Consider the following 144179-nt stretch of genomic DNA (forward strand, 5'->3'; position numbering starts at 1 on the left):
GCAAGACTGTATGCAGTGCAACCTGCCTTTGAAAAGGAAGATAATGGCATGGTATCTAGGTGTTTCGTTTTGGTTTTATTTTTCTGAGGCCCACTGAGAGTCAGTTTCTCCTGAAAAGTGAAATTTAGTTTTAACTGACTTTTCAGAAGGATAAAAAGGCAGCTGTTATGTTGATGTTAGGGGTTAGTAATGATGGTAAGTTGCCACAGTCTGGTTTATGTACAAATCAGAGTGACAGAGCCGTTTGGTTTTTAAAAAACTTCCCATTTCTTTGTCATCTTCTTGATTTTTCCTTGGAAGTGTGGACATGTCCTGGTCTGGTGATAGTGCAGACATCATGGAGGTGCAGTGAGATCACAGGTCACACAGTCATGACCCAAGAAGATGTCTCTGAGTTGGAGATAGAACATCACTGATGCATTCCTTCTCAGTTGCACCACAAACATCCAAGCTGTGATAAGCCAGTAGTCTGTAGAGCATGGCCCCATACAAGTATGCTACAGAGCAGCTGAGGAGATGTGGGTTTTATCATGGGGGTAGAAGCCATACTGCTCATCTGGGGAAATGTACTACCAAATTAAGGTAGCCTAGCAAGGCAAATGGTATCCCAGGTACCACCAAGGACCTTTGCCAGGGCATATCTATGCACAGCTACAGGCTTCCACATTCTCCTAACACCTACAGAAGCAGAAGTCTGAGCACAGATAGGTTTTTTTTGGCCACTTATTCAGCAGTTTTTAACCTCTCAAGGGAAGAAGTATTATTTGAAAAACTACTGGATGCTCAAAAAAGGTTAATTTCAATGTTCTTTTATTCTTTGCACCTTAAATAGTACAGAGAGTTGCAGTGATATTATGGACCTGTAATTACAGGTCTTGGGGGACAACCTGTCTTTTCTGGTGTTTTGAATTCACTTCTGCTGCAATAACAGACAAGAAAAGAACTTTCTGACCAACCCTATCATTTTAACAAAATTCACACTTCAGGGTGTGCTCTGAAGAAGTAAGACTCATGATTGCTTATGAGCATCATATGGCCCCCACTCTTGCACACACACATGCGCACACGTATGCACGCACAGATGCACACACACTTTAGAGGTTACTAAGCTTATAGGCATATTGAAAGTATATGTCTACTGAGGTGAGCAGATGATCAAGAGATGACTGAAATAGTTAATAAAGAACATTCAAAGTTTCAGACTGAACGCATTTACAAGTGATGGTTAAAACTATGCTTGGGTGTGCGCATATTTATGCACACACATGTGTATTAAGGGGGGGCAGGAGAGAGAGAAGTTGCTTTTTTCAGAAAGTGAATAATGTCATCGTTGATTTAATTAGCAAATTCTAGATGTGCTGACAAAGGAAATTTTCTTGGGAGATGCACTGTGTTGTGTCAGTGGTCTAAATGAATAGGCTGAGCTGAGTTCCTGGTAATAACAGATGAACAACACAACTCACCAAACCTCAAACAGTGCATAAATCAATTTGCTGGGAATTAACCACTCGCTTTAAAATTAGGGGTTACTTGACAGGGTTTCAGTGATTAGGTTGTCAGGGACCTGTATTTCTAGCTGGGATTTATCTTTCATTGATATAAGTACATCCCCTTACAGGCAACTGAGTGAGTAGGGGTAGCAATCCAAAGCACCAGGCTAGTTAGGCAGCATGGTTTTATTCTTTGTAAGTACTAGGCGGCATTTGGAGGTGGACAAAGGAGGGCAGAACAGGGACACTTATCAAAAAGAAAATGTGCTGGCTTTGTGAACTACTAATAATGCCCAGGATATTAGTAGGAGAACTGTGAATGAGGGGAAGCATTTCAGAATCCCTGCACATCACATGGCCCTTCTGTGTAATAAGGAGCTTAACAGTTTGTTAAATGAGATGCCGAAAAATGTTCAATTATACAGAGAAATTAATGAAAAGCAGTAAGCCACTTGGAGGTCACTTCATCTTGTGAAAGTTGAACATTCATGTAGTATACACGGCCAGGGCCACCATTTTTATGATTAAACTTATATTCCCATATACTTCAAACAATGGCAGATGGTAGACAGAGCAGTGAGATTAGGTACATATGGTAAATGTGGGGGTAGAGGGGGAAGTATGGGACAGACAAAGCAAAGGATCATAGTCTCTGACGGTCAAATCAGAATGTAAAAGATCAATAAAATGTTCATAGAAATTGGCCCAGGAAATACCAGGGGTTATCTGTCAGGTCTATTTATTGCAGCATTCCTGCTTTATTTTACTTAGCCAGTGGGGAATGTCCACCCCCCTCACTTTCCTTTTGCTGGTGATCTCTTTCACTGCTCAGGTACGCTTATTCTCAGACGGATTTTCTGATGGTTTCCCAGACAGTTTTGCAGGATGATTATCCAGGCAGTTCCAGTGGTGTATTCCAGTTACCATGGTCTCCTTTTGGGCTGCTTCACAGCTTGAATCCTCCTTATGGCAATGGCTCCCAAGTCACCATTTCCTCTCCTTCGGATCTCATCTCGGGAGTCCTGCCAAAGAAAATCACATACATACATCCTGCATTCAGTTTCTGATGGAACCAGGAGTCTAAGCTCAGGAATAAAATCTTAGGTGCTGCCAAAGAAAAGCTGGCGAGCCCAAAGGCAGTTAATGCAAGGTCTTTCAAAGCAGTAGGTCTCCTCTTGCTTACCATTACTGAAAATGTGGCTGGCAGACACATGTGCCCTTTTTGGGGCTTCCCTGTCCACTCCATCACAGAGAAAAGTCTTCCTCTTTAGTTTTCTCTTTCTTCTCTTGTCCTTCCTTTCAGTTCTTTGTCTTGCACAATCCAAACCTGAGTATTTCTGAGCATCTGGCTGTGACTTAGTGTTCTCTCAACTCTTCTGCTGAAGCTTCTTCTCTACTTTTGTTCATCACTCCTCTGCAACCACTTTCTCATTTTCTCTGTCCATAGCTTCGATCTCACTGTGATGCCTATTCCATTCCCACCCCCTCCCCACGTGCTGTGCAAGTCTCTGCTTTATTTAGCATTTCCTGCTGCTTCTCTTTGATCACCTTCAAGAACGCAATAATTGCTTCTAGGTTTTCTGGGCACTGGATGTTGTACATGCCTTGATCTCTAACTTCTGCCCTTTCATTTGCAGTAACTCATTCTTAGCTGAGTTGCAGGCACTCGTTTGCAGTCACTAGTTTACCTTCATTTGAACTCGGAGTCCCAGAGCAACCAGATCAAGCTGGCTACACAGGCTTGGAGTCCCAGCTGGAGTTTGAAATGTGTGTTCCTGTGGATACAAGAGCATATCCTGAAATTTTCCAGTGTCGTTCATCTGCAATTCTTCTGATAGCTTCTGTATAAACATATTTTCCCTAGCTGACTAGGGAGAAATCTACCAGCAGTGTGAATGAAGTAGTGGCTACTACAATGAAAGCGGCAAAATCTCCTCCTGGTGAAGTCAGTTGGCACAATCAGGGTCATAAAATCACAACCTTTAAAATCATCCTGAGAATGGATACATTCTGTACTGCTTTCTGTCCTCGTTATGATCTCTGTCACAAGAACAAGTTATCCCTGAATCTCAGTGTCTGAGATGCTGTCTTCTCATTTTCATCAAATAATCCCTGTTCTTGTGACAAAAGATTGTAAGTAACAGGAACAAAAATGGCCCCAAATGAAGCCATTCTCATGACAAAGACTGTAATGAGAACAGAAAATGGCACAAAATCAATTCATTCTCATGACAACCTTAAGATTGTAATGAGGACAAGAAAAACAGTCTGAAATTTATCAATTCTTGTGACAACCCTGAGACAGTAATGAAAGCAGCAAATGGTATGAAATTGGTCCACTCTCGTGATAGACACTGAAACAAAACCAGAAAATAGCAACACGTTTATCCATCCTTTTGACAACCCTGCAAGTGGAACAAGAACAGAAAAGGTTAGGAAAATTAACCCATTCCTGTCACAAACAATCTGATAAGTGTAATAACCAATTGTCCTTTCCAAATGGCATAATTCAGCCATTTGAGCACTGGCTTCATACTAAACTGGAGGAGTAATTAAGTTTCAGAATATCTTTGCACATAGCTCACATTTGGTTTAGGTATAAAGTACTAGGAACTTACGGTAAATGAAGAAGGCATGTAAAGTGGATTCACACCCACTGGTTAGAGAAGCTCTGCCTCTCCAGGGTGCCTGGAAATGCTGCTTTTACCAGCATTATTTTATTAACTTAATTTCTTTGTGTCTATTCTTGGCATCCACAGACTTCAGTCAATGGTGAGTTCCTTTTCGAGTCCCTGCTTCCATGAGCCTGTGAAGCAATAGCCAACCATTGCCATCCCTCTGCAATCACAGATGAGCTGATGACATGTGGATGACGTCACACTTACATATTGTATAAAACATCAGCAAGGGCAAGCTCTCAGGGAGCCAACTGTCTCCTCAGTTTCTTTGAAGGCAGGCCTGGTTGCACGGGAGAGGGCAGAGGAGAATAAAGTTAGGGATGAGGGTAGAGACTTAAGGAATATGGGTACTAGAGGGTAAAAGATGATCTGGCTAAAGTAACTGGGTACCAGAAAATTATCAGCAGTCAGAAAAAAAAAAAAAAAAAAAAAAAAAAAAAAAAAGAAAGAAGACAGATTTAACAAACAATTAAAAAGCAGAAAGGTAGGGGCAGATGGATATAGACAAAATCTACCATTGGGATGAACTCAAATATAAAAGCAGGTATGTGTGTGAAATGAAGGAGAAAGCAGTGAGTAAGGAAAGAGAAGTGAGTAGCATGTGGATTGCCAGCTCATGCAAACAGAAGGAAAAAGACTGAGCAGGAGACTGATGCACTCAGCTGCAAATGGCCACCACAGGGAAAGAACTGATGAGCAGCTCTGAATTTTCTGGACTGCAAGCTAAAAAGCAATTCCTCACTGAGTACAAGAAATCTGATTTTGAGGAGGGGGAAGAGGGAAAAAAAGACCTCTCTCTCTCTCTCTCTTCTCAGATACTCCAGCTTTCTTTTCTACCTGCAGTTAACCATGAGTGCAAATGATATCATTAAGTTATCTAGCTATCTGACTGCACCCACAAGTCAGTGCCTGCAAGGCTAAATCCGATCATTTGCACCCAGGGTTAATGCACTGGAGTGAATTGTGGGTGCCGAGTAGATTCCTGCAGAATTGGAGGCTGAGCTGAGGCCAATATAAAAATATATCCCAAGCATTCAGCTGGCACTCTCCCGCCACTTGGATGACATCTGACCTTTGCTTCTGTGCGCGTGTGTTTTTGAGCTGCCCAAGCAGAGAGGAAATCATTTTGAAATCTCCTGCTATGAAAGTCAGTATCTCCCTGAGTGGACTGACTCCTCTGAAAAAGTGTAAATGCTTAACCTCAGTCAAGTAGGCTCAAAAGGCAACGCACTGCATTGCTGGAGGAGGAACAGAGAGGGAGAAAGTGTCAGCACGTACATATGGGAACTATTCCCTGGCTACCTCCTGGGCTTTTGCTACCTTTTGTATTCATTCTTCAGATTTACAGTCTATTGGCACCTGCCCACGCTACATGAAGGGCTCCCCACAACATGTGAGGACATGGATTTCATTATGCTTTGCTTTAAAATAAAAAACAGGTCTCCATATAAAAAGAGGTCTATCTCTTTAAAAAAAAATCCTAAAAAGAAATCAGTTGTGAGAGTCACTGTTGCCCCAGTGCCAGCTTTATGCCTTCGACTAATGCGCTTCTCCAGGAACAGTCTTTAAATGAGAAGTTACGGCTGCTTTTCTGATTGAAACAAACTAGTGTTGATTGCTGATCAGCCATCTGTAAAGGAGGGCATCTCAGGAAGGATATGAGCTAATGAAAAAATGGACCTGATTTGAAAGTGTGATGTGCTTCATGCCACAGGCCAGTCTGAGTGGCATGAGATTATATCAGTGCAAGTGAGAGGTAGATTGAGAATAAGTAACTTCTGTCTTAAAGATTAAATGGCAAATTTGCTATTAAATGTGAAAGACATAAAATGGAATTAACGCTTTGAGGGTGTTAGCTGTGGTTATATACACTCTGCAAATGGCACTTCCATCCTGTCACTTGCATTGTCAAACTGCACACTCTTCTCATTGCAGCTCAATTAATACTCATTCAGAAGTATCAATTAAAGAAATGAGAAATGAAGTGTTGACCCTTAACAGCCATCCACACATCACCCACTTCACAAGCACATTTTGTGTGGCATTACTTCTCCAAATGACCTTTGTAACTGGTAAAATATTATTGATGAAATCATTAGGTTTCTTGGTAACCAATTGATAATTTTCATCTGGGTTGCTTGGTGCTGATAACATTACCCTTGCTGTAACTAAGAGACAAACGCTGTCATGGAAGTGCATGGGGCTTGCTGGGCATTCCTGTATTTTATGCCCCTAATTTTCAAAAATCTTCACTGCACAGTAAAATTAGCAGGCCTAAGAAATTAAAAAAAAAAAAAAATAAAAAAAAAGTGCATTTCAATTGTAAAGGTAGCTATTGCAGTGTTATTGTGTGAGGTGCATTACACTGTGCTTCATTATGTTTTGTCTTGTTGTTACATTGCATACAGCTGTATGCTCTTGTTTTGTGACATGATATGAAGTGACATAAGTAAAGACTGTGTTGAAATGCTGGATTTGAATCCAAATTGGGATGTTAAACTGAACAGCCAAAGTTTGGAAAGGATAGGATTTAGATTTTTTTTTGCTTGGGACTGAGGCCAAATACAAACTTGGATGCGATATCTCATTAATTTTGAAGCACCCCAAAATCTAAAGATATCCAAATTCAGTTTTGGGGTCAGATGCACCTCTAAATGTGAGTATTGAAATACAGATGAACTAGAAAAGTTGAGTGGGGTATTTGGTTGTGTTTCTGACTTCTCTTTCTAATTTATTTTCTTTCTTTTTGCCAACTGATTCAACCTTTTCCTGAAATTCCAGCTCATTCAAATCCCTGAGCTAGCAGTGGATGGAGATTATTTTTGCCATACAACTCCCTTGCATAGCCAGATATTTAGTCATTTGATTTATTTTTTTTTAATTTCTTTGAATGCTTTTGATTGTGTGGGTGTTGCTGTACACGCCAGTATGCTTTGTGTCAGTTCTTTTCACTGCTTTGCCACTTATACTTCATACCAATTCCTTTCGTTGTAGTGCAACATTAAATATTTTCCTGTAGATCTTAAACTCATCAAGCACATAGTTGTGAGGTTTTTTTGTTGGTTTGTGTTTAAGGTTTTTTTTTTTTTAATTCAGTACACATCAAATGAAAAGACTGTAATCCTGGCTTGGTCCTACTTCAGTAGTAGGAAGGTCTTCTGCAACCTTTGCACTGTTGTGCTCACAGACAGTCAGTTTTGCTGGAAGATAGGCTTGCTAAGTCTCCAGTCAAGCCTGAGTTAAAAAGCCAAAGTATATATGCTGCATTTTATCATTATTATGCATATCACCACCAAGTCAGACTCATAGTTTTCAAACAATAACGCTTGCAAGTCAAGATTGTCAAAGCTTCTTAAGTGATTCAGACACCCCATTGCCATAAAGTTAAGTGGGGATGTTTTGAGATTCTCAGTGATAGTGTTTACCCTAGGGAGAGCATGAGAAAAACCTTATGCGTGTAATACATGCTTTCCAATGCAGATGTCTTGGTGGAGAGGCCCTGCATAGAGGCAGGCAGATGAAAATGGAGACATTTAACAGTACCCTGTCAAAAGAAATCATACATGGTGATGAGCTGGATTTTCAAACTCTGCTTATTTTGGTAATGCTCTGTTTCTCAGTCCAACTCATCTGAAATAAAGAACTATAGATTGCAATGATACCAATGGCTGAAGCTAAGGTTCCACATGGTCTGTGGGAAGACTCTCTTGTCAGTTGTTTGGACCTCATCAAGCCTAAACAGCTTACGTGGTGATTTCCATGCTGAGAACTGGCTTTGTTCAATCACAGGTGCAAGGGAGGGACAGAAAATTAAAAGAAACTTACAAAGGTAAATCAAAGAAGTCGGAATTGGGCAAAGCATACAAATAAGCCCAAGAACAATAATATATGCATTACACTGTGGCTGAGAACTCATAAGAAGAATGTGACAAAATGCCAGGCACTGTCCCCCCAAATTTAATCAGCACCCTAGTTCCGAATCTGCATAACACTGTCTCTATGATACCATTACTTTTCATTTTAGGACCCATGTCTGCTTCATTGCATAGGACATCCTGTGCTATGGTGACATATCTGAACAATGTGGTGACTGTAAGCAGGCATCCTCCTTGCTTATGTGTTGTGGGAATGAAAAGATGTCTCATACCTGGGACAAGGAAAGTGAGGGAAGAAGAGGGTTGTCTGTAAATCTCTGTCAAAGGCAGGAGTCATGCAGAGTAACTGGATTCTACCCTGGCTTCATGTCCAGAGTTTTCATCTCATGACAAGCAAGTTGTTCCAGAAAAGGTCTTCCACAGGGAGTCTGATTTTCTGGGATCAGAGCTCTGGTTGTTAGAGCTGCATACTTCCCACAACAATGTGTGAGGTCAAGATGACCTCTGCTCAGAACAGAGAAAGTAGCATGAACATACAAAATACTCTGAAAATCAGACTATAAGGTTTTGAGTTGGGAATCTGAAATTTAATGACACATTTGAGAATGATTCTATTAATCTCAGTTTTTAAGCATGTAAACCTCAGACAATGACTTCATATTTCTTCATGGTAGTATCAAGAAGGTAAATTCTTAATGGTAGCAGAAAATCCAAACAACTGTTATGAGATCCCCGCAAGTAGAAGAGGAAAAGAAAACATTTATTTTGTATCCAGAGCAGAGCTGGACAGTGCATGAAGACACACACTGGATGATGAAGGTAAAACATAATACTGAAAAGTAGTCCAGTTTCATGAGCATTGTTCTTCCCCTTCATTGATGAGGAAGATCTTGAAGAAAAATAAGACATGATAATGTAATTAAGGACTATGACATGGCACATAGACAGAAAAAGATCAAATAAAGGTTTGTTACTTACACTAGTACCGATTTTTTATCTTTTGCTCATTTTCTGGTGAACCTTAACGTTTTTTGTTGTGTTCTTTTATTAAAAAATATGTGATTACAGATACTTGCAGATATACCTAGATATTCACACCTAATATATAATTAGATTTGTATTTGAATATTCATGGTTCTGTAGGTGCTGAAGGGAAACTTTTCCATCTGGTGGGAAGAATGGCCTGTTGGGTTTAGCATGTTATATCCTTATACTGTGTGTATAATGACTCAAGGGCAAAATTTGGAGGTACTCATCAGTAGAAAATGGCATCTGTAGAGTAAGGAAGATGAAAAAATATTCTTTAGTCATTTAAAAAAAATCTTTCTAACCCACATTTTTTTTGTTCCTGGAGGTACTATTGTAGGGGTCTGCATAACCACTGGGAGGAAGCAGGGAAAGGTAGACTGATAGATGGATGTAGCTGCATTACAGGCATTTTCCGTAGTCACTCCTCTGAGGATGAAAGCATAAAAGAATGTGAAGGTGAAAGTTAAAATATGTATGGATGTTCCTTTTATCCAGGGAAGGACAACTAACAAAGCAGTTGGAGCACAGTATTTTCTTTGCGGGCGCTCCATCAGGCTTATAATGACACATCTTGGAATAGGAGAGTCACAGTGGACTCCCTTGCTTAACTGTCGTCATCACTTACCATTTGCAAAATGGAAGGCTTTCTGATCCTGTGTCGGTGTGCGTGACTCACCCTCGGTGACTCACAGAGAACAGGAGCTCTTTAAAGCAGTTTCGGCTCAAACTCGAGCCCCTGTGCACCGTGTGGTGTATGAAGTCGAAATGAAGCCCCAAGCTGTGTGCTCCCCTCCACCGTGGGCCTCACCCCTCACTCTTGGCTTTATGGCCAGAGCCGCACTGCAAGTGACTGTTCTGACAGAACAGGAATTTAGGAATTATTCAATAATGTTAATTGATGGGCAGATTGCTCCAAGACCATCTCTCTTTGATTTTGTGTCACTTCCAAACATGAACCGCAAAAGGAACATTTCCAGCATGAATATTGGGATTATTTGCCTCATGGCAGAGGATAGCACTCCTGTGAGACCACGGAAGTTTGAGGACTGTATGGCTTTCTGAGATGCTGAAAAAATTGATTATTCAGACTAACCAATTTACAAATCAAAGTGGGTTTTGCTTTAGCAAGGCTTACGCAGTCTGTGGAGGAGAAACCTGCCTCTGATATCTTCCGTCCTTCATAAAAGTACTAGATTGTAACTCTTTCCAGAACAAAGGGTCATGAGCGAATGAATTAGTTTAGGGAATACACAAGTCAAATTGTCTTCTTGGTAGAGCTGAAATTTGAGATTTGGACTGATTGCCACAGGCGGCATGAAAAGCAAGGTCTGCAGGTAGGTGCAAGGAGAAAACACACAAATTTAACAAAGATCGGTTTAGCTGATCTATGCTATGGATGAATTCTTTAGATTTACCATATTAAGAAAGGGTTGCCCTCATGTCTTACTTGCATTACATTACGAGGTTTGGTGGATAATAGGATGGGTATTTTGGTGGATAATAGGATGGACACCCAACTCTCTGGGATTACTCCTTAATTATCAAGTCGAATGCTTCATGAGACATAACACTGTTAAGTGCCTGAAGCTACAGGACTAATAGAGGAACCTATTCATAACTCTTTTGGAACAACTGGCCCTGGACTGAAATATCAGTAATTTGTACGTCACAGACTATTGAAGAAATATCTTCCCTTCTGATTTATACTAATGCACAAGATGTTTGCACCTAGATAAACCCCCTGGCACTCATCCAGTTCTAAAGGTCTGTTAGCAAAAGAAGGTGTAGTGTAAGAATGGGCTGAGAACTAAAAAAAAAAATAAAATAAAAAAAAAATCCTCAAAATAATTGCTAGGATAAAACTTTGAATTCTCTTTGCTGTGTTTGCACTCTTGTTCACTCCCCATGAATATTGTAATGAATGAATTGACTCATAAGAGTGCTTGTGGAAACATCATTTTAAAATCCTCTCTGTATCTGCAGAAAGCACATATAAAATTGTAAATGGGAGTACCCTACCCAGCAAAACACTTCTCAGCCAACCTGGAAGCAGAAATGAGGCCATGTGATTTGTTTGTTCAGACAAAACTAGCCCAGGCAGCTACAAACTGGTGGTGAAGAAGTTGCAGAACAAGAAATATTAGTATAAATTATTCATTGTGGATCATTTCGAATAATGAGCAAATCTGAGATAATAATGACCTGTTCACACACAATCCTCATGGAGAAAAAAGCAGCTAAAATGGATAAAATTCTTTGTTACAAATTATTTGCTCTGCACTGAGTGTTGGCATAACAGACTCTGAAGCCTGACAGTGCTGGAATAATTAAAATATTAAAATGGCTCCATTTTAATCTTTGATCACATAGCTAGATCGCATTGCAGAAATGTCATGTTTACTCATGACTCATAATGAAGAAATGTAGAAATGTCATTATTAGAAACCCTGTTTTTACTGCATCACATATCAAAATTCACAGGCAAACCATTACATTTCCTTTTTCATTTTGCAAGCATTTGTTTCCCGGAGGAGCTGAGGCCCACATTTTCAAAACCAGAGGACCTCCTTATACAGGAAATCTGAGCCACCAGATGGCTTTCACTTTCCTGCCACCCACCACCCAATATTTGGGATGGCTCCAAACTCACTGCCAGATTCCTACTTCTCCCCTCTTGCTCTAGAAGCCTGACTCCCAATTTTATTGCACCCAGAGACTATTTATGATCAATTTTGTAGCATATATTGAGAAAGAAATGATGAAAAACTTACTGCATCACACTAGTCTTCTGCTGGTAAAGAGAAAAATTGCCTTCTTCAGCCCAGTTTGACTGACCTGAGGAATGAGATCAAGTGCAGTCAGTTCAACACAAGTGGAACGGAGGACCTGTTGCAATTAACAGCAATCCCTGCACGGATAGCGGTGGCGGCACTTTCCGTTTGGAGCAGTATGGCTGAGATCAGCATAGTGATGAAATCAGGATGAAGTGGGCCACAACCATTTGCCTCAAGCCCCAAAAGAGTAGGCCCTAAGGAAGAGAAATTATCTGCTCTGCTGAAAGTCTTACGAGTCCACAGTGGGTTTTTTTGATATTCCACTGGCCTAGTGGAGTTGAAAGAGTGAAGGCACTGTCCATGATGGGAAAGACCTAAATGAAACCATGATAACAGGAACAAAGAGGATTAAAAACATAAGTAAGTAACTAAAATTAGGCATGTTCAGGAGAAAGGAAGCAGCAGGTGTTTCCATACCAGCACATCTGTTCATAAAATGCTCCTTTAAATCCAGATTAAATATACAATTTTGTAACCTGAACTTTCAGAGTAATTAAAGATTTCTACTGCACATCTTTCAGAGCAAATGAAGAAAATCTTTAGTTTCAGATGAAGGGTAATATGATTTTTTTCCCTGTGTTTTCCCTTTCACAACTGGATTTTTGCACAAAGTACCTTACTGTTTGTGACTGTTCACAGTGGCAAACTAAAACCTGGAATGTGGAAGAGCAAAACCCTGCTCCTGTAAGGATATAGCTGAGGAGATCTGACAGAAATATATGGAAGTAGAGGACTTTACCTATCGCAGAAAGAAGAGGGAAGCACAAGCCCAGTCACTCTGCTGTCACAGTTTTTTCAGTTTTGGATTTTTTTTTAATGAAGTTTCCCAAGGGGCCACCCAACAAAGAAGCACCTTGTGATGAACTGTCACATTTTTGCTTTATTTTCTATCCTGGTGGGAACTAGCCTTATGTATCTATCAGCCCCAGTGTTTCGTCAACTTCTTCTCTTTCTGACTTCCCAAAAGCAAGCAAAGGCATCCTTCTGCTCTGTAGTTATAAGCTGAAGTGACCACAACTACAACAAAACAGATAGTAATTTTTAATCTGCAACAAGTTTTTCCAACAAATTTTGGCTTCCTGTGTTTGCAAGGATTTTGTGTGATAATGATTCTTGATAATGTGAAATCAGTGACTGGTATTAATGATTAATGTTCTTTAATTATCAAGGAAGGTGAAAGTCTATTAACTAGAAAGTGACTGTTGAGCATCTAGTATTGTCATTATATTTCCACTGGGTTCCTGAGGTAGACCTAGATTTGTTATTATTTACAGAAACCCTGGCTAGCACACCATATGACAGTGAAAAGTTCCCATTTCTATTATAGTTGGCAAAAGGCAGTTCTTTCTTGTGATAATAATTCACATAAGTGCCCTGGCTGAAAAGTGAAATTTTTTGGCCTTTTATAAAGCTGGCAAAACATCAAGCTTTGCTACTTTTGCTTTCTGCAAGAAATTGTCCTCACAGCTCCACTCAATGATAATTTGTGGCTTCTTACCAGAAAGCTAGATCTGTGTCACTTGTACAAAGGTCAGTGAATTCCAGCTCTAAAACATATCCAGGAATACAAGTCTGACAGGGGAGAAGGTATTATGCCAGATCGCATTCTATTACAGTTCATTACTACAGTTTATTCAAGGACTGATGCGATGCAAACAGTAAAACTAGTTTAGCTTTTCATAGGCTCACTTTTCTTTATTGCTCTTTTCCTTGGTTTAAAGCAATCAGTGACCCATCAATTGTAGGATGTGCACAACATGCCAACACACCTGATACTTTGTTGGTGTACTTGATGCAGTATATAATGCTGTGTAGAGAAAAGTTTCATAATAATCTTCACCTATTTGCTGCATAAGAGGAAAGCTGTCCATGTGTCCACTCTTCTAGAGATGCAGAAAGAGGAGAGGGAATACTGAAAATGTTTTTCGGGTGAAATGCTGTAAAATGCTTTTAACAGCCCCCGATTCTGATTAAGTGACATATTTACTATTAGGCTCTCATTACTATTAGAGGACCTTTTTGAAGTGACTGTAGCTGGTTTCATGAACACATTGATTCTCTGCTACTACTGACCCTATCTGGTAACACTTTAGTTTAAATGTCCATTACTATTTACATTAACTAATAGTTAATTACAATGGGATTCCAGGGGAAGTGCATAAGACAAGTCATATGAACACCAAATGAGTGCAGTAATGATTGGTGTTATCACAGTGAATACCAAATGATTTCATAATGACTGGGGAGATAATATATAATGGAAAGAATTGCTCCCTATTTGATATACTCACCACAGAACTAGGACTCATTCTTGGACATCATTCAGAAACTGCAACATAGCCTGGAGGCCTTTCTTCCAGTCCTGCAAGAAGCCTGCACTGAAACTCAGTCCACACCCTTGCAGAGCAAGACATGTGTTGGAATTTATTTTTTATTGCTCATTGTTATGAATTGCTGCTATGGCCCAAAGCGTTATAGCTCATACTCAGTGCTGTAGAGAATCTACACTTCACAACTTCATTTGGGCCACTGTATCTGAGACAATACTCAACATAGAGTAAAAGACGAAGTACTTTTACTAGAACGGGCTGAAAAAATGTGTTTCTGGTTCCAGATCTCTATTAGTGCTAGCTACCACAGCCTTTCTACTGCAGTCTGGGGTGGTTTTTGTAGGACATTCATCACCATAGCATCTGAGGACCAAAGTGGTAAGCTCATGCATGACATCTGTCATGTGTTTCTTCTTTTCCTGGGGGGAATTTGCCCTCACCAACCCACCACAGAATGAGCTCCAGTGCTGGGAAGTAGGACAGATCTTCAGGGAGTTACGTACCAGTTTTAATAAGCAATGGGAGTATATAAGATTTGTTGACAGTTGATGCCCACATAGAACATATCTACACAGAACTAAAGCTGATATTTTTGTTTAAATTATGTGGAAGGTTTGTTTAGTCCCAGGAAAAAAGGAGTTTTCTGTTTGATCTGATAAAAATAGAAGTTTAGAATACTTCTCTCTAACTATCTTAAGTAAAACACCAGCTCCTATTCCAGTATATTTGGAAGAATAAATAGAGCAGGTGAGAGACCCAATCCACAGCCTTCTGCGGTCATTTAGTCTGTTCTTTGGATGAAGCTCTATGTGAAGGACGAAGTGCTGCACAGCATACCCAGGAATTCATTGTTTTAGGAGAAAGGCCAAGCACTAGTAGGCACTGATAAGTGAAGTGGCCTGTAGCACAGTGGTGAGTGTCCCTGGCTCTGAATGTCTTGGCGGCGAAGACTATACATTTGCCAATTTTGCATTCAAAGAGTTGATTGACAAAATAATCTGATGGGTCTCTTCCCCCTCTTTAATTTCTGTGATTTAAGAGGAGGAGTCTGTGTTTAGTAACCAGTGGGCTCCAGCTCTGCAGGAATAAAGACATTAAGTGCAATGTTTTTGATAACTACAAATTACCCCGTGACTACTGTAGCGCCTGGGACTTTCTGGCGACCCACCGTGAGAGCTAATGAAGATGCCCTTTTATAAAGCGCAGGATTCCTGGCAGTTATTTTTAATGGGTCATGCTGTGTTAGAAAATCATGCCTGCAAGATTCCCTGGAGTGGCAGTTGGGATGATATTACTTTCAATGAATCACAGCAGCCACCATAAGGGCAGGGCAGTATCTATGGCAGCAGCACCGAGCAATGGCGCAGCATCAAATGAACGGCTCAGCTGGTGACATCTGGCCCCTCTGATCATAACAAATCTGTAGTGCGCAGTACTCCAAAGAGTCCATCCTTCAAGATGATATGTTAAAATGAGGTGTCTTTTTCTGTTCATCTTGGGTGACTATTCAGGCAGGCATGAGAGATCCTATTAAAAAATGTGGGAAGTAATGGATGAAAGTTGGGCTCATAAGTTCCGCTTTCCTCAGTAAACAATTACTTTGCACCTTATCATCGCTGAATTTGGTTATTTGCGAGACAGAATAGGAAAAAAGATGCTGCTGTGGACATGAAGGCCCTGAGAAGCGTAGGTAGACACCAAACAGGGTTTTCAGTGACTTTCAGCTTTCTTTCTGGAGGCTGGGATTTTGCAAAGAAAAATGAGTTAATGTTGGGCATTGCTTTCAAAACATGAAATATCATTACTAATTTCCTGCCTCACTGGTCACTTCATTGTATCAGGGAACATAACTTTTTTTCATATGTTTTCACATTGCCTTCCGTGAGAGGGAATTTTCTTGGTGATACTCGGGCATTGCAAAGGCAAGGGGTGGAACAGTCTGTGACAAATAATGAGAGTGAAATGCCAGCCTTTGAAAGGGCTTTGCTTTCCCTACACTGAGAGCTTTAAAAAGCCATCTGCTTACTTGAAATGGCTGCAACACATGGTGCTCTTCCCCAATCCAATATGTGCTGCAAATTGTAGGCACATGGATCCAGTCAAGGACACAGTGTCTGCCTTAACTTTGGATCTCCTTGCTGTTGTCAGTAGGAGTCTCATCCTTAAACTTAGCTCTTGTGTGTGTTAATTATTTCCTTTTCATGTCCAGCTGGCAGAGTGCTTCAGCACCTTAAGTTGCTCAATTTGATCTTTGTGCTCAGGAACAAGGTAATTAAGCAAGCTACAATTTAAGGAAACGTATTTGCCTTGACTTGTTGCAAGTCTTCAGACAGCGCTCCATCCTAAATCATTTGATAATGTAAGATGCTCTGTGCAGTTCCCCACTTGACTGAGGGTTAGTTCAACAGGTCACAGAATCAGTAATTGATTCTCAGTGTGTCTCTGTTGGTTTTATTACAATAATGAGGACCATCTTTTTTCATCTCTGCTAATACGTTACCAAAACCATCAGCTTCTCAGTTTGGTGTCAGGATGACTTTGACAGGTTGTTAGCAACTATATGATGTACAGAACATCACAGAGATGTCTCAAACTGTGTTGCTGTGTACCTTAGAGAACCTTAGGTGGTAATGAAATAAGTGAAATCACTTCTAGGAAAAAGTTATACCAACAATTGAAAATATTCCTACAGTATTGATGTCCTAATGAAGAAGTTCTTTATGGCAGTTTGGATTCTTGATCACTGAAGAATGCTGTTTCACAGAAATGGGTGACATTGCAAGGCAGATACACTGGATTTACCACTGATTAAAAACACCAGGAAAACAAGTTTCCTCATCTCCTAAGGTTCTATTTTTCTTTTTTTGTTTTGTTTTGTTTTGTTTTTTGATTGGACACACTTTATAGTCAGGATGTATGTATCTTGAAAGACTTGTGAGCTTTTCCAATTGAAAACAGCAAACAAATAATGAGATGAAAGTTAGGAAGGAAGCTCTAGAGTATTGCCTCTACTCCCTAACTTCCCAATTTGAGTGAAACACCCCTAAATTTGGAGATTAAAAAAAAAAAAAAGGCAAAAAAAGCCACCTGCTTCTCAAGGTAAAGCTACTTACATCAATGTTCACTCTGGGTTTATGTGACCTACAGCTTTTAGCTTTGGCTTCTCAGGTTATGTTGATGCTTTTGACTTGTTTCAGGCCAAAGCTAGGATAATGTGGATAACACAGTGAAGAGAAGACTAAACAACTGCTGAAGTAATGCTGCTGAGAGGTCTGGTTCGCAAAACCAAGAAAAAGTAAGCCACTGTTATTTGAAAACAATGAAGCACAATACTTATGTCTTTATACACTAAACCAGTTTTTATGTACCTGCTACTAATGAAATGCATTCAACAATGTAGTACTTTTATGGTCCATTTTATGACTAGGTAATTATATATTTTAGCTAGTCCAAATTAATTGCCATTTTACTGTTCTTTGGTTTAAAGGAAAAAAGGTATTTACTAGTATGCTGAGAAAGATTCTCAATACAAACACAAACCTTTAATCACCAAGGGGAATGATGTGGAATAAAACTTCACTCTTCTTTCCTGCAGGAAAGTTTTAGCTACTTTCTAGGGATATTTCTCTCTCAAAGCCACTCTAGGCTTTCCTGCCACACACTATCCTTTGGAAAACAAGTGACTATCTTGGCTGTGCTCCCCACATGCCACTCAGAGGCAAAGAATGTTCGTGAGGCTGTTGGGGGTCTCAAGGAGACAGCAATAGACAGAGCCAGTTATTAACAGACAGACAGCAAGCCTCAGGTGTAGATGTGGGTCCCAAATTCACCAACACACACACATTGACTGTTACAGTCAATGAGAATTACATGCCACATAATTAAGCATGTATGTATGTGTTGAACTGACAAGCTGGATCAAGTCCCAAAGCCATGAAAGGTGAAAATATTTTACTGAAAAGTATTACTGAATGTTTAGCCTTTACATGAAACTCTGCTATGTGTGACCTGAGGGGAGTGAAGCACCAGTATTTTATCTATCTATCAATGGCAGGAGCCTGACAGTTAGTCTTTTTTTTTCCCAGGAGGCTGGTTAGGTAAAAGCATACTCAAACAATTTTAGACCCAGTCTAATATTATAACAGATAAACTGGATGAGAGGAAAATGAAAGAAGCAGCAGATTATCTCCTGTCAGTGGAGATTCAAATGGAAGGAAAAGAGAATCACATTGGGTATTTCAGGATTACAGATACCCAAACAGGAAAAAAATTATGACTTCTGGGCTGATTGCCTGCCACAGAGGGATTGTTCCCTCCAAATGACTCTTACATTGTTTTGCTACCTACATGTACCATGTAGATGGCTTTTACTGCTTTTCTTGAGTGAATAAGTTGCAACATAGCTCTCCTTTTTTCACCTAAGTGTAAACATCATTAGTTTTCTAAACATTATGGAATTATTGAAAGCTAGTGCGAAGCTATGAAGATTACAAAGAAAGAAAGCCCACCTGTGGCATCAGGAAGGAGCCACATGCACTCCACACCCACGGTCTCCAGAGCAACTTGGCTGCTGGTGATGCAGCACCACATTGTCATTGCTTTTGTAACTACAACCCCATTTCATGATGTTTTGCTCTCTGAAATACTGTCTTAAATAAAAAGATTCAGTAAGAGCAACACATCTTTCAAAATACTTCCCATTTTACTTCAAATAATTTATCTGATATCGTTTATCAGTTTTTCTCCTTGTCTTTTAATTCTGAAGATTGGTTTTGGTAGGGAACTTACAATTTCCTTATCATTCTTATCCATGTCCCTGTTACTTTGTTGATCACGGTAGCATTCAATTTCTATACACTTTTTCCTTATTAAAGAGAAAAAACAATGCTATGACTACCTTCGATGCTGTGCATGCAGGACTGGAAGTACGGTATTTAAATGAACCATGATACTTTTGATTTGCAGCTGCATGCAGAGGGAAAAAAAAGAGACTATTTTAAGCTACTGAAGCAGTCACTCTTGGTGTTTCAACACACCATTATTCTCTCTCCCTCAGCAAAGTCTAGTTAGCCACCATCCCAAGAAAGGCAGTGCCAGCTTCAGGAAGAGCTATTCTCTGTTAAGTCTTCAGATCTTAAAGGGTGGTTGAAAACTTCACATTCTCCCAGCAGGAGAGCAGGGACTCAGTGTAGGTGTAAATCTCTGGCAGCTGATTGTTGGAACCCACAAGCTGTACCTTGTAAATAATTCACTTAGCCACAGAAAAATCTGCATATGAGGATGAAATGTCATTTATAACTCATAGGATATTGGCTTGGCTGAGAACAAGTTTCCAGACCCTTCAACTCATTAAGTACCACTAAAGAAGAGGGAATATAGATGATGTAAAATAAACTCTGGTTTTGGCTTGTAACTAACAGAGAATAGTTAACAATAGCCAAGATGAAAAATAAATTCTGTAGGAGAAAGGAGGGGACATGGTGTCTCTCAAATCAGCCAGCTCAGTATAAATTTTACAGCTTCTTTATTATTAACTCTGTCAGAACCTCATCCTTCACATTATTAGTAGGGTTGGTCTTATAAGGAGACGTTTAGCTGGAGGTGAAGTGCTGGAAGGTGCTGGAAGATGCTGGAAGTGTTTCCCTTCATGCATTTTTGTGATTTAGGGTGGTTTGCTGAGAGAAAAGATAATGTACTCAAACAGAGCACCCCTCACTTAAATTCTATGCTATCAGAGACAAATTATTTTCATAACTGATCTAATCTCTTGCTTTATTACATTATTAGCATCCTAAACCCCTGTCTGTAATACTGTGTTTTTCAGATGCTTATAATTTTGCCAGACTTAAGTCATTTACTTGTAAAGTTTCATGCCACCCCATGTGGAATGTTGTTGGAGAACTGTTCACCAAAACCCTCAAGTGAATCTGTTGGTTTAGGGAATAAAAGTAGAGAAAAGGTATGTGTTGTCTGTGTTAAAATGTCTGGGGAAACTGAAGGGGAAGATGAAGAGATGGTTGGGAGGGATGCATGAAAGGAAACTGGGACTGAGAATTGAAGTAGGGTGTAGAGCTCATATTACTTGTGACCTGATATATAAATTAAGAATGCTTGTTATCAGAGTGTTTGTTCCAAGTGAAATAGTGCCTTCAAAATCCACGGTATTCATCTCTCCCACTCGTGCATGCTACACTATTTGAGTTCTGCTTGTACAATGAACGTGGTGGGTTTTAATCCCAGTTTTTCTACTAATTACCTTTTGTTCTCATGCCATCTTCATTGAAAATGGAGGCAAAGGTATTATTTTAGTTTTGGGCCATTCGTAGGTTATCTTTAATCTCTGTTACATTCTCCCTCTATAGCACCTCAATTTCTTCATTCAGTGTTCTCTTTTTTTTTTTTTAGACAGCTGAGGAAAAGGCTGCTATTTGTTTTAATCTCCTTTGAAAGGTTTAACTCATCTTAATTTTCCAGAAAACTTTCTTTCTGGGGGGGATTCTCACTTTGTCCTTGTATTTCCTATCTGAGGAAATAGCTTTCTTTACTGTTCAGACCCTTTTATTTTTCTTAGAATCACAGTGTGAGGTGGTTGCTCATTCAGTGAAGTCTGGAGCCTTTCCTTGTAATTTCTTTCTTTTGCTTTGCAGTCTGTGCTTTCTGCTATTCAGGTGACTTCCTTAAGTATCTTCATTAATCTCTGAGAACTCACATTTTCCTACTGAAGATATCTGACAGATAACTCACTTCAAGTGTCTTTCCTAATGAAAACATCCTTGATCTGACAATGCTCTTGGTGCTGAAGATAGGCAGGAGACTCTTCACTTTCCTTTCCAGCCTGCAACCAAACCCTATACTCCCTGGCATGCAGTTTACTTTTCCAGTTTCTAGATCACCTCTGGAGAGAGGATTCCTGATTATCCTTCACAGACAGACCTGCTTCTTCATGTGAATCTCAGCTCTCCCCCTTCTTCCTGAGTGCAAGTCTTCTTTCTTAACTTCTCACTGTTTATTGCACGCCATTCTTTCTCCTTTTTCTCCTCTGGTTCCTGGCTATCTTCTCTTATTTTATGGTACAAAACTCTTTGCTTTCTTCCTCAGTGCCTTGTGGTTTTTGCCTGTATGGAACTTGTCTTTTATGAATTCTCTCAGGCAAAACTTCTTGAATCAATAACTTCTTGTGGTGCACAAATAGTCAGTGCATATGTACAACATGCTGTTTGTGAACCTGGCTGTTTTCACTCTCCCCCTGCATTTCCCAAGTCATTGTTAGAGTTGAGCTTCTCCTTTTAGAGAAAGAAGACATTACTCAATGTGCTCCAAGCACCATCTCCCATGAAAAATCCCTTCTTTTCTGATCTCTAGTTCCCCAGATCCCCAACTAAATAGCTGCCTGATTTAAAAGCTTGTGTCTTGGGGAACCCAGAGTGATTGTTGCTCATATATCATGGGGAGAGAGGTGTTTTTTGATAGGCAAAATATTAACTCCAAAAGCTTGCTCCAGTTATGAGTTATTACAGTAGCTGTCCATAGACACAGGGAAGGTGAGATGTCCAGCTCTTATTGACACCAATGAAAGAGAAATGAAAACGGAAGAAGGCAAGATCAGGATCATATCCACACTTTTTCCAGTCTTTTTACAATTCAAGGTCCCAAACAGGGAGTGGACACTTACTGCATTGTACTGAAAGATTAGACAGGTTGGTCCCCAATTTAGAGGGCTGGAAATATATGACAGGTGAGTAAACAAACAAATGGGCCAAGGTAGGGAGGAAGGAATCTGTATTTTCATCAGATGGCAACTCCAGTGGCACCAGCAGTCACAGGTAGATGTTGTGTAATAGCAGAGACAGACAGCAGCATTTTGTAGGTGTGGTAATAAATGAAGGGAGAATGAAAAACAAACAAACAAACAAACAAACAAACCAAAACCCAAAACTAAAACAAACCCACAGATCTTTACTGGCAACAGAGAAAGACTTAAGTAAGCAAGTAAATAAATAGATAACGACCACCTTGCCCCAGTCTCATATCAAAAAACAGTACAGGGAAGAAAACCCCTTTGATTAAGGCTTATTAGGACAGCAGGAAGAGGAAGGTGTCAACAATAGCCAAAGGGGTTCAAGAGAAGGAAAACAAATTAAATATATTAAGAGAACAAAAAATACAGGAGAGAAAGTAGACTCATTAATAAATGAGGAGGAAGATTAAATCAATGATGATTCTAAAATGGATAAACTACTGAAATGCTTTATAAAAATCTGTTAAACAAGAAAAATAAGGGAAGGAGAAATGGATAATTAAGGAGCAATAACGACTTTGTCAAAGCTATTGATGAAAAGCAGGTAAGAGAATACTTAAAACATCTGAATATATATACAGATCGGCAGGTGTGCACGCATTTCAGAGTGTTAAGGGAATTAGCTAATGAACTTACAGAAACACTGGTAATTACTTACAGAAAGTTACAGTGTGTGATGGGAAAGTACCAGAGGTCTGGAGGAAAAAAGCAAATGAAATACTGAACTTCTAAAAGGTAGAAAGTAAAAAAAATTAAAAAGTAAAACAATCCAGACATTAAGCATTCAGTGGTCCAATTTCTATCTCTGATAAAGTAATGGCATGTAGATAGAAATTGAACCATAAGCACAATTAACAGTAAGCGTTTCTAAAGAATAAATCATGACAGACAAACCTTATTGCCTTTTCAGATCAAGTTACAAAAGTAGACAAAAGAAGTAAAGGGAAGGTAGTACATCTGGACCCACCTGAAGCACGTAGTTTCAGGGACTCCTGAAATCTTACTTGAAGTATGAATTAATGTTGAAGTGAATGACAACATTGTCATGTAAATGAAGAGTGAACTGAAGGACCATAAAATAAGAAAAATGATAAATTGAGGTGTTGAGTTATTTGGGGCCACCTCCTATAGTGCTACACAGGGATGTGATCTAAGTCTAGTCTTATTTAACATTTTTGATAATGATGTGGGAAAGGGTGGGGGAGGACAAGGTGGAGAGTAGGAGATTGGGTTTCTACATGGTCTGCACTAAAGCAAAGTTCGATAAGTGATAACAGTAAATAATAAAGTAATGATAAGCCTTGTAAATTACAGGCTGGATGATGGTGAGTAGGTAAGTGAAAATAAATATCAAAACTCAGTACAACTTTTCAGATCAGGGGCTACTGCATTACAGCCTGGATGCAGACCATGTGTCCAAATAATATAAAGTATTGTTCAAAAATTAAAATGGGAAGTTATTTCAAAAATAAAAATGGAAGTTTTTCGCTCTGAAGATATCACATCATGGTGCTTTCTTATGGAAAAAAGAGATGAAGCCAATGTCATTTGGTTTCCTCAAGAGTCCCTCTGACAAGCTCCAGCAATGATTTCCTTGCATGGTGCACTGTTGAGGCTGCATCCAAAGTGTACAGTTTGGGACATGTCAATCTCAGAACACTGTCAAGAAATTGGAGCGAGTCCAGAGGAGAATAATCCAAATGATTAAGAGTCTCAGGGGAATCATTTATAAAGAAGATAAGTGAATTATATTTTGATTAGGAGTACACTTTAATGGTGTATAAGTAACAGAGAGACATAAACACCAAGTACCGAACAGGATGATTTAGGATGGCCCCAGAGGTTTTGATGAGATGAAGATCAAAAGAGATTTTAGACAAGATATCAAGAAACATTCATTAGCTGTAAGGGATTTTGATTGTACATTTCCCCCTTTTTGATTACAGAATGGTCTTCAGAAGAAAGAGAGACCATTCTGGCTTCTGGAGTGGTCACATAGAACAGAATAAAGGACTTCTCCATCTGGGGGAGAAGGATCCTGTGGTGTGATCTAGTGAGTCTCTGCACCTTTAATCCCTCCTGTCTCAGCACAGAGGTACGAAGCCACCATTGCCAGAGAGTTGGCCCCATGTGGTTTCCATTCCCCAAAGCACTCATCTTGGCAGTGTTACCTTAACCCTGACTGCTGTGTAGATCAGCCAGTAAAGGAACTCCCAGGGGTGACTGGATGGGTGAGGAGCTACATTAGCTGATGACTACTATTGTTATTTCTCTATAAAGATAAAAGTCAGTCTGCTGCTATTGCATACATCTGCTGTCAGTGCTTCACCATGACGGCAAAGACAAAATCAAAAGACAGCAAGATACAAAATGACAAATGCAAGAAGCTGGAGCCATACTTAATGAAAACATTGTAATAAGCCACCATTCTCAAACTAGTATCTGAGAAAATGCCTGACTTTTTCTTCCCACGATGCACCAGAAAGTTAAACAATTCAGAACTGAAAGTATACATGGTCTGAAGAAATCTAATTTTTAGGGAAAATATTTAGTTCTTATTGGGAGAAATAAGAACAATCCCATTGATTTGGGGAAATCAATAACTTCTGCCACCACATGTCCTACTGTACCTGGTTCTGAGATGCTAAAGTATTTCTGTAATATACATACTCTAACAACCCACTTAGATTAAAAGGCCAATAGTTGTCCTGTTTATTTAAACTGAGACTAATCTCAGAAAATTGGACTGTGAACAAAAGCGTAACCTTAGATTTCTAGTGAGAACTGTGTGCTTGGAGTTAACATCTATTTTTATCACCTATACTGGTAGCTGTGCAGCCAGATGTCCTTTTTAGAATTAAAGATACACATTACAGTCAAATACGGGAATACTTGCTAGTAGAGCATGTCTCAAACATGTCCTTTGGTTTAATATTAACCTAATTCCTACATATTTATCAGTTACGTATTGAAATGGTGCCTTAATATTAGTGTGCCTTAATGACGGCTCCATCGAGGAGGGCAGAATTTCAGAGTGGTTCTTCCTTTGTGTATCTGCAGAAATGCACATCCCAGTTCATCCCAGATGCTCCCTACACTCTGGGTAAGCTTAATCCTGACACCTGCTAGGTCCCATGTCATGGAGGGCAGCCTAACTGGGGCATGGGGAGCTATATGGCTTTGCATACATAGCAGTGATTGGCATCATTGCTGACTGAGAGTGCAGGTGACTGCTTTCTAAATCAGGTGTTAGAAATAGCGTAATAGTCTTTTCTGTTGTTGCTGTCCCCTCTGTGTCTCATAGTTCCTAGAAAAGTCTCCGCTGTCTTACCCCTTCTTTGTTAATATATGTAGACCATAGTTTCACTCAGAGAGAGACTTGACATTTTGCACTAAACTCTGAGGCCTGCTGTGTTAATATTAATTATTATTCATTTGCAAGTGCTGCATATTGCGGACTTTGTAACATATACATTGTGGTCATTGTAATACATCCAATTTGCAGATGTCAGGTGCTGGGAAGAAGATGATGGAAGAAAACCATATATGTGCAGACAGTTTCAGTCCTTATGCCCGGAGATGGGAAAGGATTGACCAAATGTTTAGGCTGTTTGGACTCTGGGCAGTGTTTAGTACATGGGTATTATGGCAGGTCTTGTTTTTGCTACAGTATGTCAGCCTCCTTCTTGCATGTGCTTCCTGCTGCTGCTGTTCAAAAAGGCATCCAGTCCCAAAGAAACTCTCCTCAGAAAATATGCTCGAGTATAGTATTATAAAAAGGATGTATATTCCAATCTAAAATATGCACAGATCATTCACCAAGGTAGCAACTATTCTTTTTCCCTTCCCCCAAGATAAGAGTGTAAATCACATCTTCTCAACAAGGCAGGTAGTGAGGATGACAAAATTCTTACATTCCTAAAGTGTTATCGGAGAAAAAATGTCACCTCCATGCATAATTGCATAACTTTACTACCTGTCATTTTCTATCAATCAAAAAAATGTTATACCTGAATTTGAGGACAAACACGTCTAATAAGATTTTAGATTGACAGCTGAACAGCTGTACTCAACCTTATTTTAACTTTATTTTTTGTTGTTGTTCACTAGATCAACATAGGGAGTATTATACCAAAGTTAAGGGAAACAAATACTCAGATATATTAATCCCTCATGCACACTTTACCTCAAAAAAATAGAATTTCTTTCCCTGTAGGTTTTGTTAGTCAGCTCCCTTCAGTCTTGCTAGTGCTGCAGCGGGAGTCTAATGTTTCTTCCTTTGCATTTCCAGTTCAGTGTTGCCAGATCTTGTTTCAATTATCAGAGAAATGTGTCTGATGACATGTAATCAGCTCCAGTGTCCTTGGCTCCTCCAGAGGCACTCCACTTGGCCCCAAACCCCCTTCTCCTGGTGCAGGGCTCTGGCTTCACTGTCCTTTCAGTGGAACATGTGGTTCCCCACACAACAGTCCACGTCCCTCACCCTAGCATTCATCCCCTCCTTCCAGGGCCTTGTTGTTCAGGGTATTCAGCAATCTTCAATTCTGCACATCAGGGATTTATTCTCCTTCATCAGTACTGAGTGGAGGATCTCACTTGTTTACTTTTCAGGTTATCCTGTGTTAAACAGCAGCCTTTTTCCTGTCTCCACATACTGCTCTCTGTCTCTGTCCACCTCTACGTTCTTCTTGATCATTTCCCAGATATCCCAGGGAACATCTTCCCACCACTGGTTTTCCTACTTGAAGCTGCTTGTGCTCTGCATTGGTGTCCTCTTCATATTTCTTTTTGACTTTTCCCAGACGCCTCATTCCTGAATAGGTTAACAAGAACCTGTTTCTCAGTTTCAGGCCTTTTTCTTCTTTGTGTTCATTTTCAGTCAGCTAAAGTACTCCTCAGATCTGGGATTCGTGTTTTGTTGGACCCAACTCAACTTCTAGTGCATTAGTTGTGGTCCGGCTCTGCTGAACTCTTTCTCAGCCATCACAAGTGCTCCAGGACAGGCTTTAAAATGACAAAGATGGTACCAAGACCTCATTAGTACAGATGCACAGGGGGACAGAGGTAGACATCTAATCTTGGCTGTCTTCTGCAGCTTCCTTCAGTTCTGTGTATGAAACCACCATTTCATCCTTCTGAATAAGGTACACCTGGCTAAAGAATAAAGTTAAAGAAAGGGTGAGGAAGACTGACTGCTTTTGGAGGTAAAATGTCTTGCTATAACTTCACACAAAGAACATGGTTATTTCCCATCGGTAGATCTTTAAGAATTCACAGGTTAAACCTTACATCTCTCCAGCTCTGCAGGAAGGCCATGGTGACCTCCCCATACTCATACCACAAAAGCAGCTATTTCAGGGATGTCACTGTTTTTCATGAGCATCTGTATAAGCAATAATCAGGGTCAGGCGCGAAGCTGGACTCTACCCTCTTCCCAGTTGCCGAGAGTGCTGTGGTGGAGCAGATGCCCCAGGGACAGGTACTGCAGGCTCTATATGGTTGATCCATTTTGTTTATCCCTTGCAGAAAGAAGCAAAGACCAGATGGGGATTTTGTGCCTACGATTGCAACGAGTGTTGTGAAAGCAGTAGGGATAGAGATTCCTGAAGTTAATCTTCATTCAGCTAATGGACACTGAAGAACCACTGATGCCGAGGCAGCCTGGGCTCGGGTGTGAGCAACACAAGCCTTTTTAGAAGGTGAGGCACAAGCTCTTATTCCATGCCCTGCTATGTGCTAGTTCCACATAAGCTGGGTATGCCTCTACATGTGGGAATCACATACTTGATAGTAGTGGACATCCCAGCAATTCCAGATATGCTTCTGAAGCAACACTGTATGCTATACATCGCTCACTGCTTGTGGAAAAGCCACAAATGAGTCTCTGGAGATTTCTTTTGGTGAAGTGTCAATACTGAAGTGACGTGTATCTTCCAAACTCTTTAATGCATCCTTTATGAGTTCCTGAAATTGTATGGCCTAACTTAATGACAAATGAGCAAGTAAGAGCCTTCATATCTGCAAGAATAACCAAGGACCCAGATGTCAAAATGCTATCAGCTAAAGTCACAATTAAGTGCAATCCACAGTTTCTATAACAGGCACAATTAATTGCAGGCACAAAACTATAACTTCAAATGGGTGATCATTAAAAAAAAAAAAAGAAGATTGAGGTGAGACATTCTGAGCATTCATGCTATTATTTAAATTAACAATAAATAGTAATCTTTTTTGCTTTGCAGAATCTTTCACATTTGATCTTTAAAATGCCTTACAAACTGCAGTGGCCCTGTGTCATAATATTCAGTGAAAGGGAAAATGCTAAGGCTCATGGGAATGTTTAAAACCAAATTAAACTTGTTTAGCCCTGATCTCACACATACAGCTCAGGCCAGACTTTTTCTCAGTGAGGAGAGCAGTCTTCTGACAAAATTGGAAGAGGGTACTTATTTTATTATTTCTTCTTTACTAAGGATATTCATATTTCCAAATGTTTATGATTTGGATTCAAGGCACTGCCATAAAAATGATTCATGGTAGGTAAGTTTTCTAGGGTCCCTTTGCTTGTGCAGCAGGTTTACAATGGTGCTGAGGAGGACCTACAGGATGACATATCCCTGAAGGAGCAGTGTCTTGGTTGGGCCCTCCAATATGCCTTTCCAAAAGAAATATCCTGTGTCCCCTGCAAAGAGTGACCAGAAATTGTCTTTCTCAAAGGCAAAAGGTTGTCGAGGTCTGTGCATGTAAGAAACAGACCGTCTTTGTGCAGCCAGAGGCAGAGGGATAGAAGGCGATTTGCTTTCTTTTGGTGACTTATGAAAATGTTTCACCAGCTGTAGCTCCACCTCTCCATGGAAAATATTAGACGATGGGATCATGCCGGCCAGATTTCTCTGCCTGTCAGGCTTCAGGATCAAAAGCACAGTGGCAGAAGCCCAAGAAACGCTCACAGCGGAGCGTACCTGCCTTCTTCTGGTCTCTCGCTGGGCTGTCCTCTCACCTCATGAATATTCTGCTGGGACCTGGGGAAAGGGTAGATGGAGAGGGTGTCAGAGAAACCTTGGGGGTGGAGAAGAAGATGCTGGGGATCAAACAAATTACAGAATGGAGTGGGGAGCCCCTGCCCGCTGCTTGACAGGCAGATGCAGGCAGGTGAGCCTCTCTTTCCACTGACAGCAGCCCAGCTACATCCTCCACCTGCAACCAGCACCCTTCCCCTGTGGAACGATGGGGAGTTATGGCTGCGTGTTCTATCCCTGTGTGTGTTTTCGGCAGGCTGAGGCACACCAGCTCTCTGCCAGCGGAAGATGGAGTCAGTGCACACAGGGCTGGGGTGTGACCTGTGGGGAGTGGTACCCGGGCAGATGGCTGCTCCATGCAGGTGAACCCCTCAGGTGCTCCCACAGCATCACCCATGCTGCTGCTCAGCCTTGTGCCTGCGTTTCTGTGATCATTTTTTTCCCCTCTTCAATCAGTTTCATTGCGATCCTTGGATAGGAAAGGCTTCTCAGGGTCCTGCTTCTCTGCAGTTAAAGTGGGACATCTGCCTGAAACCTGATGGTTTTCAAAAAATCTAATTAAAAAAAAAAAAAAAAAAATCAAACCCATGCAATGCTTCTTATTTTGTCCATTACATCATCAGCCCCATCTGTTTTCAGTGTTTCATGGGGTTGCACTTGAACTGATATTGTGGGGCAGAAACTGGTGATACCCCCACTTTGCTAATGAATCAGCAGAAGGAAGGAGTGAGCTGAAAGAGCCTTTTCTTTGCTCAGGACTGCTGTAAATTTTAGACATGAGTGTTTGTGCTGAGCTTCTTCAGCTCCTGCTGACATTGGTGTGGTAAAGGATACATACGACTCAAATCTTATGACTCTTAATATCAAAAAGCTTTAGATAATGCTCTTTGGACTACACCTGAAACAAGGTCTTGCTATGGCCTGCATGCCATTACACTGCATTTCTTTCATACTGAGATGCCAAAATTACATTGCTAAGTTATAAGTAGTTTACATAATCCCAGAATGCAACATGGGAAAGCTTTCAAAATAAAAATGAATAATAAGATCAGCATTTATTGGTTTTTTCCTCCTACGTTGCCACTGAAAATTCTCATTGGTGTGGCTTTATATGAATAGTTCTCCAGAAGTAAATTATGAGCAAAATTCAAAGCCACCATAAATTAAATGTGCTTTTTTCATGCTTTGGTGTACAAGACTTTCCATTAAGCTAGCCCCATATAATATACCTTGGATGTGTTCAAGAAAGCCTTGTAAATTATAGTAAGTATTTAAAATGGTAAGTAGACATTGAAAAAGGCCACATTAGGATTAATGAATGAAAGGGTTGATACTGAAAATGCACTTGTAAATAAATAACATGAAAAGTAAAGATGACACACTGTTAGGTTAGAGTTACAAGTGGGAGTATGATGATAAATCACACGGCTGTTTGTCAGAGCTTCACATGTGGGTGCACGTACTCCTTAGCCCCTTTCTTCCCTTCCCCCCTCGTGAAACCTCTCCCTCCCCTTGCCCCTCTCGCTGCTCCTCCAGAAGACTGATGTTACTTGCCTTTGCTTTCAGCACTGACTTTTGGTGCTGGAGGTGTGCTGGGATACGGAGTTCATTACCTGTTAGGAGCAAAGCATGCCTCTCATGGCTTCGGCTGGGCAAGGGCAGTGCTTCGGGCCTGTTCTACCTATTCTGGTAATAAAATGCACGTTGCTAACAGCAGGTGTCTGCCAGGGGTGCAGCTGGGCCTGGGTGCCCTGCTGCTGTTCACAGGGGTGTTGGGTACCTGGGTGTTTTACCCCCCTAGCAGCTCTTGTCGGCAGTGAGCTGTCTTGGGATGCGAGCTGGGTAGCAAGAGGCAAGCGGGGGAAAGCTGGGGTCAATGTGCAGTGCAGTGTGGGTGATGCAGAGCTGACCGCCTGGTGCAGCAGGTGGAGGGGAAAGCTTCTTGCCCCATCCCACCCCTTTGCGAGTCCTGGGCTTAACGCGTGCCTGGTTGTGACACAGCACAGCCGGGGTTGTAGCAGTGGTGCCATGAGCATGGTTTGAGGTCTGGTCATAGCGGAAACTTTAATTGAAGCTCTCTGCCTTGGGTTAAGCAAGCTCTGAGAAAATGCACCAAACCCCCAAAAAACAGAGAGGAAAAAACTTTCCTCTCAGGCAAGATTTTTCCATGTTTTCATTGTGCCAGCCATAAAGGCCATATATACCAATTGCAGATACTGGCATCGTCACATCTTGTATCTCATATCATGTCATCATCTGTGGGAGCAGTTCTGTGCAGCCTGTTCTGGCTCACCGCTGAAATAGCTCACAGACTGTGATCCAAAAGCGTGGAGCAAAAATGAAATGGGGGGAGCTGTGAGACCAGAAAACATATGTGCGTCAGTACTTGCAGATCACCTGGGATAGGGAAAGCATCTGCCTAATTACATTAGGGCTTGCATGTCTGAGAGAGCACAGATAAGGTAAGTAGGACTTATGTAGCTGGGATTGGAAAGTCCACATGAAGGTTACCTCTGCTTAGAAATGATATGATGTGGCTACATGCAATCAAGTTCTGGCTCCTAGTGACAAGGGGCAAGTCCAAAATGTGATGTCTTTAATGGAGCTGCTCTGGATGCAGAGCGGACAAGATGGGATAAGGCTGTGGCATATACACTACATGAAGTGATGGGTGGGTACATTTTTATAACCTGATTTTACTTCCCTCCATAGTATTTAATTTTATCCACATAGGTCCATTGAGAAAACAAGGTTCTGCTCTCGGTGAAGTGTTTATGGGCCCATACAGCCAAAGGAATACCTTTTATGTGCCTGTGGCACTTTGAATATCTTTGAATGGGAAGGAACCTTTGTGGGCAAGAATAAATCCACATACTTTTTGGTCTGCCATGCGAGGAAGGGCAGAGCAGCAGTCAGTGCCACCTAAATCTTTGCCAGACCCCAGGGAAGGATTTAAGTTCAGGTTCCCTATTTGAGTAAGCACTAGGAACAAATGGTAACATAAAGGTTAGTAGAAGATTATAAATAGGATAATAAATGGAGAAGGAAGGATTATACTACCACATTAGAAATCATTTGAAGGGAAGGTAGAAACTCTCATGCTTTGCAATAATTTTTGAGTGCCCAGATTGATGGTAATCTATCTGTGTTATTTATTATAGAGATATATGTTTTGAAATAATTTTTAAAAGAGCTTTTTTAAAATATTAGAGCTACAAATAGAGTAGAGCACCAAAACTCTAATAGGCTGAAGTAGAATGTTAATGGTGTAGATATAAATATTTGCTGTGGAGATGTGTCTGAGTATACCCAATCAGCTGAAAGAGGAAAAGAACATGTTTCTCCTGTGGCCAGTATTAGATAAGTAATTTGGCTTATATTTTTTGAATACTTCTGATTAACTGTTTTATGAAAAACACTCTGTCAGATAAACTCAGATAATTGGTAAAGGGGAAGAAACCACAGTCCATCCATAGATAGACTGTGAGCAGAAAGAGGTAAATTAGTCCATCTGCTTTGAATTCTTCATTCAGTTCAGTGCAGTTCATAAAACTGAAAAGTCAAATTGTGTGTACTAAAAGAAGGGCATAGGAGTTGAGGTGGTGGAAAGGGAGCAGTGATCTCTGCTCTTTATTGGTTTCTGTAACCAGAGTCTGAAAGTGCCTCCCAGCCTTTAGTATTGCACTCTGGCATAGATACTATGTCATCCAACAAGCAGATGCAAGAGCAAAATTACCAACATCTGCCCAAGTAACATCACTTAGGGCTGACCTGATTGGAGCCACTGGTCATGTGAAAAAAATTTTCCATTTTTCAAGTGGAGTAGTATTTTTTGCAATCATGCCACGTTAACTCAACAGTTCAGCGCTAGCTTAGCTGTCTGTGCATGGCACTGCAGTTGAGTTATGCAGAGGTGTCCTGCTGCATGCCCAGACCCACTGCATTTTATAAACAAGAACCTGAGGTGCTGCATGACTTCTGTAGTCAAACCTGTGATGGAGAAAGGAACATCTCCCCTGGTCCTGGATTGTTATCCTTCCCCTTTGGATACATTTATTCAGAAACTTCAGGGTGCAAGTTTTCTGTGAGTTAGTACACGCATGTTATTGCCTTCTAGCTAAGACACATATATCTAACATCAAGTAAAGCATAGCAGCAAAGGGTCCAATGTGTTTTTCACAGACAAACTAGTGGGAGCTTTGAATTGTAGCTTCACTGCCAATGTCGCTTGTGTTCAGCCATCCACCACTAACGAGGGTGACCATAGCTGTGCCGTGATTTCATCCCTTCCTTCTGTTGTGCAGGTAAATCTGGTGAAATTTCAAATGAGGTGTCAGTGAGTGTTGTGGCATTGACAAAAGTGGTGTTGGGTGAGGAATCGACAGCAGCAGTGTCTGACAAAACAAAGGAGAGCAAACAGAATTGGGTGAATGATCAAAATGGTCATGGGATAGTCCAGGAAGGAGGGCAATAGCCATGATCACAAACAGAACAGGAAAAGGGAGAAGAGGTGCTGATGTCACTGAATGTAGAGGAAGATGTGGACAGCAGAAGCCCACGTTTTCACTAATAAACATGTCATAATGTCACTGCCTGGGAAGGGATTGGAGCAGGATCCAAAAAGAAGGTAAGCGGGGACAGCAAAGGGGAAGAATTAAGACTGAGGTAGGGAGGACACTGAAGATTTCCAAAGGACAGTTTCCATTAGGTGGATTTACACACTCCTTTTTGCCTTAGTTTGGTTGAGAAATCCTGCAAGGAAAATCTCATTACAATCTGTCACATGTTTGGGCTGGGCAGCCAGACTAGTCACTGCTTTCAAAACACACCTGAAATGCTGGGAAGCCCCAGGGAGCTCCCAAGTTGCGCTGATGAGAAAGGTGTTTGAAGAGCAGCCTTGGCTCTCTGGTCTTGGGGCATGGGTGCCTCACGGTGGTGAGGACTGCCTGCTTCTGGTGCCTTGTTCGCTGCAGTGTTTGTGGCAGGCGATACTTCCAACTTTGGTTATGCTGGTAACACCCCAGTGGTTTTGTAAGTCAGTCACTCAGCAATCTCCATGAAGTTGAGCTCAGTTTCATATCTGTGCTTTAAAAAGGTTTCATTATATTTTAAGGTCATGTTTGTTTCTTTTTGTGAGCCTGAGACCTTTTTACCTGTTTCTCCCACTCTCAGGCTTTCAGACTATGAGATTAGTTTAGCAATCAGGAAATTACTAGCATCATCCTAATTTTAGCATTGTTCGTGCATTGCAAAGCAACTTACTACACAAGAAAAAAAAAAAAAAAAAAACAAAAAACCAAACCACGTTTGAGCATTATTGGTGCAATATGTCAGACAGGTAACAATATTCTCTGTGATTATCACCCCATACAATTTTCAAAGCAGTGATGAATTGTGACAGATCCTCCTCTGAAATAACCCAGCATAGTTTATGAAATCAGTGGAAGTATAACAGCTTACGTCAGCTGAGGATCTAGACTACATTTCTAGCTTTCTGCTAATACTTCTTTATGATGGAAGTAGGTCCCTGAGATAAATTGAGAGTTAACCTCTCTAGGTGCACTTTATATTCTTTTTGTGAGAAATACTAGATAAGTTTCAAACTCACTTAAACAAAGCAATGCAGCCACTGAGTATTGAAAATTAATAACATCTCTGGTAAAGTCTGGCATAAATATGGTAGAAACTTCCCCTATTTGTAGCGAGGAGTAGGGAGTCCAGGGGCAGTTACTGAATTTCTGAACTGGCAAGTGAAGAAACTTTTAGAAATTATGGCAGCAGAAAGAAGACTGTACTTTCTACTTTTTTTTTTTTTTTTTTTTAATACAAGCTATTTGCTTTTACCTAGGTGTTCATCTTCAGTAAGCTCACAAATGTTTTGTAATAAATATTTATAATCACAGTGAAACTGTAGTAACATTGGATCTGTTACAATGCCATCAGTGTAGTTTAAGCTTTACCATGGAAAGACCACCATTTTCTGTGTGAATAGCAGAGCATGGGGATTAGCAAAGTGTGAATTAGAGCAGTTCTGCTGACTGGCTGAAAAGATACGTATCTCTTTTTCTTGTCATTTAGAGGTGAAGAGGAGTTAATTCAGAAAAGACAAAGTTACCGACACTTTGAATAATAAAGTAACACTTCAGAATGGTGGTGCAAGATGAACGATTTGTAATGACCAGTATAACAACGTGAGAGAGACATGTCATGAGCTTGTCCCTCTGTTAACATGTTTGAGAATGTTCAGCAGCTACCATCCTTTTGGAGATTTTCTAATAATTTCTTTTTATTTATACATGTGTCTTTTTCCAAATCTGCCAAAAATGCTATTTAAAAAGACCACACAGAGAACTGATCTACTTTACACAGATGTCTGGTGGGAAATAGTCATGTAAATTTTGATTTACTGAATGCACAAAAGGAGGCCACCGCCTAAAAAATGGATGACAGCATCTGAAAGTGGTTCCAGCATTTTAAAAGCAATTATGGGGGGTAGATTTATGCACAAAACCTGCTCTGTACATTAACTAAATTTGTGGGTTTAATCACTGGAAGGAGAAAACCAGCTATGAAATACTCAAAGTAACAGGTCATTGTAGATATTCCCCCGAGGACATAATTTGTGTCGGTGTGTGTGGACAGGACTGCGCGTATGTGTTGCAGAAGTGACAAAGGGAAAAGCCAGTGAACATCCTCAAAAAGCAAATACAGAAGAATGCTGGAATATATGGCTTCCTGAATAAAGAAAATAAAGCTGTGACTATGTGAAGATTTCTCAGTATGGGAATGGCAAAGGAGTAACACATTCTTCACTCCAATGGAAATTAATGGAGCATGCATTCCTCATTCTCAGTCTATTTGAGGCTGCAACAGGGGATATCACATCTGGCAAAACTACTTTGAGTCATGTTATACCACTTATAACATCATCTGGACCTTAGGAAACAGCTTTCTGAAAATAAGGAATGCTGTACAGTACCTGACATTAGCCCTGTTGAAAGGTACTGATAAGTTGCAGAGGCCTAAGAAATTAAGGGCCACATATACATGGAATTTCCCTGCACTTTATTACAGTCAATTCCCTGGTTTTGCAATTTTAACTGCCCTTTTCCCTTAAGTGCTTTCCCCAGGGTGAGTAGGGGGTGCTTGTTTGTGAAGGGGAACCAAATCAGTCAAAAAGGATAGCATCTGGGACAACAACAGAAGAACACTGCGTACCCAGAAACATTACAAAATCTGGTATAAATTGAGAGCATTCATTATTAATAGAAATACTATTTTCAAACTATGTCGCACTTTCATCTCCGGGAAGTTCACATGCTATAGTCCTGATGCTGCGTTTGTAGTCTTAACACCTACAGTTAGCTTGATCAGATTTGATGGAATTAGTGGCGTGAGGAGGATGCGCATTTTATAAAGCTTTGCAGAACTTGGCCATAGACACAAACAACTTCATAAAAACTTAACTGCTGGTGGGATGGAGGGCACTGTCCTCTAGATTTTTCCATATATTCTGAAATTACTTTGCAGAAGGGGGCTGTTTTGACAGTAGATGGTGATTTTTTTCAAAAGTGCCTTAAAATTCATACAGCACTCACAAAGCAGAGGAGTCCTGGTCTGTTATCACCCGTAGGTGAGAGAGGCTCACACACAGCACTGCATTGCACGTGCAGAGTTTACATCTACCCCCTTGTTCCTGCTCTAGAACAAGTGTTAAATGGCAACATGATGATGTTCAGCAATATCTGAACTAAAATTAACAGAGCCCCATGGTCCAGGAGGTGGTCGGAGATGGCTGGTCTTCATAAACCAAGCTGATGGGAGATTTGGAAATGCAAAAGAGAGATGAAAAGTCTAAATGGCTTAAAATCTCCTACTGGAGCACATTGGAGTAAGGACTATGGATAGGCTGTGTTTGCTTTCAAACCAGAGTGTGATTCTGTCAAAATATCAGATCTGTGCATCCCTATGGATGAGGGCCTTTTAAATCAACACATCCATCCAAATCATTGTCTGTCTCCTGGCATCAGGTAGCTTAACAGTCCCAAGGAAGTGATCATAAAGTAATTCAGAAACTCTTGTATTTGTGTGTGTGTGTGTGGGGGGGGGGGATGGTGGCGGGGGGTGGGTAGAAGGGTTACCAAGTGCTTTCTTTGGGGATCAATAGATTAGTCACTGAGATAGACAGTTATATACAGTGACATGAGGTTTACTACCCAAAGTAAACTTAAGCCCTTATTAAAAATGTACAGGGATGCTAATTTCTGGTGTAGGATTATAACGTGCAGATTTTAATTTTTTTTTGATGTTTAGTTGTTTCCAGCATTGGTTATAAAAAGTCCCTGATGTCCTGTCCAGCACCCATGATTATAAAAATATTTAAAGTCACAGAATGGATATATGGCTAGGCAGACACATATTTTGATTTATGTTATACTATGGTTTAGGCACACATTTGAAGGCAAGGTTTCTGGCTGACAACAGCATCACAATAGCAGTCTTCTAGCCATATATTATAGTGATGACCCCTGAAAATTATCAGGGTTTAATACAAGGCTATAATATAGGGTTTCTGAAAACTCTACATAAGCAATAGACAACATAAAAAGTCATATTACTATTTATGTGCCATCAAATCACATTAGGAGGGATTTGACCACATAAATAGTAAAATGACTTTTTGGGAATATGGAAATTAAAGAAAAATATTTCAAATAGAAACCATAATTTACAGAAAAATCACAAATATGCAACCATGTTATGAAAGTAGGAAAGTAAGAGAGGCAAAAAGGGAAAGGAAGACTTCTTGGAATCTTTCCCATATACTTTTATGTAAGATTTTTTTTTTTTTTTAACACATCCAATCAAAGATGCATCCTGTCATGTCATATCATTATTACCTATATTTATTGCATTATATTGTGAGATACGTGGGAGTTGACTGATATCTGTGTTGTCAGCTGTTTGCCAGCTGTTTGCTCCTGGGATGAGCAGGGTGAATTTTAGCTTCTCAGAATCATCAAAATAAACAGCATCATTTCTCTTTGTTCTTTCTCTGCTGCACAAAAATGTTCTGTGGATAGAAAAACTTCCCAGTCCCAGAATTTCACCCTCAAGATTTTCTTGAAACAGTTATGAATACATATCAGTATTTATTTGGTTCTCATTGTTTGGTGATGCCAATAAAAACTGTAGAGTAAGCAAGAATAATAATTGTGGCAATTATGGAATATCTGGCATGTAACGAGTGCTGTAAAGACAAGTGTGTAAGTAAGGGGTCACTCCAAGGAAAAGTTTACTACCTAAAGAACATAGTTAAATTGATGGGATTTTTGCCATTGGTCTCAGTGTGAACTGGCTTGATGTTTGGCCATGCAGAAATACGGGTAGGTGAGCCGCCTCTCTGCCGCAGATCCCCTCTGCAGGACAGCATGGTGCTGTGCTGCTGCAGGCGCAGCCTGGGGTGCGCGCCGGGTGCGAGCCCTTCATTCACCCTTTGTGGGAAGAGCACAGAGTGGATTAAAATTTGCCCCCCCAGTGACTGCAATGCACAAACCCAACACATTCGGAAGCAGAATAAAATCATTACAAATGCTGGAAATTATTACCCTAGTTTATTGGGAGGTGAGGGTGAAGAAGGAGTTGTTATACTCCCTGTGTTCTGACTAGTATCTTTGACGAAGGAATTTCTCTCCTATGGTCCTGATTCTGGAAGTGCTGAACATATGCCTAGTGCTAAGCTTGTAGGCAGTGCTACTTAGCAAAATAGTCCTAGATTATTTTTAAGAAAAAAAAGCTTTTATTTTGATGTAGTAAGAAATACCTAATTCTTGGAAGAATAAAGGATTGAGATTACATGTCACTGTTGTGCATGCACAGCTCCCTTTGAAGGCAATGGAACTTTTGTGTGCAACAGGGCAGAGATATAGGGCAGCAAAGTTCATAATTTTGTGGTTTAGGAGCCAAAAGTTCAGGGGGTATCCAGAATGAGTAGATGAACTTTTAAAAGCTGGAGCGCTTTGAAGTGTCTTCTTTCCTCCCTCCCTCCCTCCCTCCCTCCCTCCCTCCCTCCCTCCCTCCCTCCCTCCCTCCCTCCCTCCCTCCCTCCCTCCCTTCCTTCCTTCTTTCCTTCCTTCCTCCCTCTCTCTTTCTTGCACTCTTTCTCTCGTTCAGAAAATAACCTGGAACATTCCTTTTTACCTACAATATAACAGTTAAAATCCACTTGCAGGAAAAATTATTCTTCTGGGAGCTTCCCCAAGAGTGAAACAGAACAGCAGAGATTGTTTAGAAAAGTTGAGAAAAACCTTACGCATATACAAGGGGGACAAGAGGCAATCTAGAGGCAGGACATGATGGTTGCTGGAAACGGGAAGGTGAGCTCTTGAGCATAAAAGTTATAACCAGGAAACAGAAGGGAAGGTGGACAAGCCGTCCAGGAGAATGGCATGTCAGAGTCTACCTCTGGGAAATCTGTTGAATCAGGAAGTCTGTGATTATTTTGCACCTTGGATTATTTGTGTGTGCTCAAGCAAGAAAACTATATAGCTATTCACTTGCTTGCTGAAAGAAAACAATTAGCTAGCGTTCTTAGTGATGCTCTTAAATGAGAGCATTATTTTTGTTTTGCAAAACATTGCTCTTATTTATTGACTTTATTTTGGAAACCTGCAAATGTTGGATTTCTCCTTAGATTAGGGGAAGCTTTAGAGCTCTTTATGATTCTTTCTCTCCACATGAGCTACATCTAGGAAAGTGCTGAGCAAAGAATAAGGGATGCTTAGTGATCTCCCGCACTGCCTAACATTGCTATAAAATTGCACGTTTTGAGCTGGGATAAAGACTTTGGAGCTGAACTATTCAATTTCTGGTAATAATAGCATAATATTAATCATTTATTAGCAGTCTTGGTCATTTGGCTTATTTCCTCATTTTCTACCAACCTTTTAAAAATCCTGTTTTGTCCTTGATGGTCTCTCCTTTGTGAATGGCATCAGCAGCTGTATCTTGGTTTGAAAGGATGTGTGTGTAGAAAAGGAAAGGAATAGGGATGACAAGCTCTAGCCAACATACTTTTGCAAAATGACTGCTAGCTCACCACATTGCACTCTTCTTTTTTCTGCTAATTACAGGAAAAGTGATTTATTAATATTTGTGCAATGGTAACTTCTCAGCTCACCCACAGCCTTTTCTAATCCAGCCAATTATTTTCAGTATTACTTTTAAGCTCTGACTTTAATTAATAGGGTGCAGAAGTTTAAAGCATATGGGGTTGCTTTTCTTAAGCCTGGGAACAAGCAGAGTTTAAAAGCCCTGCAGATACACTTCTCAATACTGCACTTAAACTCTGTTTCTGAAAATACTACATATAAGTTGTCACATTTTCTTCAGCTTGACATAAAATTCTGTGACGTGTCACATCAAATAGCAACAATCATGAAATTTTTAGGGATGTGTCAGTTCTGAGATACATACTTTCTTGCTTTGATCCGTCATGGTTCAACTGAAAGATAAAATAATCACTTCCATTCCTCACGACTTTTTTATAAAAACATAAAATACAATATATATATTTAAAAATGTTCAAAGTGTTTGTTCTGAAGACCCCTTAAACAGAAAACTGTTGTTCCTGTTAAAATCTGCTGCAAAACCAGCACTAGAGTTGTGGTGTTGTTTTTTGCTTGCTTCACATTTCATGTTTGAAAGATGTCATTTGTGGGATACGCACGGTCATATCTGGACAGTCTGATATTTCCACATCCAGAGCATGATCCCAGCCCCATGAAGTCAGGGAAGGTGGCAGATACTCAGCATTTCATGGACTGGGTCCTTCTGAACAAAACTTCAAGTGCCTTTTTAAGTGACCGAAGAGATAACCTCCTCGAAAACTCTTGCTCACTCACCTGCTCGCTGCACTCCCTTTAGGAACAGGTGGAGCGGGGAACATGCAAACTTTTCTGGGATCTCACAAGAAAGCCACGTAGTTACAGCAACGCCTCTCCCTCCTGGGGTGAACTCAGGTGAATGAAGCGGTGGGCAACCCCCGATGCCCTGGGGTCCCCCCCCTGTGCCGTCCCCCCGATCCCTCTCAGGGGGTCATTTGTCTTGGGTACCCGTGGCGGCCGCGGTGGGTGGCAGTGCACATCTGCCGGGGGGCTGGAGCGCAGCTGCGCGAGAGGAGGGCGCGCAGGCCGGCAGCCCCATCCGCGGGGTGATTCATCAGTGGGACGGCTACTGCTGGGAGGAATTCCTCCCCGGCGGGATGAACCTCCAGTGACTCTTCTCGGGGGCCGAGGACGTCCCCCTCCCGCGCAGGCAGGGCCATCACTCAGTCCGGGGCTGAACTCTCCCTCACCCCCTGACCCCCTCTTCAACTCCCACACACGCACCAAGGAGTGAACTGGGCCTCTTGCGGGGCTCAGAGGCCTTGTGACCTGCCTCCATTTCCAGCCCCGCGTCGGATGCCGGGGCTGGGGGGGATGGCTGCCTTCGGCTCCACAGCATTGTCTCTGCCTCCCCTCACCTGCAACCCCAGATGAGGAGGCTCGCCCGCCAAACGCCAACAGGAGCGTTGCCGCACACTGGAGGGTGGCAGCCACCTTTTAACAATTTAGTTAGAGGCCTGGCCCCTCCGGACCCCCCCGGGGGCTCTTCACCACAGGCCCCTTTGCCAGTCTCTGCTCACCCCTGGCAGCGCAAACCAGAGGAAAACTGCAGAGTCACTCTGGGGCCTTGTCTGGTGTCAGACAGCGGCATCCCCTCCATTTTGGAGGAGCAAGCACTGGCTTTCACTTGATGGCTCTGGAAGCCATCACCAGGTTGGGGGATTGGGCCAATGTCCTGGGGATGTGTGACAAAGGGCCCAGGGGGTGCCAGTTCCCGTTTCCAAATCATCTGGTCCGACTGTGTCATGCTGGGGGAAGTGTTAAAGAAATAGGATCCCAAGGACAGCAGCTGAAACTTTGCACTTTTTTTTTTTTTTTTTTTTCCCAAGGAAGCTTTCAATGTGCTCGCCTGCTGGGTCCTCAGGGAATAACGTGCTCAGGCAATTTATTACACTGTCTCTAGGCAGAGCCTACCACTGCTATATCAGGGAATTACTTAAGGAGTTACTCAGGTCCAGGTGGCTGTTTGAGAACTTATATCAAGAACTTACATCACCTGCTTTCTCTTGCAGTTAAATTTAGGTCCCTTCCTTTGGCTCATTTCTCCTTTTAACAAAGCATAATTTAACCGTTGGTCACTGACAAAGAGTCGCCTAAATAAGCTTCAGAGTACACCTGAGAAACTCTGCTGGGAAGAGCTAAGAAGCAACATTTTCTTCTGAACACCAGTGTCCTTTCGTAGTGACTGTTGTAGCTTCTGCTCTCCAGGGTTGGATGAAGGACCTACTAGACAGGAGAAAAGAAGCAAAATATAACATGACAAGAGATGTCAGGAAGATCAAGGGAAAGGAGAAGAAAAGATATTTGTTCATAGTAGAGAAGAAGGGGCAAAACTTATGTTTCTTTACATTTTAACTCCTTGGGTATGTTCACTGCTGCGTTCACAAGCTGGGACAGGAGGTATATCGAGAGTGGCATGAGCATGCAGACTCAGCATCCTGTGTCCTGGACCAGCAAGATGAGTGCTCAGGTGCTCCAACACTGCCATTGCAGGACAAGGGAGCCTTTTAGGGTCAGGAAAGGAAGGTGTGCAGGGACATAGTTCTTGCTAATACCAGAGGGTGCCCAATTCCAGGGGTTGATGGCAGAAACTCTACGGAAAAGCAGCTTGTGCATGCTTTAAGTTTATATTGCAATGAAATGCATGTTTCAATACTTTGGCTGTTTCTGTGAAAGCACAGTGAGGAATAAAGAGTACATTTAAGTCCATTTGGACTCTGACTGCTGGGGACTGCCTGTATGGACAAGTGGTGGAGGTACCTCTTTCTATCCTGTGTCATCCTCCATAGAAATCAGCTAGAATTTACAGTAAAGCATTTTAAAGTAAACCAAATTCAGTGATGGTTGCAGTGAAAGAAAAGTCTGCCCTGTAAACTGAAGTGGTTTGGGAGCTGATTGACAAGCAGCTTAGACGTCTGGACACCGGGAGCAGGGTAGACAGCTGATACTGCCAACCTCTTCAGCTTCTCCCAAGGTAAAACTGTCCCAGCTCATTGGTCAGTACCCTTGCATTTCTTAGGCCTGTAGATTTTAAAGAGGCTATGCTGACCCATAAAATCTAGTAATATGAATGGGTGTGGTTTATGACTTTTTTGGCTGAATAATAACTAGGAGGTTTTAAATGTTTGAAGAATTTTCTTTGCTCTCACCTTCCAATGTGTAGGTAGCATGGGATGTTCCATAGCAGTTTTGATTTTTCCTTTCATTCTGGTGGAATTAAAAACAATGAGTGAAGCAAGTTCCTGTAAGTCATGCAATTATGCCACTGTTTTTTTCAAGGAAGATGTAAGCATTGTACAAATTTGGCACCTAAGGCTGTGTGTTGCTGTAGGCCAGTAGCCTTTCAACTCGAAGTTCAGTTTTGGAGACAAGAAATTTACAGCAGTGTACTAGATTTGCTTCTCTCCTGGAGAATCTTTGTGTACATTACAAAATACATTGCACAATTTAGCACAAAATGTAGTCTCTTCCTGGCAGAAGTCGGGGAGACACTAGCAAGTGTTTCTGGGACAGACTGAGATGCAGAAATATTTTCCAAGAATTCAGTGGACCAAAGAGCTTTGGGGACCTGCATAATCTATCTCTGAAATTTATCCAAGCCAGCAGCATGGGCAACGTGAGACACTCAAAAACTTAAAGTAGGACCCTGATGTGACAGTCCCTGCACAGTGCACAGGAGAAGCCACCAGGACTCCTTGTACACCCCTCTGTGTCTGGGTAAGGTTGCTCCAGTGTGAAGCAGAATTCTCCCTTCTGAGCATAAATAAACCCTAAATGCTCATCTGCTTCACTAAGGACTATAAAAGAGGATTACGAGCAGGTCATATAGATTTAACTTCAGGCTTGACTTTAGAACAGAGGGATAAACTACATGTTTCTTTCTCAGCCTCAAAATTAAATGGGTGGCTACATACCACCTCCATCATCCTAGTCCTAATATCTCTCAGTTCTAACCTCTAATCTCAGTTCTTTCTGCTTAGTTGTCTATACACAATAGTTTTTCCATCTGTGACTCATGAGCCAGCCTGAGGTGAGTGTAACCTAGAACATCTCTAGTCCTTCTTACAGGTGTGAACATACATATAATGATTTGACTCTGGGTGTACCATAGCCAATTCTCAACAACCTGTTTTGAAAGCTGTCTTCCATTTAGTAATTAGAATCACTAAATGGTTCTTAGTGGCCCTGACCCATTTCAGCAGGATCAGTCAGATTTTTACGTTGGGCATTTGCACAGACACCTTCATGTATCACTTCATCAATGTGATACTGTGATGTGAGATGCCTGCAGTAAAGTGGGCACTGATTCTAAGAATGTCTTGAGTGATGTGGCCATCATCCTTGAACAACTGATCATCATCCTGGTGTGAATAAGTACTGTCTCAGAAACATATGCATAATATTCCATAAAGTGTCATCTATTTGTTAATCCAGTGTCCTGGAAGAGATTGTTCCTAACACCATCTTAAAATAATCCTTCTAAGACAGATCTAGAAAGAAAATATTTTAAATTGTATTGACTGACATAGCTTGAGTCCATTTCTATTTGTGAGCCCTTGTGGGGAAGTTATATTAAAACAGGGGAAATTTTGCATAAAAATTATTTTCATGGAGTAATGAATGAAAGGATAATGCACAAACTACAGTGGATAGATCACACCAGTGAAATAACATTTGATGGATTTCATAAAGCTGACCTTCCCCCTTCCTCTTTTTCCTGGAAATATCTATCTTTTTCCATGTGTAAACTCTGCAGCTTCATTATGATCTCCTATCACCAGTGCCTCCTTATTATCAGGTAAAAAGCAAGCCGAGTGATACTGCCTTTTTCCTTCTTCAGCTACTATCAAAACAGTGCAACAACCCCAGTCACAAACTCAAGAGTCTTTTGACAGCAGCAATTAAGCAACTTAATTAATGAGTGAATAAAAATGATAATATTTACTGAATGGGAGCATCCTGTTTTGCATTTTTATTCAAACTGTGCACCTGAAGAATACCACTGAGTATACTACCTCCTCCCCTTCTGCTTGCAAGCTCTCCTCTTCTTTTTCCCCCACACTATTTTGACTTTGCAAGCACCCAAAAGCTATTGCATGCGTAGACACAGGCACAATGCTGAGGCATCAAAAGTCCCTTCCAGCCCACTGAGGCAAATACGCTGCTATCTTTGCTATAGTTCTGGCTGACCCTTAAAACTTGGCTCATATTTAAGGGACAGTTTCCATGGTGCATTTGGTAGTTTGAACCTTACAATGAAGTAGATGATTAATTACTGATAAAGGGCTAATAAAGCATTAATGCGTTTTGTAATTAACAAACCTTGGAATGACAGTTCTCTCCACCTACTTTCTTGACATGGTTCACATGCATGTATACAGACTTCTGTTCCCCCATATTCTTTATTTGCCTGTTAATCTGTGCAACCTCCATTTATCATATGCGTACATATAAAAATATATTTTAGTCTACATGGATTTTCTCAATGAAATATATAACCCATCTCAAGTGCAAGTAAAGCCCCATACATAATTATTTTGGAATGACAGACAGTGAATTCCTTAGCTATTATTTTTGACGACCCTGTCATGGATGCCAGGCATATATTGTGGTAAGAGCCTGAGAAACTTGGGAAAACCCACCTGGGGAGCAAACTCCTTTTTTCTTTATGGAAAGGTTCCCCAAGTGACAGGCCTGCAATCCTGGGTGAGCTTAATTAAAGTCAATAGAGAAAACTAAAGCATTCAAAATTGCTGCCTTTGGGGCACCCCCGCTCTTCTTTTTCTTCATTTGCTGACACTTTTAAGGGGAAGGTGCATTTTAAATTCCTTATTTGGGGCTTGGGGCTCAGTTCATCACATTCCCCTTCTGTTCTGTATCCCACATTAAATCTTACTGACACTTCAAAGTGTTGTTTCCCATGATTTATGGCTAACTAATGCAGGTGCACTGGGCCTCCTGTGACGTGCTGAATGCCCTCTTTGACATCAGTATTAACGAATGAAGTTTTGGCATACAAAACCAGGTAAGGGTTGTTACCTAAGATTACAGATAAGTAAACTGAGGCACCTAATAAGACAGAAACGGAGCCAAAAGAGGAACTTAACCTTACCTGGCTCCCAGAGCTCTGTAGTATTTACTAAGTCTCTTGTAGGATGAGGTCTGCTGAGAATATTTGTTTTAGTCGTTGGGTTTTTCAGAAATCTGCCTAACCAGACCTTGTGTCCCCATTTCTACCTCATTCTTTCTCCTATTCTGCCACAGTTCCCTATCACAGGCCAGAAACACGCAGGAGCAATGGAGCTGGTGACATTAATGGGTGAATCAAAAACGCTTTTGTGTAACAGGATCTTTGCTGCACCTGCCATTTCAATCCCTTGTCTGTTTTGAACCATATACTTCCAAATGTCACAATCACCACCAGGCCTGAAGCTTGGATTAGTTCTTGAGCTTCTAATTCTTGCTTTTGAAATGAATGGCAAAATGCTTACTGACTTCAGCATGAGAAGGGCTCATCAACTCATAGCTACAATCACCTTCATTTGGTCCCCACCTTTCCTGGCAGAACTCATTGGAAGTAGTGTCATTAACTGCAGTGGGACTGGGACTGGGACATTTGTGCCAAACTACCTTTGGGGATTGCTTTTGGAATAAAATCCTTGTTTACCAGCCTCTGATAATGAGGTGGTCACAAGACTAAACACTGAAGGCATTTTTACTAGAGTCTAATGCTAGATATACTTAATGAAGTTTGTGGCTTAAGAAAACACTTTAAATACCCAAGTGATCAAAACCTTGATGATAAGATGGGTGTCAGAAACTCTCTAGTTCTGATTGTTGGTCCTATAGCACTGACATTATTCATTACATGTTCTTCTAGGCTGTTTGTACATTTATTGTAGAGGAAGCAGTACGGTAGCGCATTAATAACATATTTTCTCCCCCACAGTACTCAGAAATGTTAGATGCATGCTGTGACAAGAGCAGTGGGGAGTCAAAGTCCAGTGGGTATAGCTCACCAGTGTTAAGACCAGAGCTGCTGGACTTGCATGTGAAGATAGAAAGGGTGAAGGTGAAGAGATCCACTCAGCTTCATAGTGATAAAGGCTCTGTGAAAAATGTTAGCTGGGATCTCAATTCTGCAACAAACCCTTCCCATTCTATTTCAGACTTGTAGGATATCTAAATCCAGCAGGTCTGGTTCCAGTCCATTTCTATTTCAACCTGTGGCAGACCAAGCAACTCCTCCTTTCCCTACTCCTCCTTACCACGCTCCCTTGGCAAATGGCTCACTGCTTTACTTCCCTCCTGGAGGAAGGATATCAATGCTGAAGAGGTTAAGTGTGCTGCCTTATGAGTTAGGAAGTTGTGAAATTTGCACTCATTAGCTTCTCTGGGCGGCCATCAGGAATTTAATTAATATCCTTGACATGGGTTGTTGTAAGTGATATTGTGGCTTCCAGATGCCCATTGCTGAGAGGCAGAGATTGCACTTGTGAAGAGTGACAGCTTTCAGGAGTATGCAGAGGCATTGTACTCTGTCTTGCAAGAAGAAAGACAGCTCTGGTTGCCACCTTCTTCCTGTGGGAAAAAAGGAAGAAAAAAAACGGCAGCCTTTTTGCAGGTAGCCTCACTCGTGACAGTAACATCACGTCTGTTTCTGCCCTTGTCAACACATCTCACTGTCCACAATCACTCATCATCTCCAGACAGACAGCACTGGAGGAGATCATCAATTGCCAATGCAATTCAGCAGATACACTTCATAAATTTTAATTACATTCTCACTGAAAATGAATGGTCAGAAAATATAAAACATCTGCCATCCAGATCATTTACATTTTTCGTACAATAAATCATCAGCAACATCCAAAACAATGGATTAAATCATGTGGAGTGTGATAGGTCAAGAAAGAAGGAACGGCACCCATTGTGTGATTACTGTTTGGACCAAAGCCAATACACGGTGTACAGTATCAAGGAAAATAAAAACATTAAAAAATAGTAACCGTTTGGACTTGTCCTCATAAATAAAAGATCCCTGGTTTCAGATAGACCCTGCTAATGGATCTATTACTGTGTATATGGAAAAATGAGGGCTTGTTTAAGTAAAAGAATATTTAGTTAATTAAGATGGAGGAAAATGAGCATTTATCAATTGAGTGGCTGGGCTATTTAGCTTGTAAATAGAATAAAGAAGTGATGTCAGTGGAAAATAATCTGTTAATCAGGTTTGACTAACATCATGACTGTTAAAATACTTCAATCTACTTTTTCTTAGCAGAGTGGCATGAAATCCTAGTGTGAGATCACCAAGCAATGTGTCCAAATCACATATTTTACTTGGCGAAGCATCAGACTATAGGCTTGGCAAGCCAGGCATGGGATCCAGCGGGGATCTATTAGATCCCCTCCACCCATGTTTGGCAAGGGAACCAGCCCTGATGGTGATGGGTGCAACGATGTTCAGTGAGCCCTGCCCCAGCAAGTAGGAGAGATGCATTCAGGTCCCCTTCTCCTTCCAGCTACTGAACTGCTGGAGAGGCAGAACATGGCAGCAGGACCGTGGTTCCTTCCACAGAGGATCTGAGGTAATGCAGGTAGAGCTAAGACTATATAAAATTATTTTCCTGTCTAGGTACAAACGATTTCTTCAAATCTGGAGAGATTTAGGTGCCTCAGACTCTTGAAAGTTTTGGACCATTTTAGCCCTGAATTGTAGCTGCTTTGTGTCTCAATATTATGTATAAATTTTTTTCTTGAACACTGATACCATCTTTATGTTGCCTTGTGCTGCATTTTCCCCCAAATGATGCTTTCTTCAACAATCATTCTCACTACTTGCACTGTTACCAAACTTGAAACATTGTCCCCTCTGCCTTGAACCATTCTCATTTTCTAAAAACTGCAAGTGATTTTGGCTGGATCCACCTTAAGGTTTGTTTGTTTGTTTGTCTTTTAAATAGTACCACTGCAAAGGCATGGAAGTCCACGGGAACAGCAAACTGTGAACATACTCAATCACAAGTTGGTGGATACCACACATCTTCATCCCTAGATCAGATGAGAGATTAGCGTGTTTGTTAACCTCAGTATCTTTCCTGTTGAATGAAATGGGTAGAAATCAGGTATACTCTGAGCAAATGTTTATTTTGACTGGAAGCCCTGTCACTTTGTGTATTTATGTGAAATAGAGAGATGTATGCTTAGCCTGAGGAGGTATCTGCACTCTTCAAAAAAAGGCCATTGATGAATGGCTGTAAAAGCTATACTTTTATCTGTTTTATGTTCTTCTAATGCTGCTAAATTGTTGTATATTAGGTTAAAAAATAGTTCATTCTGACGTTACATCATGAGCATGTCTCACAATGGTATGTGCAATATAAGCCTCTTTCATTTGACGATTTACTGCTGTTAAAAGGAAATAAAAACCCTCATAACATATGAGAGAACAATGTAGCTGAGAGATTTTTCAAGGTGTTCAGCTTGAGATTTTAGGCTTGAACCAGGACTAACGTTTTTTGACTCAATGTATCTGCATATTTTTAATTCAGTTACACAAATATCAGAGGGGAAAAGGTAGCAATTTTTTCTCTCATAGAGATGTTTTACTTCATACTAAACTCCTTTACAACAACAGTAATTATTGAAAAATATCACAGAAGTGCTGCAGCACATGTTATTATTATTAGTTACTATTTATACAGTGACACATATTGCTCTACAGACAAATAAAAACAATGTGGCTTTTCCTCTCTCACAATGATGTTTTATGGGCTTTTTACTACGAGTTTGGCCAGCTGATTTGGATATGACAAGTAATTCTCCCCAAATCTATTCTTTTTTACCCAAGCCCCACCCCGAACAGGGTTTTTTTTTTCTTTTAAAACCACAAAGCATCTCTGCGTTTGCAGTCTCATCTTCCTGCCTTGTGCCCTGTCTCCCCACTCCCATTCCTCCCCAGACTTCTCTCATCTCCCAACCTCCGCTGGTTTTTTCAGACCCATTACTGGCATTTCACATCTGCTCAGTTCAGGTCTGGAAGTGAAAGCATCAAGCCATAGTACAAAGTTCACAGTATCTCTGCCCAGCCTGGAAGCAAAAGGTATCAGCAGGCCAGTTTTGCCACTATTTCCAGTCTCTGCCCTCAATGGTGCCCATCTGTATGGGAAGATATGGGATACTCCATCAGACTAACCACTTCCTTACAGCTTTGCCCTCCACCTTATCCACCACACATTGCTTCCTCCCAGACCTTCACAGGAGTGCCTAGGGAAGCCAAACCATGTTCTCAAGGCACTGGCTGGCCCAGCATGTTGAAGAGGGAATATGCTACGTACTCTTAAAGGAAACAATAATTATTTTTGGCGAGTGCTAGGGGTTGATAAGTGCAACTCTGCTAAGTCTTCCTTACACCTCAGATTTACAGATTTCAGGGTGCCAATTGAGGGCCTACCTTCCCAAGAGCTCCTTCAACCAGACACAGACAAAAAGTTTTAGGAAGTTTGTCCAGTCCTTTAACTAAATTCAGCGCTTCTTTCCCAGTGTAACTCCAGCATTAAACATCTCCTGCAAAAATTACAGAGATTGAGGGGAAAATTCAAAAAAGCATGTAGGTGCCTAAAGTGCCACTTGGGCAAAACACGATTGCCTAAATTGAAATCATCCATCTAATTTCTTATGTACCTGAAAATCGGCTCAGGTCAGGTACCTAGAAGTTTCCAATACAGATTTAGCGGTGGTGGCTTTGTTTGGATCAAGAGCATGCTATTGGTGTGTGCCTCCCGATCACCCCCACCAGCTGAGCTTCGGTTTGCATCCCGAAGCAGCGTCAGAACGTGCCATCTAGGTTCCTCTTGGGTAAAATCCAGCCGGAAAAAGCACGCCGGGAGCCCACTGAAGATGCTCAAGCCACAGATGGGCGGCTCAGCCTACGGGACCAGGCTGCAGCTAGCCCAGAAAGGCGGCCCTCAAAGATGCATGCGGTGGGCGTGCAGTGCTCGCTCCCAAGTCTTTCGCTGTACATATCTGCTCCTATTGGTCTGCACGGCTAATGCAGGCACAGCCACTGTAGCTATGCAGCTCGTCCCAGAGCTGGCTGCATGTGTACATGCATACATGGGTCTATGCCGCCTAGACGTGCGTGTGCGTGCACATGTGTGTGCACACGTAATTTATCATTTTTGTGTGATACACCAAAAATAATGTATGAGCTCCCTCTGCTGCTTTATACAAAGAAATTAATCAAGAAAATTGCTTGCAAAGCTGAGAGCATTTTATTCATATCTTGCTGATAATGCTGTATACACAAGTAGTACTAAAAATAATAACATGTTATGCTTGCAAAGCACTGTCCAAACATTAAATAATTAAATAAACAAAAGAATCTGTGTTGGCTGCATTGCCTCATGAAATATTCCAAATATATCTATTTTTATTGAATTAAACTTGTCAACATTTTGGGTAAAAGACTGCTTTCTCACTTCCAAGAACCCTTCATTAAAAACAATGAAAACTCTATTGAGAGGTAAGATACATTAAATATAGCGAGGTCCTTTTCTCTTAAAAAAGAGTAAATAATTTTCAAATGTTTAATGGTGATATTATTGTGTGTTAAGTTTTTGGATGTCCTTTATATTTTGTTAAGCAAGCTTTACAAAGTTAAACAATGTGACATGAGCTACTTCTTGAAGTTCATCTGAACTTATATGACCCACAGAAAGAAAAATCAAATTGATTTAGTGATGAAAACAAAGCCCTGATGAAGGCTGTGTCTCTAAAGACCTAGAGAAGCTCTAAAATATAATGTCTTTCTTTTTTCTCTTCTCTTCTCTTCTCTTCTCTTCTCTTCTCTTCTCTTCTCTTCTCTTCTCTTCTCTTCTCTTCTCTTCTCTTCTCTTCTCTTCTCTTCTCTTCTCTTCTCTTCTCTTCTCTTCTCTTCTCTTCTCTTCTCTTCTCTTCTCTTCTCTTCTCTTCTCTTCTCTTCTCTTCTCTTCTCTTCTCTTCTCTTCTCTTCTCTTCTCTTCTCTTCTCTTCTCTTCTCTTCTCTTCTCTTCTCTTCTCTTCTCTTCTCTTCTCTTCTCTTCTCTTCTCTTCTCTTCTCTTCTCTTCTCTTCTCTTCTCTTCTCTTCTCTTCTCTTCTCTTCTCTTCTCTTTTCTATTCTCCCTGCTGTTTTTAGAAATGGTGCAAGAAAGGTATTTGAAATACCTTATTATTTTCTGTATTAGAAAGTGTAATTTTGATATATTGACTTGCAAACAGGTTATTTCCTGAAAGCACAAAATCAAAAGTGTAGTTCTATGAATGTTTTCAGAGAAAAACTTCAATTAGAGCTGGTTGAAAATTGGCAGTCAATTTTTCATCCTGAAAAATATAGATTTAGTTAAACAGGAAAAAGATGATGTATTTCTATCAATTCACAGGATCACTTTGAATGACTTCTGAAAGATTTTTTTGACATTTTGAATTACAGAATAATAGAATGAAGGTACCCCTGGAGTCATCTGATCCCTGCCCAAATTAAAGTGTCTCAATATTGCTTAAGTGGATGCTTTTCTCCAAAAATGTACTTCATTTAAAAAAAAAAAAAAAAGATATGCAGAAAAAACTCCCAAAGTAGATGAATGTTTTGAATCATGCTAGACATTGAATTTTACCCAAAGCATTGCTTGCCTTTGCCTTTCAGCTTGCTGAAAATTCAAAAAATATTTAACAAAAAAATTAAACCAAAAAAATGAAACCAAAACAAACTTATTGCCAGAACTGTCCATGAACAGTCAGGTATCTGTATATGGCTGGTTGAAGTCTTGTCATGAATTGAGAATGAGAGACATAACCAAATATGAGAAAGCTTTCACTGGGATTGCATGTAGGCTGAGCCAAACACCTGCTGGTGTTTGCTGCATATTAATTGTTGCAGGAATTTGCAAGAACTGTAAAAGAGGGTAAACTCAAGTAGTTTCAAGTTTTCAGAAAATCTTCATTATTATGACTACTTCTGTACTTTGTGTTACAGGATTGAGCATTTCCTCAGCTTTCGGACTGTTGTCTATTTAGGTTTCTCACAGTACATTTGTTTAACAGTTAGTTGCTGAATTGCCCCTGTGTGGGCCAAGAGGGACTATCACCCTTTAACTTTCACTCCGCATACTTCAGCTGTCCCACAGCAAACATGTAACCGAAAGGCAGTTCATTGCAGCCACTTCTAGTGTTGGACTATTATCGCATCATAATTTTTTAACCATCTGTAACTCGTTTTTCTATGTGCATACAAAAGCATTAACATGCGCAGACAATTGATACCAGACTAGACTAACCATGTAGCTATCTGTATTTTCTTTGCCATTAATGAGTTAGCAAGAATAAGTGGCCTTTGAGATCTTCCTTTTTCTGTCAAGCCTTGCTCCGGTGAAACTACTGGAAAACCATATCTTTGTGATTAAGTGTCGAGCTGGGATTTTAAGCTTTGTGAAGTAGCCAGTATAACAGAGTCCTCTTCTATGCCTTAACTGCTCTATAATATTACTGCACTGTATTGCATAGTAGCTATTGCGTGGCTGTGTTGGAAATGGGTGCACCCCTCACAAAAACTGAGTTTTAATAAGCCTTCCTTATTTGTCCACATTTGCCAGCCCTCTGTATGATGGAAATCTGTGAACACTTCTGCTAACGTTAGTCTCTGTTCTCCTTCTATTACTGCACCAAATTTGGGTCTAATAAACACACTATTCACTGATGGAGCTATAATTATTCAATCTGCAGGCTTTGCACATATAGGGGTTGATGAATCAGATATTCTAACATAGGGCCTGATGTCTCTTCTGGCAACTTCACCACCTCAGTAGTTTGTGTTTTTCAGTTTTAAATTGGTAACATTAAATGTCTTTAATAGCTTATTACTGGAATCCTTTACGCGACAGAGATGTGGTGAATACAAATAGAGTACTTGACAAATCAGAGACTGTGATGGTTGGCAGATCCCATTGGCAATTTAGTAATGTGCTCAGGATCACAGATATTAGAGTTGGAAAAGACACATTAGGTGAAATCCTAGCTTAACTGAAGTAAATGGCAGAACTTCTGCTGAGTTCAATGGGGCCAGATGCATTAATAGTGTTGTATTATGCCACCTTCCAGTATTGATCAGAGCAATCCGGTCTGTGTGCAGTTCTACAACAAGCTCCCTGAATCCAGGCACTGAGGCTTGGTAGGAGAGTACGTAGCTATAATCTTTATTGATTGCTGCATTCATTTAGCACTGGCCAAACTCCCAGAGCCCTACCTCTGGGCTTATTCAAAATTTACAGATAAGTTTCTTCTTGTGTAATCCTGGTCAGCAATTCAAAGGGATGTCCCTTGGATATTACACAGCATAGCTTGAAGTGACTCAAAACTCTCACAAGATCCAGCATGACTTCTGCTGAGCTTCCCAGACGTTTCCAGCAAGCCCAGTAGGCTTACTTAAGAGTGAATTTTGGAGCCGTGGGCTCCTTCTTAAGGCTTGAGTATGAATATTGTCTACTGTCCTCAGAAATACAGATGACACTCTAAAGAGACATCTGAGTATACCTCCTGAAAAAGGTCCCTTCAGTTGGGAAAGAGGCAGGAAGCTACCAAGGAACAGAGGCAGCTTGTGCTGAGGATTGGGATTAGAAGAGCAGTGTAGGACACTCCAGAAGTCTATGGCAGAAAACATCATTTAGAGCACCCTAAGCCTTGTTGGCTCTCAGGTTGCCCTAAATATTCTTTAAGTCCATTCTGGGAGTTGAGGTTCAAGATCAATATAGTGGAATTGTGACCTGGATACATTTTTCTACTTGTAGTCGTGATGAACATAAACTAAGAATTGAGTCTCTGGCGTGGTGGCACATAGTTTTACTATCATTTCACAAGGCATCAAACTTCTGTTCTGCTGAATGGAAACTAGACACTAGTCTCCACACATGAGCCCTTGAGAAGAAAAGCTACCAAAAGCTGCAAAACTTTACATTGTATGTAACTTGTGCACTAATTCATTCTGCTGATAAAATCCCATGGTCATATATCATTTCAAATCCTTCCACTGGCTTTCAGGCAGTAGCTGAAAATCAAGAATACAAGGTGATCATTGCCTCAATAAAAACCTTTCAAAGCCAAGTGTAAATGAATGCTGTGAAATACACATTTTTTTCCCCATGTGTCTCACAGATCTGAACTCTGAGGATCAATCAGCCGCACACAGGAGTCATGACCCTGCTCTCATTGCTCTAAGGAACTGTTGTCTCACTGCATGCTATGACCCTTGGTGTGAACCTGGTAATATTACTACTTGTGGGTCTATCAACAACAAGCCCTCTGTGGTCCCAATGTGCTTAAGAAAACTTAATTCCTCTTGTTCCAAATGTAGGGATCTCTTTTGTGCCAATTACCCTTTGACACTGCTATTCAAGCTTACTTTTGCAAACACTGGTCCCATAAACACTGCTCCCTTCACAGGGAAAGAGGCCGGCAATAGCAAGCAGAGCTATTGCAAAATGTTTTCTCTTGAAGTTCCCATTTTGGGATGGCTGCTAAATGTATGTCACTGCCTTTTAGAAAGCTTTACATAACAGCTGGATAGCTGACTTCCTCATGACTTAATCTACAATTGTCTTGTAGACTTAGCAGACAGGTTGTAAATGCTTTATTGTCCCCATGATAGTGTTAGATCTTCCTATGAATCTATGGGTGAAATCAGATTCTTAGAAATCCCTGTTCAAATATACCTTAACATTGACTGTCTCAGTGGTTAGTCACAGTTTCAGAGAAACCTTCTTTGTGGCTATACTTGGAAATATATATTTCAGTTATTTCTACATTTGTGAACTGAAATTGCTTCCTCCGACAAGGAGGTGAGTCCTGGCCAAGCCAGTATTCAGATGCTGCAGCAGCAGCAGCAGCAGCAGCATTATTAACGCCTACAGTTGCTCTGCTTGCTGATTCTGTAGAAGGAGCAGCAGGGCAGTGCACATACGTCTGTTAGCAACCATTTATGTGTGAACTATCCATCAAGGGCTTGGAAGTGAAAACCTGATGTGGAGCATGTCAGAGCACAAGGGGACGCTTGGCCTTCTCCACTCCACTTCTGCACTGGCGACTTTTATCTACCTCTCCACTCCTTTACTGAGCAAATAAATAAATTGGCTGTCGCTTTCTGTTGTAAGGTTCTGGTGCCTTTTCCTGCTGAGTGGCAGGCTACCCCACCAGCGGGCAGCCGGGCGGCATAGTTGAGGCTGTTTGCAAACTGAGCAGGCTGGTGGCCCTGGGATGCAGGAGCACTGTGAGAGACCTGAAGGAAAGGAAGCACAATTGATGGCAGCTGATAGCTTTACAGCCTGCAGGCCTTTCACAGGCTCATCAGAGGCACAAATGTCACTTCTGATTCTTGAGAAGGGCAGAACAAACTTAAAAAGGATGAAGTCTGACGTTGCGAGGGGCATTGCTGCGGGAGACTGGGCTCACTTCCTGGCCACTGATCTGCTCTGGGGCTTTCAGGAGTGCACTAGCTCTTGTTTAGCCGTGATTTCTGCACTTTGCTGTAGCTTGCTGAGTTAGACTGTGCTCCTCAGGGCAAGGCCTCAGCCTCCTGCCCTGCTTCTCAGCAGGGCTCCTTGGCTCATACTCAGCCCAGCTCCCGCTGCAGCACCCCGGCTGCTTCTCGACTCAGAAGGGAGCAGGGGCAGCTCCTGCGTGTCTGTGAAGGGCCCACAGCCAGCCCTCAGCTGCAATTGCACATGCAGCAACCTGGGGGTTTGTCTCATATTGGGGGCTGTGGTTGGGAACAGCCACCATACAAGCAAGTAACCCTACTCACCTCACCTCTTCAGCAGTTAAAATGGTAATGAGGTTCCTTCTTGGACAGATGCAGGCAAATGGAAGGGTGAGCTGCAATAGTTAGCAGCAGGCAGGATCTGTTTCTAATGCCTGTCATTCCCTTGCCAAAAGACCACAAGGATGGCCTGTGACCCAGCTCATCTGGCCTGAAGCTTTCTGCTCAGAAAAAAAAAAAAAAAAAATTCGTTCACTGTCTGCTTTTTCTTTTCCTCTGGTTATTCTGTGAAAATTAATGTTTCTCTTGCTGTTGGCATTTATAACTGAAAGTTAGCAGCTTGGGAACTGGTGGCCTGCCAAGGCAGTCACCACGTGCCACCAGGTGAAGGTTGCCCACACTGGCTGTGGGCTGGACAGGCTGTGAAAGGGAGCAGGGAAGAACAAACGCAAGTGGGTGAGGGCTGTAGGATCAGAGATTCCAGGGTTACAGTGGATGGTCTTAATTACAGTGATGTCACCTGCTTCCTTCTCCCCATCATGTTTCAGTCATGTCCTATGGGGGTGCTCAAATAAGCAACAGTAAATTTCTTTCCCTTAGCATGCAGCACTGGTGAAACCATGCTCCCATTGCTGGCTGATGTAGTGAAGAAGCTACTGTCCTGGTCTTAGTTTACTGTCAAGTCCTGTTGTGGGCACACAATGAAAAAGGAGGGGTTTTTATACATCCACCCTACATATTGGAGGTGGCAATATTTTTGCTCACAAAACTTTTTGCCTAAGCTAAAACAAAGAAGGGAGAAAGCCTCATCCCCAAAGAAGAGAGCTTTGGAAAGTTACATGCAAAGGAAAAACAGATATACAGCCTATCCACTGAATTTGTACGGACTGGATTTTTCCTGACATGCTAACTAATGACACTGAAGTTTGAGTGGCCTTTGATCTTTGATACTGATTACAGCTATTAAATTTTGAAGGACTGTCTTGGGTCATCCATTATTATTATAGTAAGTTTAGTGTTTTTGTTTGAGCAGCTTGGTTAATTTTAGGTGAAAAAGGCCTTATTCTCCTGTAGTTAGTGCTTTGGGTAGTCACTTCCTGAAGAGCTTCCTCTCTGGCAGCTCCCTTTGGGCACTTATTTCCAGTGAGTTAAGGTAGGCTTTTGGGTCAGAGATTACAGAGCTGTGAGTCAGGAGAGAATCAAGGATGATGTATTTTTCTCACTCTCTCTATCTCTGTACTGTTTTATTTCTGGAAAATCAAATATAACAGTTTAATCAAAAAGGAAGTGAGAAACAATATAAAAAATACTGCCTAGCTTTTGCACAAATAAAGAATAAATGAAATAGAAGCATATTCATCAAAATTCAAGCCAATACTGAAATAAAGTTGGCCCCTGTTGGTATATACAACGTAAAAGAAAAGAAAAAAAGTGGGGAGAAAAACACTTATAAAAATGATTTTTTTGTGAAATAGCTGTATTTCAGAATATAATAACAGTAATGCACTCTATGCATAAAAGTTACAGGGGGAAAACTTTGGGTTTAAATTAGGTATTTTTCTTTCTCTTCAAAGAGAATAGCAGAGAATAGCTTTGGATAGAGTTTAGGACTGGGAATTAAGACCTCAGTAATTTGGGGGGGCTGAATTACAAATATCCAGTGTGATCGATGGTAACAGGGCAGATGGACCTTTTAAAGTCCTGGCAAGGCAGGAGGCCACACTCGTAATACCGTGATGTACAGGGACCGGGAATTCACCCAGGGGCCTGGGAATCCTCCCAAAGGCTCCCAGCCAACAGACTTAAATAAAGCTCTGGTGCAGAAGGAACACTGGAAATGTTAAAAAAAAATAAAATAAAGAAAGAAGATAAAATGCAAGGCAAAGTAGGCTGCAAAGGGACTATCAGTAGAAATATTTGTCCTAAAGTGTCTGAGGAAAACCACTGACTCGTTTTTGTTGCTTTTTCTCTTAGTCTGGGTTTGGGGAAAAGCTGCTCAGGAGTTTTCCCTGGCATGGCTACACTGCTTGGCCCTGTGATCTGGCAGAAAATGAGTCGGGGCTGCCCCCACCAGCTACCTGGTAGTCCCTAAGTGGTGACCAGATTCCCACTCAGATCAGCAAGCACTCCTTAGCTCACCTACACCTCACTCCCACAGAACTCCAACACATTCATTCAACACCATGCCAGGAGGCATCCACTGGGGCTTGAAAGGATTTGATCTCATCAGGTGGAAGGACTTATCCAAAAACAGACATAGGAGACAATGACTCTTTGCCATGCCATCACTCAAAATTGAAGCTTAGAAAGTGGTTGGGAAAACCAAACAATGATCTGTTCCATCAGATGATCACTAGGTTTATGTTTTCCTCTCAGGTTTTCTCATGGAGTAACAAAGTGCTATAAAGAAGGCCTTTAGGAAATTTCATTCCTTATAATTTCTTTTGGTTTTGTTCTTTAGGATTAGGAGAAGTTTTTGGGACTGAGGTGTACATTTCTTTAAATAATAACTTAGGTCCACTGGTGCAAATATAATTTTGTGATGGCTTTATCTATATCATCTTAGTAAGATCTCTTGATGCCAAATGAATAATTTCTGAGCAATGTAAGAACAAGGCTGTACAGGTTAAGTCAACTTTGCCTTCCATATTGTCCAAGAACCATAATCCTAAGGAAATTATTAACAAAGTGAAAGGCAGGAAGGAGCAGAAGCTCATCAAACCTTTTCCCTCCATTTCCATTGATGTCTTTATGATAACCAGATTTCACGAGAAACAAAGATCTGGAAAAAACCTGGGACCCAGCTTCCTCTTGGCCTTGAGGGGAGACCTGAAAAAATTCATAGGGCATTACACAAAAATGTTTAATAAAACCACCTTTGAGTCCTATACGGTCATGGGGGTTACAGTAACTCCAGTTTACTGCAGCTGGGAGGAGGCCAAGAAATGGATCACATTGCCAAGTGGTTGTGGTACTGGTAAACTTTCTGTCAAGAGGTTTCAGTTTAAACACACTTCACATCTGATGAAGGCATTGCTTTTTAAAACTGGTTTTACAATGTGGCCCCTCATTGGATGCAACCTAAATTCTGGTGCCAGAGATATGTGGTCAGTTCAGTACAGGATGCAAAACTACCTTTCTCCATACTGACCTTTTTATCCAGAAAAGGAGAGAGAGAGCCAGCACCTTCTTCTGAGGAGGTTAGTCAGGTAAAAGCATGGAAAGAGAAGCCCAGAGTGCCAAAGGAAGCAGAATAAGTCACTAATGCCATGATGCACTTATGTAGTGAATTGCTTCATCTAACTGCCCCTACTCTACCCAACAAAGGTTGTGTTGCACCTAGTGCCTGTGATTACTCTCCTTACCCTCACTTTCTCTCAATGTGTTTTGGCAGGCCTGCATTTCCTGACTGATTTTTTTAGTATGGGTATTGGAAAGGCAGATGTGTGGTTTTCCTCCTGAGCAGGAGAGGAACTGCCTGCAGAATGCTGTTAGTTGGGAGATTTAACTACATAAGCTTAAGTGCTGTGTGTGGTGATTTTAGAATTGGCACGTTCTCTTTTCAACTTATAAACTTATTTTGATATTTATATAGAGTCATAAAATATAGCAGGAATGTTTTAATATATTTACTTTCATAGAACAGCAACATATATCCTGAAATTGAAGCTGTTGTTTTGTTTTCTTTACTTGTTATCCAGAAATATGTAAATTATTGATCACATCCACTCAGGCTTAGCAAATCTTGCATTAACATGTACCTTTTTAATGATTGAAATAGTGATTTTTTAAGAGTCTGTGGGTAGTAACATTAATTGGCATACACTGCTGAAAAACTGCTTTAACCCACCTACCAAACAAATATGTCTGCCATGGTGCTGTCATGGTAACCTTTGATGTGAAATCACCATCCTATTGCACAAGAAATGACGGGTAATGTTATCTGGAAAGAAAAGTTTGGGTGACGATGACACTGATATCTAAGATGAGATTCTGGCATTACTGCTGCTACTTTGAGTTTCCCAGAGCTTCTAAGATGCAGGAAGATGAGGGAAGAAATGGAAACAGAATGTGACTTATAAAGGAGTTAAGTGTGTTCCTCATTTGCCTGGCAAAGAACGAAAGAAAGAGGGAGAGGGGAGGACCCTCTAAGATTGTAACATATATGCTAAGAAAAAGACGGACGAAGGTAGAGAGAGTGGAAACTTTTGAGGAGGTTGGAAGGACTGAATAAAGGAAGTTCCATTCAGAGTGGGAAGTGTGGTCTTCAACATCACCACCACTTTGGCTTCAAGTCAAATTAAATAATAGATGTTTTCCTTGACCTTGTGCTACTTTCTTGGTGTGTTATATGATATGCTCAGAAATTAAACTGGCCCTTAATAATACTCCTTACTTTGGTGTTATTATTGGAGTACCACATACAGCCTAATCCTCCAGGTTCCACTTGGACAAAACTACCAGTGTTTTCAGAGCTGGTTTCACCAAACCGTCCAAAGAAAGCTTGTGAATATAGTCTCATTTCAGAGCAGTACTACACATTCCCAGTGCTCACTGAAATGGTAGCTGAAATGGGTTGGAAATATCACAGCAACACTGTTTGGAGATATGTCAACGTTACTTGTTTCTATCAGTCTGGAGATACTGTGAGAATGGCTGGAAGCAGCAAGGGAGGAGTGAGGCTGTTCAATCAGAAATAATGGGCTTCAGGTTAAGGTGGAAAACACAGACAGGTTCCTCTTGGAATCAGCTCGTTCACCTCTGGCACCTAGAAAACATGTAGTAATGGGCCAACACTATCAAGGACCTGTAAGTGTGAGCTCAGAACTCTTTCAGATCTGCACAAATAGGATCTGTCTGTGCTTGTAGACATGCCTAGTCTGCATTTTTATAGGTGCATAAATAACTTGGCAAACTAAATTAATGCACAAGCCAGGTTAAGACCTTTATAAAATAAAAATATTGTTGCATTATTGGCATTAATGTGATTGAAAGGGTGAGTGCGGAGTTACAATGCCATATGGTGTCAAGCAAGGCCTATGGTAATCTTTCTGATTTCCCAAGCACTGGGAAACAGGGTAGCAGCTTAGGGAAGTGGAGCAGAGGGTGATCACTGTAGCACTCTTGAGGGTCTTCCTTAGGTTTTCCTTGTCATCATTGCCAGTGAAGGAATGTGGGACTTTGACCATCCTCACCTGCTGTAGAGTCTACGGTATTTATAGACTTTTCCCTTAGGACAGGAACGGGATTGCTCCTGTGCACTGCACAGTACTTTTCCTTTATTTGTACTTTGCCTGCCACCTCCAAATGTGCTTGTCATCTTAACCCCAAACAGATCTCTCGTTCAGGAAAATGCTGCCTAAAGTGAAGAATTTGGAAGAGTTCTCGAAAATACACTTTGATGTGATAAAGCATTCAAGTTTCAAACGGGTAATGTTCAGAGTGTGCACAGAGCACTAGAGGGAAGGACAGAGAATGAGGAGGAGGGATGGAATGCTCAGTGTTGTCAGAAAACCACAAGACCTTTGAATTATTACACTGAAAATTGAAACTGCTCTATCAAAATTGATGGAAGTGCCGTGTAAGGTTGTTCTCCCCTGTACCTTATTTCCAAAGTTTGCACTTTGAAATGTGTTTATCTGTAATTCAAACCTAGGGGTCCGACTCTTAGTGACCTCAAGTTATTTTTTTAAGCAATCTCTATTTATGTGACTCTATGCATGATGACCCTTTGGGCACAGAAAGACATGCTGATGTGCTTTGAAATCAAAATGAATTCACCCACCCACCCCCATTTCTTTCCACCCCTCCGCATGTAGTAGTTCCTGGAAATTTGTATTTTCTCTAAGTTTAAGAAAAATCACAGAAAAATTGGCATGTTATTTTTAGGAGAATGCATGAAACTAATGACATAGCTACAGTATTATGCACATTATTAAAATGCACATGTGTGTGTATGTGTAGAGCCTCACATGTCCACACTGTGCAAACATACTGTGTCATGTGAGAGCATGTCAGAATAATCATTGCAATCCATCATATATGGTGTCCCTCCACTACTACTTGAAGATGAAAGTTTTCAATACTAATTCTGCAAGGGGGGTACTATGTTGATTTACACTAATAAGTTCTATAGATGCTGTCATATTATACTGTTAAGTGATGGCATTGGTGAAGCACCGTTGCTTCCAATTTTAACAGTCCACCAGTGCTGGTGTGAAAACATCAGGGGAGCCACCCACCTATACAGTCTCCATGGTCTGAGAGATGCAGCTGGGAGCTATGGACTTCTCCAGTTATTCATTTTGTTATGCCTTTATTGGCACAGCTTGCTATATAGAGGTTAAAAAAGAGAGTTTTCTCAAAAGTCTTCCAGTTTATTACTGTTAGGCTAGAACAGAGCCCGTTACAGTGGACTTTAGCCCTTCCTTGGACACCCACCCTAATCTAGGAACTTCAAATGTCTGTCCATGCATCATGTGGTTGAGTAAGAAACCTCCAAGTTAGCCAGTGGTCTCTGCGCTTCATGAGCAAAAGCCTACCCATGCCTGTAAGCCAGGTTATCAAGCCTCTCTCCAGATGGGAAGGAGTATGGCTGTTGCTGAAGACCTTCCTGCTGTCTGTGGTAGTGGAACTACTTGGAAGGCCTAAAGAGAGAAAGGCAAGGGCTGGGAAGGTTGATGGTTGCCTGCTCTTCCTTTGCAGCATGGACAAGTTGCCTCTGGGCTTGTGTATTACTGGGTGACTTGTTTATTTCCAGAGAAAAAATCAGGGCTTAAGGGAACAGAGAAAAATACCAGTCTTAAAGCATCTGAAAAGGACTGCTGTTTATTTGTCTTCTTTGTTTGGGGTATACTCTTAATTGTTGACAATAGCACTTTGCTATAAAGCTAGGATGAAATGTATTGGCATTCACACATATGTACATCCAGTGACCATTTCTCTGTTTCAGCTAAGAGGTAAGGAAGAACTGCCATTCCCATGTTGACTTTGAAGGAGGTGTTTTAATGAAATGGAAATGAGTCAAGTTATTTTGCATTCACCTTTTGTGTGATTTTGTGTTTGCTATGTCCTGCGCTCAGGTGCATGCAAAACCTTCATACAATGAGTATGATCTGGAACTGACACAGATGACTTTCACTGTCTGGAGTGGGATATGGGAATGTTTTGTTTGCATTTGATATTTTGTGTTAATTAGCAAAACATGGAGGGCATACTGGCTTCTGGTGAGTGTATAACAGAGCTGATGTTCAACAAGGCAGTAATAAAACATTGCACTATTTTAAAATCATCACTTAGGTCATGCTATATTGTGGCTAAAATAACATGACCTTCACCTATCTACCTGTTGTGAAATTTCACCTCAAAGGATGCATTCTAGCTGTGTAATTTCTCTTCCAAGCAACTCTAGATTTACTACCTAAGTCCAGCCTGAAATCGGTTCTCTGTTTTTGATCACTATATTAATTTAACTGAAGAGCCTCTAAAACAAAAGGAACATTGATAGAATGGAAGCAGAGGATACAGAGAACACAGTAATACAAGCCTTTCTTGCAAAAGAAAGTTGCCCTGGAGAAGCAGTAATAGATCACACGCTCTTCATCTCCAGGCATGTCTATGGTAATAGAAGTTAACATTAGTCCATTCTTCTTATTGACACATCGTTTGTTTAAAAAGTAAACTCTATTTGACTCATAGACTGTAATGATCAGTTTGTAACATATGATGAAAAAATTGTAAAGGCTGGCTTGTGAGGTTTTTTTAGCAGTGTCTCAGTACAAGGAGGGGGTGCAAGAGGTTGGGATAGGAAAGACTGGTAGCTATTGAAGCACAGAAGGGGAAACACTGAGCAGTCCTTGGGCAATTGTAAAAGAAAAGTTTCTTCATTTTCCCACTATTTAATTTCTGAAACTGGTGTGTAGCAAGAAGCTCAAAGAAACATCAGGGATTCTTATGTGCTTCTGTCTGCTGGAGACCACTCAGGGGACTGTGTCCTGTAGTGCATGGTTTCATTACATGGGATGAGCAAGCCCCATATCACTGGGCACTGCTGCATAAGCCTTGCAGGAGGATAACGTATCTCCACACTTCCTAAATGTAGGGTAGAGGCAGACATGCTCTCATGCAGGACCATGGGGCTACTGCTGTCTCTCCCCACAGACATTATTCTCCTCTGTACCCCGATGACTCTGATACTTGGATTTCAGCACTTTCACAGAGCTTGGTGGCATCCTATTTTTCCATTCATTATTGCATTTCTCCATCAAAAGGATCAGTGATGAAATGTGGACTGGTGGTAAATAATACTATAATCATCCTTAGCTATCATGCAGGGAATTGTCTCCACCCCTCTTTTTGCCTGGGACATTTGTCACCTCTGGCTATGCACATGTGTGTGCATTTATGTGAGAGTCCATGTGCTTGAATATGTGTGTGTATGTGTATATATGAATGAGTGTCCAGAGTTTGCTGTGCACATTTTCTTGTACAAAAGAGGCATTACAATTTGTCTTGCCATCACTAAAAGAAGAAGCAGTAGTGTTCATCTAAGAATGAGAACAACCTCCTCACCAGTGAAATAGCATGTTTGTGCTGATTGCTGCTATTGAAGCAGTTTATTAAGTATACAAGAAAGTCCAATACAGCAAATTCAAAGGTAAAGAAAGGTTGTAAAGGCCAAGACAACAGCTTTTCTGTGAATCTACTCATTATGGAGTCATTTGGGCTGGTCACTACTTTTCAAGGAAAATGATATTTTTGTGGGGAAAAAAAGAAAGAGGAAAATAAAAAAGAATTTACAAAAGCCAAAGTGCACTTTCCTATTCTCCTCCTTTCCTTTGGCTCAATTTTCTGATAATCTCTGGTATTCACAGAATCAAATGGTGACTGTTGATTGTTTTGATGATAAATTGCCTGCAGTGCATGTGGGACTAATTATGAGATGGCACTTTTCATTCTGCCACCTGTATAAACTAAATTTTAGACAGGCACAATAAGGAAGTATTCACAACAACACAACACTTGGAAAAGCTGCACCTTCTCCCCACTCCCTCCCCCACTCTCACTAATGGAAGGCTTCATAATAGAGAGTTGTGTCTTGAGTCTATAAAGAAAAATCCTGAGGGAATAGGAGGATGTGAACCTTGGAGAAATCAACCTGGAGGACCTACAGGAAAGGAGAAATAGGGATCTGGGAGAAAAGAAAGAGAAGGGCAATATGTCCATAGAGAAGGAGAGATCAAAGGGAGGAAAAGACCTGAAAGCAGTAAGATTGTTTTGGCATATGAGGGGGAGATGATGAGGCTCAGAAAGTTGGCCTGGGGACTAGATGCTTGAAAGGTACAGACAAAGAGCTAAGAAGAAAGGGAGGAAATCTGGGTCAGACCCTCCTTGGTGGCTAAAGGCTGCTTGATATAGCTTGGAAAAGTGAAACACATGGAGAATTATGCCCTTTTCTGAAATCCTGGCATGGCCAGGACACAAGCATCACAATCCACATGAGGCCAAAAAGGAAACCACAGGTACTTTTTGCCTAACCTCTCTCTTGCCTCTTCTTGGGGGTGAGGTGGTGGTTAATTTATGTTAATATTCTTCAGTAAGAAGGATATTTTTTGTGAAGGAGAAAAACTCCAAATCATTATAAGCCATATTATGCTCTCCGATTGATAATTCTTTCACTGAATGCGGGTAAAACAGTGGTCCAGAACATTAAACTTTATCTTTCCATTTTTGGAACAAAAAGTTCTTATTGCCTATAACCTTCTACAGACAGTTGGCCTGCCCATACCCTCCACTCTCTGCAGGTGTCAAGAGTGCAAGTGCACATTCAGGTCTTTGAGTATGAGAAAGAAAAAGAGCATGAAATTGTTATTTCATCCTGTGTTTTTACACAGTGATGTTGTCATGGACCCTTACAATAATAAACAAATAGTCTTCCTCCCATCTTCTCTGCTCCAATACTGGTGCTTGTATCTTCTGTCTCGTCCAAGGGTCCCAGTGCAATAGCTGACACATAATATCACATCACTGCTGATCATCCATGCATGTATGCATGTATATGTATTTACACATTATCATCATGTTGACTGGATGGAGCCAGCTTTTGGTCATATAGTCTTCAAATATTTTAAGTCCCTCTTTGCCATTGTGTTTTGTACATTGTATTATATCCCACAAGGATATCACTGGGATATCAGCAATATCACTTTGTGATATGCTTTTAATCTCCCAGAACAAGTACTTGCAACCTTATCCGTGTTTATCACTCTTTTCCTACCCGATTGCTGTCCTAGCACAAAGACATTATTTCAAAGAGAATTATGTACATGCATATTTGCTTTTCCTCTTTGTCCTGGTTGGGGCTGGCCTAGAGCTCCCGTTGGTTCGGCAGCAGAAGGAGCTGCAGCACCCTGAGACCCCAGGGGCTCCCCAGGTCTGAGTGCCCTCACCTGTGTGCGGGGGCGGGGGGAGCACAGCTGGAGGGCTGGGCCCCGATTGGCCGATATGCCATGTCATGTGACATTGTGCTCACCATATAAAGGCGAGAGTGGGCCAGGAGGGGCTCTCACTTCTTGGAGTGTGGCTGTGGGGCCTTGGTGTTTGGGATCGCCAGCTGGGAGGTGAGCAGCTGTATTGTACGTTACCCGCTGATCCTGCTGTCAGCATGTTGTTCTGTTACTGTTATTAAACTGTTTTTATCTCAACCCGCAAGTCTCCCTTTGCCCCTCCGATTCCCTCCCCGTTCCCAAGTGGGGGGAGGGTGGGTGAGCGGCTGCGCGGTGTTTAGCTGCTGAGCAGGCTCAAACGACGACACAATTGCAAGAGACTGGTAAAAGTCATAACAGTTATATTAAACCTTCCCGTAGCACCACAGCATATATGTACAAGAGACAGCATTTCCAGTGAAACAGACTCTAGCTTTTTTCCTGGTTTTCCAGAGGAAAAGAGACCAGGTCATTTTGAGTGGGTTGAGTGTCTATCAGATCTCCCCTAAAAACTCCTGAATGTATTACCCATCCTCAATCAAACTGAGATTGAGATTTTGGGGGTATTAGGGTCCCACAGAGTTTGTGCATGTATGTCCTGGATAGAAGAAAGAGACACAAGTTAGTACGGCCACTAAAGACTGCTTGAAGAGTGAATGCATCTGTATCATTAGACTCCAGAGAATAGATTTGGGAAAGACTGGGAGGAGACAGTGATGGGAATGCAAAAACATTATGAAATGTCCTTCTATGGGTAAACTTCTGCTGTGACTTGCACCTTAGCAAATACAGGTAAAACTGAACCTAAGGCTTAAAGGCACAGATACAGAGTCTGTGTGAATTTCACTGGCAATGGAACTATGCAGAGTTTTTCTTCTGCCATCCATCTGTCCAGCTAGCCAGACAGACACGTGGTTATACTTTGGAAAATCATAGCCATTTTGCAGTTTTTAAATGCTGTAACACTCTGTAATTCTGACTTTAACTTTCCTTTTGCATAATATTGGTTTATGGACTACCTTTACAGATGAACTATTATGAGTGCCAGGAAAAAAATAAACATGCAGAAGCAGCAGGTTGGTAGTCAGGTATCAGTACGAAGTCCTGACAATTCATTATTATTTTGCGGTAATACTGTAATGTTGGATTTGATTTGAAGGACATATTTTGCCTTCAGATCTGAGTGTATATGAGACAATGTCAAGTAGAAAACAGTGCATACATCTTGTGGTGGACCCGTGTGCTGTCACAAATGTTGCTTCCCCTTGAGGTTTGAGCTTGGAGGTGTGGTACAGAGCAGGCTGCTCCTTAGACACACAGACAGGAGGGATGGAGAGCTGGGAACCTTCAAACTGTGAAGTAAGAGAAATAATGAAACTACAAGAGTTCTAGAGCCCTCCAGGATCAGGAACCTTTTTGATCCCTGAATCAAACCTCCTCTCCAGTGTCTGCATTTACGTTCTATCTCTGTATCAAATGAAAACAGAAAAATGTGATGGCACTGAAGTTAAATAAGCCACTTTTTTACAGCTAGGACCAATAAATCTGTTTAAAGATGCATTACTACTTTTCTTGAGGGATAATTTAGACTATGTATCAAAAGGAAAATCAATATTTTTTTCAATTACAAATAATTGCCTGTTTGACTCCTTTCCACTTTTTCTTTTTTATTTATTTGTCTTCAAAATATTTCTACTGAGAGTGTCTTCTGTCTCAAGTCTAAACTGGTAACACTTTCAACACAGAAGCAGAAAAAGTAACCCAGGAAGCCGTACCAGTGATGGTTTCAAAGACTGTTCATGCTGTGCAGAAAGTAGCCAGAGATTCAGGAGATGGCATGGGCTCATGTTCACTGCACTACAGCATGCAGAGGATGAAACCCGTGTACTGTAAAACTGAACCTAAATGCTGTCAGGACATGTAGTCAGCTCTCCAGCACTGGGCTCCTCGCTAGCTGGGAAAGCTTTAATTTGGGTCAGTTAAGGTTTCTTGAGGACATGTTATTTAGTTTTCTAGGTAAAAAGTTTCAGGTCATTTGAGACAGAGTAAAAATTAGAGATGGGGAAAAAAATTACAATTTGAATAACATCATGTTTTCATAACTTATCCTCAGTAGGTATCAATGAGAAGGTTTTGCTTATTTATAATTTTTAATTTGGTAAAATTGGTGTTCTTTTTACATTCTGTTGATGAAACAACAACAAGTCCTGAAGATCTGGGGAGGAACAGTAACCAAAGAAACAAGTGTTTTCTTACAAAAATATAATGTTTTGAAGCCACATTCCACAAAGTCAAGGCTGGAAGTAACTGAAAACCTGAGGGAACCTGTGATGTGGCCTGTCTTTCCTAGTCACTTGTGTTCTTATGAATCTTATCTTTATATATTTAGATTTCAACTATCAGTAGCTCTCCATCTTTTTTTAGGTTTTAGGTCTGATGCAACTTGAAGTAGTTTATTATCAGTGTCATTAAAGTAGTGTGACTTTGTACGTGGATGTTCTTAAGGTTACGCCTTTCTGCAATCCGAATCTGTAGCTGTATTCTGAGTAATTATATCCAAGCCAGCTTTCAAATGAGTTAGCTGAGCTACTGACAGGAGCATAGTCAGTGCTCAGCTTGGACCATGTCAGAGTGTTTAGATGGGATGCTGGGCAAGCTGGAGCTCTAACTCCATCAGGCTGCACAGCTGTCATGACTAGGCTGGGTATGTCAATAGGAATTGGAACCACGTGTTTGGGTTACTGAGTAAATGCATTAAAAGCTTTGTTCCTATCATTCTAATGTTGATTGCAGCATAAGTATAGTCAAAACTGTTAAAAGTGCCCAAGACAGTTTGAAACTGGTTTAATATATTCACTATTCACTTCATTGAAGCTCAAAACCAAGCTCAACTGTGAACAGTACAGGTTTGTTATTCTGAAACTCCACAAGATTTCTCTCAGAGATTTTGTGACTAGGGAACATGACCAACTCCATTTCCTAGAGGAAGCTTTGTCTTTGTGTGCTTCATTTGTGAAAGATCATGAGTTTATTGAACCTTGGACTCACTGGCGCTTTGTGTAGCTCCTTTCTGCTGGTGCATTTGCCAATATATAAAGCCATTAATTTTGCATGGTAAAGGCTCAGTTCTCCAATGGGAAAAAAGAAGAAAATTTTTAAGCCTTAACATCTTGCATTTCCTGACTGTCCCTTTAAGCTTATATTTAGTTCTAATGAAGGATAAATAGTTGTCAGAGGCACATTCCTCTCACTTTCATGAGGAAAGGCATGTGGGAGTGGGGAACTAAGGAAATCTTAATGAAAATGCATATGTTTTGAGAAGACAACATTTCTTTGATCATTCTTGTTCCTTCTTCACTCCCTGGAAAGTATTGGGAGTGATAACAGGGAGACAACTAAAAGTGCATGGTGAACAGGAGGCAGAACTTGTTACATGCTAAAAAGGGCATTTTCATAATAAAGAACTACTGAGTGCCCTAGACTCTCTTGAATGTGCACATTAATAACACCTTAAACAAGTGCCAAAATAAAACTGCTGAAAAAGGATGGAAAAAAAATCCATTCATCTCTTATTAAGATAGGGTTAAATTCTGCTCTTCAAAAATAGATCACAGCGTATGTAAACTTTTTTGTGAACAAACAGAAGGTGAAACTGCCCATTCAAAACTAGATATATTTTTAACATAAAGCAACAGCAACTTTTTCTAGTGCTTTTATTTTTTTTTTCCATAAAAATAAAAAATGTAACTAACAGCAGAGGTTGTTGTAGTGCCAGTTCTGCAAAGCATTTAAGAATGTGCTGAAGTGCTTCCCTATGCAACAAAGCCCATAGCACATGCTTTATCTTAAACATGTGCTCAACTCCCATTGAAAGCATCAATGTTTAAACACGTGTCTAAATGCTTTGCTGTACCAGAGCTCCGGGCACAATTCGTTGTCCTTTGAAGCCAACGGGAATCTTTCCAGTCCTTTCAGTAGGTATCCCATCAAGCAATAAATCTCAAATGTTAAACAATCAAACTGGGGAATAAAAAGAAATCTGTTAAAGGTAGTTTCTGACTATATTCAAATAACAAATAAATATAAAAAAAGCAGGATGTGGTCACAGCTATTCCAAAAGCAGACACAAGGAGATATGAGATTCACTTAATAAATTCTTTGTTCAGTTATCCATTCAGTGTGTTCATTCTGCTAAACTATAAACCTGTGTTTACATAACTTTTTGATGTTTCAGTTCACTGTGGCCCTGATTCAGCAAATTACTTAAACAGGTGCTTCACTTTCTACATCACTAAGTCCAAAGGTCAAAGTGGATTGTCATGTACCTGTAGCCTATCAGTAAACTGGACCCTAGAAGATGGCTTCACTGCATGTCAGATCACATAAGCCTTCTTCCAAAAAGAAACTACTATCCAGAGAAGGAGTTAATATATAACAATTTTACAGCCTGTATGTTCTCACAGTCCGACATTACAAGAAATGTTTTGTACAAAGGAAAACTGATAAAACCCAAAGAAAATGTAAGCAAGTAAACCAGAGCATTGTACTCATTTGGCTGTAGTTACTTTCATTTTTTATGCTGAAAACAGTTGAAGACTTGGTAAGAAAGCCAGTTTGCTCATTGAAGGCTTCTTGGAAATAATAAAGCCGTGCCGTCAAAGGCAACAGACCAGTTAGAGTGCCAAACTATTGTTCTGGGTGGCAGCAAATATAATACAGGAGAAGATCAGATTGAAACAAATTTTGCAAACTGGATCAAACCAAAGATCAAGGTTTTCAGGTTTGATACACACTTCTCAGCTGCAATACGCTTTTTTATTGTAATATAGAAAGTGCTAATATGGCAGAAAATTTGTATCTTTGTGTTATAGTAATGCCTTTCTTGTCGTATTACTTAACATCTATATCACATTAGAAACCTACACGGTACCTTTATAAAATAAATTGACACGTTACATTAGCCTTCAATATGACAATTTTACATTCTTGACAGAGAAGGCATGACAACGACCCACTTAACTGTTGTAAGGCTGAAACAAAGAGAGATATGCTGATGTCTATTTTGTGAGGCTTCGGTCCTTGGCATTGCATCACCATTGACACTTGGGCCGGGTAACCTCAGCACTGCTCTTCTCCCTTCTGCTGGCACCTCTCCTTCTTCCATCTTCCTGACAAAGAAGGGACACAGATTACCCAGGTGGCCTGGCCATGGTGGCAGAACAGCCCTCTCAGTTCACACTTTGGGATAAACATGGCAAAATTGACTCATGACATCAGGACAGCTTCAGGCTTCTCCTGAGCACTCAACAGCTAACTGGTACCCTCAACTTACATAGGATATTGATTGTACATTATAAGAAAATTTTAGTTCAAATCTGAAGATCAGTGAGTCATCAGATGTATTTTCTACCTTCTAAGACAGTCACAAAGACAGAGAAAGTGATTCTGGAAGTGTTCTCTCCCATGTACCAAGTTTGAGCCCAGAAAAATTCCCATTAACATTTCTAGGCATTTCTCTCGCATTCTTTATCTGTAGGACTTACTGAGTGTACCCAAGAAAGGAGTAGCCTTACACGAGGGGTAAGAATTTGGGAACCTCTTTGTATCTGTTGAGTTTGTGGTGTTATTGGCATGAGGTTGGCCAAGCTAGTGCATTGCTTAAATACTGGACGGTGTTTCAGTTTCTTTTGTTTGTAAAATGGGAATGGAGACATGTAATGCACGGAGAGCTGATGATGCATGAAGCACTACAAAAATTAAGTGCAACATAAAGGCCAAGTCATTTTATAATTGTTTTCTGACTAAAACTGAATTAGAGTCTCAATGACAGAGCATTGAAGGATACATTCACATAGATTATAATGTGGCATGCTAACATAGTCAGATGTTGGTAAAAGCAAACTGATATTCCTAATCAGTCAACTTTATTAACCTCATATAAGAGAACACAGTGAGCAGATATTGCCTTTCCTTTGTATTTTGTTAGCAACCTGCTATTGCCGTCATAACATATTATGAGGAAAACTGCACTGCAGATAAAACATCTGTTTTGAATAAGCAGGTGCATGGCAAGTTCAGAACCAAACCCCAAATTCTAATTAAAGGTTGCTATTCCCATTTAACAAAAAAGTGTTACTGGAAGTTAACCACAGTATAACAGCAGCATATGGATGCACACATTCCTCTGATTATCAGGAGTCACCTAATAAACAAGTGCATCCACAGCTTGCACAAGTCCTCCATCGGATTTGGCTTTTTCATTTCTTAATGATGGATTTTAACATGGTAAACAACATCACATTTTAAACAATTAGAAAAAGGATATTGAAGGATGTTGGACACCTTCTGTATCCAGAAAACTGATATTTGTATACCAAATGCTGGCCATTTCATTACTACTAGCGACATTTCCCATTTACACCATGTTAACTCTTTCTTGAATTAATGAGTCTTACTGATCATCCTAGCATTATTAACAGCTGTTCTAAGATCAATGGAGGATTCTACTGCTGCTATAAAGCATTTGATTTCTCTTGTCCAACTTGACAGGTGGAGAGTGCTCTGCTCTGTTTGGATCTCTTAGTAATTAAATCCATTTCAGAAGAGTTACTGGCTGTTTTAGAAACATGATTAATAATGCTGTTTCTTAAAAAGTAATTAGGAGAACTAGAGAATTCAGACAAGTCAAATATTTTCATCTGAGTGTCATTTGGATCTAGAAGGCAAGGAAATACAGAAACAACCTGAAAAGCATAGATCATAAAGCAGGAGTCTTTTAGTGTTCCTGAAGGAGAGGGAAACTTAAGGAGAGCTGCACTGAAGTGGTCTTCCATCAACCCTCTACATCAGCTTCACTGCAAAGTCTATGAGACCTTGGCAATAAAGCAGTTGAACAGAGGGCTGAAGAGATCACAAAGGTAGTTAAATCTGGTGCTATGATAGAAATTAAGTCCAGAAGTTATAAATTATCCTTCCCCCTCTTCTATAACAACTCGGGACATTTTGCACGAAGGGCCCAAATCCACAAAAACTACTAAGTGCTACTGGAAAAGAGGAAGAGAAAGAAAGGGTAGATGATGGTACATTGACTGCTTATCTTATAGCCAGATAATATTAAGATCTGAACCTATCATCTCAGATACTTTAAGATGAAAGCAAAACTAAATAAATATAAAGTGGAGAGGTCAAATTTTGAATCAATGCCTAGGAAAATCTACTCCTCAGCCCTTAAAAATGATGCAATATAAGACTGACATTGTGTAATTAAATGTAATGCAAGTAACTCATGCATCCTGAAAGTACTTCTGTCCTCTCATACAGTTCATCAAGCTTCACCTTCAAACCCGGTTGTTCTTCCCGCACACATATGCACACATTTGGAATACCGGTTTAAAACTTTGCTTCTCTCCTTCTCTCATGGTTAATGCTTATTCTTGTTTGCAGATTAAATCTACTAATGAGCGCTTTATAATCCTTAACATGACTTGTATGTTTAAATGAATGCAAGAAACCAAATCAAGTTCTTTCAATCTCCTGTTATAATCTTTCAATTCTCAGCTGTTTTAGCAGCCCATGGTAGAAGCACCCTTAAAAAAGTAAAGTATTTATAAGTAAGATTTAAAGGCACAGTGCCCCACTGATAAATACATTTTAACAAATTCCAGTAGATGTGATACTGAGCTTATTGTTTAAGAGCTCCTACATCTGTCTTCTTGGAGTAAATTCTCCTTTACATTTATGTGACATGAGACATACCATTCTAGTCCTTGCTTAATACAATGCATTAGAGGTGTGATTCTTGTTGTGCTCAGTGCTGTATAAATGCAGAAGCAAACTTCTCACAAACCATCATTATTCCTTTAAAAAGTTAAGCATCACTTTTTTGCATGAATGAACCGAAAATATATATATTCAATGTACTGGGAATTATAGCTTAAAATGTCAGGGCTGATGGAATAAGGGAAAAGGATAAATGTTCCTGTTAACTACTTTACCATGTGTCAGTGAATGAAGTGGAATGGAAATTACTTATCCAAAATGATGTAGGGTGTGCCAGGTTTTATGGCAAGACATAAGACTCATGGCTATTATAATGTTATTCTATTTTTATTGTGCAAATGAAGGACATGGAATATTTTGTTGGTGCTCTACTTATAGGTGATTCAGTCCAAAATACAATGCACCCTTTTTTTTTTTTTAAAAAAAAAAAAAAAAAAAAACAACAAAAAACCAAACCAAAACAAAACAACTTTGTCATTTGACTGGCTTTCGAAAAACTACTTTTCAAGATTGAAAAGTTGTTGCAATACTCAGTGTTAGCAGTGAACTGGGCTACAAGTTATGTGAGTTTTTTTAGAAAATCTAATGGTAGGCCTAACGGCTTGCTGTTTTTTGAGCCCTTGAGGAGCACCAGGCTCACATCTGCAAACTTTTCTTAATGTTCAGGAGGGTGAGAATCCTACAGTCGATAGGCAAAAGCTGATATTTGTTTGCTCATAGCATGGGTACTTTCTGGAGTGCACCTCTGGGAATACGCCCGGGTGCCCAGGGCATTCCGCAGGCCTTGGTGTGGGAGACAGAGCTGGCAGCCGCTGAGTCCAGCTCCGGGGGAGCTGGGGTGAGCATCGCACAGCTCAGGGTGCAACTTGTGTGTACCAAAACGGGCACACAGCCTCCTTGGAAGATGAGACACATGTTGGGCATTTGCCGATGCCTTGGCTGGGGGCTGAGTGGGCACATTCTTCTTCCAGTGTTTAGGAACCTGCCTTGCAGGCAAAGCCTGATGTCCGCATTGTCTCCCTGCTTATTCAGAGCAGGGCTGCTCCCACTCCTGTGCGAGCACCCCCAGGCTAGCTACCCTTTCATTAAAAAAGAGCTTACTGAAATAGGGTTCAACTCCTTCAATATGTCCCAGGTAACCTATCTGACATAGATAGGACTTACTGCAGGTGAGCTGGCTCTCATTCATGAAATTGCATCTGGGCAGCACTTTAAAAACTAATACCAGTAATTTAACAGATTATTTAAAATTTTTCCTTAAAATTCCTTGAATACTGTGAATTCAAAACACTTGATCAAAGCTTCAGTGTTAATGAATTCAAGTTCTCCTAATAGAAATCTGAAAGAATAATTGGTAATAGAGGCCATTGTATAGTCCAACCTAACTAGACACATTCATTTTCCTTTTCCTACAAAGAAGCTGCTCTGTCTGTAGCAAGAATGTATATATAAGAATATATATATATTTATAAAATAAATATATATTCTTGTAATATATACACTCTTTTAGGTAAAAATGGTCCCAGCAGAAGAATTTGCAAACTTCTGTGAGCACTGGGAATTAAATATGGAGAAGGCTTTGCCAGCCCATGAACTCCAGAGTTTACTATTCACATTTTGCTCCAAAGCAGTCAATACTGCAAAGGCAGGGGGATGCAAAGGTTAGTTCATTTGTTGATGGCCACCAAAGAGAAATTAGCTAAATTTTTTTCTGGGTGAATTTTCGGTCGTACTGAATTTTGTCCTACAGTCTATTTGTATTTCTATCATAATCTAGCACTGCTAAAAATCTCAGCTATGCTGTAGACTGCTATTGTTATAGTACACAAACAGTATGGGTTATTTTAATGGACATATTGCCTTAAACTGAGTTTTCACCATCTGTTCTGCCCCTAATTTTGAATGCGAAAGAACATATTTCACAATTACATCTGTAAGTAATGATATAAGTAATTTAAATGCATGTATATGTTCACACAATGCAGAAGACAGCTGGGATATTTTTTTTCTTTCAGGCACAAATCAACAGAAGAAATCTCTAACTCCTCAAAAAGCACATCCCCCTTTCCCTTCTTGTTCCCCTATCTAGTGAAGCCTTTCCAACGTGGGCATATTCTTTCCAATAAGCTAATTTTGCTGTACATAAGAGTTCAAAGCTTGCTCAGTAAACTACCACACAAACTCATTTTCACAATGCTTCCCCTGTCTTCATCCAAATCCCCTCTGGCTTGAATGACAGTTTGACAGATGCAAGGCATTAGATCAATCAGTTTCAATAGATGTTCAAGAGGAGACAGGTCAGGCTGTGTGGGCCAGTCTGTCTATGCTTCTTGCTCTGCTTTCATGCTTTCCCTTTTCCACAGGCTTTTGCAGTAGAACCCTTCTGCAGGTGAACCTCGGGCTGACTGGGATGCAGGCTGCCTGGCCGGGAAGCAGGGCTTACTGCACCAGAAGTGGAGGACAAACTTATGTGAACACAATAACCACATGTGGAAGGCTGCTATGAGACAATACAGCAAGGACACCATTTGGGCTCCTATTTGCAAAATTCCCATTTTCAGAGAAAGAACTTTGGCTGAAGGGTCATGCTTCCACACGTGCTTGCAGGGTGATGAGATGTGAATTTGGTCACTCAAGTCATGCTATTCACTACAGCTAAATATTGTCCAAATTCCCTGACACTTTGCAAAGAGATCTATTAAGTGAGAATTTGAGAAGTATAGAAAAAAAATAAATTACTTCTTGAAGGTTCTATTTAGATAAAATCTGATTTTACAGATTTTATTCAAAGGAAATCACAAAATCTGTAAAAGTTGAATGTGTTTTCAGTATACTGGTGTCCTTCATATGTGTCATATGCATTTGGCATACCTGTATGCACCTACTGACACTTGCCTGTCACCTCTGCTAGCAAACTGAATTGAGATACCAAAAGAACTCACATGAGCAGAAAGGAGAAGAGGTTATTGTATATTCCTTGAACAAAATTTTAACAGGGAGTTTATTCCCATTGTTTAGTGCAAATGGCTAATAGGGATTAGAGAGGCTTTTATTTTCTGTATTATCACTGCCTTTTTATACTGCTTCACATTTACTACTGCTAGCATTTTACAATCTATGAAATAGATAACAGCAGTGGATTTGCATGGGCCTTATATTGTAGTTTGATAGTGTTCTCTATAATTGTGCTCTTTGGACCATACTGCATTTCTTACTTTTTAACTGATAACATCTTTTTTATTGTAAAGAGGTGATAGCCAGAAACAATGAAATGCTGATTTATGACAACTGTCCCTAAAAGCTTACAGAGTTGAGAATGACGGAGGAAAATTATCAGTGAATATTTAGGTAAGGTGAGTGGAGTCATGCATTAGGAAAATTGGAACTGTGTTGGCGATATCAGACATTCGTTTTTTCTTATAGTATCTTTTGAAATTTATTTCATTTTAGCAACTAGCTCTTTTCTCCATGGGGGTTGGGCTATTATGTATGCAACCACATATGAGATGTAGTCAGACAATAACTGGTTGGTTCTTGATATGCCAAGGAAGGAAGAAATGGTGGGGCTGGTTTCTGATATGGGTTGCATTTGGTGCTCTGGTCCAGTCAGTCCAAAGGCAATGGAAAGAATATACCCACACACTGCTCTGTCCCTCCATTGGTTTCACAGGATTGAAATACACCTCTAGAGTAATATTTGGCTTCAGGGAAGGGGCATGTACCATCAAGAGAGAAAGGGAAGTTCCCCTGAACTGAAGTGAGGGCCATAGGTTGCTATAGAAAGTGATTTTTTAAAATGATTGAACAGAAGGACTTGCATGGCAACACACTCTATATTATAAGTGGATCAGTCACAGTGTAAAGAAGTTTTTTAAACTGGTGCTACAAAAAGAGAAGAATAAACCATTTTTTTAAGACCTGAAAACAGGTTCGTAAACACCTGAAACCCATCAAATTATTAAGTCTGGAATGAAAAACATAACTGAAGTCATGAGTGCCAAGGGGTTGCCTCCTACTTGTAACACTAGATAGTATTTCTATGCAGAGCACTTACGCTAACGAACAAAATCCATAGCTCTTAGTTTCTAAACAATTAAGACAGTCTGTTTCAAAGAGCTGATGAATTAGTTTTCCTTCGGGAGGAGAGCAGCTGTACTCCTCACAGAACACCTTTCTGGCTTATTTTTTGTAACTTTTTAGATGGGTGTACATGAACGGACTTTCAAAGCAAATCCTTTCAGAAGCAAGTGGTAAATGAGGGCATCCTTTGGGAAGGAGAGGAAGTGAAAAAATAGAAGCCAAATTCATGAATAAGAAAATAAAATAGAACAATCTGAGAGAAAAAAAAAAAAAAAAAAGAAAAAAAGAAAGGAAAAATAAATTCAGTAAAAAACTGCCAAACAAAGAGGGTGCGGTACCTAAGATTCTCTGCCATACTCAACTTTTCTGCTGGTTTGGGATTCTAGAATCAAGGCCATAAGAATCAAATGTAATTGCATTAGTTTGCTAATTAAACAGCCACTGCAAGCATCTAATACAAACAAGTACAAAAATTAAGCAAGACAATGGGAGGAAAGCAATCTCTTAAAATAGAAGGATATTGTAATAGAAATTGGCTATCTGAGTACTTCCACCCTCCTGGAGAGAGAGGCAGACTCCAACCACAGGTCATTAAACAAACTATGTCCTGAACCCACTCACTAACATGGACCATATCATAAATCAAGATTTAAAGATTTCTGATGTTCTGACGTGGAAATGCAACTTTGATCTGAAGTTGTGGTTCAGACCCTTCTTCACTGAAATCTTCATTCCCTAGCTTTATCAGAGACTTTGATGTCTTTTAATATTCTGAAGCACATAACCTCTAAACAGAGATATATTTTGGAGGAGGAGATTTTGTTTAAAAAATAGAGAACTGGGAATACAAAAGAATAAAACCCAGATTTTTTTTTTTAGTATTAATTATCTATAGAATGAAACCTCTATGGCAGATGTGCCAGCCAGCTCTCTCATCATCAGTTTCAAGACTTCAATCAGTGGATGACTCACAGTTAGTGAAAGAAAAATTGTTCCAGCTACACAAGGAGAGCATAAATATTATGTTTCACTTGGTATCATAATTAATTGCATGCTTCAGATATTTCTTTCATGTCTGCTTTCACAATAGGTAATATAATTTACCGCTAATAGGATTAAAATGTCTTTAAAAAAGTAAATACTTCATTGGTTTAAGAACGTTTTCTGTTTGTTTTGTGCAGATACACATTTGGCTACAGGCACAGTATTTATACCTTAGTGTAGAAAATAATGAAAAAAATTAAGATAATATGTATAGTCCAGAAGCAAATGCATTTTTCTCTCTTGCTTGGCATAATAATAAAAACTTCCTTTCTCTGAATTCCTGAAAATTAATCCTGAAGTCCCAAACTATGTAAATTTTTTAAACAATGCTAAGGAAAAAATTCCAAAATATTGCAATAATAAGACACAAAAGTTTGCACTGGGGACTTAATAGTAGCAATGCTGAAACTCCCAAATTCAGAAGGGCCCTTTTGGTATAGCTTTCTGAATTTAGAGTCAGAAAGGAAAACCACCACCAGCTATTCAAGGAAAAGGAAGTCTGTCATACGGAATATCAGCTGCTTCCCACTCTAACATCTAAATATACACCCATCTAGAAAATTGAACTGGGAAAATGCAGGCAGGTAAACAAAGAAAATAGATGGAATGGTGAAAAAATATTAAAATCATAATTAACATCATAAGCTTTATGTTTCAAAACTCAGCTAATATGCATGTGAATGTCCATCACTGAATTCTTGAGTTCCTGTTCAAAAATAATTTTCTTTTATGTTTATGATTTTTTGGTTTGATTTATCCTCTCATTTTGTCTGACTTTTGACTAGGTTTTTTGTTGGTTAGTTGAAGTGTAATTTCTCTGGCTAATATGAGGGTAAGCCAAAGGGAAAATTATAACTCAAATATCAGTAACCTATATAATGTATTATTTTCTTTATAGGTAAAGAGAGTCTTTATTACATAGGTGGCATCATTACATCTGTTGGTTGGTTAGTATAGATATCTGCCTGGAAGAGATTTGGTCTCCCTGTTCACTGCAGCAAACAGAATTTGGCATAAACATTTGGATGTACTCACTTAACTGCTGATCCATCTATTGAAGTTTCATTAGGGAGCCATGTGCATTTGCAAAGGATGAATGGTTTCATTAGCACTGAGACTAATAAACTTATAAAAGTTAATAATGTGAATATGTTTGATTTGGAATTATGCACATAGACATTAAGAATCACAAAAAGGCAGGCTTAATAATGCCCAGTTTTTTCTAGACTTACACAGCTGGGGTATTTTTCACTTTTCTAAGACCTTTTAACAAAAAACACAGATTGATTTCTTTCACATGTGATCCTATGATATTATCAACAGGTTCTAGTATTACACTAGGACTTTAATCTAAAAGCACAAATTTTACCCCCTCTAAATATTATTTCCCACACGGTTTGAGGTAGGTTTTTGGATTCCTAATTATGGCAAATTTTGTCATTAGTAGATCACAGTAAAGTACATCAAAATTGTGTTATAGGTGAAGCACATCAATTTTGAAGTGTCTTTAAAGTCATGGATGTCATAGGTAGTCTTTACATAGTCCTTTCCTTGAAGACTCTCAGAAAACTTTCTATGATAAAATAACCTCCATGTTCAAAACCCACAATTTAGAACAACATGGCTCTTGCATCAGTCACTGGACAAGTTTGGTTGTTAGCATCTAAGTCACGTAGCACAGTTTGATGCCACTTTTCTTCATCATCATCGGAAAAAGAAAACGTGTTTAGTTTTTCTCTCTCCCCAGTTTTCTGATGCCAGTGTTACCTGATCACCTCACCCCATTCCCCTGTCCACGTTCTGATTTCCATCTCTGAATATTCATGATGAGGTCTGAGTAATCACCTCTTGCCCTCGGAGCCTGACTGGACAGCTGATCCCTAATGGTTATGTCCCAAACTTCTAGACATATACCCTTCTGCTTCTTTTAAATGTGGAAAATTAATTCACAGTTACTGAAGTTACTCGATTACAGGGCAAAAGTAGTGAAATATGGTGCAGAAAGCTCTATGTTAGGGCTTCAGCTGGTGGCACTGCAACAGTTACAGTACAGGGTGATGCTAAGATGTTTCAGGACAGGATCATGCTATGATGTGCATGGTTTCTAAGGACCTCAGTTCACTGCTGACTTTCATTCATGGGCCCCTGAACTATCTCTGAGTGTAGTGTGAAGAGCCTAAATCTTTTATCTATCTCCAAAAAGTTTCGGCAGAGACAGATACAATGACAAGGACCCTTCCCAGCCTGTCCAGCATGTTTTACCCCAGAACTACAACACAATGACCTCATAAGTCAGTCTCGCTGCCTACACATCTTCCCTCTCCTTGGTAAGACTATCAGTAACTGCACCACTTCTGATAGGGATATCTGTGCCCTCCCGTTGGGACCTGGAGTAAGACCACATCAGGTTGTAACGCAGAGGGCACTGAGAAGTTTGGGAAAGAACAAATGACAGGCACATGCATCTGGAGGGCTCTGAATTGAAGACATATAGTTAAAGACTCTCTGTATTGCCAATAACTCGAGTCACCATCTATTTTCTTTCATCACTTTCTTTCTATTAGAGGGAGAACTCATCTATGACAAATCTATCAGTGGCTCCATTCTTAGACTTAACTAATAGCAGAGCTGCAGCTGCAGGAATTATAAATACATCTGGTTTTGTGCTGCCTGGTACAACACTGTATCTATTATGATGATCTGACATACATCCTAACATCTCCTTCAGGTGCTGGCACATCATTTACAATAATCTCAGGTAACTGATGTTGTGACACCTCTCCTGCATGTGTGCTAGGTTCCTGTTAAATGACCATAAAGTGAGCTACTAAAGGGAAACATCATTGGAAAAGAGCAAGACCAAATTCAGACCTTCTGTAAGTGGGTGCAACTCCACAGACATGACATATTGCAGCTTGCAGAACAAGATGGGGATTTGACCTACAGTGGTATGTGTTCTTTTCATATAATTTTTCCCAGCTAGAGGAAAACCAATACTCCCACCCTGCTGTAATTAATAGAAAGTATGCTGGGTTGAATGGCTGTCGCCTAAATTATCCTCCCGGCTCTGCATTAGTTGCCACCAAAAAGCAGTGGTGATATAGGGCATTGTGTGAAACAAAGCATACAATGAGAAATTTTTGGGTCTGTTCAGAAATGGAGCCAAAAAATTACCAAACTAAAGTTTCACTTCAGACTGAATGGAATGTGAAATGTTTCCCTAAAATTAAAAACGGGAAAAAATGTCGTAGTCACTCACTGACTTGACCCACAGCTAAAGGTTTTATTTCAGATATCAAAAGCCTAACATAGCCTGAACTGGAAAAGGAATTAGGGTGGTTTCCTTTTTCCAAAAGATCTTGAAAGTTGAAAGATATATGAAAAGCCTGAGGACGAGCAGATCCAAGACAAATTCCCTCCTCCACCTGAGGGCAATCCCCCAGCTCCAACCTCCACTTGGGTATGTGTGCTCCCACAATCTCCTTGACACTGTCCCACTTCATAAGAATAAACAGAGCAGTGAGACTAATTTTAAAAATAAACAAGTTTTTGTTAAGCAAGCTCTTTCTTCAAGACCTGAAGGTCTTGTGTGCCTGAAAGCAGATCTCTGGGATTTTTTTCCATCCTGACATCTGTGGGATATGCCATTTTGGCAGCCGAGGGAGGAGGAAGATCCTTGTGTCTCCCACAGAAAAGCAGTGCTCTGAGTGGTGGTGCTCCTACGTGAAGGATGCAGGACCATCCCTGGCTCTGAATTCAGTGCTGCTTGCTCTGCAGCTGCAAATAAATGCTCTTCTTCCTCCAGGAAAAGTAGAAAAAAACTCAAGATCTAAGTATTTGGGCAGTTCAAGTTAAACTTGATGTGTTGCATAAGGATAGATGAAATACTGTTTTTTAAGAATTTGCCAGTCACCCATAAAAGTAATAGTAGTAGTAATAATTTATTATTATTATTATTATTAATAATAATAATAATAATAATAATAATAATAATAATAATAATAATAATAATAATAATAATAATATACAACCATCAGGACTAACTACTCTGTGGGCTACCTCACAGTGAATTTCATGTTCACAGGAGCTAATGAAGCTACTTCAGTATGAATAATAGACATGGTTAGAAAATAGAGACAGCTTCTGAAAGCCCCCCTGCCCCTGGCTCCCTTCAAGAAGAGTACCTGTGATTTTTGGTGGGAAAAAGGCAGCAGTGTAGAGCAGCATGTGGTGCTGGAGGTAAGGTGAGGTAGTGGAGGTGAAGGCAGGGGCCAGGGAAAGACACTGCCTTGCTCAGCTGCATATGGGTGGCATGGCTCCTGGCAAGGGATATATAACAGTGTTTAGAGTATGGCTTGGTCTAGCTGTGGACCTGGAAATGGGTCGTGTTTTGAGTCACCAGTGTCAAATCAGCCTCTGTAAAGCCCTGTTTGAAAATTTTAAGAAATTGTTTGTGTTGATGAACCTGAGATTTTTCAGGGCTCGCGACTCAGTGGAATTAAAGTAGATTTTCCCAGTGGCTGGTTACAAAAACCCTATCCCTGACTACAGGCAACTTCTCTCTCAAATTGCAAATCCCTTGCTCAAGGTCAAACAGCTAGACCTCCATAAAACAGTATAAATTCCTTTCTAATTTGGTCAACTGTATTTTTCCTTTACCTTGTTCTCAAAAACAGGTGAAAAAAAATTAGATAACATATTAGAAAGACAGCTGCCCAAAAGTCTCCTAACAAAATTCTCCCTTAGAAAGGCAGCTGATGTAGCTCATCTAAAAGCACAGTTAAAACCAGGGAAAAATTCTAAGCAATAAAGCTGGATTTTTATAATGAGAAGTACTGTGCAAGTTTTGCTGTAGGCAACCCTTTCAGATCTATCAATAGGACAGTTAAACACAAATTGAGAGATGGAACTTTCTGGATGGCTGTATTAACAAGTGAATTAGACAAAGTGAAATCAGACTGAAAAAGGTCTCCTTTAGCATGTTTTTCAAATCACCTGTATTTTTGTTTACCATCCTCCAAATTCAGCATGTTGCCACTTCTGTATACCTCAGAAAATCTCGAACAGATTTATACCTCATTGCATGTGAACTGTGAGGAAAGGTGCTATCCATGATTATGGGCAAAATCCTGCCCACACATGTGTGCATGACTCCTGCTGGGTTTAGTGGAGTTTTACAGGCATAAATGAGAGCAGGATCGGGTTCTTAATCTGATGACATTTTTTCTGTACAGCACAGCAGCTTAATAATAAAATGGCATCTCTTCATTTCTGCATATTTTTTTTTTTTTTTTGAAAGAAATAACTGCTATGTCTTTGGATCAGGTGTTAATTATTCCCAGTAAGGTTTGGTGGGTAACTAGTGATGCAGATATCAAACCACCCACTCTCTTTGTAGATGAAGGGAAAGTATCAGGAGGATTTCTGCTGAAGTATTCATCACATCTCAAGTCTCAAATTGTCCAAACCATTCAATTATAACACTTCACTCAATGCATGTCAGCATGTCTGGCACTGTGTTTCAGGAATGAGTTGAGCTGGATTTCTCAAAGAGGCAGACGTTGGCTTGTCCCCTTGAGGGACAACAGAAATAGAGTCTATTGGCTCAAAGTTGAGACTGGTTCCTGGATCAGTACATGGGAACTATTACGGCTTTCTAACTTTGTAGCCTCCAGACTCAGTTCTCACATACATATGTAAAAGGCTGAGATTTCCTGTGGTAACAGCACAAGCATACTATTTGCCACTGAATAAATAGGTAAAACACTGAACTGGTGATGACATGATAAACAGGTCCAGGGACATGGGTCTTATCTGTACAGATCTAACCCTATCCTCACCATCATCTCTCTATAACAGTAAATGAGAGCAATGCCCAAAAGAGGAGAGGAAATCCTTTGAGTCCTTCAAGGGCTATATGAGATTTTATTGTTAACTGCAGAGATACAATACATCACTGTCAGGAAGTGGTAACCCTGGATTATGGTCACTGATGATAAAAAAGGCTTTCAGAGGGACATGATGGACACTATATGCCTATTACGTGGTAGAAGGAAGAAAAAGGGTGGCCAGAGAACTTTTAAGTGATTGGGGACATCACATGAGCAGATATCTCCTTAAGCTCCTTGCGTTTGCTTTCTGTGCTGGCATGGGCTGTACATGTTCCCAGAGCAACAAAAAGGCTGCTCACAGGGTTTTTAGTGTTAATGTTCAATTTGATGTATCAATATAGTTCTGCTTGCACAGGCTATAATGAGTTCAAGATCATAAAGCTCTTATCAGCCACCCTGTTTAACTTTAAATGTAGCTCAGATGATTCAGGCTCCTCTTTACTCTCACTTCAGTCTGTTTTGACCTGAAGCTGTGGAATGACACTGGTGAAAATTAGCAAGGTCAGTAAATATAATTCAGGAGAATATTTCTATACCCCTCAGCAGAATTCGGCTGATATCAGAGTCTGTCTTTGTGAGCTCCGTCTGCAGTACAGTCATGTTTCTGTGTCATCTTATTTTTAAGTAGGAATCCTAACTGTGTAAGTATTTTGGCTATTAAAAATATAAGGAAAAATGTTGTTTTCAGAAAGACTTGTGGCTGTCGGCAAGTAAGTTAGTGTGCAGGAAGGTAATGCTAACTTAGGGCTTTTTCCTCTGGCACCCACTTACTAACCTAGCCCATAGAAAGGAAGGCTAGGCTTTTCAAGAAAGTGATAGCCATGCACAGAAACACAGGGCTGTACCTGCATGACTTCTGAGACAACAAAACAAACTTGTATCTGGCCTCTTGTGTGAGCAGAGGAGTTCAGATCTGCCCGTCTATGCCTGCAGAGATGAGTCCTGAGTGATTTAGGAGCACATATCCCATTAAGGTAAGTTCCCACCCAATTAGCTCACAGGCTGCGTAGAACCAGTTGCCAGCCTGATCTAGTTGTCAGGCTACATGCAAAATGGTGCCTAACTCTAAGGCTCTGTTGCCACACATTTGTGCTACTGCAGGATTCAGTATACCTGATTCACAAGCAGGACCAGCTAAAATGGTATGGTTTTAATTAGGAGGAGAAATAACAAGACAACAGACATCTGAGGACAGTTCTGTTGAGAGCTAAATTGATGATGAAAAGCTTTCAGTTTTTGAAACCTTCCGATATCCAGGTGTTTTCTAGTGTGGTACTTTAGTGCATTTCACTGCAGCATGTCAGTATTACTTAACACTATCACATTTACATCAAGTCAAATGCTGTAATGCAGAGAGCATCACCATAAGGAATGAAATGTGTCAGCCTGCATACAGGGATTCTTGGGAAATATTTGCCTTTTAAAAATCCTGCGGCTTTTATACAAATTCTTCTCACATGTTTGCTACCCTAAAATTCACAGGTAATTCCAATAGGATGAATAATCCACATTAATCAGGTAAGCAGGTATTTGAGATCCAGCACATCTCCTATCAGACAATGCACATGAAAATACAGTAATTGAAGCTGCTGAGAGAATTCCCCACTGACAATGTCTATGTAAATCCACTGTAAAGAATAATTCTATGATTATGTAAAATCTGAACAAGTCCTTTTATCTTTAAAAGAATGCTGCACCCTATTTCGCTTAGCACACCAATCTGGAGGCCCACAGAGCAAGAAGTGAATTGTCACAGTGTCCAATCCTACAGGATTCACACAGAGCCAAAGCCATTGCTGGTGTAACGTCTGTGACTACTCTTTAGTCCAGCTGACATCTTTCTGGAGAAAACTCCTCTGAATTAATGTAGCATATCTGCACTGGGTTTCACTGTCCTCTAAAGCTTTCTGCCCATCTCCTATTCCATATCTCAGTACTTCTTACTGTAGTCTTTCTTTTGTTCTGTAACTTTATTGTAACAACTTTCCATCTGTATTTCAATTATTTTTAGAAGGCCAAATTCTCACATTTACTCAACCTGACTCAACTCTCATATGTACTTAGATGACATGGAAGGGTCAGCATGTTACAACCCTATTCTGATAAGCACCCTGGCCCTAACAGAGTCCCACTGACATGGGAAATTGCCAGCAGGGTGTTGATAAACACCTTGAAATGGGACCACACTCCTAACAGATGACTCAAAAGCTGTCTAAACTTCCAAAAGGAAAAAATGCCACAGGAGAGGGCACTTACAGGGACATTTCTCCTGATTAGTATCCTAAGTATGAAACTCATAGCTGACCTTTTCTGGAGTTTGGGGCCCTCCTTAGCTGGAAGGGGAGGTCAACATCCTGAACCCTTATACTACTTGTGCAGGGGGGTAGATGTGAAAGGGGTTTCCTTCATTGCCTGAAGGTATGTGCACCTCTGCTTTTTATCTCCCGGATGAACAAAGCTGTTTCCTCATGCTGTGCTTTGGGATGTTGGGTTGAACACCTGGTGGGCCAGTGTGAGGGGATGCGAGAGGCAGATAGTTATTTGGTTCTCTGGACTTCACAGTATGTGCTTCCCTGGTAGAAAAAACTGGATTTTCACCCTGTTTTAGTGAACATTTATATAATACTTTAGACGAATTCTGTTGTCTTCCCATTTGCTCTGTGTACCATAACCACAGCCCTGGGAGTCACACGCTCTTAGTTTGGCTTGGGATGAGGGACACTACCCATGTTTTGTGATGCACATTGGAGGACCTTCCAGCCTTACGCAGTGGTCGAACAGGAATTGTGAGGTTCTAAATGTTGAACATAAGAGATACAGTAGCACTTAGTAATTTTTTTTGAGGCTAAAGCCTTTCCCCAGTCTGCCATGTCCCAGAAGCAGTGTGTCACACAGGAGTGAGGGTGGCAGGATCTGACCTAAACTGTGGTGATACATCAATGTGAAGCCAATCCAAAAAATTTCTTTTCCTTCCTGGCAGCCAGTATACTGAAACTAAGTTCAGATGAGTCTATGTCATTAAGACCATTCAACTCTCTTGTCACTGTTAGTGCAAGTCCTGGCAAAGGAGGCAGGGAAGAAGCAGGACCACACTTCTCTCTCAGCAGATTTCCAAAAGAGTTGTCTGCATCAAGAGGAGCACACTGCCTCATCTTTGAGACTGGGACAACAGCTGATCCTTCCTGAGACTGTGCCAAATAAATTAAATATAAAGCTAATAAAACAAATCACAACTTAGTTAAAAGGCACATGAACAATTCCCAGAGAGACTATCACTCATCACCCCAAACTTGCCATTTTAATATATGACCTTGCTATAACAGTACATATCCGTTAGTGAGTGTCACATGAACTTGCACTGGTGATCATCCAATATACCCTGGATATACTCTGTGTGTGCTATCACATGAGGTCTTAACTGGGCTGGAGCCTAAAAACCATGCACTCCTGCGTTCCTTGAAACAAATTAGAAAATATTCTAGCAATGTTCCACTAATGACTATTTAAAAGCATAAGTGATAAAGAGCAAAAAATCATCTCTTCACATGTTTTTGACTAACCATCTTGGCTACAAGTTAGGATAAAAAGGGGTAATGAGAGGGAGGAACTGTGGTACTGTGGTGGTAGCTTAAGATTCTCTGGTAAATAGGAGGAATTGTCCTGGCTGTACGCTGATAGGCTTTAAGAGATATACCTCATTAGATAGCAGGTTTGTGAAGAAGGAGAAGAAAATGAAAACACTAGGGTAGACATATTACTCTCAGAATAATAACTGGTTAACACAAAATGTTAAAATACACAAGCCAAAGTGGCAGGATCTGGCCAGAAACATGAAAGACATTCCAGAACCTGGAATCAGTGTTTTTTTGCAGGTATTTAAAGGCACATTCCTGTACAGTCAGGGCCCAAATTTTCACACTGATATTCTGTATGCTGCAGCTCCTTGCTAGCTGGAGTAGGAAAACAAAAAAAGCTCTGAAAAAAGCTGAGGTTTGTAACAGAACTCTCTCACTTACCTTTCACCAGAGACTGGCTGCTGGGATGTTGTTCTGTAATAGCAGCAGCACTGGCGACTTCTCCAGCTTCATGTCTTTGGATTAAGTATACATAATGACATATCACTGCAGCAAGGCTTGAATGATACGAGGAATGTGATAACCCACTGCCCAATGCCTATTCTATCCAGGCAATGCAGACAGTGCTGCATGCTTGCTGCATTGCCATCCATGTGCTCTCAGAAACAATAATCAACTCCATTACAGCCAGAAAAGCCAGCCAAGGCCAGCAGTGACAAAATCACAGCAACACAAAATAATTTAGCATATTTTTCTCCTATTTGTAAAAAATTTCATTTTTTCCTTTTTTTTTTTGTTTTCCTTTCCCCATTTCCTGACTCATCTGCAGCCTGTGCCTTTTCATCTTTCAACCAGCTATAGAGATCCTCTGGGAAAGGGAATACTTCCACACACACAGCACCTGCTTCCCTCTCTCCTGCAACAAATAAATACCCTCAAGCCCTTCATTTTACTTCAGAATCATCAAGCACAGTTTAAACTTTAACCCAGTAATGTATTATTAAAAGGGTTCTTAGGTAAAGTTTGTGGTGCATGTGTGTGTGCATGCATGTTTGTGTGCATGAAAGCATTTCTGCCTGCTGCCCCAGACAAAGCCATCTCCATGTAATTTGGTTAGCAGCTTCCCCAAAATGACTGTAATGCCCCTGAAGTGTTCAGGCATCATAAAATCCTCATATCACAGATGGACCAATTTCTGAGGCAAGTGGAGATCTTGGGGTGTGTGAAACTCTTTCTGGGGCTAATTCAGATGGGCAGTCAAAATGACTAGGCTTATTGATAATATTGGATTGTTAAAACATTGTTTAGCTTCTATAATGACAGACAGGTATCCCTCTATATTGCTTTCTCTTGTCGGATGTTGCTAAGTAAAAGCATTCCTAGTTTTGTCCCGTGTTTTCTAGCCTACTTCTCAACGCTAATTTCCACTTATCATTCTCCTGCCCTGTCACTGAATTCTTCCGCAGTCCTTTCATGGGGACTCATCCATGAGGATACTTGTATCTTTACTGCTTTTAAATTTCAGCTTTCCCTTTTACTCTGCTCTATTTCCATATGTCATTTTCCTTTTCTGCCTGTCTGGGAGTTGCTGTACCTAACTCTGTAAAGCATTATCTCTCCATCTCTCTAAAGTGTTTTGTGGTACTTTGTGTGAAGGATGGCATATAAAAATAAATTGTATTGCACTGTATTTTTGGACTGGCATCTAATCTTTACCGAGCTCATTCAGCCTATTTCTGAAAAACATTGGATCTTAAAGACTCTTCTGATCCAATGAATCTTGATGACTTTTCTGATCCTAGAAAAAGACTCTCTAATTTTCAAGTCATCTCCTGACACTAACACAGAGATAGGAGTCAAGAGAGTAGCTTGAAAAATAGGGTTTGGCAGAAAAATATTCCTGGAACTCTTCCTTGTCTATTGTGTGTCTTAACCTCACCTCTGCCCTCCACCCCACATTTTACTTGCAAATGTCCACCATTATGAGTGCTGGGGTGGGGGGGAGCGGGAAGCAGGCTGATGGTGTACTGCACTCGTAGTGAAACAATCCAACAGCTTGCTTATGCATCTATTTGGCTTAGGATGGAAAATTAGAACAGCTTTAATCTGCTAGCAGCATCAAGCAGGGAAGCACTCCCTGGAGTGAAAGCGTTAGGAGTATCACAGCAGGGGCTGATGAGAGACAGCCTGCCACAGTGTCACAGCAAGGCAGTTGCACTCGATGCACAAAAAGCTGGGGTGCTAAGGAGGACCTAGGTGATGTGACTGAGAGGGAGACATAGCAGGAGAAAGAATAAACGTTTGTACTGGGCTCTTCTGCAATAGGAAATTGCTTTCAAGGACATGCTCCCATATTGCTGCCTTTGCTTGCTTTTTACACCCTGCCATATCAAAATTTTTGTCATTCCCTTATCAACATAAATGTGCATGTGCCCTCCTACTCCAAAATGGGGTCCCATTTGATTCAGAGAGCTTCTGCATAAGCACAGACACGACGATATATGAAGTGGTCAGGATTAGTCCTCAGACTGGAAAATTTAGTGAGCAGCAGCCATACCTTTATATTTGTTATGCAAAGCACAGGTATGTTTGCTTTCTACTAAATAACTCTATTCATGATAATGAAAGGACAAGTCCTGAGCTACTAAGGAAAAAGGTATGGTGTAGAGATCTTCCTTGCTTGCACTGAGATTCAATGAACTCTGCAGGACTGTTGAAATGTCTGGACATTTGGCGGGAATATGTAGCTTGTGGCTTTCTGTAAAATCAGAAGATTTGAGGAATGTGACATCCTGGAGGGTCCCCCCTGCATAACCTACTTGTTGCATTTGCTCTTTGGCACACAGAGAATGGTTATGTGTGCTCTGCACTGCCCCTGGAAAATAATCCTACACTCCCTTGTAAATGTGCTTAATTTTACCACAGTGAGTAGTTTGACTGCGCTGTGTTGTTGTACATGTGAACTTAAAGGTAGTTATAACACATGCATTTATAAGGTGAGAGCTAAGACTTGTGAAGACAGCAAGACATGTTAAGATCTTCTTACAAAAACAAGGAACTCCAAAGTTTGCAATACAAGATATGCACTAGCTGAACACTGTGGAGCTAAGACCCAGTGGCAAGGAGTGGCTATCTGTGGGTATTTCTTTTCATATGTGTATTATTTTTTTAACATATTTGGACAAACCAAGATGTTTATAGTAGTAAAGCTTACTTGTGAACCTTGAATCTTGGCCAAAGTCGATTATTAACCACCTGATGTATGTTTCTGTGGCCAGAATATATAATTTACTCTGCATTATGTTCATAGATGGCCTTCTCCAGCCTACTTAAAGCCTCTGTTGCTCCTGAGAATCCTAGGATATTACCAGTAGTCAGTGTCCTGCTAGTCTGCATTGCTTTGTGTGGATGTGAAGAGCAGCATTGACTTCAATCCTAAACATGAATGCTTCCTAACCCTTCTGCATTCCTGTGAACATCAGACCTGGAAATCAGCTTACATAGAGTGTGCAGCAACACCCAGTTACCTTGTCCAATCTTAGAAAGGACTTGTATGTCCTACTTCTTCTGGGAAGTTGTCCAAAACAGCGTTGATGTTTCTCAGCCTCTTTTCTCCTCACTTTAGAGCTGCTGACAGCTGTTTCATCCTCAGCTAGTTATTTGAAATTGAATCTGAAAGTGCAAAGACTACCTGCTTCTAAAGCCTTTCTCTACAAAATACACCTACAAGGTCTCTGATGACAAATAGCAATTCATTGTTCATGTGATTCTCTGAGGATGAGCTGGAAGGTGAGGAGTTTTCTCTCTATATGCTGGAAGCATGAGGTGCTTTCTGATATCTGTATGCGCCAGCAAGCACCACGCTAACATGTAGCAAAGAGGGTGTGTACATGGGTAAGTGGGAAATGCAGGCTATGCCACTTTCATCAAAAAAGGTCAAATCTCTTGAAAGGGTTAGAAAAAGCTGCTGTAGTGTAATAGCCATGGAGACTTCTTTTTTGCTTCTTAGCAGAGACAACAGGGATCGGCTGGCTTAGCATAAACCTATGCAAAGTTATTTTAATATACTTTACTGTCAAACTCTCAATAGAAGTAGAAAGCCACCTCTTCTATAAAATGGACTTAATGCAGGATAAGCTATATGGTGTGGAGGCAGGTTCAGCCTGCTCAAAAATGGTTATGTGCATTCAAGGGCAGAAAGCTTCTCTATAAAGCCACAGCCTCTGCTGCATACAGGAGCAAGCTGGATCAGGCATAGTCCAAATGGCTGGAGCTCTCATGAAAGTAAAAGCTCAGGCAGTTCTTCTTCACGCAGTCTGTACAGATTAGTTCTAGAAAAAAGCAGATAGCCTGAACTTGCCTTCTCCTAGTGACTGGATGGGTGATATGAGGAGAACCTATGATGAGGCTAGCATCCGGCAGTGTCATGCTGGTCTCAGATGTTCATGAATACATTCAGAGATGCATTTCAGCATCTTTCAGAGACATTGTCATCATGCTTTCGGTGAAATCTCTTCAGCCCTATTCCTGTCATCAAAATAATATCACTTAATAAAGATGTGGTTTTAAATATTTTAACAGCTCATGTACAGTATTTCTAAAGATTAATGACACAGAAGACACAGTTCATCCTCCTCCCCTGTACTGGAGTGAGTAAATAGTTCTCTTTACTAATACGCAAAATAAAAATCATCTAGAAATGTGGAACATCATGGCTGCTTCATGTAAGGATTTTCTGACTAGTTTATGGGGTAAACAAAACTGAAGAGTTCTTGCTTCAGTTGTTTTCCAGTTTCCAGAAGGCTAGTGGTAACTATTTTTTACCTCATTTCCAAGAGCATGTGAGTGCTGTTGCTGGAGTTCTACATCATAATGATGTTAAACTAATTTGCAATTAGTGTCATCAGGAAAAGCTTGGGGTTTTTTTGAATTTGCACTGATATGATGACCTTACCCACTGAGAAATTTTATAGCAATAGTAAACTTCTGCTTTAACAATGTTTATACAACCTTTCCCCTCCCATCAATTAATTTTACCAGGTTAAATTCTAAGGAGACCAAACTGACCAGAATTCCATGTACAACTTTCTATACTCTCTTCCTAAAGGTTCTTGCACTTCTGAATGGTCAAAACAAAGTAATTTGGATTATAATTTATGTGTTTATAATAACTATGAACCATTTTTCTCCTTTTGCTTGCAATGACTTATCAATCTTGTGAATCTTTTATGTTATCTTTTATTGGTACTGCATTTACATGCTTATAAGTTTCAGATTTTAAATTAATAAAGGTTGTAAAAGCACCTCACCAAGTGATACATCAAAAAGCAGTTAAGACTTTTTGTAAAAGTTAAACCTTATGAAATTAATTATACTTGAAGTATATTCTTTACCTAACACTTGGTGATGCTAATAGGAAGACTTGTATCCACCTTCAGAATCTGGTCCTCATGCTCTGAAGTCGGTAGAAAGACTCCTGTTGATACAGTGAGCCGTGGTTTAGGCTGTCATTGCTGGAGAGTAATAAATCCACCCGAGCAGATGTGTCTGAATCAGGAGACCAAGCATCTATAAGGACCTCTCCATCTGGATCTCCATGGTAGATAGTCCTTCATCTTGTCTCTTTTGCACAAGGAGCATCAGTGGTATCCATGGCTGTTACGTTGTACTTTGTTTTACGATCCCTTTGTACAGCGGCTCATATGCTAAAACCAGGCTGAAACTGAACACGTGTGTTTGACTTCACTCAGCAATGTGAGACTGTGAATCCTCAATCAGGCATCACCTTCAAAACAGTGATTGAGTAATTAATCTATAATTCATAGTGCAACTGGCAAGCAAATATGTTTAACAAAGGAATTTGCAGTTACATGTCCAGAAAAGAGTGAATGATTTACTATTTTACTTGTAGCTGAAAGCAAATAATCTTTGACCTGACAATGAGTTATATAGTTGGAATAGGACCCGCTTTTGAACTAAGATAAACCTTCTTATCATTTTCATCCAGACAAGAGCCCAAACTTACATCAGAAAATAAATAAAGAAATACCAAGGGCTGCAGCCAATTTGTTTGAGGATGGACCAGTATTGTATGATTTATTATTGGCTAAGGTACTGTTATCTCTTGAGCTATGGTAATTGTTATTATTATTGACTTTGTGCTTTGAAAGAAGTAAAACTTTAGCTCCAGAAGTCTAGAGTGGAAACTGACCACCTCTTTGGTAAAAGTCACAGTGAGACAATTTTCCTAGTTTCTATATGTACCTGTGGTCTCTGTGAGTGTCTCTGCTCTCTCTAGGACTGGCTATGGCACAGGGAACCATGGTTTACCTGTTGGATTAAATTAATAGGAAAAATCTGTATACATGATGATTGTAGCCACCTGACAGGACCTATGCCTTATCAAGTTCAGGCTGCCCAGTGTATAAAACGGCTGACAAAAGGGTGCTTCTCCACATTAAGCCATTCCTCTGAATTTATGGAGTGTCCTTGGAACTAAGCTTGTGACAATATCACATGGGAAATGTAATTGTACACAAATAATGCAAACATTCATTTATTTCTCAGCAGCAGGTTCCTTGTCAGTCTTTGCCTCCTGGTCTCAGGACAAAAAGTGCTGGTTGAGACATAATGTGTGAATTAGACAAAGTCCTCAAAATACTGCCCACACAACCCACATCCTTAAAACAAAGAAATCACTATGGTTTGTGTTCATCTGCACAAAACATGGGGATTGGGGTATTTAATTGGGTAATTACACACAACATTTACACTGGGTGTCACTGAAATATGAGACAAAGAGGGTGTCAGCTTTTCTCAATCTACCTGTAGAAGGCCTCTTAACAGTTTATCTGGATCACAGATAATCAGTACCTGGGGTAGTAACCATTCCTTGTATTTACTTTTGTTCTCATACTGCTATATTGGACTGCTTTTAGTTTTGCATTTGTTGTCCTTAAAGTTGTGGAATTACTGCATTTTTTTTTCTACTTTATTAGCACATATGTTGAGTAGGGCCCTACACTACCACTCATCTCTATAATGAGAAATCATTTTAGCAAATACTAGATACCAAATAAGGAAGTGATAAATCTGTAAGGCCTCTCCAGCAGTTATTTAAGATCACTGTGGTTTCCATGTTCATTTGACACCAGTAGAATGGAAACCGTCATGAAAGTAGAACTGGCTTACAGATGAAATAAGTTCTTTAGTGAACAACCAGCTGATTATTCAAAGCGGATCTGCTGAATCTGAGACATTCAGGAAGGAAGAAGCACAGAAGTAAAGAGAAAAAGAGATTTCTTATTCCATTTTGCTCACCTGTGTTTTCTCTGTGCAAACTACATATTATGAGATTTCCTCTCAGAATAGAAGGAAGGTTTATTTTGACGATGAGGACCTTGCTGCACTTTCTGGCTAATATATACATGGCAATTACCACTAAGAAAGCCCAGCCAGTGTTAAGAGTCTTCAGCAGGCTTTTCATTTACATAAACTGCTGACCTCCAAAAAGTGCCCTCAGTCAATACCACTGATGCAAACTCCTTTACAGCTCAAAGTTCAGGAACCTTTTTCAGCCTATTTGTGTGACTTGCAGTGTTGCAGAGCAGAAACAGGAATTTGGCTATCATCTGGATTTAATTTCACAATCTATATATCGCAGCACAAGTAGTCACAACCAAGAAATCCATTATGAATTCATGGCCTGTAGAGCTTGACTGTTCAACTGACAACATTTATCATGAGCTTTTTGCAAAATCATATGAGATTTCATAACAGGTGTCCACTTCACACAGGTCATCACCACTGTGGCCTGTGTCAAAACCCATTATACAGTAGCTGAAAGCTATACATACGTGTTGCCAGCTACCTCTTTTTGCAATGTGTGGTGGAATGCAGTGAGATAAGCAGGAAATGCAAAGTTTAGATCTGAACTTTCCTCTGCTTCTGAATTTCTCCCCCAAAGTTGAAAATTAGATGGTAGTATTGAATGCAGAGTCCTCTTTTCAGTCAACCTTCAGTTGTGATACAAAGAAGAAAAAAGAGTACTATGAGCATAGGGTTTAAATAAAAATCCAACACATTATATTATTGTTTAGTGGCCACTTTTAAACAAAACATAACCATATAAAATTCTACTCATTCTTCCTGAATTTTGTTTCAGTCTTGTCAGCCTGGGCTGTTCTGATGTGTAATGAGTCTCTTATCTGACATTTCTTATTGTCCCTAGTGGTTGTAAAATCATTACTCCTGAGAAAACAAAGTTTACATGTTGATAAGTGGTGAAGGGAAGAATAGGGCTGTGATGAGAAACTGCAGCTACTCTTCTCACTTCTCTCTCATGCTCTGTCTCTAACAGGAATAATTCACATTCTTTCAATTTAGAGAAAAGTTTCTAAGTCCTCTGTTTGGGAACATATTTCAGTTTCTCCTGGGAGGTGAAAGCAGTTTGCTGTGCAATGCTTCAGACCCTCACAGTGACTGATTTTCTGCTTCCTTCTCTTGGGGTACAATCAATGATGGTGGGGTAGGTTCCAAAAAATTTATTGGAATAGGAAAAAACAAAAGACAAAAATGGTTGAACCCATTTAATAGCTGTGATATCATTTTACTGTCTTCCCCTCTCTGCAGGGCATATGTCAGTGGTTGATTTTGTGCTTGGAGCCCCAAAGGAAGGGTCTGTAAAGGCTTTTTCTATCCCAGTATCAAAAAGGGCACCCCAGAGACAGCTGTCCCTGATGTGATTAACCGCCGAAATGGTACTTGCAAACAGGTTGATGAAAACCTCTGAAGTCTGCTGTAAAGTGACAGGGCTCAAAGTCACCTTGAGACAGGGAAAAAAAGATTCCTAGAATTGGGAGAAAATATATGAAGTACTTCTATGAAATATAATCCAATAATATTTTAAAAGTAATATTGGAAAGCATCTTTATTACATTGAGCAGCTTCTTAAAAACTGGATGGTTTAAAATGATTTAGCTTAGAATAAGTATATAAACAGTGCTTAGGATCTGGAGAAAGGAACATTAATTCATTTGCTTCAGGTTCTTAATGCACACATGTATTTGCTTTGCATTGCCTATGCAAGGAAATTATCTGCTAAATTAGCAAACAATACTTTCTCTGTCAAATCCAGTTTTCACATCTTAACTTGCAGTGATGTTCTTTCCCAGTTGGACCTGCATCAGCTCCTATTATCACAAAAGTCAAGGAAATAAGTTTTGGAGTATACCATGGCATGCAAAAGACTTGGGCTTTCTCAGACCAATAAAACTCCCAAGTGGAAGTCTTCTCCCACCAATTACCCCACATTAAAGTCAGAGCTCTATACCTTTGAGAGCTTCATATGAACCTAATTATTATGGTACTGTGTAGAAGAAAGAAACCTATAAAAATTTAGAGATAAAACACCTCTTACAAATGCTGATGTTTAAGGAAAAGTCAATTTTGGTGATTTTTGGTGTAAATCTCTGAGTATCACCAAAAATATATCTATTCATTTTTTTCCATGATATAATGGGCAAGAAGCAGCTTCCATTCTTCTACCTCAGGGCTCTTGAAAAGCAAAATTTCCTTTCTTAAAAACATGTCTCAGTTTGAATATTATTTTGGAAAACAAGTACTATCAGCAGATCTACGCAAATAGCTTAATGTATTTTCTGCCAGTGAACCCGGCATTTAACACCAACTCATTTTGTAAATTCAAGTTATCTACCTCACAAACAAAAGAAGTAAAAAAAAAACAAGAGAAACACTATTTTGCGGGAATTAAGCCTATCTGCTCCCTATCCTTGTTACTTCATATGGCTATGGCATTAGGTTCCCTGCTGCACTGGTATTGCACAAATGGGACCCCATCTGAAGAGCAAGGGCAGTGACACGCTGACCATTCGCCTGCTGGCAGCAGCACCATTACACCGTGCAATTCTTCCTACCCTGGTAAGAAAAAAAAAAAAAAAAAAAAATGTTTTTCATACGTCGAGCAGGCAGAGGCAGTCAGTTTGAATAGCAATAGTTCCTCAGTGTAGGTGAGAAAAAAGGAAGAACCAAAAATAGCACCTTCTCCGAGAACATGCAGGGTTTGATTCTTCTACAGCATACTATATCAACCCTACTCCACAAAATGGCAGCTGGCTGGCAGGCAGCAGCTTCTGAGAAAGATGAAGTGGTACTCCCTGGAAAATTAAATAACTGGTATGGAGCTGCAAATCCTTCAGCACTGGCTCCCAAAATGTTGGCTCAGGGAAGGGTGAGGTGTGGAGGGAGTGCTGTGGTGCAGGGCTGAATAGCCTCAGGGACATCTGCACCGGAAAGGAAGGACACGTGGAGCTGGGATAAGATCATGGAGGTGCTGCTCTGAAGTCTTGCAGCTCGGTGCTTTTAGAGCAATACATTTTGCTTGCTCCAGATCCTGAACAAAGTAAATTAATGAAGTACCATTAGTTGAATACTTAGTGTTTCAAGCATCTTCTCACGTTATATATATTATTTTTAAAGCAAAACTCAGACAGAACCAGTAACTGCATTAAACTTGCACCCGCCTTTTGAGAGAATGAGAAGTGCAAATGATGGGGGAGAGAAAAGCAACAACATTCTCATTTTTGTTTGTGCTTTAATTAAACTTAATGGGCCTGTTTCCAAGATTTACAGCAATCTCTTGTTCAAAGTGGAAAATGGTACAAACTTCAAAAATTCTGTCTTAAAATGACCCTGAAATTAATAAGCCTTTGATGTTGATGAAGTGTTACAGATTTTTATTAGGCAGAATCTGAACTGCTTTTTTTTCATACTCCTGTGTCCTCTGTAGGGTGCAGCCCTCAATGTGAAACTGAACTTGGTAAATATAGCTAAAAATTGTGATAGAAGGTTTTCTATTCCAGGTCAAAAAAGAGGCAAACATACTACAGTCATATGAAAGACACAGTCATTTTGTCTTTGCTGGAGAAATCCCAATGAAAAAATGAAATTGCACTTGGGTTAAAATATATATTTAAAAAAACCAAAACAAAACAAAACAAAAAAAAAACACAAAAAGCTGAATTTGGCCCTGGTTCTTGGAAAATCTGCCCTTAATTTAGCCATGAATAAGGATGTCTCCTTTCTAAATGGTTGGGGTATGGCAAATTTGCTAGTGAGAGAAGAAGATTGCATAACATTTTAGCTACTGGGCAATATATTCCCTGCTAAAAAAAAAATCTTACAGTGCCTCCTTAAGTGCAAACAGAGGTAGCCAGAAGACAGTGTACAACATGTGTAACTCTGGGCACCGAGAACTTTGCGAGTCTGCCAAAAACTCATCTCATTAGTGCGCTTTGCAGCTGTAGAACAACCGTTTGGCTGAAATGATGTAGACTGAATATAAAACCATGTCCTGGAGGTGAAAGGCCCAGTGGAGGGAGGATGCTGGAACACCATACACCAGAATGATGTTCTAGGAATTCCCTGGTCAGGGTACGAAAATTCATCTGCACATCTTGATACCCAGCTTTGACAGGAAAAGGTATATTCTCTGCAGCGAGATCTTTCTTTGCAGCTAGCTCAATCATGGAACAGTAAGGCTGGAGCAGTACATCTTTTATACATAACACAGACCTGATATACTTGCGTCAGGAAGGAAATTAAGACAGCTGCCTGTCCCATATGAGCACAAATTAAATGCTGAAGCCCAATACATTTATGCAATGTTTTATACACCTCCAAAACACAAAAGCTGTCAAGTCACAATTTTGGTGGTTTTTGAATTGTTTCTTATACACTGTCAGGGTTTCATGCGCTGTTCTTTACATTTAAGAAAGCAGCACAGACTGATTTCTGACATGCACCCTCCTATCACATCTATCAGTGCAGTACAGTGAGTGTTAAATGAATGTCACCACAGAGCCTCTCTCTCTCTCTCTCAAGTTTTAAATTTCCCTTGCTAGTGTAAAACTTAATGAAAGCCCTGGAGTATACAATAGCATTTTGAAAACAGGAATTTGTGACTGCTGTGAATCATCACTCACAGCAGGGACCCAGAAATGTGAATTGTGGGAGGAACAGGCTCAGTCCCCCTCTCTTTTTTACTGGGAATTTATTACAGGCGTGTCATTATTTACAATGCACCATTCACATCCTCTAAAGAGCCAATAAACTGGCTGCTGAATATGCATTTTGCTCTGTGGTGAACACAGATGTTTCCAGCTAATATCCATTTCATTTAATTTCTTTTCTTTAAAAAAAAAAAATCTATCTTGCTATTTCTGTAGCAGCTGGGTAACTATTTGCCAGTCTTCGGTTTGGGAATCACTCCTCATATTTATTATAGTTGGTGCCATTTGTGTTGCTAAAAGTGAAGGTCTGTCCATATTACCATTCTCTGACTGTATTTGCAAGGGTACCAAATGCAGTTGCTAAAATTCTCTCACAGTTTAAAGAAAAGGCCGCTTGAGGATTCAGCACAGGTTCAAATTTCACTAATGATATGTGGCAAAAATAATGTCAGATGTTTTTATGTTACGAGAGCACATCAGAAACCACTGGTGTTTGAGGGGGTTTTGTTTTGGTTTTGCATTCCTGTGAGTAAAATATATTGTTGATTCACAACTGACAGGTTGGTGGTCATTAATTTACAGTCCCTTCATGTATTAGTAAGAGAAGGCATAGGGAATGATGGCAAACTGTGAAAGGTTTGGAAGTTCAACTCAGATAATCATTCCCAACTTTAGATACTTATCTCTTCTAGCACTATCCCCTGGGAATGCAAAACTGGTCTGCCATTTCTGTGAAAAAAGACTCTCCTGAGATTTTAGTTTCCTGCATCTTGTCTGGCTGGAATCTGAAAGTTCAAAGGTAACTAATAAATACATTTCTGATTATCACCACCATTATTATTCATAGTCTGATAACAATTTTTTTAAACCCTCGCAAGAGCTGCAGTTTTGCACAGTTTGAATACAGATAATGGCTGAGGAGGTGGCAAAGAGGGGCTCACGTTTTATCCAGATCAGATTGTTCAAACTAGATTGCTATTCTATAAATTCCTCCCCTCCTTGTGGTGTGGAAGGCAATGTTATTGGGAATCACCAGATGGCTGGTTACAGATGGTGTTATACATTCTATCTTCAATTAGCTCTTGAAGAAGTGCTTATTGTTAGCTGTGGTGTAGTTCTTCCTCCACACGAAAATACTACTGCTAAGACCTGCCCTGCCTGAGCCTCTCCGACAAGCAAAGCACTTTTACATGTGAGGGTGCAAGAAAGACTTCTCACAAGCACTCCCATGAGAGAGCACTGAAAACCCAATTTGAGTGGATGACCTGCGGATGAGCAGCTCCCTGAATTTTTACCTGCTGCCTGCAGGTTGTATCCAATCAGGGAAAGAAAACATTTGGATCAAGACCATGGTAGGTAGGGCAGAGCCATACAAAAACAGAGGGAAAAGAACATAGAAACTCTTGCAAGGTGGCAAAGTGTATCAGGCATTTCTCTCCCACCCCAATCTTCCTCCTCCGCCTCTGTTTGCCCAGCTACCACTGTCCTCTGACAGAGGCTGTGTTTCACTGCTGTGAGGCTGGGGAAGGGGCAGGAAGACTGGAGACATCAAGCGGTACGCTCACGCTTCTGACTCACAGGAAGGACATCTGAATGAGTTAAGATGAGGCAATCCTCAGAACAGCATGTTTGGAGACACTGTCTGCATGTCAAACAGAGGAACCTGCAGCCCATTCTGTAGTGGTAGGAAGATCTGGTTTGAGTAAAAATGGCAAATTTCTCCTTGTAAGAGACAGAGACAGTGTTTTTGTTGAACCTTTTTCTCACCCTTTTTGGGGGTCCTTCCACTCATAAAAACCCAAACATGGAGTCTCCTGCTATTTCCATGTAGGCTCGTGTATGAAAGAGGTACGTGTGGAAGGGACCTGAGTTAACTATTATTTTGGACCAAGTTCTTACCTCCTCTATGCTTAGTAAAACCATCAAGCTCTGTGGCTTCAGAGTGGTTGCAAGGTGCGGGTCAGTGAAGAATTAGGTCTTTTGCATCTGGAAAACTAGCTTGCAATGTGTACTAAACTAGTATGTATTTTCCAGTGAAGGAAAAGAAAGACTTGTTTTTCATCAGAGTGTGAAATAATCAAATACTGAGTGTTGTCAAATAGACTCAGCAAAGGCTGGTTGCCCCTTTAAGTAAAGGGCAGGAGGACCCCATCGCCGCAGAGAGCTGGGTCAGACAGAGATGCTTGCCAACATCTGAGAGCAGGAGAGAGGTGGATGCAAGGCTTGGTCTGTCATGCCACAGTACATGCTGCATGACCAGACCTCTGTGCCCGTGCAGAGGGTCTTTGCCTACCTGGTGGGCCTGGGCTCCCTTTCACACTCCAAGGTGACAAAGTGTACTTGGTCCTTCAGAGATACTAATGTGTACAGGGTCTTTTAAAAATGGTTTTTAAAGGTGTTTAATTATGGACAGCAGTAACAGTAAATAACCAGGTGAGGAAATTAAATTCAACATGCGCAGAACAATCCTTAAATACGTATGTAAATGACAATAAAAGTTTTACAAGTCCCCCGGTGCTTGTATAATCTGGTTCAACAGCTTCCACCTCCCTGGAGTCCTGTCATGGTGTCAGATACAATGGATTTCCCTTTGCTTCCCCAGGGCAGAGGGCTGGAAGGGGCATGGCCACCACCCACTGCCCAGCAGGTGACAGCTTGGTTGGTGCAGGCTTGGGGGGCCACAGGTCAGTGGTATGAAGAAGGGGCTCCAGGAGGTCCTCTGTGGAAGGTAAGTGCAGTAGTCGGGTGAAGGCTGCAAAGTCTATAGTAAGCAGATACCAAAGTTACTGGAGAAAGAAGTAATGGGACCTGCTCTCCTGCTCCTCTCATCTTATGGAGGGAGCCAGCAAAATGAAAAACAAGCTTTTAAACACAATTCCTTCATTAAACAAGGCATGCTACACTTCCCTTCTCTGTTTCTTTATTCTTGCTTTTCAGTCTGCTTTATCAGACTAATCTCAGACTTTGCAGGAATGGAGCTCTTGAAGGTTTTCCCCTCAGTCTTTAACCATATTTGAATTTAGCCCTTGCCCCATCGTTAATCTTCCTGTGTTCATAAGGTAACTTGTGATTTGGGGAATTCTTGTATCTTGCTTATAAGCAAGCAAGTATTGCCATGCTTTTCCTTTAGTCATACTTGACCATCTCATACTTTCTTCCTGTCTAGTCTTTTCCCTCCAGCATTCTCCCTCAAATCTGCCATTTTTTTGCTTTCCTTTCTGCTTTATTCCTGAACAAGGCTCACACAGGGACATGGGTAACAAGGAGACCACTGAAAAGAGCAGGATTTGAGGTTCAACAAAATCAGAAAAGTAATAGTGACTAAAAAAAGGGGACAAAGGCGGCACATCTTTCTATATCACTGAGTCATCAAAAGCCAAGTAGGCAACCTTTATAGTAACACCATGCTCGATTCTATTCTTGGTGGCATGCATTTTGTTTGTTTTCTATCCCCATTTTGCTGATGTGCTGTGCTTTTCTGTACAGCACTGCCCTGCACAAAGCCTACATCCCTCTCCCCTGTGGTAAACAAATACTGGGGAAGGAGAGATAAAACTAGCACAAAGGAAGAAAGTTACAGTAACACAAGTTGCTGTATTTGTTCCTATTCTGCAAGGTTTTCCTCCTTTGTCTCTATTTTTATTCAATCACTAATCTAAGTAGAAATTATAAATATAAAGTTGATAAAAATGTTCCTTTTAGACAACTGCCTAAAGGTCTTATCCAAACTCACTGAAATCATTGGAAAAATTTCCATTAACTTCAGGAGACTTTAGGATAGTTTCTAAATATGTATTCATATAGGAGACAACTGCTCTTTCAGGTAGCTAATACACATTTCACAATGTTCCTTGAGGGCTTTTCAAACCAAAACAATGAAAGAGAATAAAGAAGTTTAAATAAGATTAAGGTTAGATGCACTGCACTTTCAGTACCACTCTGTAATTCAAAGGTTTGCTGTCTATGCTCTGGGCACAGTATGGGATATTTCCCTTCCTTTGTGTAATGGGAGAGAGGAATCAAGGATTGATTTAGCAACGGTTTTAACTCTAAATTTATTGTTCTCTTTGTTTGCCCTCCAATATTTACCTTATTTACTGATACATGTTTATACAGGATATACAAGTGTACAAGGCTTATGTGGTATGTAGAATACGGTGGGAGATCACATTGCGCTTTTCATCTCTCGACCTGTCAGTGACTGAAATAAAAATTAAAAAACATTGGCATTCTCTTCAAAGGAAAAGGATGTTTTTCTCCATAGATCTTAATTACATCACATTGGATTATATTGTTCTATACAATTAGAGAGTGCCAACAACACTTCCTACGAATGAGCCCTGGCTCATTTCATTCCCTAGGGCCAGTAATGTTTAATAAGTCCAAAGCACACGTTTTAACCAATATCCTCCAGCTTGTGCATTGTAGTATTGCCAATAATTTATAAAAAAGTGGTAGGAGAATGTGTGTGAGGGGTGTGCACACATGTTGTGTATGCCACAGCAGGAGCATGTTCCATACAGACAGAGGTCATCTAGCGCAATACACTGGGGCTGCACTTAACTCAGCGTCTCTCTGAAGCAGAACCAGGCTCAAACCCTAATTAAACCCAGGGTGTGAATCCCTGGAGGGCAGTGATAGAAGGGTCTGTGTACTAATCCAGCCCGTGCTGACTAACAGCAGCACTGCACAATCACTGCTGTATGAATATATTCTTCTGGCAGCTGCATGCAAACGGCAGTCTTTGCGATTCTGATGACTTTTCATTTTTATGACACTGTGTTTTAGCTTCAGGTGTGAGCATGAGACTCCCAGTTAAGTAGCTGTTCTGATTATTTTAAGTAGTCACTAATCAAAATGCTGAGCAGAGGGGGCCGGGGGAGAAGAGGGAAAGGGATAGAGGTAAGAGATGTAAAGGAATGTGTGAGGGTTAGAAGGGGAGGGAGGAGAGCTTTGCATCTGATTTTCCTAAGCAGGGCAATTTCTTCAGTGAGGAAGGTGAGACTGTCACTACTTGGCCCCTGTCTGCTGCAAGTACTTTAACTTCTCAGCAATCCAAATGATGGTTAAAGGGAAATGACTGGAAGGTTTCTAGCAGCAATAGAAGAAGCAACAGCAGAGAAATACATTGTGAAAAATCAGTTTTAATAAAGCCCCAGCACTGACCTCAGAAACATAAGTATTTATATTATTGACTTCTGTATGAGGTTATTTGTTAAAAAAGAAAGAAAAAGAAAAAAAAAAAAAAAAAAGAAAGAAAGAAAAGAAAGTATTTCTGTTCTTGTCTTGAGACCTGAGGAAAAAATAACTAAAATTAGAGAAACTGGAGATATAAACGTAGTGAGTAGAATAAAGCAAAATACCTCTGGGGTGTTCATCTGCCATAGTAGTCATTTCATATCTCATCTGTTATATGAATGTGATAGCTCCTTCCCTTTTTGATAGGATCATTATGTAGACTCCACAGATTCAATTCCATTTACAAGTCAATGGTGTGAGATTTTATGACAATTCTTTTTACTGGGTTGATTCTGGATGATCTTCCTTTACCAAAAAAAAAAAAAAGGAAAAAAAATAAGGAAAAGGGGACGATGTCATTTTGGGGCTCACTCACGAGTGTTCTGGGTGCACCAGACATTACTGTGACAGATCTAATACTGCTGTCCTATTACAAATATGCCCAGATGTTCTTAAGCCCCAGCTTTAATGCTGCCAACTTTTAAAGAGGTCTATGCTGAAAGAAGATCCATTGCTGCTGTGGCTGCATGGAGGAATCAGTTGCTCTGAGGAAAACGGGTAGCTGGTTTCAACTGAACGTGTAGGTCATACCATCATACAGATGATTTACTTGTTACCAGAATCCCAGACATGCTCAAGTTACCTTGTTCCTTTGCCTTCTCTCATTCCTCTGTAAGGTCGGCTCCATTCTGGAGCTCCATAGAGCTCATGGAACGGTGGTGAGCTCCACAGAGGAAGGAGTGCTCTTCTCTGCATTTTTTGCTGTGCATACAACACCTGATCTTGGTCTCAGTGTAGGCTAGTAAATATGTGTGTGGAAAACCTATGTTATGGAAGTTGTGTCTATAGGTTCATAGTGTCCATATGCACACATTTTGTTGGATGGGTTTTAATTTTGCATTTTCCTAACTGCAAACAGATGTTACTTAGAAGGTATGGGTTAGATAACTTTGGGATAAAAATGAAACCCCATGCCTCATGCTATATAAGGTGAAGAACTGTGACAGTGAACGTTGTCAATATAGACACATGCTCACAGTGAAATCCCCTCTGCTTAGGATGCCATTTCTTTGTGTTTATTGTCAAGCTCCATTCTGTCACAAGCGGGATCCACTGGAGTAATCCCTTTTCAATACCAAGAACAGTATTGGAAGGCAAGTACCAACATCTCAAACACAGGAGGACCTGAACAAGAAAATATTATCTTTTGTGGGGCAGTGACAAGTCAAGAAAATACCCAACCCTCCTGGTGTCCTTTCTGGCTGTACTGACACTCTGGAGAAAGTAAAGATGGTAAAGATGGAAAGGGGAATGAGCCTGCTGAATTTCCCATCACAGCGCTAGTGCAAAGTGAGACCGTACCAGCTTCTCACAAGTGAATTTTTGTTAGGGTACATCTTTGTGCTATGATAGATAGATTCTTCGGAAATGTTCTACCTTTTTGGTGCACATTCTGAATGTGTCTAATATATCTGTCATCATGCAGAGCCCCCTGGAAGAAGGAGCTGTTTCTCCTCCCCCTGCCCTCAGCCACCTCTCCTACAAGCAGAGGTCTGTCCGCCAGCTCGGAGGTTGGAGCACTTGCTCACAGACTCATACCCTGTCACTGAGCAGACTCAGGGTCATATCCCCTCCCTGCAGAAGAGGCTTGGCTGGGGAGGGGGTATTCACCACTGAAAGAGGGGGAAAGGGCACTGAATAAACAATGTAGGAAAAAAAAAATAAAGCACTGATTCTCTAACCCTTGGTTAAAGCATTTGTCAGGATAAAAGACTTGGGAACTAGTCCCCACATTAATTAATCCTTACAGAGTAACCGAGTAAACCATTTCCTACTGGTTCCTGGCTCAGCATGTCAGCTTCTGACAAGCCACTCTCAGGCAGCAGATTTTTCTGATTTTGAAGGGGAGCCTAGATGCATAATTTAGGGTTTTGGATTCTTCCTTGTTCACAAGGTGCATAAGGGTGAGGCTGCACAATGCTCATCATTAGTCACTGGTGGATTTAACCCTAGGCACCTCCACCTCAGCCACAAAAATTTATGAGGACTCCAAAGGTAGGAGACTTCAGTAACACCCCACAGACTTTTGATGGATTTCGAGGGGGCTGAGACACTTTACAATGTTTCCCCCAAACTACACTGCTTGCCACAGATCCTGCAGGACCCATTGCACACCAAAACATCTCATGCCCTGATGAGATACAATAGCATAAAAGTGAATCTAGCAGCTGCTATTGATTAAGCCAAGTCATTACTTCCATGCGTATTCCCATGTGGATTTATCAGACATTTATGCCACATATAATGTTGGTCCTCCTGGGTTCGTGGCTGCCCAGGACACACATTTTACTTGAGCTGCTTCCCAGCCCCAAATCTCAGTGGACCTCCAGTCAGGCAGAATTCACACACAGAGCCGTCCTTGGAGCTACAGGCAAAGGGGGAGGATGACAGCGCCGTGATCAGCTCCCTCCTCCTCTGTCAGATTTCTGGACTATTTGAACTAGTTTTCCCTTCCATGGCAAAAATCAGAGGGGATGAACTAGCCTGTCATTTGTAATGCTCTTTGGTGAAACAAAGTTGCTTCATAAATCTAAGATATAAGTATGATAGATGAATTATTTACTAATAGGAAGCCCTTTCCCCCTCCAAATTAAAGTACACCAGAAACCTAGAAACTGCTTGAGAAAGAAAGGGACTGCAAGAAACCCACCAGGCCACAGACACCTTTGGGTATATATGTGAGGCAAATCTTACTGTGCTGCTTCTACATAGAAGGTAAATACTTTGATTTGCTCTTTGATTAGTCACATGCATGACCTCGTTCCCTGGAAGGCTTTCTGTATTGCTGTAGCTGCTTGATCAGCTGTTTCCATAGGGGTAGGGAAAGCCTGGGAGGATGGTGACTGATAAACACAGCACCCATCTCCTGCATTCATCTCAAGTCTCACTTTTCTGGTCATAACAAGTGCACTCAGTTCAGTGCAGGTGGGCCAAAGAAGATATTTCTGTCTTTCATTTTAGCATAGATTATATGCTATAACATGACATTTTAAGTCATCAGCATTTTAGCTTAAATAATTATGTTTTACAGTGAGAGGGTTTTGTTTCACTTCAGTCAATTAATAACAAGCCATACTCAAATTTAATAAGTGTAATGAGAAACGCTTGTTTGATTTTTTTGAAGTCACGTGCCAGGGTAAAAGATGGAGCAGGCTATTCTTTTTGACTGGTGCACAAGGTCAGTGGCAAGCCAATATCGCTCAAGGGTGGTGTCTGTCAGCTTAGTTTCCAGACTGTGCCCTAAATGTTTGAAAATGTTACAGAAACCCAAAAGCTACAGGAAATTATTTTCTCAGCCAGTGTGTTTGTCATCAATAGGGACAAAAAATTGTTTGGAATATGTTTGTGTGTGTATATATATATATATACATATGTGTATATATTTATATATATATATATATGAATTCTCTCTTTTCTTACATACTCTGTTTTTCATTAGGCATCTGTATCAAATTTGATCTTTTCTTGCACTTGACATCCTCAGGTGCAACAAGTGTGTTTGTCCTGCCCCATCTTCATGCCATCAAAAGAAAAGATTCTCTGCTGTAGATACGCACACCTTGATTGTCTCCAAGGCTGCGTGTCCTCTTTATCTTAGCAGACATCGGACCAAACAGCTCAAAGAAGGTTTCTCTGTCTCTCCAACTTGCCAGCACATGGGAAAAAAAAAAAAAAAAAAAAAAAAAGTGAGGCTACCGTTACAGCTCTAGAACGGACATTATGTAGTTTTCCAAAAGTCTCCCCTGGCTCAGCCCCCTGCAGTTTGCAGGGGAGGTTATGACTTACTGATTTGCTGTCCCCTTCAGTGCATTTATGGTGTGCAGCAGCTGCAGTCGGGGAATCAGCCCGTGCAGTGACCGGTCCCAGCCCGGTCTTTCGGGAGGTCAAATGGCCACTTGAATGCATGGCTGATGACAAATGCCCACATGCGGCTGAGAGACAAATGCATATCCAAAGGAGGAGTGGGCACAGCTCTGCTTCCCTAACTTCGATTCAAAACTAACTCATAAAACTATTGGAGGTGTAATCCTTTGGTTTGGGAAACCACTTAAGTGTGTGCTCCACTCTATCCTTATTTAGGAAGCGGTTTAAATACTCCTAGTTAGGCAAGTGCTTATATGCCTTTTTCCTCAATAGAGTGTCTTTCTTGAATTAATGCTTTTAAGGAGTGGTATGCTCACAGCACGTGAAGTTCTGCCTGATTTTGTGAATGTTAGTTCTGTACTGCAAATGTGATAATCTGTACAAAATAAGAACACTGCTTTCCAATATGGCTTTCAGTTTTTCACTCACATAAACTATAGAAAATCTTATAGCATACTCTGTGTAGATTTAACATTGATAATTTATCTTCAAACTGTACATAGGAAGACACTTAGGTGGATAATTTGAAAGCAACAATCTTTTAAATGCATTTTGCTCTCTTTTCTGTTCTTGAAGTTCCAAGGAGCAGTTCACAATTTCCTCAAAACGGACTCGCTACTGGCTAAATAATTTCTGCATGTAACGATTGGTCTGTAACTCATGCATGAGTAATTTGCATTAAAAATCTGAGCTGTTTTGATTGGCCACTTCTCCCATAGGATTTTTCTTCCCTGTTGCTGAAAGAACATATCTCTTACACTTAGGTTCCCATTGCAGTCCTCTGGGTTTACATACTGCACACTTGGCTTTCCACAAATATTCTGGTGATGTTTGGTTAAAATTCACTTGTTGGGAAGAAGAAAAAAGCCTCGTTCTCTTGAATTTAAAGTGAGTGTATTTGGGCTATATAGCACTCCAGTTTTAGCCATTAAGTACTGTGTAATCTACGCCTATGCACCATGTGCCAATCTGCCCAGACTCCTGCAATGAGCAGAGTTTTTGAATGCACTGAAGAGTTATTAGTGTGCTTTTTTTATACAATTACAGTGCAGCTGTATACGTCTGTTCCTCTGAGCCAAGCATTTTATGTGCTAGAGGTTGGCATGTGTTGGAATGATACAAATAAAAAAAAATAAATACAGGAGAATAATGTAGTTGGAAGCTGTGAATTTTGATGTTAAGGTGGGCTTACAATGAAGCATAGGTCTCTGAAGCTAGGTGGGACTGTGGCTGCTATGCTGCTGTTTTAGAGTTGAAAAACTGTATTAAGAGAGAAAGGAGGAGAGGTTGGAAACAGAATTTAGAAAGATAATTAATGCTTTGCTTAAAGTGCAAAATAAGAACTCCATGATGAAGCATCAGCTCAGGACAGCTGCCATGCAGCCAAGACAGAACTTGAATCCTTTTGCAAACTTGGTTTTATGTCCAATCTGTCTCTTGAAGTGTACAGAAGAGAAAAGGAAAATTGCAGTATTTAAATAAAGTAAGAAAAATAATGGAGTAAAATCACAGCTTAGCACACACAAGAATTATGCTTCTGTCCACGTGTATCCCTAGGAATTTTTTTTGCCTATCTGTAATATTTCTACGGAGTTGGGAGGGAAGGTTTAAGGCTTTAATCTTGCCATCAGCTGCCTATGAGTCCAGCCAACTGCCTGCCTACAAGATACTTTGACTCAATTCATCCATGTCACTGACCTTGCTATGCCATTTTTATACATGAGAGGGGTTTGCTTTTGAGGTGGCACTGCCTGATAGTGCTGGTTGGAAATAAGCTTGCAGACCCCTTCCATCAACAGCATCAATTGGGGGCATGCTTTTTACTCCAGGGCTCTTTGCCAGCTTCTCTTTTTGCAAACTGTAGATCAACACATCTCTCCCTGCCCGCCCACGATTTCATTTCTTTTGCTAATTTCAAATGGATAAACAGGTATTTTAAAATGTTTTTTACCTGAAAAAGTACCTAAGTCTCATTTCAATCTGAGCTGGAGAGAAAAAAAGGAAAATATGTTGTGGCAGATAGGTGCACATATGTGTATATAGTACGCATGCATGCATGTGTATATATATTGGGGAAAAAATAGCTAATAATTTTTCAGTATTCCCAAAACTTAGTTTCTACATACACATTTAAAAATGCTTAAAACTACTATATAAACAGAAAAAAGGGTGAACACATATGCTGAAATCTCTGAACTGTAATGATGGGTTCAGTGTAAGAATGTGGATGGGAAGGTACAGGATCATGGCAGGAAGGTTGGTTGCTCTTGGAATAGATCTCTCCTTGCACGAGAGAAACAGTGAGTGAATTATTTTCTCCCTTTCTTTAAAACATTTTTGTTAGCAAGATAGATTTAGTCACAGAAATCCTAAAAAAAATATATAAGGGTCATGATGTGGGGAAGAGATTTTTTTTAAATTTCATTTGGGAATAGCCGAACTCGGAGGCAGTCTATCTGCCTCCCTGTCTGATGGCCTGTATTCTTCACAGCACTCCTGAGGCTGCACTCTCACCGCATATAATTCCTTCCCAGTCCAGTCCTGTGTGCAGCATGTGGACTGCTCTCTGAGGGGAGGGGGATCTGACTTGGCTGGCAGTCAGAGCAGCAGGAGCAATTGCAGATGCTGCTATTTACACTATTTTCACATTCTGAAGAACAAAGAGCAGGAGGCTGCCAACAAATCTTAGAGGCTAAGCCTTTGCCCTACATGCGAGGCGCAGCCAATGAACGCCAGCAGAAACATGCAGTGCACCACTTTGTGAGATATTGCATCTCTGTTTTGGTGGAAATGCAGTCGAGATCACTCACCAAAAAAGCAAAAAAAGGAAAAAGGAGCTTCACTGCCCAGGAGTGTCAATCTTCTAGGGGTGCAAGGCTGAATGAAATATTTATGTCTCATGTGAGTGAGCCATTCTATGTCTCAGGGATGACTTTCCCTTATAATTCATGGTTGTGGTGATAACCAGGATAGATGTTTATCCATCGCTCTAAAGAGACATGCTAATCTAATCTAGATGCTAATCTAAGATAGACATGACCCCAAACACAGTTATTTCTATGAAGAAACACTATTTCTGTGTAAAAGCATTCTAGAGATTTGGGTTTCATCACTGTCTCTGGACAGGTTTTGGCCCTGTCCATGGGTTTCCTGTGTGACCTCAAACAAGTCCATCAGACTGAGGTTTTCAATGGGATGAAAGAGATGAGCTCCCCTTCTCCTTTTGAAATTCAAGGATATTTAAGATTTCTCTGAAAAGGTCCTCTGAAAATTCCAAGGTTGAACCCTTTGTATGCCTTGCTTTTTGTTTGTTTGTTTGTTTGTTTTGTTGTTTCTTGGTTTTTTGTTTTTGTTTTTTTTTTTTAGCCTGGTCATGTCTATTTGCCTTTCTTCTCTACTTATGAGGCAAACAGAAATGTGTCTGACTACATGTACAATGAGTAAGACACTTATTTCAGTTAGAGCCTCTAGGTGTAAGACATATTAATTATAATAGTAATAATTGATTTAAGTTATGACAGACATCTGTTTATCTGTAGTACCTACACCTCACATCTTTCATCATTAGAGTGTCAGAAAACCAGATAATAACTTAAAATTGAGTTTATTAATGAGAGTTTATTCCAGTGGTTTTTAATTATTACTGGTTTTAGACATCCAAGGATATTCTTGTACATGGACAGACCTCCTTTATCCTCTTATCTAGACTTGGATTCAAAACCAGGTATAAATATTGAAATTCAGGAAAGTTTTGGTGACGTGCTTGTGGTTTGTTTCAGTTGAACAGAGGATCATCTTCCTACAAAGGAGGGGATGTACAGACATAGAATAATTTCAGATATAATTTTAATAATTATTATTCTATCAGTTTTCCTATCTCCTTCCCCTAGTGAAACTGAAACTGTGGCATTTAAAAAATATATATAGCAGTTTTAAGGATCTGGCAATTTGGAAGATCTCCCATCTTGAGTGTTTCTGTGAGCCAGCTGGGAGAAATTAGCAGATAAAAGTTTCAGTGTCAGATCCTCCTGACTTGAAGGAAAATTCACAGTATTGTGAAAGAAAACAGTTGCAGAAGAATGGCGTATCTTAGGACGCAAACGTGGTGGGCTTTTAAACTCGGGGGGGGGGGGGGGGTGGAATGGAAGGGGGGGGTACACAAATAGGCATTCCGGAGGCACCTAATTCAGATGAATAAACAGGCAGAGCAGGTCTTCTCCATTACAGTACCTGCCTGACACTAGCTCAGACTTCACTAGCGAACACTTTCCCTGGGAACAGCCACAGGCTAATCCTGGATTTGTGTGCCCACAAGGAGTGAATATTGGCTATGCCTCTAGGGGACCCCTTTGGGTTTACTTTAATAAAAGGAAGAAATCTCCAGATCTGATGCAAAGAGCATATCCCAAATGGGCAGAAACATAGGCCTTTGGGCCTTGCACCTTGTGTAGTCTGTTCACACTGTGCAAAATGAGTGTAAAGTACTAGCAGAGCTGCAAGCTGCCATTTTACACCAGTTTTTTACAGGCATTGCTGACAAGGTGCAAGGTACAAGAAGACAGAGAATAGAGGCCTGTTTGCTGTTGCTCAGACTCTACTGCTATTTAAATAGTTTTGGGACAATTATTTTACAAGGGAAAAAAAAGAAAGCAGGAAAAAGGAACAAAAACAGGCAAAGAAATTATTAATTCTTACAAGCATAGTTTATATTCAAGTAGTGCATGTGTCTGTGAACCTCAAAGTACAAATTCACAAAATATGAATTAATTAAAGCACCACAGTATCTGAATAGCAGGTATTATCACAGACATTAAAAAGGAGAGAAAACACCTTGCAAAGAACTAAGTGGTTCAGTTCTGATGTCCTGTCACCCAGTGCAGATGATAAACAAGGCTTTCTGATCACTAACACGTGTCAAAAATCTGGGGTGAGCCTCAGTTAGGTTCTTACTCCCTAAGCCCTGGACAAACTAAAGAGCTACTGTAGTCTTATATACACACACGCACACTTTCTCACACGCTCACTCCCTGGGGATGGTCTCAGGTGGGGGGGAGGTACTAGAGATCTTTATTTCCAGATGGCCACAAAGTGGTTTTATAAGCAATTGGGCAGATATCCTGGTTGTTCTTGGCTATAAAGGCCTTTAGAAGAAGCAGAAAAATAAATCAAGCAGGAGGGTGAAAAGGGAAAATTTGGAAGAACTTTGTTTCCCTAGCCATCCCCACCCAAAGGAAAGACTCCCTCTCCCAAAGCTCACTGGTCTGCCAGGAAATAAACTGTCTACAGGTCACATCTCCAGTTGCACGATGTTAATAACGCCTATTTTCCTCAAACACCTGAAGGAACCCAAGGCATACAGTAGCTGTAGGGCCATCTCTGTGCATCCACCCCAGTAACAAGGTGGAAAGATGGTAGCGTGAGAATTAAAGGGCAGGCTGTGAACAAGGGGGAGGAGGGGGTGAATGGTTTGTATAAATAAAGGTAGAGCAAACATCTCCTATTTGACAGTGCTGTGACAGTACATACACTCTCATCTATACACAGGTGCCTGTCGGAGCAGCTACTGTAACCATGTTGTAAAATATTCAATGACTCACTGTGAATAACTGTCTCATTTAGAAGAATAATCTGGTGACAAGACCAACATTGTTAAGTTGTGTCAACTTGTTAGGAAAGACATAAAACAAAAATACCACTAACATCCAAGGGCTGGAGGCAATGTCAATAATTTTTTGGAAGTGAGTGGCTGGAGGAAAGTAAGGCTGGGCTCCAGCAGCTTAGCACAAGCTCAGTTTGCAGAGAAGAATGCAGTAAATGAGACCAACCATTTACAAATCAACGCCATGCTGATTTACTGGGGTGAACCCACTGTGACAGAGATCCCCCTGCCTTGAAGATGAGCAGATATCTGTTCTTAAGTAAGAGACGCTGGGGACCCAGCTCTGTCATTTCTCCCCGCTCTCCTTCAACATTAGTGCCTCTGATAGAGCAAAGAGAAGGCTTTCAACAGGCAGCTTCTCATCTGACCTCATTCCCCACTGTCCTGAGGCTAGGACACCCACTTCCAGCTCCAGCTGCTTAGTGAAAACTGTTGCACTGAAGGAGAGGAAAGGAAAGGGAGAGTGTGAGCCTGTTCCAGCTCTTCAGCTGTCTTACATGCTGGATGGACACCTGCAGAGAGCAAAACATGGTGGCAGTATGGAGACTTCCAGCCTGGGAAAGTGACTCCAGAGAAACACGTAACATGATGTAATGTAACATCATGTGACTAATATAATATAACATATACAATAAATATAGTTATTACAATTAATATAATATAATGAAATATAACATAATGTGATTCTCACTCTCCTCCCAGTAAGAAATGAAGGTCCCTGTGTGACAGGGTGCATGGGGAGTGACCAGGCAAATAGGAAGGTGAGGCAGCAAGCCCCAGTCCAACTGGCTGCTGCTGCATCTGATTTGACTGCACTAATTGCTGTGGGTGGTTCAGGCCTCGCCCCTGACAGCACTGGGACACATCTCTGCAATCTGCTGCTGCCTGCTGCTAGCTCATTTCTCTTTGTGTGTCTCATGCACGGGCTCTTGGCATGCTGGCCGGCTCACACACCTCAGTAGCACCTTGTGATTAACAGGCAGAAGCACAAAGGCTCCTGGAATGCTGGCCAGCTTGTACAGCCCACTAGCCTTTGCTCTCCTGTGGCATCATGCAAAAGCTGCTGAGAAGCACAAGCTGGTTGCCAGGTGAGACAAGAAGCAGAGCCAAAATGCCATAGACCATAGGGAAAATAGTAAAAAAGGAGACGGGCCAGGAGTCAGGGAATTTGTTCTCTGTGATAGCTCTCAAATACCAGTGCCTGAAGTAACCATAAAAATAAAACCAAGAACATATATTAAGCAATTAGAATTGCAGTATAATTAAGAATCTATGGAGGTCATCTAGTCTACCTCCTTGCTCAAAGCAAGACCAACTTCAAAGCTAGGTCATGTTGCCCAGGGTGTTGTCTAGTCAAGTTCTGAATATCTCCAAGGATGGAGATTTCACAGCCCTTGGGCAACCTGTGCCAGTGCTTGATCGCTCTCACCGTGAAGAACTTTTGCTGTGTGTCTCATTGGAATTTCCACTGCTGCTGCTTGATTCCATTGCCTCCGGTCCTTTCACTGGGAAGAGCGTAGCTCCATCTCCTCTATAACCTTCTGGCAGGTAGTTAGTAGAGTTATCAAATAGATTCATCCCCCAAGCAAGTGCCGTTCTCTCAGCCTCTCCTCATGTGACCTGATCAGCCTGGTGCTTCTCTGTCAGACTTGTTCCACATTGTCTATATCTTTTTTGTACCACAGAGCCACAAAATGGAACGTTATTCAGATGTGGTCTCAGAAGGGTTGAACAGCAGGAAATAATCACCTTCCCTGTCTTGCTGGCTACACTCTTTCTATTGCAGCTTGCCTTCACTACTCTGATTCATGCTGAACTTGTCCACTAGGAACCCCAGATGCCTTTTTGAGACTTCCTTGGCCAATCACCGCCTCTCCTGTACTGCTGCAGTTTTTACACCCTGGATGCAAAACTTTGCATTTGCCTTTTTTGAACTGTTTGGGTTTCTCTCAGGCCCTTTCTGCAGCCTGCTGAGGTCCCTCTGACTGGCAGCCCTGCTCCCCGCCTCCACTGGCAGCCTCCTCATCACCTCCCTCTACCCCCCAGTTTAATATCATCCAGAATCGTGATAAAGATTCATCCCATCCCATCACTCAGGTTATTAATGAAGATAGAAGAGCACAGACCTCAGTATCAGTCCCTGAAGAATGCCACCAGTAACCACCTGCCACTTGGTCTTCAAAACACTGACTGTTACTTTTTAAGCCTAGCCTTCCAGATAGTTTTTCACCCACCATGCAGTTTTCCTTGCAGTCTATATCTTTCCAGTTTGTCTACAGTGGCACTACTAAGACAGTGCCAAGGACTATGTTAAAGTCAAGATAGATGACATCTACCATTTTTCCCTTATCTACCAAGCCAGTCATCAAAATGTAAAAGATAATCAAGTTGTTCAGGCACAATTTGCATTTGGTAGATACCAGCATGTTTTTTCACTGTTCAGTTCTTCATGTGCTTGGCAATGGGTGCTGGGAGGCTTTGATCCATGGCCTTTCTAGGGGCTGCCATTAGTCTGACTGATCTGTAGGTTCCCAGATCTTTCCCCATGTCATTGACCTCCACGGCCCTTTCAAAAGGACAAAGAGCACCCCCACAGTAAGGCTGGCCTGCTCTCTCAGGAGCATCAGACGCCCAGCTGGTCCCAGGGCCTTGTACACGCCCAGTCCACAAAACTGGTTCATAGTCCGAGCTCCTTCTGCCACAGGCAGTACCTCACTCTGCCAGACACTGCTGCCGACCACAGGTATTCGGGAGGCCCGAGAGAGGACCTCGCTGATGAACTAAGGCAAAGAAGGCATCCAGCGACTGAGCCTTTCCCATGTCCTTTGTCACTAGGTCTCCTGCATGCCTCGGCAGGCCCACACTTTCCTTCATCTTTCTGGCCGATCAGTTCTGGCCTTGTTGTGCAGGAGAAGGATAATGAGGGAACAGAGGACTGTGTCCTAGCTCTCACCAAGGCAACTGACTCCAGCCTGGCTTCTCCATACTGCCGAAAAAGGGCAGGACGAGACAGACACCCTCGCTCATCTGGGTGGGATGGGGGTAGGAGAGCCCTCCCGAGGGGTCCCAAGTGGAAAAGGTAAGAGCTTCTGCTGCATATGACCAATAGGTTACATCCATGCTGGGAATACAGACAGAAATCCATGCTCACCTTAGAAGACAATAAATGCCTTCTGGGAAAAGAACCAGCAATCAACCCATTGATCTAACCGAGACTTAAACAACCATAATTCAGCAAACTATTAAGACACCTATCTAGTTGTCCACTTAATAGAACTACCCTGGAAAATACCCATTCACTGAAGTTGAATAAGAATGAGTGCATTATAACTTACATTACTGCCAGCCGACAGATGGAGCAAGCTAAGATGAAACCCGGGCTATTATAATATAGTGATCTTTTTGCAATTTTTTTCTATCTGAAACCACACATAACTTTTGAAGATGTAAATTTGTAAAACGTCATGCTTTATGTATTACATTTTTGGCATCTACTTTAGTTTTTAAGAATGGATGTTGTCTAATTATGCAGTGCAGCTTTGGATGAGAAAATATACTAAGTGTGCATTAAACAGACAACTTTAAATAATGGCACTTGTGCTAAGAAGTGTATTTTCTGGCAAGCAACTAATTTATAATGGTCATAGATATATGCATTAGTGTATGAAATGCTTGTCTTTATTTATTGATTTGAAGGGGCAGTATTATATTTTTGAATACGTCTTCTTTATTGGATCCTGTTTTAATCTGTAACAGACCTTGTTATATTTCATGTCTCAGGGTATTCATACCACCTGAACAATAGACAATGAGAATAACTATGCAGTAAATAAACCAATAATTAATACTGTGTATTTAAAAAGACATAAGCATATAAAATGCCAAAGTTCAGCTCTGCCCTTTTCTCCTGACTTTTTACCATGAGTCTTGGTTTGCTATTAATGTGCATATCAGAGGTAAAGAGAATGATATTAAATGACCAAATTTACTACGTTCTTAGTGCATAAACCACTACACTAGATCTTTCTAAGCCAATTTAATTTTTAGCTTTATTCTTGGCTTAATGCAATGTTTTAGTTCATTGCACTTTTTGGATGTGCAGAAGCAAAGATAATGTGTTACACTACATTCATTTAATGTTTCATCAGACTTTTTTGGTGTATCTACCTTTTGGTTATTTTAAAATGTTTCATCCTTATCACTTCAGTCATGAAATGTAGATTCATTAAATTAACGTGCTGGGGTAGCTCAGTGCAAAAACCTTGTTTAAAATCCAGCACTGGTTTGTTCATCAAGACACTGCTTAAAAAAAAGAAAAGGCTGACTTGTCAGTCTCTCCCCCCTAACTCATTCCCAGCAATGGGCTTCTATTATTAAGTGTATTTATAAAGGTGGCCAATATATTATCCTTTGACAATTTCAAATAAATTATATTAAAAAATGTTTAAACCTGAATGCATAGCGAGAAGGAACCTTTAGTTCATAACAGGAGCTTGCAAGCACCCAGCAGCTGCGTGGCAGAGTTCATGTCATCTCCGGAAAGGGTTAACAGCTGGTCTCTCTGGTGAGCCACCAGCCTGTCTCCTCTGAAAGAAGGAGACAGCATGTCACTGTCAGAGGAAGTGCAGCAGATTTTCTGACTTCTCTGCTGAGAAAATATAACATACCTGGTTAAAACATTGTTTAGTTGTGGTTAACGGGGTTCGAGGGAGCAGGGAGTCACTGGTGTCAGTCCTTTATTTCACGTGACGTATTACAAGGCGCAGGATAAGACATTTATAGCACGGGGCAGTTCAGTAGTTCACAATCACTAAAAACAAGTGCACCCAACTGTAAATGACAATTACAGGGTCCCCGTTTATCAGATATTAAATTGGCAGCATTGTAAATCAGGTGCTCTGTTTGGTGCTGGGGATGGGAGAGGCCTCCAAGAGGGGAACCTTCTTGTTTGACCTAATTGAGATGGAAGATTTGGGAGAGGAAGGGCTTCTGTCAAATGCAAAGCTACCTGGCTACAGCCCAAACAGCAGGATTGCAGGTGGGCCACCATTTCCAGTCACACTTTTAAATAGCCTGTGGGCATCATTTCTTAAAAAAAAAAAAAAAAAAAAAGAGGAAAAAGAGGAAGAAGAAGAGGATGACATGAAACAGTCTCCGCCACAAAATGGCTCCTATCTGGAGTCAGAATTTCTCAGGAAAGATTGTTTTCGGCTCTGGTTTGGAGTCCATCAGAGGTGCTTTGCACCAACACTGTTTCTGCTAGGTTGAATTGGAAAATGGGAACCTCAGCTCTCCGCTCTGGCGGTGATGCGAGTGCTTGGCCGAGGTCTCTGGCCAAAGAGGCCGGAGGGCACATTGCCATCCTATTACTCCCGGGCTGACGCGCAGGTCCCGATCCGATCCCTGCCTCAGCGCACGGCCTCTCCTCAGCGCTGCCGCCTTCCAGCGCTCGGCCATCTCAGGCAAACCCGCTTCCGTGCCGGACTACTCCTGCACGTGCCGACATGATCGCCGCCCACCCACCCACGCAAGATGAAGCAGCTCCCCCCAAAATAAATAAATAAAAAGAAGCTATTTAGGGCAGCATTCCCATCAGGTTTCTCTGCAAAGCAGTTTAACTGTAGTTAGTAAGTGCTTAGTGTAATCTAATAAAAGCCATTTTGCAATATTAAGCAAAAAACATCTGGTACCCAGAATTCCCTGATCATTTTTAACTAGATGCAATATCTCTCTCTCTTTCTCCTTCTCTTCACAGACATGTGAAAAATAGCCTAATAAGGATCCTTGTGGTAAAATCAGATGGAAAACGGGGAGGAAGAGTTCCACAGTCTCCAGCAGCTCATTTGAAGCTGCTCCTCCGAGTTTCACAATAATAATCAGTGCTGGCCCAGTGCCGCCGGATTATTTTGTATATTCATGAAGCTGCTCATCAGCCGTCAGGAGAATGTGCAGTAATCCTTGGATGAAATAAGGCCAATCAGTGGAATAATGAGGAAGGTAATATCTCCCAAGAGGCCTGGAGTGGGTTTTCATCAAACCCGGCTGTAGCTCTCCAACTATTTGCTTTACAAATGCAGCCTTTGATCTTTGATTTGGGGAGAAGAGGGGGAGAGACAGACGTGCTGTTGTATTGTCCAGTGTGAAAGGATAACAAGCTAGCACTGAGGAGGAGTAGGGAGGGGGGCAGAACCTGGCTTTTAAGTATCAGTCAGTTCTTGTTAACTAAAACCTCATAGCCTTTTTATTTACTGCTCTCTAATATATATTCACTTAGCAGGTCAATTGCTGGGAGATTTTTCCATGTACATATGCAGACCATAAGCCTGTTCTAATCACGATGCATTGGGCCTGTAAAAATAGCCCCCCTCACATCACTCATTCTTCGTGACCCCCCTTTCTCCTCTCTAGAAAGCGATGGAGAATGGCTGAGGAACCTCAGTGAAATCACATCTGGAGCACTGAGATCACACAATGGGTACAAAATGGAAAAGAAAAAAAAAATCCCTGTTGTTTCAAGGGGACATTTTATCTGCATAACCCAAAAATAGTCCTGAAAGAAGAAAGCTCAGATTACATAGATGCTGTAAAGCATCATGTTGATATTTTTTATCACTATAAACTAAATTTAGTACAATATAATTAGCAATGCAAATCAGTAGAACACACTGCCTATAAGGCTGATCTTGAAAGCCCAGTGACGTTTAAGGGCATATTATAAAGAGAGTGTTCACAAAGGCCTTGGATACAGTTGGGGGACAGAGACAGGAAAATAACTGTTTACCATAATCACCTTTGTTTCATTTTTTTCTCCCATAGCTCTTTACATCCTCCACCTCCTCCTCATGTACCACATTAAGACTCTCTTGTTACACAGTCACAACTGAATCCTTCCATCTTTACTACCCTACTCACATCTTTGTTAATTTTTTCTCATACATTTTGTGTTTCTTTACATAGCAACTGAAATAAAAATTCCCTGTATCTTGTTAAGGGAGTACTTGGTTGTCGACAAAACACCAGAGTTATGATTCACTCCTGAGCTGTGTTTTCATAGGCACACATATTCCACAAGAGTCTGTGTAGCACATTCTCTGGATCAGAAATTCATGGTGCTATATGGATTTACCCCATCAAACATTCTTTTACCCCTGCTCAGTAGGCCCAATCCTGAGGTCTCTGTTCTGTTTTTATTCAGAAAAAATATTCTGTGAAGTTAATTTGGAGGTTAGCTTATAAATATTTTCATACAACCTCAAGCTGTCACTATTCATTCTTTTAATTTTTAGGACAGTAAGACACCAGAATTAAAAATGTGCCAGAGGAAAAAAAAAAAAAAAAGAAAAACCCTAGCCACTGATTTAATATTTTGCTTTGTTTTCTATCTTTTAAGCAATCAGTTTCAGAAAAACATGGACTGTAAAATTAATTCCAACTAAAATAGAAGTGTTGGTGAAAGGAGAGGAATTGGCTTTGGACCAGTATCTGATCATCTTTATAAGGTCATACCCTCAGAACCTCAGACCATGGCAGATTTCATACTTTTACTGTAAACCCTGCAGCTCTTTCACAAGTGTGTTTGGCTTTGAGTGCAAAACCTAAATTTGACTGTAATATATCCATGGCAATACCTTACTTGGCTTGCATATGATTCTGAGCTGATAGCAGTTCAAATCTCGCAAGCCTCATTCAAGTCAGACTCCTATGAAGACCAGTGACAGTGAAAATGGTCAAACAAATAAATAATACCCTCATCAGTGTCCAGAATAAACAAGATTTTTGTCTTTCTAAGGTACATTCTAGGATGCATTTAGGGCCTGACTTTGCAGTTATTTTTTGTAACAGTGAAACCCTTGAGCTGATCCTTCTCTCTGGGAGTAGGAATTAAGGGACTATTGTCATCCATATAACTTTTCTTTACAAAGGAAAACATTTTCAAAGGTTGAAAAGAAGTGAAGCAGCTTTAAAATACTTTAAAGAGCAAGAATGCCAATTATACCAACACAGACCCACTTTGAGCCTCAACTACAGAGGCATTTTGGGCATTAGTGCAACCAAAACTAGGGATGCTCAGCACTTCTGCCTCACCAACATAGCTTGCCAAAGACACTGTGGCAACATTCACAGTCTGCAGCTGCTTTTGAAAACGTAGCCACTACTGCATGACAATGGCACTCACAAGTGCTGCATGGCTAGTAAGCGGCACATACCATGATGACTAGCAGCAAATGACATTTCAGTAGGCAGCGATTCACCTTTTTCTGACCAAGTTTCCTGGTCTGTGTGTTGTCTTCCACTACTTACAACTAAGAGAGACCTGAAGTGGAAACCTTCAAGTGATGCAGATATTATGAAGATGACTTTAGCAACCTGGCTTCGTTCGTGCTCATGCTAGATGTTAGAAAGAGACCATTTTAGCAATCTGTGAAAGGGCTAAATTTGACATTTGATTCACCCTATTCTAGGATTTTAAACTGTGATGTAAATTAGTCAGAAACTGGTCTTTCTTCCATTTTCTTTTTTCAAAATGTAATACGGTTAAATGACAGAGATTAATTACTAAAGTAATTACTGTTGGAAAGCAAAAGGACAGTTGTATGAGACAGTCTCTCTCATGATGACCAAGTCTTTCTTGACAATTATGCTTAATTCCAACAATGATTATTCTGTGTGGCAAAATCTATCAGCACAAGGGCACACAAGCATTGATGCATTCTCACTCACTAGGAAATATGAGAATGAGGTAATTATATTTGACTGAGGCTCCGACATTTTAATTCCCAGGGGCATCTCTAGGACCTTTTTTTGGAGGGATACATATAATCTCCTCCCTTCCTTCCACTGAGTACCCCATTTATTCCACTTCTGCTGCTCCTTTAGTCAGAATCAAATAAAATTAGCCCTTTTTTATGTAGGCTACAACTCCTCTCTGTCTTACACTTACGTGCATACCACATACACATACACATACGCAGGCATATGTGAAAATTCCTGTCTCCTTTTCTCAGCATTTATGGGGTATGAGACTCAGCTGCATTGTTTCTAGCCAAAACAAGGAGGCTGTGTTTTCAAACCACTAAAGATCTTGCTCTATTCACTAAACAGAGCAAACAATTCAAACAATTTCTTGGAAAAGAAGACTAAGAAATTATATAAATAATTGCTGATTAATGTAACTTTTTCACAGTATCCAAGTACCCAAACTCACTGTAAATGAACTGCAACCACTTCTAAGGGCAATATATTGTATGACATTCATATGGTTGATGATATCTCTTTCAAATAGCTCGGCTAAAATTTGTCGAATGGTCTCTTCCCTATAAAAAACGCACAGCCACCATCTCATTAGTCAGTGCTGAAATCCTTTACCCACAGTACTAGATGCCACCAATATGTCACCAGAGGCAGAGGATGTTATAGTCTTAAAACGAACAGTTCATTCTAAGTACTGATAGAAGGAAAATGAATGTACCCTACCATGCTTTCTTTTATTTCTCCGAGTTTCTGTTCTAACCAGGCACAGCTGCACTTTAATAATCTTTGAAGTATATTAGGAAAATCTTTTCTACATAAGAGCGTGTGTATCTAATTGTGTGTGTGTGTATGTGTGTGTGCGCGCGCGCGTACGTGTGTGTGTGTGGGAGAGAGAGAGGGAGAGAAGAGGCTTCAGGCTCTAGTGCTTCCTTCCAGGTGTCTTCGTCTGCATGATTTCATCTGTGAACCATAATCAACTTCCTTAATGAAATACGTAATTAACATATTATAATTGTGGTAAAGATGATTTTGACAGAAATCATTTTCCATATCTAATACTATGCTAATTTAATCTGTTCCTCACTCCCCGACATGACCTTTAGTGATTAAGTTTCATGGCAGAATTGGTTTGGTTTTTTTTTTGTTTTGTTTTGTTTTTTTGTTTTTTGTTTTTTTTTTTTTTTTTTTTTTTGTGATGGATTGATTTATCCACAGCAGTTGATACCCCTCTCCCTCTATGGCTGTCATTTTTCTCTGTGCCTCTGCTACAAAATGAGAACAGAGTGATGAGTGGACATATGGGGAAAAGAAGTGAGGACCGACTATGGGGTTTTGTACTGCGTGGGGTCCTGAAAGCTGATTATAGGAAGATTCAAGGCATGAGGTGATTAGATTGGCTACTGACACAAACTTCTTCTGGTAAAAATGTCTATAGCATATCTCAGCAGAGAAAAAGATACAGCTTTGTAGGCCAGATGGAACTGAGAAAGATACATTAGATGGTGTTTATATATAACTAGAATGTTTATAGCCATTTAAATATTAACTTTCTTTCCACCTCCAGGTACTTTGGGGTGTAATCTCTAGGAACCATTTTAAAATGAAAGGCATATCAGTGGCACTGTAGAGAAGGCTTTAGTAGCACATTGCTGCCTCATGTCAAGGAGGCAATTTCCTAGTCGGTTCCTGAGAGCTGACACTGAGTAGATGCTGGAGAAGTGAGCAAGCTGATTCTAGACAGAACATTAGACTCCCAGTTTGCTTCCCTACTGAGATGATTTACTTCAGATGACAACGGGCAGAAAATAAAGAGGACCTCAGTTCGTCGTGGGCACCCTCCAATTCTTTTTTCTGTAGAAGGGAAATGAGAGCTTTTCAGTGAACTACCTCAATCCTTGTGAAAAATCTGGGATCCATTTGTTCTGAGATATGGAGGCTATTTATTTTTTATGGGAAGGAGGCAGAGTGTGGATAATAATACAGAAGGTAAAGCTTGAATACGTATTTTCATGCCGCTGCAGCACTGATCCTGAGAATACGTTTGCTGGTGTTTGGGCCAGTCTGCTTTGTAACTATCACAGGTGATTTGACTTACGAAATCATGCTGCAACTGAATGGATCCTATTACCACAAAGTTTACATCTTAAATTATTCTTTTTCTTCTGGATGCTAATATTGCCTTCATCAATTAGTAGATGGTTGTCATGCTAACCTCCCTTCCATCTCCATTTACTCATGTCTTAACCAACCTTTTTTTTTTCTTTACAGTTAAACTTCTCTAACTGAATTCCTTCCATGATCCAGGATCTCCCTGGTAATGAAATGCATAAGGCTGAGCAAACTGCTTTAAGTAAGGTTTGCATTAATGCGCACAAAGAGGGACTTTCACCTCCATACATCAGAAGTATAATGCCCCCCACAGAGGCTGTCCAAAATCACATTCACTTTTTCACTTCTGCAGGATGCCACAGAATTTTGTCCATCATCACCCATGTGTATACATTTTAGTATTACTACTCAATTTTAAAATTTCTTCTTCTACTTGGATATCTATTTTATTCTTTAGGTTATCTCCTGTACTACACCTTGCATTATTTGGACATGATTTTCAAATTGATCTCATTTGTTTAAACCTGGAGGTTTGTTTTATTTGGTTGGTTGTTTTTATTAACCCAATCCTAATTTCTAAGAGTTGTCCAGCTATATTACAAATTATAGCATGATCTGTGCATGATCACTATTCTACAATCTAATTAGATCTGTTCAATTATACAGAATTAAAAAGAAATCGAACAGTTGATGAATATGATAATGTTTATCTTAATGCAGCATTATTTGAGCAACAGATTCCTAGTGAAGTCTCGGAAAAGATCCTATAAAGTACTTTTTATTATATAAATATATGCATGTAATTTTTAGTAGTGCTTGGAATATTTAGCATTCAGAAGAACAAGGAAGAGTGTACAGGAAATAATGACAAGGGAAATCAAAGACTTCTGTGTCTAGAAAGATAGACTAGGACTGTTCAACCCATAAAGGAGATGAGGCAGAAGGATCTTATAAAGCTCTGTAAAATCATGGGTGGCATGTGAAAGGTGCACAGAAAACAATTTGCTGTTTCTGACAATACAGCAACTAGACAGCAGCAAATAAAGTGAGTAGGTGTGTGATTTAGACAAACAAAAGTATGTATATGGTGAATGAACTCAGAAGCACAAGTCATTCTGGTTGTTGGTGATGTTCAGCTAAGTTCCCAGCATGACTAGGGAAAAAAAAAAAAAAAAAAAGAAAAAAAATATCAAGACAATTAGATATGAAAATGCAGCTTCTGGTTAAGAGGGACTGATTTCAGAAAAGTAGGATGGTAAACTAGAGGAAGTATTATTATGTCTTTTTCTTGTTCTTACATATTTTACCTATGGATGGGAGATTTTCCTGGTTTTCAATACCATGATTTTATTCAAGATCTTGTACTTGCAAGACAGTAAAACAAGATTTGAAAATAAGGCCCTAATATCATACTGACTACCAAAAAAAAGGTAAAATAAATGTAGGAGTTACTGATCTCATTTATAATCTGAGAGTTGAGGGAGTATCATAATTATGAATTCTTATGCACATTTTTAAAAATGAAGAATAACATATGGATTAACATCTCACATGGCTTATATTACATGTGGATTGTGGTCCTTATAATTTTCCTGTGATCTGCGTCTGGGGTTTGTGAGGTGAAGGTTTAGTCCTTCGTTACTGCAGCATCTCGTCTCCGCTCACCTTGCAGAGCACTAGTACAGCAACAACCTGACAGTGTGGCTGATCAAGTGTGAGCTGCATTTGGCAGATCTGTGTAGAGGAGCTTGTATCACAGCTACCTGTGCAATACTCCCCACTGTAATTAGTGAATTTAAGTCTCTTCCTTTCATTAGCATAGATGTCACATATACACTTCGGTGAGGGAACACACTATTTCCATTAACCTAGACTAAAAGCATGATATTAAACTAAATACCTTAACGTAAATATTTCCCCTGCAATAGTTTACAGAAGAATCATGGTACTGAAAAATGACATATGATCTTCCCCTGCATTTGGCAGTTCAGTATTAACACATCAAAGAAGGTGAGAATTGCAGTTTTGGGCCCAGTTCTCAACCAGTACACATTAACATTTGTTTCCACTCTGATTTACACAAGTAGGCAACCAGTCCCAGCCTAAAAGGACAAAACAAAATCCTCCAAATCTAATTTTATAGACTATATTCAAGAGCATAAAGTAAAAAGAAAAATCTATTTGAAATGATTGCTGATGTGATTCAACACCGTGAACCTAAAAGTCTCTTTGTTCTCTATCTTTGTAAATAAAATTGTCACTTTTTAATGAACTTAGTGCCATTTCTTGGCGTTTATTTCAATATAAATTTGTAAAGCTGGTAAAACTCACCTCCGCTGAAGATGAAGTTTTGCATGGAAAATTGCAATAGAAGCACAGTGTCTTTTCTGTTCTGAACCAGCTACACTATTAGCTGGATTATCTACATTCTGCTGTTTTTCATATGTTTACTGTGCTTTACTAGGTGAATGTATTTTCTTTAATTCCAAAATAACATTTATAGCAGGGAGGAAAAATTTCATTTTGCTAGGAACTACAATACAGTTAAGTTAGCTCACAGCAGATAAAGACCTGAAGGGCAGGGGAAAGAGAGTCTACTGGCAGCTTGTGAATATACATACCTTGTATCACTTCCAGCTCTGGTTTCCCTGGGGAGTTTGCTGTGTGTGTTTTGCCCCTTTCTGTGCTAGCACTTCTTCTCACAGTGCAATTTTCAACATATTCATATATTGCCTTGAACATTTTTGGATCGCTTGGCAGGTCCCAAAATGTTCATGTGGGCTGAGGAAGTTGTAGACACTTGAGTCAGGATTCTTCATAGACTCTTGAGCTGCAAGGCAATTTGTACATTTGGCATCCCATGGTGTCCATCCAATAACTCAGCCCTAGCCAAGAAAATTAGATCTAAGATCAGTAATATGGAACTGTGTTATATATATGAGCAGTGTGTCATGATTTTTCTGCCTTGAAAAGGCACTGTGGTGAGTCACTAGTGTTACATGGTGTCTCTAAGTGGCCTTTATGAAACAAGTAAGCAGGTTCTGAGGGAATCATGGTTGCTATAAAATGAATTTGAAAAGGAAATACAATAGTGGGAGTTATGGATCAGATTTTAAAAGGTTAGGTATCTAGCATCTTTAGAAATCTGGCCCTACGTGCCTGTGTTTCTTCTGCATTTGTTGGAAGGAGGAGGAGGGGAGTGAGGGGATAGTTAAAGATGTCAGCCCAGGAAAGTTGCCAAATTGGTCTGGGTTTGTGGTGGTCTTCTCCATACCTCTTTCACTTTAGGGATATTTTTTTTTTTTTTTTTTTTAATTATGTTGCACTGTTCTGTTTCTTGCTCTCATCAACTCATGTAACATAACTTGCTATAGCATAACATAATGTTAAGCAATGAAATATTAAACAAATACAGCAACATTTTATTCTCCTCCACTCCCTCCCCCTGCCAAAATAGCATAGTTAGGAGGCAGGTAGAAGATGTTAATCTGGGAGTAAATAGATACCTCCATGATGAAGTAATGTAAAATAGATTTTTTATTATGACTTTAGGCCATTCATTAAAATTGATCTGCCAATTAGAATGGAGGATTGACTACAATTCCTTTCAGACTTTACAGGGAAGAAAAACACAGTTTGTGTCGTAATACTCTCATCAAATTCTTCAGCCTACCCAAAGGCATGAATTCTGTAGCCATTATGTGTGTCTGACTGTAGGGTAACATTTAAATATCAGTTCCATATGACTAGAGATGTGTCAATAATTCTAAAGATAGAGATGTGTCAAGAAGCGGTTGGCTGAGTCAGCTAACTGCAATATTTGCTGACTCTTACAGCCACATACAGTCACCAAGCCACTTCCATTCAACACTTCAATTTTGTTGGTGTACTGATAAATTGACAACACATATGGTACTGCATCTAATTTGGAGATGAATTGTATTCATTTTCATTCCAGCTCAAACTTCATGCAGTATAACAATATCGTGCTCAAGCAAAGCAACCCAGTTACACCAAGGAACAAATACATATTTTCAGCATGCTTCTCAATTTGCTGTGTGATTTTTCCACTGACAACCACATCAGTATACCTCCAGAAGCAACTCCTTTTAAATTAAAAATCCTGGATTTAATCCAGATTTAGCTGAGGGTAAAACTGGGACCACTGTTTGTATATCTGGGGTATTCATGAAAGGGATGCTATCAGGAAAAAACAAACAAACAAACAAACAAAACACAATTATCCCACATCCTAATTTGGATTTACTGTGCCTTCAATTATTAAAATCAGAATAATTTGAAAGCTTTCATTTCTATGGAGCCATCTTGGATCCTGAAAGATGGCCAATATCCACTGCTCTCTCTGATCAGTTTTTTTTCCTGACTTTTATTTGTGTTCACTGTGCATTTCACTGTGTCTTCACATGGTGTTGAATAGGAAAGGGTAAACAAAGGAAAAGACCTCTAGAGTTGTCTGAAAACCATCATACTATGCCTGTTCCTTGTGTCCACTGATACTCCTTGTGATAACAAGGCTGGGTGGATGTGGGATGTGAACCAGAGCACAGAAATAATGTATATAATCCAGTTTCTTGTAACTCGAGGACTTCTTGCATTTCACCAGGTATTCACTCCTGTACTGTAAGTCCTTCAGGTCTTGTATGGCCAGAGACAATTTGGCAGAAAGGCAAAATGACTGATTGCTGTCAGTCAACCCTTCTTAGGTTGGAAGTTTGGGCATTTTGTGAAGAATCTGATACAATTCAGTTTATTCCCATGAGATAGCTGCTTCCTCACTGCAGTTTGAGGACCTTCTTAATCTAAAGAAAATGTATTTCCACTGTCTTTTTCCCTTTGCAACTTTCCACCTTTGACTGACAAACTTATAAATTTAGAAAATACCAGTCAATGAAGTCATAAGCAGTTTTAGCAACATCATTTTAAACCCAGATACAAAACATACAAATGGGATTTATCATTATAAAGATTAGAAAACCCAGACAAGACGTTAATGAAATTATGATGCTCAACAGACAAAGCTAAACCTGAATCTTCTCTGCCAGCATAAACTGCGGAGCCATGTTTCATTTTATACATGATAACTTTTCCAACTTTTTAGTGAAGAATGGCACCAGAAAACAACTTTTTTGCACATTAGATATCTGTACAATTAATAATTAATTCTTCCTTTACTAAGGGTTCTTACCGGAAAGATTTGTAAACAAAGTCATGACACAGCTCCATATTCACTATTAGTCCCAAATGATTAAGAGAGAAGTACTTAGCAGGTTTTCGATTAAAATGGGAGAATCATCCTCCTCCTCAAAAAAAAAAAAAAAAAAAAAAAAAAAAAAAGGGAAAACCACCCCCCAAAAAAAACCAAACCAAACCAAAACAAAAACCAAACCAAAAAGTGGTATTCCTAAATCTGCAAGTGAAAAATTTCCAAAAAATTTAAATCATCCTGTTAGATTTCCGCTGAAGTGCCCTCCCCTTTCCCAGGTGCTCTAATGCTGACTAATCTTTACACAAGATCACATGCTTTGGTATTGCCTATGTAAGGAGGGGTGATTTCCATTATTTGAGGCTTAGCAGAGAGAAGACTATCAGCATTTTACTTTGGAAAATATGACAGTCTGAGATACTCAAAATGTTTTCCCAATGAGATATTTTTCTGTTTGAGGAAGTCATTTCATGAAGCGAATGATTCTGAAGGAAAATAACAAAAGAGGCCATAAAAACTCTGAATAAAATGCTTCACTGATGGTTTGCTTTTTCATTTAAGAAAGTAGAATGATTGCAAGAAATAATTCTGTCATGGTCACTCTTTCTATCTAATCACCTGTCTACATGTGTGACCTCGCACATGTGTGTGACTCCTCTTTTAACAAACAAGGCTTCCATCAAGTGAAGAACCTCCTGAAGAGTAGACCTTCTGCTGGAATTTTCCACCATATCATCTCAGATCTGAGACTTGAGGAAAAGTTTGTTGAAGAAATGTTTAAGAAGAGCAGTAACAGCCCTGCTATAGAGGTGAAGACCTTTGTCTGGTGTTGAAGGTGCACACTTTTTAAAATATTGCCACAATCTACTTACAGAGTTCAAGTTACAAAAACATCTTTCAGTTTCTGTTTTGTCATGTATCAAGGCTGAGACTTGTATGGATACTTTGTTCAGTATGGAATAGTCTTCACATGTAGACCACTTTAAACATGTATTTTTTTAGTTCTTTCCTTCTTAAAAATAAAATCAAATAATAATAACAGGGTCTTTTCTTTCATCAAGTTGGAAAGTTTATGTATTCTCATCCCCTCCTCCACAAGTCCTTCAGGGATTATTTAATTATGGTCTTGTAGAAAGCTCTGCTGTATGGGATTTGGGTTTATGGGAAGTTCAGTTTTGCCTTTTCTTTTCTTTTATTTCTGCTGAGGGTCTCTTATGCAACATTTGACTGTTTTATTTTTATGATTTAAAGCAATAAATTGTGTTTTAGAGAAAGAAAGGAGACAAGGTCTTTTCTGAATTTGCCTTTGTATTTCCTAGAGTACAGAATGCAAGCAATAATTTCTGGCTGTAACTTATATATATATTTTTGAGGGGGTGGAGGAAGGAAATTACTACCTACTTTTTATATACATATATATTTTTTAACAAAGCAATAGGGATTTATATGGACACAATTGTTTAGAAAGTCCCAGAAGAATAATTCTGAGATGATGTGAAGTTATACACATATGTAAGCCTTTCAAAAGTCCACATGGCCTACAGTCTTCAGATTTTAAACAGCTTCTGACTGTTACACACGTAAAAAAATGTTTAGAAAAATGACATATTTTTATTACTTTTATTTGACAATCTAATTGAGTCCCAGACCATGCATATATCAAAAAGCCGTTATCAGCAGTGGCTTAATGCGAGGGAGGGGCACCCATCCTTCCCCATCTCTTTTGCTTAGCCCCAGGCCTTGGCTTCTTCGTGTGAAAGGTGTCTAAAGACAGAGAGAAATCTCTACCACACTGAATATAACAAGAAAACAAATCTCTTCCCACCCACCACTACAATAAAAATATTCTCTGCTATTCAGTGAAACAATCTAGAATTATGAGTTGCCTTTGACAAACACAGCCCATAAGGGCTTTGTCACATAAATCATACACTGTGTGACCCTGAGACATTTTTATATTATTTAATATTTAACAAAGGATTTGCACAATGGTGACACCATGCCAATCCTAAACCCATTTAAATCTTCAACCAGCAAGTTTTTAATCATGGGGTGAGTAGGTGAAATAGCCTCTGTTGAGCAATGCTTATTTTTCGCCAAATAGATGCAATTTGAATGCTTCTGTTCTCCATAAGAATTGTTGACCATCTAATTATGGTAGCAGTAAGTAATTTACATACCGAGTGCAGCCAAATTATTAGAAGCCAAATAGATGAAGTCTTTTTCTACTTCTAGAATGAGACTATAATTCTTATTAACAGTTGAATAGGTGCAAATAAAATAAGAGCCGACCTGAGCCTCTTAATAGAAGTTGAACACAGCTAAAGCAAACCTTTTCACACGCAGACTAGTTCCTCTCAGAGCACAGAAGTTCATTTTTGGGTCATATATTGCCCTTAAACAACTAAGGTCAGTCAGTCTATGGCCACAGACTGATAAAAGCATCCTGATTGCAGCAGTAAGGAATATTTCTAACACCATACGTTATTTCGTGTACCCAGAACAATTTGGATGAAACCCCAACTATATGTATTCTCCAAAAGCAGAAAAGGTCAAAAGTTTTCTTCTTGTTACAGGTTACTCTGCTACTGTATGTACATCAAATTAGGTTGCACATACAAAAAGCTATGGAGATGACTTGTGAACTCCCTTTATTGGACACATATTAAACAACATACAGCACGCAGAGGGCTGATAGATCCTGGGGCCAAACATGAAGTTTACATTCACTTTTTAAGTGCAGATAAGTTTGAGTGGTTTTGTATGTTTGTTTAGTTTTGTTTTCAATGCAATAGCAGTATCATAACATCAAGGAAAAGGTCAAGGAAACAAATTTTTGATATACTGACAAGGTGGAAAAAAATTAAAGTTAAACAAAACAATTTGCTTTTACAAAATCAAAAGTTTTCAGTGTTTTGTTTTTAAAAAAGATGTTAACAATTAACATATTTAAAATACAATTTAAATTTTAAATAACACTGAAGAAAACATTTTGCTGAAAAATTATTTCATCAAAATAAAAAAGGTTCATTTATCAGAACAAATATCTAATTTATAATTTTTCTTTCTAAAATGTTTTCAATAAATCTTTAAGGAACAAATCAATAAAATTGTTAGAATGTTCAAAATATATATAAATCAAAATGCATATTTTTATTGAGATGTCTTCCATGTAGTGCTATTTTAGAAAATACAGTTCTATAAGGGCAAAATCTCTGATGGTGGTTCTATGCAAGAGTCACAGTAGCCCATAAATAAATCTGTCTTTGAAGAAGCTATAAAACAGCTGTATTTATCAGTTGAATAATCTTTTTATGAAAGTACTAATGACAGGTTTTGTTTTGTTTTATTTTGTTTTGTTTTAATTTGACACCCTTATAGTAAGTAGTTATTAGAGGTTTGGATTTGATTCTGGCTGGCTGACTGTATTTGTATCTAGCAACACCTTAAACCTGAATTACCTTCTTGTTTTCAGGGGGGAATTTAAGTTACCATAAAGCTGGAGTAATGAAGAAAAATCCTTAATAAATAATTTTCCATAGTTTTTAAATAGCTGTTCAATCCTGATCCAGCTGTTTTATGTTGATATTACATAATAAAACAACTAAAAAGCTGGATTTACCTGCTTCTCTTAGATTTTCTAAACACTGAGCTGTCTAAACTGGCATAAAGCCACTTACAAAACATTCTCTGCTGCCCATCGACAGGGAAGTTAGGAAGTTATCTATTTTTTGCTAAAAACTAAACTGCAACACATTATGTTTAAAATTGAAATAATCCTGAATGATTTCTTCAATTTACAGTTTGGGATTATTAGGTTATCTGGATATGCTATGTTTTTCATTGCTGATAATGTTACTGCCTTTGGATGATAAAATGGACACAACCTGTTGGTCAGCTAGATCTTAATCAAATCCCTTTTGGTTTCACACAAGGTGAAGTTTTGCTACCAATGAAATCAAAGACAAAAGTCACCTAACTTCAATGAGATTAGGATTTGTAATATCCCTGTTTCTGAATCGAGAAAAAGTAAACACTCATAAAATGGTAAAACAAGCTTTGCAGACAGTTAACTACTTTGTTGCTTCTTGTGTTATTGCTTGCTTTTCCAATTCCAACTTTTAAAATGTATTATAAAATATTTTTTGGCTTTTCCTTATAATTTTTAATATGGTTTTATTATAATGATTCAGAAAATATGATGCTTTGCCCTCTTCTGGCATGATTTGACAACCAGATTTTTTACATCTATGAGTTCATGTGTGTGTGTATCCGTTTATTCCAGTTATAAGTCCTATATGTGTAAGGATAGTCATTAGAAAAATACAAACCAATGCCTGTGCCTTTCCCAATGATCTAGGTTCGTCTTGGGAACACTAGTCCCTTGTGGATAAGGCCTCTATAAAAATTCAGTCAATAAGTGTTTAATACAGATATTGACGAAGTTTTATAGGGTCTTGATTCATAAAGGACTAGCGCTAGCAGTATTGAACACTATTCATGATTTGCATTCTAAATCACCTTGCAAATTGATGGCACTTATCTGAGAGGAAAGTTAAAAAGTTAAGTGTTGAGCATTCACTGCTCAGGAAAGTAACTGATTAAGTACCTAACCAAACAGAACTATAAAAGGGATTTATATTACTCAGAACATCTTGTCTAATTGAAAAAAAATATTTATGCCAAACTGTACGAATAAATGTGTTTATGCTTTTAATTTATTTTTCAGTGGCATGATTCTTAGCATTCTGGCAGTATCTTGCTGTAGAGGTCCGGAATTCTGCGGATGATGCCTGCAGACGTTGAGAAATATATGTGGATAATAAGTATTCCTTAGATAAGATATCTGCACTGTGTGACTCTCTTCGGGCATTTCATGTAATGACTGTAGGACATATTCAGATCAACTACTATAGACACCTTACTTAATCACAGGCATTACTGAGAAACTGCGAGGGCAGTTCAGATTGCTGAGCATTTGGGGCTACCAAGCCATGTTCCCTGTCCAGTCAGTGGAGAGAAGATGCACTTGTTTGTCAGTGTATCTAACTTAAAGACTAGGGCTATCCTAAAAATACCCATATACTCAAGGAAGGTGGTGACAATGCCTGTATTGCATAATTTGAGTTCTAGCAATACTAATGTGTTGATATTTTACAGAGGGCAGGTGGGACAAACCCAACTGTCAATTTTTTTGAAAGTAAGCCTGGGAGACAATTTAGAGCATGATGACAGGGGCACTGCAACAGAAGAAGACCTGCAACTACCTGAATTTAGATCTGGGAATATGTTTACAGAGCAGTTCTTCATGTTGGCCCTAAAGAAAGTCCATCCTAGTCTATAAGCATGCACTTCCCTCCAGTATAGCCTTCGCTGCATGGATGCTTCTGAATCATTTGGACTAGTTTCTTCATTGTTTTCATAGATACTTTGTGAACTAAAAATAATTACACAACAAAATAATGATCCAAGAGCAGAACTCTATTCTAGACTGGCAAGGACTGCAATACTAGTTTCAAGAGGTGCATGGTTTATGATACTCCTACATGATGTTAAGAGACCAGAAACCAACTAATATCCATGTCCTGAAGAATGTGACAGTAGAAAAGTTAGAGACAAACTGTTTAGTTCAGATTTATGAAAGGAATCAAAAAAAAAGTCAGTATACTATTTACTTCTCTAGATTTTTCCCATGGAAATGTTTCCCACATGGTGAACAAATGTATTGCAAAACAGGAGACAGGTGAGCCAAAGAACAAAAGAAAGCTAATGTATCCAGAGTAAATCATGATTGCAAACACATTTGGAAATATTGTTATTAATCTTCACGACATAAGGATATGGATGCCTGCACGTGTACATATGCATTAGAAAACTTTAACCCACCTGCTGACAAGAGACTGCTCTGACAGCTGTTCATCCAGTCAGAGTGTGTTTTGTACACAGTTACGAAAGATATGAGCCTGACAATTTGATAGATGGCCTCTTTATTATTGTTTAGAAGAGGAAGAATACACTATTTTGGTATTTGACCTCTTTTTTCACTCTACAAACTTGAAAGAAGCATATCAGAAATGCTCAAAGGATGCAGGATTGTGCCATTACACACCTACAATTCAAAACATACGTATTCCAATAATGCAAACTGAATACAATGTGCTTAGCAAAAATGGCAAGATTTGGACCGTGGGCAATATTGAATCTGACTATCTAATTACACAACATTTTAGTTAGCACTGTCAAACAGACCAGAATGGAAAGCAGCTATGTCCATTGTGCACCGAAGCCTTTGTTCTGTTTCTAAGTCCTTTGGCAAATAACTCAATCTGTGTATTTCATCATCTCTACCTGCACAAGGGTGTTAATAATCCTTACTTTCATACAATTCCTTACCTTCCCTACAGCTAAAGTAGGGGAGGTAGAGGGATTTATGCCTGAACTGGCTCAGAATATTGGGGTCACCTTCTATATTGAGGTCAAATTTGGGGTTCTGCCATGTTTTTTACACTAAAGTAAATCTGATCTTTGATAAAATCAAATGTATTGAACAGGGGTGGCAAATCATAATCAATTCTGTTATGGACAGCCTTACCTCAACATGCTTATACTCACTCCTATATAGTTTATACCAATTTCCAAAGCTGATTTTGACAGCATAATATTGTATACTATAGCATCAAAATATACTCCCTAGACTTATTTTCTTAATCAGTAAAACAATGCTTCCTTCCTCCTGCAGTACCTTTTCTGCATTGTTTGTGGACAGAAACTGTTACATGTACACAAAAAAAAATGTTTCAAAACTGTACAGAAGCTCTGTGCGTCACTGCAACACAGGAATTAAAGTATATCTTAGCACATTTGATTTGTGGTGTTAGATTTTTAGTTATTCATATTACTAGTTAAAGCCTAGATACTACAGATCTTCAGTCACCCAATTAGTCTTTAGCAATTGAAGCCAGTGAGACTTTTTGTGTGGGTAGAGTCAATTTACATGAATCAAAGTTTGTAATATTGGCTTTTTAGTTTTATTTGCTCTTCCAAACATTTACTTCAGCATAGCAATATTTAAGCATTTCATTTCAAGATCCTGTATGGATTGAATCAGCTGACAATTCTGTAAAGAGAAAAAACTTCATATATCTTGGACACTGCTCTTCATCTAAACTGACAGAACCTGGAGAGCTCTATTATTTCCAGATCCAAAAGCCTACATGTTTTGATCCCATGTTGGGGCTGGAGCAGGGGCTTCTCAGTCTCACCTCCTCTTTCTCCCTCCCTCCCTTTCCCACCACATATACATACCACTTCTCTTCCCTGGCAAGAGGGAAACCCAAAACCCACAGTACAGAAAATAACCAAAACAACACAGACCATTTGTCCAGCAAGGACAATTAAGAAGCAGAATCTTTCAACATGTCACTGTCCACAGTCCCTTGTAACCATCATTTCTGCTCTTTAGACATCACATGCTTGAATGTCCCAGCCTCTTTTGGATATAATTACTATAAATTACATAGGGAAAGGCGACACTACCCTCCCACCCATGTTGCATACATCAACAAAGGGCAACACAAGCTGGTCCTCAGAAGGTGTGGAGCAATGTGAACTACACACATGCACCTCAAAGCACTGTGATTCATGATGTAATTCGTTCTCTATAGGGTTTTTCAGAGCCCTGTGTGTTTGGACAATATTTGTTTAGTGTTTAGAAAACCTAGAGCATCTGAAGTCTCAGCTGTCTTCTGTCATACTAAACAGGATCTTCCCATTTACATTACTAACAGCTGAGCTAACCTCTTAAATGTAGCTAAATGTTATTAGTCATTATACAGAAAAATTTAACTTTTGCCACTTAGAGAATCTTTATATTTATGGCTTTGAGAACAGAATTACCTGATTTCATCAGTTATTATCCACTAGCATATTCCTCACATTCTATCTAGTGTTGCTGGTTTATTATACTGACCTCATTTCCACTGTCACTGCAATTTAACTTCTGTATTTATATTTCACAGATATTTTCTATAATTTAAAAAATTACTGCTGCAGTATGAGAGCAGTAACAGTCACACAGTAAACTTTGCATTCAGATGATCATCAGTGCTCCCAGTTTAAGGACTCAGGAGGAGACAACCTGAATAAAATCTGATTAAAGTGATAAAAATGGTCAGACAGAAAAATGAGGGAGAAGAACAGAGTTTGTAATATTAAAATCCTGGAATGGTTTCTCCTGAAATATCAAGCATCAGAATATCCTGAACTGTGCGGCACAAAGCTCCTGCAATAGAGTGCAGAAAGGGAACTTGTTAAAATGTTGACATCTCCTCTACTGTAAAGAAGTAAAAGGAAAAAGATAGGTAATTTTGTCCTAATATTGTGCTGGCCATATTGGCAATTACTCTGCAGGACTAGTGAAGTAAGATAGAGATAAAACTTGTGCATCTACATAGCTCAGTAAAAAAATCTCCCCATTAAATATCAGTGTGGACAGAATGCTATGTAGAAGATACAAACCTACTGCTTGTCATAATCATCGGGGCAGGAGGGGACAGGAAGGTCCAGACTGTGAATCTAGACAGTCAAGCTGAAAAGCTCTGCAAGCATGTAGAATCATGACTCAGTATGTCAGAACTGAGTATTAAAACTAAGGATAAGCAACAAGGCAGTTGTTCCATATGAAACAAATTTCAGAAATTTAGAAGTTCAGACCTTGGGAAAATGACATTTATTTGCTGTGGAAAAGTTTGTACTAGAACATTTTCACAATTTTAACTCATTTGATTAAAACTTTATTTTTTTATTAAAAAAAAAAAAAAAGGAGGTGTAATTCTTGTATTAATAAATTCTCAGATGAAATGGAACAGGACTAAAATGAGGATTAAGCCAATCTAAGTGTTTCCACTTAAAGTATACAAATTCTGATTGGATTTAACTAAACTGGTATGGTTTATCAAGAGACCCCACCAAAGTGAAATGACAGCACACAATTTTTGCTGCCTTTCACATCATTTCAACATTTGCACTTCCATCTCAGCAACTTTACTCCTACAGTGATGCAAGATATTCCTAAATTCTACACAACTTGGAATGCTATTGTAAATTATACTTTGCAAAAATCTGTTCTTCAAAATTCATATCAGTAGTAACATTATCTTTTGGAAGTGGCTATTACTGAAAAATAGACCTGCAACAACAGAACTATCCAGTCATGAAAGAGACTGAAAGAGTCAATCATTTATGCATCCCTCATTTATTTATGCATCCTAAATCCCCCTCACTCTCCATTTTGATATATATTTCCAATTGCCTATTCAATTGCTTTGTTTTGGCCCTGACCCAGTAAAGCACTTCAATACATTTGTCTTAAAGATGTTTGGGGGCAAGACCTGACCAGGTACTTTCTATAAAATTCTTACCACAATGGTGAGTGGTGTTTGGAGTGGTGGCCAGTCAAAATACATTCTGGTATTTAAGTACATTAGGATGAAATTATTATATTGTTTGTAGAAAGGGAAACAGAAAGTCTTCTCTTCCTGCATGGTCCTACTTCTGAATTTTTCTAAGATTCAGTTGACTCCTCTTTCTTGAGTCTCCAAGTTTTCATCAGAATTCATGTAATTTTGGGAGAAGATAATTTCTCTCTTTCTAAGCACAAATTACCGAATGAGTTTTCTCTTTAAAAACATATAGAACAAAAAACGGTTCCACAAAATAAAAATGCAGCTTCAAAATAATACAAAAATACATGATCAGTGAAGAATTAACCAGTAGCAGACTATTCCAGTAAGGTTTAGAAAATAATGAGAAAATTATTTAAATCCAAAAGATTTCACAAGTGTTCAGAAAGAATTCTATCATCTAAAGCTCAAACCCCAAGTCTTTCAAAAGTAAATTAATCTAGCACTTTATACAGAGTTCAGAAGCTCATTGCAAGACTGTTGCCTTTTTTTTACTTTTTTAGTTTTTCCAAGACTGATTTTTTAATCTTTTTTTTTGTTTGTTTGTTTTACTGGCTAACTGTGTATAAAAATCTTCTCATAATTGCATCATGTATATTACAGTTTTTGATTTACATTTTGCTTGTGAAATGGGAACAATTAATCTTAACTTTGGATTTCATTTTTTAAAAGATATGTTGATAACTTGAGTCTGACCAAATTGATTTGCCTGACTGAAAATATCAGTTTATTTGTTGGTATTCAAATAGCTGTGATATGAGGCAATGGCACTATCCAAAAAAATAAACAGCCCTCCTCACTCAAGAACAACCTATAGTTTAAGTCCAAGACTCAGCAGGGTTTTATTTCCAGGCTTAGTCTTGCTTTTCTGTCTGTTGAAGAAAGCCAAAGTCCCACCTTTCCTGAAAGGAAATTCCTCCTGCAGGACACTGAAGGAAGACTCCTAGTGACAGGATACCTTCAATTTTATCAGTGGTGATCTGCTCTCTCTGATGATAGCTTTTCAGACTTTCCTTGGGGTCTTTCTGCTTTTTGATTGCCTACATTTTTTTTTCTTAATCACCTGCTTTAATGTCATATCCAATTTGGTTTCTCCCCAAAAGTCTGTGTGTACCCAGAAATAAGGCCTCTCTCTCTATACAGATATGTCATTTTCACATAGCCACGACCCATTTGCTTTCCCTCCATTTCATACCCATTCTGGGAATTCCCAATCCTTAGTCATCTTAAACACAGCAGCAAGCTTGTCTAAGCACTTAAAAGCCAGCTTGTCCTTAAATAACTCAGATGAAAATCTTTGAAACCATGAATCAGAATAGATGCCATCAAGAAAAGAAAGACATAATTGAAACAAGAAATATTTCTAGATTCGATGTGAGAATCTGGCAGATCTTTACTATCTTCATACGTACACACCCTGCCAAAATGCAGTGCTTGAGCAGTAAAGATGTCTCATTGCAGCTGCTGCGGCATGAGTCCAAGCCATACTCTAGTTTTGTACCCAAAGTCAGCTCAGCTGAGAGTATTTGACCTTTAAGCTTAGAAATGAACACTGCCTACAAGACCCTATTCTGTGGCCTCATTTGTGGGACACTGTTGGAGAACGTGTTCTGGTGACTCATCTACACGATGGAGACCAGCACATCTACTATGGTCACAATTATTTAGAATAAACAGTCTTTGCTGAGAAGATAAAATGAAATTAGGAAAATTAACTTGTAAAATATATGAAAAAAATACTTGAGATGGACTTACAATTATCCAAAATTAAATTAACTACATGAATTAGTGACCATGTCTGAGGGCAGATGGTTAAGAATAGGGACATTCAGTACTGTGCCATTGACTTCCCATGTGTCCTGGCAATCATGACAAGACATGACAGACAAAGAGGAATAGTCTTCCTTCAGTTGTAAGTACCTCCAA

The sequence above is a fragment of the Tyto alba genome, unplaced genomic scaffold (genome assembly GCF_018691265.1).
Source record: "Tyto alba isolate M040663 unplaced genomic scaffold, T.alba_DEE_v4.0 Super-Scaffold_27, whole genome shotgun sequence".
Lineage (NCBI taxonomy): Eukaryota > Metazoa > Chordata > Aves > Strigiformes > Tytonidae > Tyto > Tyto alba.